Source organism: Eulemur rufifrons, chromosome 17, assembly GCF_041146395.1.
Source record: "Eulemur rufifrons isolate Redbay chromosome 17, OSU_ERuf_1, whole genome shotgun sequence".
Lineage (NCBI taxonomy): Eukaryota > Metazoa > Chordata > Mammalia > Primates > Lemuridae > Eulemur > Eulemur rufifrons.
Window position 1 is genome coordinate 638,665 of NC_090999.1, and position 137,953 is coordinate 776,617.

General features: G+C 57.0%; 6 protein-coding genes across 16 annotated transcripts; 2 read left to right on the forward strand and 4 right to left on the reverse strand.

Moving 5' to 3' along the window:
- Nucleotides 1–15,441: 15,441 nt before the first annotated feature.
- PDCD6 (programmed cell death 6) lies at nucleotides 15,442–34,872 on the reverse strand. 3 transcript variants are annotated; one of them, XM_069492820.1, is made up of 6 exons: nucleotides 34,675–34,872; nucleotides 33,815–33,876; nucleotides 26,147–26,191; nucleotides 23,684–23,836; nucleotides 19,100–19,209; nucleotides 15,442–16,451 (listed from the first exon to the last, which is right to left on the reverse strand). In XM_069492820.1, exons 1-6 carry the CDS (start codon nucleotides 34,773–34,775, stop codon nucleotides 16,353–16,355), a joined length of 570 nt encoding a protein of 189 aa, XP_069348921.1. In that variant the 5' UTR covers nucleotides 34,776–34,872; the 3' UTR covers nucleotides 15,442–16,352. The 3 variants fall into 3 exon arrangements, with proteins under 3 accessions (XP_069348921.1, XP_069348920.1, XP_069348922.1); XM_069492819.1 differs by having other exon boundaries at nucleotides 23,678–23,836; XM_069492821.1 differs by lacking the exons at nucleotides 23,684–23,836; nucleotides 26,147–26,191.
- A 6,625-nt stretch (nucleotides 34,873–41,497) lies between these two features.
- SDHA (succinate dehydrogenase complex flavoprotein subunit A) lies at nucleotides 41,498–68,273 on the reverse strand. Of its 4 annotated transcripts, none has more exons than XM_069492780.1 (15): nucleotides 68,195–68,273; nucleotides 63,119–63,250; nucleotides 61,892–62,053; nucleotides 60,956–61,099; nucleotides 60,491–60,655; nucleotides 59,280–59,428; nucleotides 57,271–57,395; nucleotides 54,695–54,863; nucleotides 53,352–53,547; nucleotides 52,224–52,395; nucleotides 49,467–49,585; nucleotides 45,532–45,643; nucleotides 45,263–45,393; nucleotides 43,745–43,858; nucleotides 41,502–42,331 (listed from the first exon to the last, which is right to left on the reverse strand). In XM_069492780.1, exons 1-15 carry the CDS (start codon nucleotides 68,255–68,257, stop codon nucleotides 42,245–42,247), a joined length of 2,040 nt encoding a protein of 679 aa, XP_069348881.1. In that variant the 5' UTR covers nucleotides 68,258–68,273; the 3' UTR covers nucleotides 41,502–42,244. The 4 variants fall into 4 exon arrangements, with proteins under 4 accessions (XP_069348884.1, XP_069348883.1, XP_069348881.1 ...); XM_069492781.1 differs by having other exon boundaries at nucleotides 41,503–42,331; nucleotides 63,119–63,205; XM_069492782.1 differs by lacking the exon at nucleotides 60,956–61,099 and having other exon boundaries at nucleotides 41,501–42,331; nucleotides 63,119–63,205.
- A 98-nt stretch (nucleotides 68,274–68,371) lies between these two features.
- Nucleotides 68,372–78,858, forward strand: CCDC127 (coiled-coil domain containing 127). Its single transcript, XM_069491887.1, has 3 exons — nucleotides 68,372–68,414; nucleotides 70,269–70,399; nucleotides 74,662–78,858. The coding sequence occupies exons 2-3, from the start codon at nucleotides 70,279–70,281 to the stop codon at nucleotides 75,321–75,323; spliced, it is 783 nt and encodes a 260-aa protein (XP_069347988.1). The 5' UTR covers nucleotides 68,372–68,414; nucleotides 70,269–70,278; the 3' UTR covers nucleotides 75,324–78,858.
- A 3,336-nt stretch (nucleotides 78,859–82,194) lies between these two features.
- Nucleotides 82,195–85,322, reverse strand: LRRC14B (leucine rich repeat containing 14B). The gene is made up of 2 exons (XM_069492490.1): nucleotides 84,235–85,322; nucleotides 82,195–83,104 (listed from the first exon to the last, which is right to left on the reverse strand). The coding sequence occupies exons 1-2, from the start codon at nucleotides 85,173–85,175 to the stop codon at nucleotides 82,459–82,461; spliced, it is 1,587 nt and encodes a 528-aa protein (XP_069348591.1). The 5' UTR covers nucleotides 85,176–85,322; the 3' UTR covers nucleotides 82,195–82,458.
- An 8,100-nt stretch (nucleotides 85,323–93,422) lies between these two features.
- BRD9 (bromodomain containing 9) lies at nucleotides 93,423–120,924 on the reverse strand. 6 transcript variants are annotated; one of them, XM_069492812.1, is made up of 18 exons: nucleotides 120,770–120,924; nucleotides 119,686–119,900; nucleotides 119,256–119,388; nucleotides 117,146–117,206; nucleotides 116,210–116,354; nucleotides 114,611–114,721; nucleotides 113,821–113,996; nucleotides 113,250–113,270; nucleotides 113,101–113,145; nucleotides 110,944–111,079; nucleotides 109,013–109,088; nucleotides 107,818–107,913; nucleotides 106,294–106,426; nucleotides 104,331–104,442; nucleotides 101,302–101,340; nucleotides 100,118–100,220; nucleotides 94,731–94,898; nucleotides 93,423–93,714 (listed from the first exon to the last, which is right to left on the reverse strand). In XM_069492812.1, exons 1-18 carry the CDS (start codon nucleotides 120,819–120,821, stop codon nucleotides 93,614–93,616), a joined length of 1,923 nt encoding a protein of 640 aa, XP_069348913.1. In that variant the 5' UTR covers nucleotides 120,822–120,924; the 3' UTR covers nucleotides 93,423–93,613. The 6 variants fall into 6 exon arrangements, with proteins under 6 accessions (XP_069348913.1, XP_069348917.1, XP_069348916.1 ...); XM_069492816.1 differs by lacking the exons at nucleotides 113,101–113,145; nucleotides 113,250–113,270 and having other exon boundaries at nucleotides 110,944–111,076; nucleotides 113,821–113,933; XM_069492815.1 differs by lacking the exons at nucleotides 113,101–113,145; nucleotides 113,250–113,270 and having other exon boundaries at nucleotides 110,944–111,076; nucleotides 113,821–113,936.
- Nucleotides 120,925–121,172: 248 nt separating this feature from the next.
- Nucleotides 121,173–137,222, forward strand: TRIP13 (thyroid hormone receptor interactor 13). The gene is made up of 13 exons (XM_069492518.1): nucleotides 121,173–121,264; nucleotides 122,831–122,996; nucleotides 124,625–124,754; nucleotides 125,350–125,405; nucleotides 126,060–126,150; nucleotides 127,711–127,783; nucleotides 130,343–130,406; nucleotides 131,077–131,163; nucleotides 131,437–131,543; nucleotides 132,722–132,875; nucleotides 135,029–135,141; nucleotides 136,123–136,192; nucleotides 137,133–137,222. The coding sequence occupies exons 1-13, from the start codon at nucleotides 121,173–121,175 to the stop codon at nucleotides 137,220–137,222; spliced, it is 1,293 nt and encodes a 430-aa protein (XP_069348619.1).
- Nucleotides 137,223–137,953: the final 731 nt, after the last annotated feature.

Here is a 137,953-nt window from a genome sequence, read left to right on the forward strand (position 1 = left end):
GGCATCACCGGCCTGTGGGGCAGGGACCCCCTCAGTGCCCAGGGCCACACCGCGCCCCTGCCTGCCCACCCTGCTCTGTGGAGCCCCAGGGTCTCGTCCTCTTCTCCTCCTTCTTCTCCTCGGAGCCGGAGCCCTCGGTGGCCCTGGCAGCCTTTCCCTCCTGCAGGCAAATCCCCGCTGCATTCTGTGGTGCCGGACTCCCCTTTGGTCACTGACCCACTGCACGCCCAGCCGACGGTGCCGCCACAGTGCCGGACACAGGCCCCGAGGAGCAGGCCCCCAGCGGCTCTCGCCTAGCCCCACCCAGGAGGGCATCGCCCGTCTTGTCTCGGATTCGCGATTTTCCCATGCAGCGAGGTCCTCTGAGCCCCCACAGACATCCTGCAGACCTGTGTGCAGCAACCGCCCGTCCAGGCTCTGGGAGAGGCGGGCACAATTGCCACCCTGTGTGCAAAGTGCCATGAGAGTATCGGAAATGTGTCATGGATCCACTTCAAATATAAGAAGCCACTTTGAATAGAAAGACATAAGTAGGTAAAGTGAACAGACAGAAGACACACCATGTAAGCATTGGTCAGACAAAGCTGGAGTAGCTATGTAGGTATTAAAAAAGCAGAAAAAGCAGATTTCAGGACAAGGAATGTCACCACGGAAAAAGAGGTATATTATACAATAATAAAGGGGTCAATTTTCCAAAAGGACATGACAATCCTTAATGTGTATGCACTTGGCAACACAGCTTCAAAATACATGAAGCAAAACTAATAAAACTGAAAGGATAATTCATCAGAGATATCAACATTCGTATCTCAGTAATCAATAGAATAAGTAAGCAAAATCAGTAAGCATACAGAATCTCCAAACAACAACAGATTTGAATTAATGGGAATTTATAGAACACTCCATCCAACAACAGCAGAGTATGCATTTTTTGCACATGGAACATTCACCAAAATAGACCATATTCTGGGACTTAAAACAATCCTTAACAAATTTTTTAAAAAAACAGAAATCATACAAATATGTTCTCTGACATAATGGAATTAAACTAGAAAGATATCTGGAAAATTCCCAAATATTTGGAAAGAACCCCACTTCTAAATAACCAGAGGTCAAAGAGGAAGTCTCAAAGAAAATTTTTAAATATTCTGAACTGAATGAAAATACAAACATATCAAACTTTGTGGGATGCACCTAACCAGTACTTTGAAGGAAACTGACAGTATTAAATGCTTATGTTAGAACAAATTAAAGGTCTAAAATAAGTAATCTAAGCCTCCAACTTAAGCAACTAAAAGAAGAGAAAATAAACCCAAATCAACCAAAAGGATGGAAATAATAAAGGGGAATCAACAAAACTTAAAACACAAAAATGAAGAAAAATCAATGAAGACAAAAGTTGGTTCTTTTAAAAGATCAACAAAATTAATAAATCTCTAGCCATACTGATCAAAAAATAAAAAAGACACAAACTACCAATATCGGGAATGAAAGAGAGGACATCACTACAGATCCCACAGACTTTAAAAGAAAAATAAGAGAATTATGTTATGAACTGAATTGTGTACGTCCAAAATTCATATGTTGAAGCCTTCACTTTGCATGTGACTGAATGGGAGACAGAGCCTTTACCCCTGTAAGAGATTACAGTTAAACGAGGTCATAAGGGTGGGGCCCTGATCCCACAGAACTGGTGCTCCAACAAGAAGAGGAAGAGAAACCAGAGCTTGCGCTCACTCTCCACCCGTGAGCACACAGTGAGCAGGCAGCCGTCTGCAAGCCAGAAGGAAAGCCCTCACCAGAAAGCAACTCAGCCAGTTCTTGGACTTCCCGGCCTCCAGAACTGTAAGAAAGAAATTTCTGTTGTTTAAGCTACCTGGTCTACGGTGTTTCGTTACGGCAGCCCAAGCAGATTAAGACAGATACTATGCCCATAAATTCAACCATGTAGATGAAATGGAGGAATTCCTTGAAAGACACAAACTACCAACACTTGCTCAAGAAAAAACAGACAGTTTTAGATCTATTCCAACAAAGAAAATTCCAGGCCCAGGTGGTTTCACTGATACAAGGAAAGTGACACCAACACACATCATAATCAAGCTGCTCACAACCAGTGACAAGTAGAATGATTTTAAAAGCCAGAGGACACAGGCGTGGGGTACAGAGAGACAGAGACAGGGGTGGCAGCAGATGCCTCGTCAGAAACAGAGCAAGCAAGGAGACAGGGAGCAACATCTTTAAAGCACTGAGAGGAAACACAAACTGAAACCTAGAATTCTACGGGAAAACAGGTGTCAAAAACGAAGGTGAAATAAAGCGTGTTCAGGCACGCAAACGCTGGCAGAACCCACTGCCAGTCGGCCCACACTGTGGGAAGCACGAGAGGAAGTCTTCCCGCCAAGAGAATCTGAAACCAGATCGTAACGTGGGTCTACAAAATGGAAGAAAAAGCACAGGAAATGGCAGCTACATGGCTAAATACACATAATTTTTACAATTATTATTTAAATACCTTTAAAAGATAATTGTTTAAACAATAAAATAGCCGTGTATCGTGGGATTTATAACCCACATGGACGCCAAGTGCATGGCAATTACGGCGCAGGACTAGTCAGCAGAGAAATGCCGTCCACGAGGTGTGCGGCAGCCCCCGACGCGGTGCCAGGCACCCAGCTCTCGCCTCCAGGCTCCAAACTCACCTTCCGCCCGCTCTGCCTCAGTGGGCCGGCCCGCAAGCATCTCTGCCTACAGCGAGCAGAGGGCTGCTTACCCGCCAGCAGAGGGCTCTGGGGGGACCGTGCGGGGGAAGGGGCACCTTGTGATGCCAGGGCCTCTGTTTTTCCCGTTCCTGCCCACCACTGCCAGAGGCAGGGAAGCCCAGCGAACTTCCCTGCCCGCCAGGAGGCCGAACCCCAGCTTGGGGGAGGGAGCCCCTCCCAGTGTGCTCTGCCCCTGAGTCCTAAAGCAGCCGGCAGAGTTCCCTTTTCACCTCTATGGTCACTCCACTGTTGCAGTCAGTACTTCTTAACATTAACGTTTCTCAATTCAAATAAAAAATTAAGTTAAAAATATGAAAAGCTGATTTCTCAAAGTCTGCATGTTTTAGAGATATACACTCAAATGCGTATGAGAGAAATGGCCCGTAGGAATTTCACTTCCACATAATCTGGAGAGGATGGTGGATCTCCATGGCCTGGGGCTGGCAGAGTGAGGTTTTAATGAAACTGCATCAGCCAATATTGACAGCTGGCCGTCTATGCCGGCTGATGATAAATTGGGCTCATTATGCAAACCTCTCCAGTTCTGTAAAAGATTTGAAAAGTTCCCTAATAAAAAGTTCGGGTTTTTTTAAAGAATTAAACAGAAAGAAAATGTGGCGTAAGAACAGACATACTATGGTGAATGGAGTTTCAGTGAGGGCGCCAAGGCCATTCAATTCGGAAAGAACAGTCTCTTCAACAAACGGTGCTGAGCCAGCTGGGCATCCAGACATCAAAGAATGAGGTTGGACCTGCCTCACACTATCTGAAAAAATTAACTTAAAATTGATTAAAGACCTAAATGTAAACACTAAAACTATAATTCTCTTGAGGAAAACATTGGTATTAATTTCATGGCCTTCGATTCAACAATGACCTTAAATTTGGCAATGGGTTCTTAGATATGTCACCAAAAGCACAATAAAAGAGGAAAACAGATAAATTAGACTTCATCAAAATTAAAAACTTTTGTTTCAAAAGACACTACCAAGAAAGTGAAAAGACAACCCACAGAATGGGAGAAAACATTTGCAAATCACATATCTGATAAGGGTCTAGTATCCAGAATATACAAAGAACTCTTACAACACAACAACAAAAAGATAAACAACCCAATTTTAAAATGGGCAAAGGATTTGAATAGACATTTCTCCAAAGAATATATACAAATGGTCAACACATGAAAAGATGCTTAGCATCATAAATCATTAGGGAAATGCAAAAAAATCCCTAAGTAGACGCTACTTTACATGACTAGGATGGCTATCATTTTTTTTAAAAAATGGAACATAAGTGTTGGTGGGGGTGTGGAGACACTGGAACCCTTTTGCGTTGCTGGTGGAAATGTAAAATGGTGCAGCTGCTGGTGGAAACCAGTTTGGTATTTCCTCAAAAAGTGAAACACAGAGTTACTAAATGACCCAGTAATTCCACTCCTAGGCATACACCGAAGAGAACTGAAAGCATATGTTCAAACAAAAGCTTGCACCCAAATGCTCATTATTATTCACAGTAGCCAAAAATGTAAATAACTCAGTGTCCATCAACTGACAAATGGATAAACGAAATGTGGTGTGTACGTACAACGCAACAATATTCAGCCACAAAAAGGAGTGAAGCACACACAGCTGCTACAACAGGGCTGCACCTTGAAAACACTGTGCTCCACGAACGAAGCCAGACGGAGGTTCCACGCACACGACGCATCCAGAATAGGCAAGTCCAACAGAGGGAAAGGAGGTCAGGGGTGCCAGGGACTGGGGGAGGGGAGCGACTGCGCAACAGGTAAGCACCACCTGGGGCGAGGAAAATGTTTTGGAACTAGATGGAGGTGGTGGCTGCATAGCTTCGTCAATGTACTAAATGCCGTTGAAATGTCCACTTTTCAATGGTTAATTTTATGTTATGTGGATTTTGCCTCCATAAAAACATATAGAGCACAAATTTACATATAATCATAAAATTTCTTGAGTGTTAAGAAAGCAAGCAAATGGCAGGAGAGAATTGGCACGGTGACAACGGAAAGGCCCACGGGACATCTGGCAGCGAAGGCAGCAGGGAATGGCGGTTGCTACAGGGGCCCGTGGGGTCAAACGAGGGTCTTTAAGCTGCGGGTGACCCGTGGAGAAAGCAGAACAGGAGAGCCCTGCACGGATGGACGGGGCGTGGACAGTGGTGGCGTCGCAGGGGCCGCAGGCTGGAGCGGGGACAGATGCGCTGGGCAGGTGTGGGTGGAGCTGAGCCGGCACTTCAGAAGGGTCCGGCCTTCTCAGGGAGCCGGGCTGGGGCGTTGGCCTCACCCTCGCCGTGACCACGTGCCTGGCTTGGTGCACTTCTCAGAAACCAGGTTGGGCACTTGGTGGCGGAAGGCCAGCGTGCAAGGTCACCCCGTCTCAACTGCAAGGCCTTCGGACTCAAACAGGAAACTCCTGAGCCACACCCAGGCCTGGCCCAGCCGAGGGGGCAGAACAGGCCAGGGACATTTCCCAGCACCCCGAGACTCCCCCACCACCCCTGGAGGTCAAAGAGGGTGGAGGGGAATGGGCCGACCGACACCAGCCCAGCAGACTCTGGTCCTGGCACCACCAGCCTGACCAAACCCGTCCCCAAATGAGTGGGAGAGCAGCAAAGATTCCTAGGCTGGGGGATGACCAGGAAGAGGACGGAGCAGGGACATTGTGAGGCAGCGCCGCCCCTCTTACTCACCTACGTCCAGACTCCCTGCCTAGCAGCGGGACCAAGGCAGGAGCCCAAGAGCTCGGTGCTGGCGAGAGGTTCCCAGCGTGGCCCTCTCTGGCCTCACACACCAGACAGTCGCCGGTGACCACCCGCTGCCTGCCACGCGGGGGCCAGGCCACGTCTTGTTGGGCGTCTCCAGCTCGGGGCTGGGGAACCGCCCTAGAAGCACAGGTTCTGGCAAAAAGCACCAAGAGCAGATAAATCTCCCAAGATGCTGCCCATTGTGAGGCTGGGGCCACAGTGTCCCCCGAATCAGTCTTGGGTTTTCCCCTCTCTGTGCCTCGGGTCTTGCCTGCGTACCCTAAATCCAGGAGGCGGGTGTCCTCGCAACAGGCCGCGCCACCTTACTGCCTGCTGCGCACCCTCCCCCGGCAGACGGGCCCCCGCGGGTTGGACCAAACTCCCCACAGAAATGCCCCAGGCAGGGTGCGGGCATCCTTCCGTCTCTGCCTGCCTCCGTCGTGGTCGCGGGTGGAGGCTCTGTGTGGCCTGGGCCAGGGTCCCTCTGCAGCCAGGGGCTGAGCTGGGGGTGGCGGGCCCAGCCTTGCCAGGCGCACTGCACACAGGTACTCACGGGGCCCGAGCTGCCCTAGGCTGGGGCCAACCGCATTTCTCTGAGGAATCTGAGTTTTCCTAAGCACCATTCTCCTACAATAAACGTCATATCTGTTCGTTTTAGAAAACACGGATAAGCGAAAAATACAAACAAAGACCACCCCAGGCAGCGGTGTCCACCCACTGTCAGGCCTGGGCCCTCCAGGCTTCCCTCCGCTCGGGCGTCCGCAGCAGCTCTGGGACCACACTGACTGGCTGCTCCGTGCAGGACGGAAGTGACTCACTCCGTCCGAGCCCAAGTGCCACTGGTCACTTGCTCTGGGACGGAAGAGTTCCCTACTTTGCTGTCCTCATCTGTAAAGTGGATGACAACTGCCAACCACAGGCGGCGGTGAGGACTGACGGAGGTGGCAGGGGCCCCGCATCCTTGGGTACACGCTCACCCTTCCGCCAGCCCCTCGAGGGCCAGAGCCTGTGGCTGGTCACACAGGGGTCCTGAGGAGGCAAGCCCCCCTTCCTGTGATGGTGGCCCGTGGGGTGGCCACAGCTGGACAGGCCACTGGATGCTTCCGGAGTGCAGATTCCGCCAGAGCCAGCCCCTCATGCCAGCCAGAGAGCAGAGGCCTTTGGGAGGGGCCCAGGCAGAGCTGCCCCAGGCCTCTGACTGCTGCCTGCAGAGCCCGGGAGCCGCCCGGCCGTCACCTGCCCGTGGACGACACCCCCTCCGCCCGGCCACCCCAGTGGGGATCACAGCAGCCACCCCAGGGCAGCGTCCCCCAGCGTCTGTGCCACTCAGACTTCCAGCAACGCCAGGGTTCCCCGTCCCTCTCCCAATAGCCGCAGTCTGGGATTTTCAGCCACTCAAAATAAGACTTCAGTGAAAAAAAAACTGGGGTGCTACCAGCTGAAACCAAGCCTGGACACCCGCCCCTCCCGGGGGTGAGCACCCACCCGGCGGTGCTCTCTGCCGACAGCTGAGCCCGCTTTGCCCCCAGCCGCGCTCAGCCCACCCAGCCCAGCCCCCCACGGCCCAGGGGCTGTTGGAAGCCCCTTGCCAGCACCTGCCCAGACGCTTCTCAAAGAAACTGGGCCCAGAGCAAAGCACAATTAGCGCAGCTGCCCCGACGTGGCACAGGAGCGTCAACCGACACGTGGGGCGTGAGGGAGGTGGGACACCACCGAACGGGAAACTGAGGACCAGGAACAGCGGAACCGCGACCACTTCCCTCGAAGGTCCGGTTTCTAAGTGAGAAGCGGCCAGTCGGACCACGGAGTGCCCGCCCCGTCCAGCGGCCCCGGGGCCTGGCGACCGAGGGTGGGGTGGGAGGGGGTCTTGGGTGACACGGGCGCCCACCGCGGGGGCACGAGGTGGGGTCCGTCGAGCGCACTTACCCGGGGCCGGCGGCGCGCAGAGGCTCGGGCGCGCCCGCGGGACAACCCGCCTGGGCCAGGAGCTGTGGCTGCGCGGCTCTCGGCGGCTGCATCTCGGGGACCGCGCGGGGCGGGCACAGAAGGACGGCCCCGCCCCGGCACGCGAGCCCGCCGCGCCCGGCGCTGCCTGTGCGGGGAGGCGGCAGGGGGCGCCCGCGCGCAACCGCGCCCGCTCCGCGCCGCCGCCCGCGGGTGGCCCCCGGGGTCCGAGTGGCAAGGGGTGGGGTCGTGCCCGCGCCCCCGGGGTCCGGGTGGGAAGGGGTGGGGTCGTGCCCGCGCCCCCGGGTCCGGGTGGGAAGGTGGGGTCGTGCCCACCTCCCCGCGCCCCCCGGGTCCGGGTGGGAAGGGTGGGGTCGTGCCCGCGCCCCCGGGTCCGGGTGGGAAGGGGTGGGGTCGTGCCCGCGCCCCCGGGTCCGGGTGGGAAGGGGTGGGGTCGTGCCCACTTCCCCGCGCCCCCTAGGTCCGGGTGGGAAGGGTGAGGTCGTGCCCGCGCCCCCTGGGTCCGAGTGGGAAGGGGTGGGGTCGTGCCCGCGCCCCCGGGTCCGGGTGGGAAGGGGTGGGGTCGTGCGCGCCTCCCCGCGCCCCCTAGGTCCGGGTGGGAAGGGGGGGTCGTGCCCGCGCCCCCCGGGTCCGGGTGGGAAGAGGTGGGGTCGTGCCCGCGCCCCCCGGGTCCGGGTGGGAAGAGGTGGGGTCGTGCCCACCTCCCCGCGCCCCCTAGGTCCGGGTGGGAAGGGGGGGTCGTGCCCGCGCCCCGCGGGTCCGGGTGGGAAGGGTGGGGTCGTGCCCACCTCCCCGCGCCCCCCGGGTCCGGGTGGGAAGAGGTGAGGTCGTGCCCACCTCCCCGCGCCCCCCGGGTCAGAGTGGGAAGGGGTGGGGTCGTACCCGCCTCCCCGCGCCCCCTGGGTCCGAGTGGGAAGGGGTGGGGTCGTGCCCGCCTCCCCGCGCCCCCCGGGTCCGAGTGGGAAGGGGTGGGGTCGTACCCGCCTCCCCGCGCCCCCTGGGTCCGGGTGGGAAGGGTGGGGTCGTGCCCACCTCCCCGCGCCCCCTAGGTCCGTGGAGGAAGGGGGGGTCGTGCCCGCGCCCCCTGGGTCCGGGTGGGAAGGGTGGGGTCGTGCCCGCCTCCCCGCGCCCCCTGGGTCCGGGTGGGAAGGGATGGGGTCTCGCCCGCGACCCCGGGTCCGAGTGGGAAGGGGTGGGGTCGTGCCCGCGCCCCCCGGGTCCGGGTGGGAAGGGGTGGGGTCGTGCCCGCCTCCCCGCGCCCCCCGGGTCAGAGTGGGAAGGGGTGGGGTCGTGTCCGTGCCCCCTGGGTCCGAGTAGGAAGAGGTGGGGTCGTGCCCGCGACCCCCGCGTCCCGGTGGCCCCCCGGGTCTGGGTCGGAAGGGGTGGGGTGTCCCCAGGGTCAGTGTCCGCTGGGGTGGGTTCGCGCCCTGAGCCCCTAGACCATCTGCCCCCACCCCAACGTCACGCATCCCCCTCCCACCTGCAGAGCCCACGTGCGCACCTGCGGCTGTGCCTAGGTGCGGGGCCAGGGCTCCCTGGGGCGGGGGCGGGGCTCGGGGGGACTGTTTTGATACAAATAGATCAAATGCGGATAGCGCCTCGCCTGCTCCCTGGGGTCTCCTCAAGAATCAAAAGTTCTAAAGGCTTTTACAAGCTACACACAACATTAATACGACACTTTTTGACCCTGCGCTTCCCAGGGACGGGATGTGAGCCAGGCACGCAGGTTGGTGTCCGGGACTTTTCAGGGTCCCACACAGCGGGTGCGCGCGGCCCTGGACGTTCCTGCTCCGCAGACCTGCGCGCCGTGGGCACCCGGACCGCGCGCACCCGCGCAGCGTCCCCCCTGCGGGGTCCTCCCCGCCCTCCGCCGGGACAGGGGTCTCGGCCGGCCCGGGCGCCCGCTGCTGGCGGCACGAGGCGCGGGAGCCGGCGGGCGCGCGGAGCGCACTTGGCGGCGCCGTCTGTGCCCCTCGCGGGCCTGGGCGCCCGGCAGTCCTGCTCTCGGCCGCACCTCCGCGCCCTCCCTCCCTCCGTCCTGCCGGGCTGGCCCCGGCTCTCACTCCCCTTACCGGATCCCCGCACCCTGAGCCTGGCCTCCCGTCCTGACGTCTCCACCCAGCGCCTGGCGGGGCACAGACCCCGGCCTGCCCCACCCACCCTCGCCCGCGCCTCCATCCTCACCGGGGCTTCCGGTGTCCCCCGCCAGCCCCTCAGCATCCGCGAAGGTCCCCATCGAAGCCCGCGCTGCTCCAGCCCTCACCGTCCGCTCAGGGGTGTCACTCCCGGCCCCCAGCTGGCTCTCAGTAAAATCCATCTCCCCCGGCCCCAAAGCCCCCTCGCTGATGTTCCCTGAATGGACAAGCCCGTGTGCTCAGGGGAACTGCCCTTTCCCAGGCCCCGCCTGCCTCTCCAGAGGACCTGTGCTGTGCCCCGCCCTCCCTGCCTCTCCGAGCGCCCCTGACGGCGCAGCCTGCTGTCCCACAGGTAGTCACCAGGTCTCTCTGTTCACCTCTCTGGCCAAGGAACAGTCAGCTGGTTCCTGATGAATAGCAGAGGCTCAAACCTGTCAGCTGAGTAAATGGTTTGTATTATTTTTTGACACGAAGCATTGTACGGCTACCTTGCTATAAAATCGTTAGTTTTATCTTGATCCTTTTTTTTTTTTTTTTTTTTGAGACAAGGTCTCACTTTGTTGCTCAGGCTGGAGTGCAGCCCAGGCAGGCTCACAGCTCGCTGCCGCCTTGCACTTCTGGGCTCAAGGGATCCTCCTGCCTCAGACTCCGCAGTAGCTGGGACTGCAGGTGTGCACCACCACACCTGGGTAATTTTTTTCCAGTTTTTTGCATGGCTGGGCTCGAATTCCTGGGCTCAAGTGATCCCCCCGCCTCAGCCTCCCAAATTGCTGGGATTACAGATGTGAGCCACCACGCCCGGCCTGGATCCAATTTTGGCAAAGTGAATTATGCACAGAAAAAGTCTGGTTGGATAACTCTGAGATTGAGTGAACTTTTAATTTCTTCTTTTTACTTCTTAAAGTGTCTGTAATTCCTGCACATTTTTTCAAGAAGTCTGTAGTACCTTTTGATCTGTTAAAGAAGATAAGGACCCCAAGTGGCGGAGGTGAGGTGTGTCTGCCATGCCAGCGCCCGTCCTCAGAGGCAGCCGGGGTGTGCTGACCTCCGGGCTGGCCGAGGGCGCCGTGCAGGCACCGGCTGCTCTCTGGAGGCTGCTCAGTGCCCGGTGACAGCTGTGGCACTAGTTGTTGACACCTCTCAGCAGTTGGCACTTGGGCAACCTTTGCTTGTGGCTGTGTTTTCTCTCCCATGTCCCTTTCTCACGGAGGACAGAGCAGGATCCGGGGAATTCTGAGCAAAGCCACCAGGCAGCTCCCTGCCAGGCACTGGGTGCCCATCCCTCTCCAAAAGTCCAGCTCCACTGCGCCAGGTCCCTTCTTGCTTCAGGGACGTGCAGTGAGGACCGCCAGGCGGGGCTCCCTGCTCCCAGGACACGGCCACTGTGCTGGCCTCGGCTCTATGCCTGCAGGTCGGTGGGGAACAGGCCAGGTGGCCAGGCCAGCACAGGTGACAGTGAGGGGCCCCGGTTTCCCCCTACAGACCAGTAGGAGCCCCCATGGGGCTCCAGGTGCCATCCCCAGACCCTCCCCTCCAGGAGGGCCCAGGAAGGGGCAGGGCCCCCAGCAGACGCCCATCCGGCGGGGCCATGATTGCGTCACGGCCTTGTGGTGCCGGGCCACGGACAAAGCGGAAAGTGGGCTGTGGCTCCCTGGGCAGGGACACTTGAGCTGTGAAAGGCATCTGGGGGACGCTACTGAATACAGGGACTTGAGTGTGGTGGCCCCGCACACGGCCGTGGGCGGGACAGGCCCCTGGACTCCATGGATGCTGCAGGGGCCAGGGCGGCGCCCCCGGCTCAGTCAGTGCCTCCCTCCCGTGGGCATCGTTACCTTCACTGCACGACCTGGATACCCGGGCTTCACCCAGCGCCGGGCACCCCCGTTCCAACAGGAAGAACCGACTGCTAAAAGCTCAGGCGAGAGGAGGTCAAAGCGACGGGACCCGCAGAGCCCTCCCCTCGGCCTCCCAGGGGCTGAGCGGGTCAGTGGGGGTCAGGTCAGAGGTCATGTTCTGCGATTCCCCTGCAGCTGCTGTGGGCCCAAGCAGCAGCCTGGTGCCAACAGCCGGGCCTCTGAGAGCTCCGAGGCCCCCAGAGACCCCCGACGTGGCAGTGGCTCCTGCAGCTGTGCTAGCTGCCCCTGTCACGGTCCCCTCCAGGGGCCCCTCCCAGCAAGCTGGCAGCCAGGCCAGAGGCTACCCCGCCTGGTGAGACAGGCGCCCCCGGCAGCAGACCCTCAGGGCTCAGCAACAGGTGGTGCCAGCAGGACACCAGCACCAGGTGAGCGGCTGCAGGGGGTGGGGCTGCAGAGCTCACGCCCTCTGACCTCGCCCCCACCCTGCTGCGGCCTTGCTGGCGCCTACAACACTCACCCAGCTGCCTGCCCCCCGCCCGGCTGCCCTCACCTCCTTCCTTAAAAGGACCCTGCCTCCATGGCCACCCATGGCCCTGACCACTTGATGTTCAGATGATCGTCCCCACCCCAGAGCAGACACGGACGTCACCTTGTGCCCTGCTGTGGCCCCAGAGCCCAGAACAGCACATTGTGGGTACAAAAGGGGTTCGAGGGAAGGAGGACCCCCAGAGGAGAGGGAGCCCTGCGTGCAGGCCCGGAGCAGCCTGAGGGCCGTGTTCTGCTGCCCGGGGGTGAGAGTCCAGGGCCCCCCAGCCAGGGGCCGAGCGGCAGGCTAAGTGTCCCCGGTGGGTGGTCCTGGCTGCCGGCCCAACCCTGCCCCCTGGGTGTAGCCTCACTCGGGCCAGCCTGCGTCCCCTGCCAGCCAGCTCTGCACTCGAGCGTCCCCAGGCTCTGAGCAGCCCTGGCAGGGCTTGAGGGCCGAGCAACAGGATGGACGAGGAGCTCCAAGGAGCATAAGCAGAAGCTTCCAGCACCTTCGCAGCGCCACCCTCACTGCCCTGGAGCCACGGAGGCCGCGGTCAGCCTTCTGCTCCTGTCACTCCTCCGGGCAGAGGCTCAGGGCACTCTGTGGCCCGAGGGCACAGCTGGCCGGTGCCTGCAGGCTGGCTCTGCCCTGAGGTTCCCTCCTCAACACCTCGCCAGGTGCCTGGTGGCCGAGGACAAGGACGGGGTCTGCACTGGGCAGCGCAGGTGGGCGGGAGGCGCCCCTCCCCAGCAACGGCCCTGTACGCACACCCTGGACGCCCACCTGCCCGCCCAGGCCTTCCAGAGAGCAGCGGCTCCAAGCTCACTCCTCACTCTGTCCCCACAGGAGGGACCCTTGGCTCCAGGCCACTCCCGGTCCCTGAGCACAACTTTCTCCTGAAAGTCAGCCCTTCCCCCGGGGAAAGCCGTTCCTCCGCAGGTGCGTCCCTGGGGCACACCTGTCCTGCCGCATGTCAGCCTTGCTGGGACAGTGCCCACCCGCCCACGCTCTTCCGCTAAAGCTGGCGCACACGTCCTCACCTGATGCTTTCCTTGTGACGTCTGCCCAGTGGTCCCGGCTCAGAGTTACTACACCTCCCTAGAGTCACTGGGTCACAGAACCCTGCGGAACCGGAACCGGCATGGTACCCAAGTGTCTCTGTCCCACAATCCCGTGTCTGTCCCACACTCCCGTGTCTGTCCCACACACCCGTGTCTCTGTCCCACACTCCCGTGTCTCTGTCCCACACACCCGTGTCTCTGTCCCACACACCCGTGTCTCTGTCCCACACTCCCGTGTCTCTGTCCCACACACCCGTGTCTGTCCCCACTCCCGTGTCTGTCCCACACTCCCGTGTGTCTCTGTCCCACACTCCCGTGTCTCTGTCCCACACTCCCGTGTCTCTGTCCCACACTCCCGTGTCTGTCCCACATACCCGTGTTTCTGTCCCACACTCCCGTGTCTGTCCCACACACCCGTGTCTGTCCCACACACCCGTGTCTCTGTCCCACACTCCCGTGTCTGTCCCACACACCCGTGTCTCTGTCCCACACTCCCGTGTCTGTCCCACACTCCCGTGTCTCTGTCCCACACTCCCGTGTCTCTGTCCCACACTCCCGTGTCTGTCCCACACACCCGTGTCTGTCCCACACACCCGTGTCTCTGTCCCACACTCCCGTGTCTGTCCCACACACCCGTGTCTCTGTCCCACACTCCCGTGTCTCTGTCCCACACACCCGTGTCTCTGTCCCCCCCCCGACAGTATCTGTACCTCGCACCTGAGCGCACCTGGCCCTCACAGCCGCACACACCGTCTCCATCGGAGGAGCGGCCCCTCCCTGCGAACAGGAAGAAACCTCCATCCAGCCACAATCTGAACTTCCGACAACAGCCACCTCACCTGGGCTGCACCTGCTTTCTTTCAGGGGACACAGAGCCGGTCACACATTTACAAAAGTCCTTCACCAGTAGCTGATCCACCAGAGAATGGGCCTCTTGGCATCAGCTGTCAGGCCCCAGCAGATCCACTCCCAGAGCCAAGGAGAAACCCTGGCTCTGTACCTGGGGCAGGTGCCTCTCCAAGCACGTCGGCGGTGTGGCGGCCGCCCTGAGCGCCGCCCTCCAGAACTGCTCCCGGGGAGCCCGGGCCAGGGCGCTGCAGGGTGAGTCGGGCTGAGGCAAACCAAGGGCAGGGCCGGGGGGCTGGGGCGGCCAGGCAGCTGCCCTCACCCCAAGCATGGAGGCCGCCGGGCCGGCGCCGGAGCAGTCGGGTATCTCCTGAAGGCCCCCAGGCAGGCCGGGGTGTCAACTGGAAGATGTTCAATAAAGGGGCCCATGAGATGCGGGGGTCGGGGTTGGGGGGAGGCTGAACACTTGGATGTGTGGACCTGGGCATTCGGGCCAGTGACTGAGGTCCTAAGTCAGCCTCAGCCCCACACACCCTTTGTCCAGTGACCCTGGGACCCAGCTCTGCTGTGGCCCCTCAGTGGGGACCCCACACCCCCGCGCCCCCGGCCAGGGACCTTCTCCTCCCTATAACCACGGGCACCACAGACAGGAAGCCCACTGTGCCAGGCCCCACCCCTGGCCAGCAAAGGCTTCTAGCAGAACCCCAAGGACACCCAGTTCTGAGGACAGACCCCACCAGGACCCAAACCTCACGGCCCCCCAACCCCTTCACACACATGCTGGCAGGGACCTGCAGGCGCCACACGGCCACAGACAGCAGAGGCCGTGGTGGGCAAGGAGCCCACGCCTTGGCCAGTGGGCACACCAGCGGCGTGGCCACCAAGCGGGGGCAGAGGACAACAGGCCAGGGCAGGCCCCCGCCGACCCAGAGGGCAGAGCAGGGCCCGGGAACCAGAGAAGAGGCCCAGCGCTGCTGACCCTGGGATCACAGGAGCACTCAGGCCACCAAGCCGATACCCCTCTTCCTTCAACTCCAGAGAACCTTCAGCTCACGTCCCGGGGGGTCCCCAGCCAGAGGGAACCAAGCAAAGTGGACACGGTGTGGGTCCCACTGCAAAGTAAATACGGGCCGGGCTCAGACCCCTGAATGGCCCAGGACGAGGGGCCTCAGGCCCAGACCCCCCCAAGTGTCCCAGGATGAGGGGCCTCGGGCCCAGACCCCGAGTGTCCCCGAGTGTTCCAGGACAAGGGTCCTCAGGCCCAGACCCCCTGAGTGTTCCAGGACGACGGGCCTCGGGCCCAGACCCCCCAAGTGTCCCAGGATGAGGGGCCTCGGGCCCAGACCCCCTGAGTGTCCCCAAGTGTTCCAGGACGAGGGTCCTCAGGCCTAGACCCCCTGAGTGTTCCAGGACGAGGGGCCTCGGGCCCAGGCCGGGTGCCCAGAGCTGCAGTGCTAGGCCTGAGGCCCAAGGGGCAGCTGACTCTGTCACCGGGGAATGACGAGGTGGACAGTGTCTCAGCCGCAGCCACAGCACAGCTTTATTCTTGGAAGGCCGTTTTAGGCTATACCAGGAGGTGTCAGGGAGGCAGGGCCATGGGGTGACAGTGAGCTGGTGACAGACAAATGGCTGGCTATGCCGCCTGCTCTAGTTTTGTCCGAAATTTGTAATTAAGAAACTGGCAGCGTAGTGTGGTTAGATCATTTATAAATCACAGAAATTCACAACCTACTCAACCAATTTGGATTTGTTCATGCAGACAAAGGAGTTTTATAAAATTTAACTCCCGTATCAGAGGATGGGACAGTCTTTCTGGATTTTCATAAGCAAAGCCTCGCAGGCTGAGCTCAAGAACCTCTAGAAGGTGTCCCCAGGACCCTGGGACCTCCCAAGAAGCCAGCGCACCTGACGTGGTGAACACTGGGGTAAGGCCTGGGACGAAGCCACAGGGCTGGTTTCTCTGACCTGCTCGATTTGAGAAGCCAAAAGTACAGCCGAGTCTGTGCCGTGCACTTTATTGCTTGTGCTGCACACCCCATGATACAATCAACTCCTTTTAAAAAAAGTAAGGCACGTGAAAGGCCTTCTGTGCAAGTTCCGTATTAGTTTAAAATTTCTATTGGCTAATGAAGCATTTTCACTACAGAATTATCTAGAAAACTGGATGATGCATTCTTCGGCAAGCAGAGACATCGTTAGCTCGTGGCACGATGACACAGTCACCACGCCCAGTGTTTGTGTTACAATGATGGAGCCACCATCACAGTTGCAAAGACGTTGATCAGCTCATCCACGTATGTACAGCCGGGTCCCCACGTGGCAAAATTTAGAGGAACAGCAACAGCATCTAACTGCGTCGTGTTCTGTCTATGAAAGGTAAGAGATTTGGCGTTTTGGGTCTTCTTTCTGTAAGCCGTGCTGTTACTCACGGAAGGACAGCGTCATACGATACTGAAGACCATGGACAGGTACTGTTCATAAGACACCTGAATCCAGCCATCCTGATCTGTGTCGTAGCGTCGGAATATATCCGTCAACCTCTGGGGGAAAACACAGGCATTCAGATCTTGACATTATGCAGAAGGAGCAAGACGTATTGGGTAAAAGACATTTAGGAGCCCAATTTTAGAAGCATACGTGTTTCTCCGTCTCCCGACACCAGCGCAGACGTCCCTGACCACTGTCACCAGCCAGGGCTCTCCCCCAGAGGACAGAGCCTGCGGGCGTGGTGTGTGGGAACGCAGGCCAGCAGGCCGAGCGCAGCCCGAAAGGAAAGCTCTGGCCCAGGCCCCGGTTCCCTGAGCGAGGGGGCTGGCCTGAGCCCTTCCCTCCCCCTGCACGACCGTCCCGTGGCAGGCCCCTCCCCAGCGGCTCGCCGCTGCTATGCTGGGCACCGGGGCCACGCGGGGCGCGGGCACAGGGCAAGCTCGTGGCTCCTCCCAGAACCTGCCCACAGCAGAGGGGGCCCCACCCGCTGCCTGCCCCTCCCGCTAGCTGAGGGTCCGGGTCAGGCTAGAAGCAGAGCCGGGGTGGCCATCCGTACCCCGTAGGAGGGACAGCTAAATGAGGGCCACTTCCAGATGGACTCAGGGCAACTGCGAGAGGCTCTGAAGAATTTTAACGACAAGAATAAACAGGCACAGTGCAATTCCGTGTGACAACGGCCCACTCACGTCAAGACCTGAGGGAGGGGCCCCTCCCCCAGACTCCTCGACCCGGCAGGGCAGCCTGGCCCCCATCCCACGTGCCCACGTGTGTGAGCACCACGCGTGACCAACTGCAGTGACAGCAGCACTAGACGGCGCTGGCTACAGAGTAACGGGTAATTTTTCTTTCTTTATTTTGTGTTTTTCCAAGATTTCTACAAGTGCTCATGTTATTTTGTAAAATATAATTTTTAAAAAGTCTTTTTCTTTTTGGAAAAAAGCAGGAGGAGGAAAACATTTCTGAGATTTTTCCCAGGGCGGTGGGCAGGCCCCGCCCACGTGTGCGGGCCGGGGGGCGAGCAGGCGCCGCCCAGGAGCGGGTTGGCCCTGGCAGGCGCTGGACGGCATCACCCCGGCTGCCGAGAGCCCACACGAGACCAGACATTAACTTACGGGCCCGTCTCGTGTGAAAATCTCAACCCCACGGCAGTCCAGACACAACACCTAACTCTGCGCGGCATCTTTTTCGAAAGTGTTCATAGAACACTGCAAAAATGTAACCGAACCTTACGGGAACCCTGAGAAGCAGCGACGGGGTACGGCTCGCCCCATTTTAGAGGTTTGAAGCCCTAACGTTAACAGACCTAGTTCTTCACCAAATCACCGAACAGGGACTGACGTATTCAAGCCAAATCAGAGAAAACTCACTTTTACTATCATTTTAAATAGAAAAAAAATCTGCAAACATTTTCCAAAAAATTCCACATTATATCTAAAACCTCATGCTGTTCACATCTCTCAGTGGATCCCAGAGCCGACAAGGTATGACCTCAATCTGGAGTCAAACTAGAAGAACTTACCTTTCCGAAACAGGTTCTACTGACGTATTTATGGAACAAACACTTGCTTTCTATGAAATGGAACTTGCTTCAGAACAACCCAGGGTATGAGGTACATGGAGACATTACAACTTACTGCACAAGAGTTAATAATATCGAATCCGATTCACTGTTACTGTCTCGGCTATTGTTTTTGTCTGAAATTTGTCATAATAAAAATTTTCGAAGATATAAAGGTTTACAAAACATTCCTAAAGCTTAAATCTACAGAGCCTGGCTTCCTCCTAAAAGCATCAGGGTCTGTGTGGGCACCAGGTGGCCCTGTTAACCCCACCCCCCGCCGAGTGGCTCTCTGGGCAGGGCCCGTGGGCTCCCTGCAACTCTGCCTTCTGCCTGGCAGGGCGGAGACTGGCGGGCGGACACCCCAGCACTCCTGGGCACAGAGCTCCCCCCAGGGGTCAGCGCGAGCCACGACCTCTGCCGGACGCGCGTGCACGGGAAGGGCGCTCACCCCACCACGGACGTCTCACCGCACACATGAAGGCAGCACACGGTGACAACCACAACAGAAAACTTGCCCATTTTCTCAGAATAAAGAATTTTTGTGTGGCTCACGCCTGTAATCCTAGCACTCTGGGAGGCCGAGGCGGGTGGATCGCTCAAGGTCAGGAGTTCGAGACCAGCCTGAGCGAGACCCCGTCTCTACTAAAAATAGAAAGACATTATATGGACAACTAAAAATCTATATAGAAAAAATTAGCCGGGCATGGTGGCGCATGCCTGTAGTCCCAGCTACTCGGGAGGCTGAGGCAGTAGGATCGCTTAAGCCGAGGGGTCTGAGGTTGCTGTGAGCTAAGCTGACGCCACGGCACTCACTCTAGCCTGGGCAACAAAGTGAGACTCTGTCTCAACAAAAAAAAAAAAAAAAAAAAAAAAAAGAATTTTTGTAAAAATACAATGTATTTAATAGCATAATATACATGTAAATAACCTACTAGATATTGAATAAAAGCTTCCCCTCCTTGAGTGGGATGTTCTACAATATTAATATTTCCAAGGGGAGAAAATCACTACTGTTTACATTTCCATTAACCAGTTACTTCTCCAAAGATGAGATTAACTTTTATAAGCTCCAAAAGCTAACTTCTACCTGAAACGGAGGGCCGAGCACACCACCCCTGCCCACCGCCGCCGCCCGGTCACCTGGAGCACGATGCAGCCCTGGATGAAGTCGTCAAAGGCGATCTGCCCCCGTCCTTGTCTGTCAAACTTTCGAATGAGGATGTCGTGGAACTGGTCGGAGAGCCGGTAGCCTTGGGGAGGGAAAGGCAGCGTGAGGAGGGGGCCGGGGGGCGGGCGCTCGCATCAGCGCCCCTGCCCCCCGCCACAAGACCCCCAGCCTCGCAGCAGCAAACAAGGCAGGACCGGGGGAACAAAAGTGCAAATTCATTCGAAGGCACTCTGAGAACGGAGACGTGCTTCCTAAACAAATCAGTCTGCAATACATTCACATCTGCAGCACCAGGAAGCAAGCGGCCTGCAGACCAGTATCTCCCGGGAAGGAGAACCTGGAAGCGGTCGCCGTCCTGAAAGCTCGGCCGTTTCAGGCGCGCTCTCTCCAAGTTCCCTGCAGCACCCAGCGGAGCACCACGGCCACCACCCCACCAGGCAGCCCGCCTCAGTTCTCTGAAGCCAGGGGAGCAATCCTTTTAAAAAGCCCTTCACTGATTTCGCTGTGTTTATTCATCTAGCTGAGAAGGCTGGAATGACTTGCTGCCCGGGCTACGCATCACCAGAGGATGCTCCGACGGCTCAACTACCCAGAAGGTCTCCAGCCCAAGGAGACACCAGCGCGAGGAACAGGAGGGGCTGGCTGGGGGCCACTCCCACAGAAACGGGTGTGCCTGACCTCGCGAGTGGGGTGCACAAGGGCCCCGGGGGGTCCGGCTTACAAAGGCCAAAGTCACCAAAGGATCTCCAGCAGGGAGCTGGCTCTGAGGATGTGTGGACGCGCCGCATGTCCTCGGACCAGCCTGGAGGCCACCCTGGAGGAGGACACCACTCCTGCTTCCGTCCCCGCCCTTCCCCCACCCACTACCTGTGTGACTGAGTCAGGAGACAAGATCCAGGTGCCAAAATGTTTTTACAGGTTTGCAGTCTTGTTGGCATCTGTGCAAGGATATGTACACCTACTGTCCGAGTGAATTTCACAGTTAATTACCTGTATGAACACTTGAACATCTTACTGATAAGATTCAAACATGCAAACGTGTACATAGTACCTTCCAGAGTGGTCAGGGCGTTCAGTGACTTAAGTTCAGGGGCCCTAAACGTGTGGCGATGGAGTCACTTCGGGCTCCCTTCCCTGCAAGCTGAGCAGAAGACAAGACCCCCCAGCCCCCCTGGAGCGGGAAGGAGACTGCCCCTCCTCCCAGCCTCTGTCACGGCCACCTCCTCAAGCCCCCACCAGGGGAGGCGGCGGCCAGGCTGAGCCCTGACCCGCGGGGACAGAGCTGGGACACGGCCACTAGGTGTGCGGTGTGCACAGGGGACAGCAGCCACCGCTGGCCTCCTGCCAGGACTGGGGAACGACGGGACAGTGACGACACACAGGATTTCCAGTCTGCAGAGACCACGGGAGCAAGCCCAGTGCGCCTGGGATTAACTTCCCATTTCCCTGGTCATCAGTACTATTGCAGGAACAACAAAAACAGAATCAGACTAATAAAATCAATGATGAACGAACTATAAAAAGAACATTTAACTGTCAAACCTTGGCAGAAAACTGTTCTCTGAGAATAACGTGGCCACAGGAATTAAGAGGCTGCCTGTTAGACCAGCACGGTCACCACAGGGCCACCCGACACGCCCCTTTCCATGGCCATTTTCCTCTTTTGGACAAAAGCCCCCTGACTTTGAAATACTGTGAACGAGCCTCACAGAGCCTTGACCTCCACATACGTCGCTTATTCCACCTCCCAGGGAAAATAAGCTGCACCTGCCCGGCGGGACAGCCCCCCGGGGGCCCTCTCTGGCCTGCGGGGCCACAGCTGCAAACCAGGCGGGCTCCCCTGCCTACCCTGGGAAGTCGGGGTGGAGACCGTCCCTTGGCCCGTGCAGGACCAGGGTGGGGCAGCGTGGAGACACTCCCCACCCCCCCGGCCCTTCCCTGCATCTTCTCAAGCCCCCCAGAGGTGACAATGGCATCATCCAATGGGGACAGGAACACCCGCTCCCGTGCCTGTACTTCGGGAACCAAGCAGACCTGGGGGTGCAGCAAGTCCTCTCGACCAGCAAATCACCTGCAGACGTGTCCGGGTCAGGCCACGTGGCTGGCAGGCAGGACGGCCAGCGCCAGGCTGTGCGCCCAGACCCACCGTCACTCCCAGCAGCACGGACCGCCCGTGTGTCCCCATGTGACCACTTGGGAAAAGCTGGACAGCAACTAACCACCAGCACACAGCCAACAGGGGCAAGTTAGATGATCCTACAGGGACCCACAGGCCGCGCAGGGCGCCGACCTGGTGTCTCCAACCGGCCAAGGGCATGGCAGAGGGGCAGAGCTGCTCTGGGCCTCAGACCCCAACGCAGGCAGCACCACCACAACGGCCCACCGTGCCAGCATCGGCAGCACACGCCCACCTGCCCCGAGACGCCCAGTGAACACGTGGGGAAAACAGCACGGGCCTTGGGCTTGCCCAGAATGCCTCAGTCGTTTAGGAGGACGCGCAAAAGAAGCAAAAAGATGGAAAAAGGCTGAAACTGGCCGTGGTTGCCTGAGCTGCAGGAGGGAGGCGGACGCCTGGGGAGCGGGTGGGAATCCGGGCGGTGGGGCTGTCCTCTGCCCAGCTGTGTCTCTCAGACACGCCCTGCCCCCAGAGGGCTCCTGTGTGCGAACTGAACTTCGGGTAAACCAACGACCCACACCGCCCCTGCTGAGCGGCCAGGCCTGGGGCGGCGAGCATGCACCTCGCCCATCTCTTATCCTGGCCTCGGAACCCGGCACACGGTCAACGGTAACAATAAAGGTTCAGAGACACGAATGGGCGGAGGATACAACCCACTGCGTGGTCCTATCGGAGCCACACCGTGCCAGGCTCGGCCTGAGACCCCCGGAGCGAAACCCTGCAGCTCCCCTGCCCCGTGACCCCCCAATGCCAGCGACCGAGCTGACGGGCAGCCTCCTGTTACCTGAGACAAAACACCTGCTCTGAGGAGTCAAGACAGGACAGGAACTCCTGCTTCTGAGGCCAACTTCCCAACAGTTAGCACCGAGCAACTTCCCAACAATTAACCTGCAGGAAGCTGACAAGGCTCCTTCCCACAGGAGAGACGGGCGAGGACCCCAGGAAAGCAAGGACCAGACACGGCAGGGAACTCTCGGATAACCAAAGAAATGTGGCCACAGAACATTTCTCTCTAGGAAAAGCTCAGGACCCAGGAAGGCTTTGTTGCCACCCAGCTAAAGCCGGCTCCCGACCACGAGAAGGGGTCATGCCTCCTGCCACGGCCACGGATGGAGTTTTCTGGAGCATTCTTGGTCTGCCCCAGAGGCCGAGGCCTGAGGCGCCTACACCAGTGTTTCCACCGTGAGCGCTGAGGCCCCGATGGTCGCTGGTGCTGAGCACAAGCAGAGCTCCAGGGCCTGACACGCTCAGGACAGGACGACGGCCCCGAACTTGCCACCTGTCTATGGCCACTGGCCAGTCCCTACGTCCACCTGGCGGCACTGCACTCCAGGAGAGCGGTGGCCTTCCCACCCCGCCTCCCACACCTGCCCTGGGGACAGGAGCCAGACGGCTCGACAGCTCCCCCACCCACGGCACAGCAAGGCCAGCCGCACCCCGAGTTCCCAGTGGGAGCCGTCCCACCCAAAGCCTGGCCCACAGCTGGTGAGCTCAGAACAGGACTTCCTGTGGTGACCCGGTGCCTTTGGCCCTACGGACACGTCCGCAGGAAGACAGGAAGGAGGAGAAGGTAAGCACGGAGCACGTGCCGGAAGGAAAAGCGGGAGAAGGGCAGAAGCCACGTAAGCAGCCACGAGAAATGACGCACTTCAGACGAGTGACTTGTTTTTCTGGACGGCATTTACAGTCAGCCCTGTGCACACAACACAGCAGGCCAGGCGGACACCACAACCTCGGTGGAACCGCGACAGGCCCGGGCTAGTCCCGGACACGTCACTGTCCTCACAGACCCAGGACTGGTACCGGGAAGCCACTGGACGCGCTCTGGACAGGTACTATGAACACGCCTGAGAAGCACAGCACACCGCCACACATGTCCCTGTGTGCACACGCCACGCACACACACGGGGAGGGCACTTGAGAATGGGCACACGCTCCCAGGCCCCAACTCTCCGTGCGAGAGTCAGACCGTAACTTACAGGATCGCTCCTGAGGGCCACTTTGTCATCTTTCCCACATACTGTGACGTGTCATGAAACACACGCTGCCCCTCGCCATCTTTTGCTTTACCCACTTCAAACCGTTTCCAAAGCCACATTCTCAATTTTGTCCGTGACATCACTCCGTTTCACACCAGGTGGACGATTTGCATAGCCCTTATCTCATTTTGGATGGAAAACTGTGTAAAAGTGTCCCTGTAAAATATGGCCTTCGTGATGTAAATAGTATCAAAATAAGAACCTGTGTGACGTAAACAAAACTTTTACATAGACTGCATTTAAAAACCAGTAAGTTCAACACAGTAAGGAAAAAACTTTCAATGGCTCTTAGGCTCCAAAATGAAATACGCTACGCAATCAAGAGAATGCGTTACCAAAACCTGAGAGAGCTTGCTTGAGCTCGTTCTTGTCGATCATGCCCGAGTTGTCTCTGTCGTAGGTGCGGAAGACGTTCTGCCAGTCCGTGATGTACTTCCACACGCCCGTGAACTCGCTGAAGTTCACGCCGGCCTTGTTCTCCCGGTCAAACATAGCTGAGGAAAGAGGACACTTTAATCACAGCGAACTCCCCCCAAGGACCCTGCCAGCCTTAGTCCTTCAGGACCCCGTGTGGTGCCCGCTAATCGCTAACTGCGTGTGGCTGATGAACGGGAGCCCAGCCCCTAAATCCCACCGGCAGAACCACACGCACAGCTGTCAGGCAGACTGTGAGAAGGGCGGTGTGGGCAAGACACACAGCAGGAGCCATAACAGAAATAAAAACAATACTTGTCACTGAAGTAGGTCCTGAAAAGCAAGTTCTCTGGTGGGCACGCTTGCCTTGCCAGAAGAAACCGAGGACAGGGAGGCTAAGTGGCCCAGGACACAAGTCTATCTCCTAGAGCTGACCCTCCCCCTTCCCCAGGGACCACCGCACTGGCGGAGGCTCAGAACAGCCCGATGTCATGGGAACCTGCTTTAATTAGGAAAAAGACCCTCACCTGTCAGCTTTCAGGCTGACTCCAGATCCACATACAAAAGAATCTACAACTAGTCAGGCGTGGAGGCTCACACCTGTGATCCCAGCACCCTGGGAGGCCGAGGCGGGAGGATCGCTCGAGGTCAGGAGTTTGAGACCAGCCTGCACAAGAGTGAGACCCCGTCTCTACTAAAAATAGAAAAAATTAGCTGGACATGGTGACATGCGCCTGTAGTCCCAGCTACTCAGGAGACTGAGGCAGGAGGATTGCCTGAGCCCAGGAGATTGAGGTTGCTATGAGCTAGGCTGACACCATGGCACTCTAGCCTGAGTGACAGAGTGAGACTCTGTCTCAAAAAAAAGAATCTACAACTACATTTATATGTAATAGCAAAATGACTAAAAAATATAGAAAAACTTAGGATTTCTGCTGCAGAGAAAAACGATAAATCATTGGTCTCTCTTCCGGGCACAGACATTAATATAAGACTGTAGGCTGGGCACAGTGGCTCACACCTGTAACTCCCAGGATTTGGGAGGTGAAGAGGCAGGATCACTTGAGCCCAGGAGTTCCAGATTAGCCTGGGCAACACAGACACCTATCGCTACTAAAAATAGAAAAATTAGCCGGGATGGTGGCGCATGCCTGCCAGCTACTCGAGGCTGAGGCAGGAGGATCGCTTAAGCCCAGGAATTTGAGGCTGCAGTGAGCTAGGCTGACACCATGGCACTCCAGCCTGGGTGACAGAGCGAGACCCTATCTCTGGAGGAAAAAAAAAAAAAAAGTATATATGTAAGACTATAATGTGAGCACTCTTGGTTTGGGCAGAAATGATGGAAAATGAACACTTCCTTCAAACAGTGAACAATCCTGCTTGCAAGTGTGGGAAGCTTTCGCGTTGCTACTCCAGACGTGGGCTGTGTGCGGAGCACGCGGCGTGCAGCACGTGCTGGTGGGCGCAGGACCTGCCGCTGCCGTGCACACGGGTGATGAGCAGGCCAGTGGCCGGGCCCGCTTTTCAGCAGGGAGGTCGCAGCTGCCCCCATCTGTCAATCTGCGTTCTAGTGCTACAGGCCAAGTCCCTGCCACCGCCATGCCTGTAAACCACTGTGGCAACTCACTACCTCCATCGGTGCGGTGCGGTGTGGTGATGTGCGCACAACCAACAGGGTGAGGAGGTCTGGAAACAGTCCTCTTGCTACGCCGCCACCACAACTCAGAAACTCACACCTGACACACAACACACTGCCGAGCTCACAGAGAGGACTGAAAATCAGTGCGAGGAGCGGGAGGCGGGGGAGGGGCTCCAGGCTGCCCTGGGAAAGGGGGACACGAAGCCTTGGCCCTGGAGGCCGCAGAACTGAATCCGAGAGTCCACACTGAAGGCGACCTGGAAGGGAGCTGCGTCTTCAGAAGGGGAGGCTAGAAAAACTCCAACCCCCCGCAAAGGAAACCTTCCAGAAGTGGAGGGGCCACGGAGCAGTAACGTGACACGTCTGTCCTGGGCATGCGCCTACGCAGCTGCAGGCCGGTCCTCCCTTGGGTCTGGAGCTCAGACCCCTGCTACCCGTGCCAGCAGGCAGGACAGAACCTGAGAAACCCGTCCTTGAGGATGCAAATCCTCAGGCCCCGGTCTGCACACGAATCCACAAAACAAACAAAAATTATGAAAATATCAAGAGAATTAGCCGCTATGTGAGAGCTTCACAGGAAAACGATCAGATGCAGACCACCCTCCCAAGGACTTCAGGGAACCAGGCGGGCTAGGATGAAAGGGTCCGACGCCCTCCTCGCCGTAGTTCCGGAAGGGAAGGAGACGCCATGACCACAGGCCGGGAGGCACGACCAGCACCCCAGCAGGACAGAGGACAGGCAGATACTTACATATGATCGACCGCACGGTCACCGGGTTAAACGGAGTCCACGTGCCTGAAAACAAACCACACACATTAAACGGGAAGAAGGGCCTTGTCCCAGGGAGCTGCCAGCGCTTGGTCTGCAACTGCAGGCACAGGCAAAGGCGGCCCTGTGCTCCAGAGCAGTGGTTCTCACGGGGCACAGCCCCAGGGGACACGCTGGATGTTCTGGCTGCCACGACAAAGCGCCACAGCTTCCTGGTCAGGCTCTGGAGTCCTTCGCGTCCTGCCGAACACCCGAAGGTGTTATAATTATCTGAGGCTGGAAGTTCACTCCTGCTTAATAGTATAACCAAGAAATGGTTTTATTTACTTTAATTGACTGAATTTTCCAGACACACAGCCAGGTGAGTTGAGAAGGTCCGCTTAGCCTTGTCTGGAATGTCACCAATCCCCGTTTCAGAAGACCCCGCCCCCAGGACACCACCGCCTGAGGTGCTGGAGCCGCAAGGACACGGGGCACGCAGCGGGGCCACTCGCAGTCCCGGCGACTCTACACACGGGCGCGAGCACCGGTTACCCCTCACGTTTTCCCTCCGTAACCGTGTCACAGCATACTGGAAACATACGACAAAATCACGCTTTAAAAATTTCTCCTAAAATTATAGTTTGGGCATTATCCTATTTTCCTTGAAATTGAGAACAGGCAGGTTATACTACGATTTGATTCACTGTTGAATTTGACATGTCTGAGAACCCAGAACCGTTTATCAACTACGAGGATGGGATGTTCTGCTCAAGAACCTGTTGTCAGAGAGACTGGTTCCTTCAAACAACTTTATACTCACTAAAAACAGACTAAAAACTGTTTTTAATCTGGGGGGAGGTCAGTGGCTCTCCCCATTCCCCATTTGTGTAAAGCACCATCTTTTCCTCTATACACAGAACTGCTGCGGCTCTGGGTGGCTCCCAGAGACAGCCCCGATCTCTCAGAGTGACGGCTCTGGGTGGCTCACAGAGACGGCCCCGATCTCTCAGAGTGACGGCTCTGGGTGGCTCACAGAGACGGCCCCGATCTCTCAGAGTGACGGCTCTGGGTGGCTCACAGAGACGGCCCCGATCTCTCAGAGTGACGGCTCTGGGTGGCTCACAGAGACGGCCCCGATCTCTCAGAGTGACGGCTCTGGGTGGCTCACAGAGACGGCCCCGATCTCTCAGAGTGACGGCTCTGGGTGGCTCACAGAGACGGCCCCGATCTCTCAGAGTGACGGCTCTGGGTGGCTCACAGAGACAGCCCTGATCTCTCAGTGTGACACTGTGACACTGCTCACTCCCCTTCAGAGTCGGGGGGTCCCACCTGGGAGGCGGGCAGTGGGCGGCAGGGTCCGCGGCGCTGTCCTTCACACCCCCGCTGCCCCCAGTCACTCTGGACTCACAGAGCCCCTCCCGGTGCCCACTCAGCTCTGGGCACGTTCTCGACCTGAAGCATCCCTAACAGAGCCCCCAACTCCCACCTGCCCTCCCCCAGAGACCCTTCCCCAGGACCCCACGTTCCCCCAGCCCACAAGTTAAATCCCCTTGCTCTGCCTGGGCACCTCCCATCGCCTCCTGGGCACACCCTGCCCCGCGGCTGGCACACAGCGGCGCTCAGCGAGCACGTGTTAAACTGAATAGATTTACAGCTGGCAGGAACGTCTCTGTGCCAGGCTCTATAGGTACGCGGGGGAGGAGTGGACTGCAGTATGTATATAAAGGCATTAGCAAAAGGGAGCATTACTGAAGACTATTATAAAAGGAAAGATGTTACAGAGAACCCACAAGGCAAAGAAAGAGGAAACATCGGAAGATGGCACCACTTCCCTGTCCAGTCCTACCCGCCGCCTTCGCTCTCAGCGGCCAGGTGCACTGAACTAGCCCACGCCCGAGGACACCCTGCACCACCCGCGGCTGACAAGAAGCCCCAGGAGCCAGGCCCGCCCACTGGACGTCTCCGTGGCCCTGCCCGCTGGTGGCCTCCGGCTTCCGCAGAGAAGAGCCACACACGCTCGTGGCCCTGCCCTGACCACGCAGAGCCGGAGCGAGCGCCTGTGAGCTCGCGGAGGAGACCTGAGCTCTCCAAGTGGAGGCTGTGTCGTCAGGCTGTCCTGGCTGCCTGTGGGCAGAAGCACCTCTGGGCCTTCCCAGCAAGCAACACGGCCAAACGGAGCCACACAGGGAACACAAGCAAAACGTTAAATAAGGCTACAGTGCAGGCACAGGAGGGCCAGGGGCCACCTGGACAGGCACACATGGAGCACACAGATGACACATTCCTGAGAGAACCAGATAGCCATAGGAGTCTTCTGGAATATTCTGAGGATTGCAGGAGGGTCTGAGGCTTGGGAGAGAAGAGGCTGCCCCAGGCTGAGTCAAGGATCAGGGACAGGCTGCCCCCCACCCCCACCTGCCACAAGGGCCAAGGTGCAGAGGCAGAAGCGTGTCTGTGATACCGTATTGTAATACTGCCTCACCTGTAAATCTCCTCAATTTAACACACGTTCCTGGTGTCTCCACTCGCCCCTCCTGCTGCTCACGTGGGGCCTGACATCTCCACGGAAACCACGTGATACTAACAGCCAACATTTAACTGACCCTTCACGTGTGCCAGGTCCTAAGACTAAACATCAAATCTTAATGAGCCACAGTGAGCCGGACATTTGATACTTTAGTTATGCTAGGCATTAAACACACCTGAGTGCCTGCCTGAAAATCTAACTACAGTCATAGGCCGCATGATGACATCTCAGTCCACACAGACCACATTCATGACGGGGTCCCATACAATTCTAATACTGTGTTTAGGGCCGGGCGCAGTGGCTCATGCTGGTAATCCCAGCACTTAGGGAGGCCAAAGTGAGGGAACTACTTGAGGCCAGGAGTTCAAGACCAGCCTGGGCAACACAGCAAGACGGCATCTTTACAAAAAAATAGAAAAATTAGCCAGACGTGGTGGTGCCACTATATAGTCCCAGCTACTCGGGAGGCTGAGGGAGGAGGATCACTGAGTCCAGCAGTTTGAGGCTGGACCATAGCAAACTGGAGCAGTGAGCTATGATCGCAACACTGCACTCCAGCCTAGGCGACAGAGTGAAACACCCTGTCTCTTAAGAAAAAAAAATTTTAATTAAAAAAATAACATAGTTTTCTGTTAAAAAAAAACAAAAAAAACACCACACTGCGGTATGAATAAGCAGTTTTTCATAGAGCTTACTTAAAGCAGAGGACACAAAAGACAGGAAAATTTTTTTTATAAGCCCTTCACCCCCAGGGACCCTCCATCTCAGATTCCCTGGGCCAGCCCCAATGTCCTACATTCTAGTCTGCTCTCCCCAACAGCTAGCGTGTCTAAGTGTTGCCAGAACCACTCGGCTTGCAGAAGGTTTCTTGTCAGACTTTAAATTACAAATATTTATGGCCACTGTACCTGTGAGCCTTGCCTCAAATTCATCTCACAGAACCAGAGGAAACAGAAACATCCACATTATTCTCCATGTAAACCAAGCAGAGGTAACTTTTTTCACTCCTCATTTGGGGACAGTGCTAAGGCTGTAAGAAGCGACGCTCCACAATTCTAGGGAGGTGGAGTTAATTACCAACAGACGATTTAGTGTTTCTTCCCACCTAAACCTCAAGCACAGAAAGGACTTTAGGAATTTGTATCCGCCTCCCTTCTCAAAAGGGGGGAAAACCCCACCTCAACCCCTGCTCTTCAAATATATGTTGTCTTTTTACTCATCAAAGAGTTTTCTTCCTTGAAATTATGTCTTGTTAACGAGAAACTTAAATTCCTGTTGATAAAGACCTCAGTGAGTGATAAAAGGTCAACTCTTCACTCACAGGCACACAGCTGAAACACCTCACTACCTGGACTCTCGTGGGGAAAAAATCATACCTTTTCTCCATCCTCACCGGCAACCTCGTCCCCTCTCCTGCACCAGACCCTGGACTCCCGGCCTCACTGGAGCTTTCCGCCGGAGCAGAGCTCAGGGCACAGCACTGGCATTTGGTCCACGGACTGTGCCAGGTCTCTGGAGCCTCTTCAGGTTCAGCAAATACAGTATTTCACCAGCGACTTTCTGTGATGGCTACACACAGCCATAACCAGAAATTGGTCTTTCTGAAAAGTAATCTGAATACTGATCAACAGCATTAACAAGCCTTATATCCTCTGATCTGATAAATTCCACTTCTAGAAACTTGTTCTATGAAATTACGAACAAACTCTTACAGTATTTACGTTAATGAAAATTAGAAACCATCTAAATGTCTGATAGTGAAACAGTGTAAACTGAATTTTGCTACAGACTCTGTCTTCGCAGTTCTGTGCCAGGCTGAGTCCAAGGGCAGGAGCTGCAGAGCCCGGGGAGACAGGCTTGGTGGAGGCAGAAAGGGATCTAAACTTCCAGCTGTCTTACTTTTACATCCAAAGAAACTGAGGGCAGAAACGCCAAGGCTGGCCCAAGGTTGTGGAGCAGCCTGTCACCGAAGCCAGGTCCGCCAAATCCCAGCCCCTCCTCCGCTTCTCTCCGAAGCTCTAGCAGGGCGAGCTGCTGTGGCGAGCAGACGTGACAGCGCACGGGGGTCCCCGAGACCCTCCCAGGCTGGATGACTCGCTGGACTCACAGGACTCATGGCTACGGTTTATCACAGAGGACGGATGCTGAGTAAAACCCGTAAAGGGAAAGAGCCGGCAGAGAAACCAGCACGAGATTCCGGAGTCCTCTCCCAGCCAAGACTCAAAGGATGTGCTTGACCCCTCCAGCAAACGCTGTGAGCACAGAGCGGCGCGATGGCAAAATTCAGGACCCACAGACACAGCGAGCAGTAGAGCCCAGCGGGGGGCTTTCCCGAGCCTGGGTTTTTCCTGGGGGTCGGCAACTGAGGCTCCAGGCTCAGTCAGAACATCCCGGAAGCCAGGCGAGGGCCGATCACCAAACAGGCCCCTCCTGGGAAGGTGCCAGGTCTGGCCAACCCCTTCCCACACAGCAGATCAAAGCTGGGGTGAATCTGTAACTCACTCTGCTTCCTCACCAGTGCGGCACCAACAGCCACCAGCGGCCCCGTGTGCGGCAGGGGCAGTGGTGTGACGGGTAAGTGCTCTACACACAGCTGCCCTGCTCGTGTGGGCGATTTTCTCATTTCTTTGTAATAGGGGGTTCCCAGGAGAGCTACAACTCTATTTGATAAAAATACCTTCAAAAGGATTTAAGAAGTATTATTTTTTTCTAAAGTACAGCTAAAAAATGTTCCCTTGAAATACATCAATACGTTAAGGCAAACCTACTTTACAAGCAAAAAAGAAAAAAAAGAGGCTTGAGAAGAATTAATTTCTCATAATTCCAAGAAATATATGAAGGTGAAAAAAAAGCCCCAAAAGGTACTAAACTCAAGACAGTTTGTGACATGTTATTTCAAAAAGGCTCGAGAACAGCTCTCTTGTGTCTGTCTCCATACCTGCTGGCCGCAGGCCTCCCTGAGAGCAGTCATTTTTAGCTCTCCTGTGAAAACAAGTCTTATAAAGAACCAGTGTAAGGGATCCACAAATCTTTCTCAGTATGGTTTTAACCAGATTTTAGCAGAGAACATTCAACAGCACAAATTTAAATGAAGTGAGAAACCATGCTATTTTGTAACTTTAGTTTTTCTACCAGTAATACGTGAATTAAATTAATTTCCTGAAATAGCCTAATAACCCAGTTCTATCAAAACAGAAATCCAATTCTGGGAGAACAATTAGAAGTCTAAATAACTTCAGTCGTGTTAGTCCAGGAATTCAAAGAGGAGCACGAAGAGAACTGGCGTGCGTCTACCCAAGGACAAACGCTGTGCACCTTCCCTCACGAAGCTCACAGTGCAGGAACAAGAGCGAGCTACAACGCTGACAAAGCCACACGAGGAGGAAGGTATCAGAGAGAGAGAGAAAGGGCCGTGCTGTCTGACGGTGGCAGCGCACACTCACCTTAGAGAACAGGTGCTTGGACAGCGTCTTGAAGGACGGGCTGCAACCCACAGGGACGAAGGCAGGAGTGCAGAACCCAGGGCAGGCGGGGGGCCCAGGGGGCCCCGTGGACCAGAATGGTCCAGCTGAGGCATTCAGTAGATACCAAAAGGAAAATCACAGGGCCTCAGCGTGAATGCTCGAACGGGAGTAAAATGAAAAACCACTCAAGATGAATGCCTCTGCGGCACGACCTCTGAGGAGGGCACTCCACGTAGCACCTATCGCCAATCTATCACCATGGTGACTGCCCACTTAAATCCGGTGGTCATCTGACCATATTTAACATGCTATGCGAAGAAATCATCCACTTTGGTTAACATTTAGAAAGTTTAAGCTAAGATTTGCCAAATTATTGCCAGTTCTTTCTAGTAACCCTTCCTTGTACTTCTCCTGAGTATAACTCAAGCACTGGAGATGCAAATAAAAAATAACAAGTATTTAATAATGATCAGAAAACAGAAAAATCAAGAAGGCACAATCATCAGGGCAGGGACCATGAAATTTCTTAAATTCCTGAAAACGATCTATATACATATGCATGGGAAATACACCAGTATCTGTGGCCCACATGGCAACTACCAGGAAACGAGGTCAGTAGCATCCATCGCTCTACAAGGTACACGCGTTGCTCTGAAAACACAAATCCTCAGCTTAACGCAAACCACTGGACACTACTGCCGAATGCCTAGCGTGTGTCAAAGGTGAGGGGTCTCCTCCGACCCTCACCCCAACTCTGTGAGGCGGAGTCCAGCAGCCAGTGTCCCCCACTCCCCAGTCCAGCCTCCTCCACTAATAAAGACGAGCTCCTCAACATTGTCATCTCTTGAACTAGACCCCTCTGCTAGCTTACAGTGCTCACCTCTGGAAAGGCAAACCATAAACATAACCATCAGAAAAGATGCCTGCATCTGAGGGATTAAAAAAAAAAGCAGCAATCAGGTATTCAATGGAGTAAAATGTTTCTCTCAGTCCTAGTGTAGATTAATCACAATGAAACCAGCAAGAACGTAATTCCATGGAGAGCCCCCACCACCACACAGGGACCATCATCTTCCCATCCCCTACCTGAATGCCCAGTGTTCCTCCCTCCGATAATACCTACCCACAATTCCGCTGCCAGCACCTCCAATATTCCCTACAGTTTCCCCAGGAATTTGGTCTGAGAGGCTCAGCAGTTTCTATAGCAACCCAGCAACCACAATCCCCCAAAAGTGCTCAAGGACCTTCCCCAAACCCTTCAACAATCACCCCCTCCCAGCATCAATGACAACCTCTTCAGTGTCACTAAGATTCAGTTACCTAAAGAATTCAAGGATCTTCAAAATACCTAAAAATTTTTGCTGTACAAAGCTAAACTTCCTATTCGTCTCCTAAAATCCACACCCCAGACTGCATTTCCCATGAAGCATCTCCCATACTCAGTCCTACAGCCCTGCAGCTAGCTCGGCAAGGCAATCCAAGCAGCAATGACAGTAACAGCCAGGAAAGCAGGCCGCAGGGTAAATCAGAAACATCACCACGGGACAGCAATACTAGTTTGCCTTAGCGATTCCTTCGTACTTGGAGAATAAATTCCAGAAAGGACGTTATTCACTGCAGGTAGATCAGGCTTGCCATTTCCTAGTCCCGAGGGCCAGGTACTGCTAGCCCACTCACCATTGGACAGTGCTTGCTGGAGCTCGTTGTCCGAGATCACTCCGCTCCTGTCTTTATCAACCCTACAAAATCAAGACGACCAGTTAAGCTGTTGACTAAAAGTGCAGGAAATGGAAAACATATGCTTAACTCTTCTGTCAACGCTACACTAGTTCTGGAATGCTCTCTCTAGCAGACCTTTCACTTTGGCTCCTCCACTCCGCTAGGGGATAAAGGAAATGCCCCAAGTGCCACAACCCGTAAGAGACGAATCACCTTTTCTCTTTTGTGTCCCATCTCAAGCCTTCCCTTGCTTCCTGCCCTGGCCTGTCTGAATTCACACCTGCACCAGATTCTCTTTTTTACAAGCAGGAAAAAATTCCCTCAGACGGTTAAGTCATTCCCTGCTCATGAGTCACTCAAGTTTCGGCCGTCCATTCGGTGGAAGGACAACCAGGGAAGAAGGCGTTGCCGTAAAGATCACCTGCCCCAAGCAAACGCCAGGTTTCCCTGCTGCTTCTCTGGCTGCTGCCATTTTAGCAGCGCTGGAAACCATGTTTCCGCTCTCCCAACACAGGCATTCCCGGGAGATCCTCCACTTGGTGGTTCCTGGGGCGGGGAGAAAGGCCGAGCCCCAGGACCTTGCGGCCGCGACTTCGGTCGGGGCTGCACCTCGGGCGGGGCCCGGAGTGCGGGGGGCCGGAGGAACGGGGTAGGGGTCCGGGGAGACCGAAGGGCACAGGCAGGAGGCCGGGGCGGGGAACGGGGTAGGAGACCGGGAGGGAGCCCGAGGGAGACGGGGCAGGAGCCCGGGGAGGCCGACGGGACCGGCCAGGGGGCCGAGGGGGAGGCCGAGGGGACCGGGCGGCGCCAGGCCTCACCTCTGGAAGACGTTCCACAGGAAGCTCTGATCCGGCAGCGCCGCGCCCGCAGCAGGGCCAGGGCCGGCCCCGGGGCCGGGGCGGTAGGAGTAAGAGGCCATGGGCCGAGGCACACAGCTGGGCTGAGGAGCCGGCGGCAACACGACTCAGCTCGGGCGACGCCGCTTCCGCCTCTGCCCGGGGCAGAGCCTGGCTCTACGCCGCTTCCGGGGGCGCAGGAAGTGCGTGTATTCCGCGAGGTCACGGGGCCCCGCGCGGCCAATCCCCTCGCTCCGCAGTTGCCGGGCAACGCCAGGGCGCTCCGCGGCTGCACGGCCAGACGCGCCTGGACTGGGAAGGCGGCGCGGGGCTGTGGACGCGCTTCGGAGGATGCGGGCCGGGGTGGGGACTCGCGCTGGTGACGGGCGGTTCTTGTAGATGAGAAAGTTCCGGGCGCGGACGATTCCTAGCAGTGAACGTTCTGGAAGGGAAAGGAAGGTGTGGTGTCCGCAGCCTCAGCGTTTCCAAGGTCGGCGTGGCGGGCGCCGCCCAGTCCGCCGGCCCGGGCGGTGGCTCCCGAGGTCGCGCCTGCCGGCGGGGAAGCTGCAGGAAGGCGCCCGGCGGTCACGGAGCCCCTCGTCGCGGGCGGAGACGGCACCGCCTGGCTCTGGACCCTCCAGCGCGAGTCCGGCTGGCGAGCTGCCGGCGCGGGGCGGCGAGACCCGGGCCTTCCTCCCGGTCGCCGCCAGCCCCGCGCCTCGGCCGGGCTCAGGATGCTAAACTTGTTCCCAGTATTCCAGCCTTTCACGTTCTCCAATTCCTAGTTCAGTGAACGCTGATTTTTTTTTTTTTTCATCCTCAGAGCAGTTGAGTTTTTTATGGGCTTTTACCTCGGGTGCCACCGCAATGTGGACCGGACCGAGGGCCAGGGCCGTGGCCGTCATCGGCGGCAGCCGAGGCCTTCCCTGTGGACACCGGCCATCGTTCGGCGCTGTGCGCGCAGCTGGGGGTCCGATCACGTCGGTTCCCGCTCTCGTCCTTTTCCTCTCTGCGCCGCGCGTGCGCGAGCTCTCCCACGGCCGTCGGGAAATCAAGACGCTGTGGCCCTGGCGGCCACCCACTGCGCTCATCTGCAGGCCGCTCCGACAGTGCTGATTTTTTTTTTTCACGGCCTAGTGATTCAAATGGTTGCTAGTTCTCTCCTCATAAAGTATTCACGTCGTTTGTTAAACATTCCTTTCTAGAATCTTCCACAGCTCTTCGACCTGTAGTTTCTGAAATCCATCTTTATTCTCCCTCCCATCTCTGGCTCTTTTTTGTTCTCCAGAACTCTGCAAATATTAACAGCTATGATTTTGCAACCCAATTTGGAAGCTTTCCGTTACCTCGGCCAGACACGTCCCAGGGGCCGCAGCAGGCCTGAGCCTCCATCTCCGCCAACCTGGACGGCCACGGTCAGCGTCACCGTGGCAGGGAAGGCCCTGTCCCGCGTTCCGGCCGCCGTGGCAGGGAAGGTCCTGTCCCGCATTCCGGCCGCTGTGGCAGGGAAGGCTCTGTCCCGCATTCCGGCCGCCGTGGCAGGGAAGGCACTGTCCCGCATTCCGGCCGCCGTGGCAGGGAAGGCCCTGTCCCGCATTCCGGCCGCCGTGGCAGGGAAGGCCCTGTCCCGCATTCTGGCCGCCGTGGCAGGGAAGGGGCTGTCCCGCATTCCGGCCGCCGTGGCAGGGAAGAGCTCTGTCCCGCATTCCGGCCGCCGTGGCAGGGAAGAGCTCTGCCCCACATTCCGGCCGCCGTGGCAGGGAAGGTTCTGTCCCGCATTCCGGCCGCCGTGGCAGGGAAGAGCTCTGCCCCACATTCCGGCCGCCGTGGCAGGGAAGGCCCTGTCCCGCATTCCGGCCGCCGTGGCAGGGAAGGCCCTGTCCCGCGTTCCGGCCGCCGTGGCAGGGAAGGCCCTGTCCCGCGTTCCGGCCGCCGTGGCAGGGAAGGCCCTGTCCCGCGTTCCGGCCGCCGTGGCAGGGAAGGCCCTGTCCCGCGTTCCGGCCGCCGTGGCAGGGAAGGTCCTGTCCCGCGTTCCGGCCGCCGTGGCAGGGAAGGCCCTGTCCCGCGTTCTGGCCGCCGTGGCAGGGAAGGTTCTGTCCCGCGTTCCGGCCGCCGTGGCAGGGAAGGCTCTGTCCCGCATTCCGGCCGCGGTCTAAGGGCGGAAAATGCATTCACTGAAGAGAAAGCACTACCGAAGGGGCTGCACTCCGCCCTGCTGTTTAAATGCTGCTTTGTTTAACCCTCGACGGGCCGTCAGGGTCGCACTGATGAGACAACCGTAGCTCACACGGGGAGGAACCTGCCTGAGGTCAAACAGGCCGTACGAGGAGATTCACGTGCCCAGATCCTCCTGTGCTTTTCCTGTATCATCTCGGTGGCTTAAAGGGGAGATTAATTACTATGAGATTAAGGTTTAAAGAGAAAGCACCTGCATGTAGAGCGATATGAACCTGCAAATGGATGCTTCTGGAAGGCCGAGACACTGGCCTGACGCACTCACAAATGCCGCTCGGGTCCCTCCCGTTCCCGCGACGGTGCTCTCTGAGGACCCTAGCTGAGTCTGCACCGTCAGCCACGGGGTTTGCTCTAGGGGACAAGCTTGCCTTTCGCGAGTCCTCTCTGTGGCCTTACGCCTGGGTCCTGTGGCCGCCTACGAGGGGCGGGAGGGTACATGGAGGCCACCGTCTGCCAACAGAAGGGCAGGTCACCCCCCCCCCCCCCCCCCCGCCCTGCTTCTGCTGACTCGGCCATTTGAAGCATCGAGGTGCTGCTGTCTTCTCGCCTGTCTCAGACTCAATTTCCTCCAAACCAGGCCTGTTCTCAGCTTTCCAGGAGTTGAGAAATTAACTGAAAGATAATACTCTTTCTTCCCTACATTAATGTCAATCTCATTATGTATCCAAACATTGGGCCAGTCTTTCCTTTGGTCTAATTGCTCTGAAAGTGTTTTCTAAGTGTTGGCTTTTTCTGGACACTAGTGTTCCTGATGCCTCCCCCAGGGCCCCTTCTCGTTCCTGTGTCCTTGGCACGTAACGGGCCCTCGATAAATGCTTGTTAAATGGGTGCCCGTCCTGTGCTCCACGTAACGGATTTGCGTACACACCTAACGCAGCGTCCCTCTACCACCCTGGTCCGTCACTTACTGTCGCAGGGTCACTGGCGGTTGCACTGTGACACTGGCTCGCTGAGGAGCTTTCGTCTTCCACCCCCTTTCCCTTTCTCAGCCTCCCGTAGAACCCCAGCGACAGCAGACTGGGCTACAAAATCGTGATTTTTAAATTCTGTCATCCCTTACTCATTTATTTGCAGGAATTCTGTAAAGAACTTTTCCTAATCAACTAGGATGCCCTGAGTAGCAATTTGTAGAGAAAAGGCAGGATACTGGCTTATTTTATTCTTTTTTTGCAAGCATGAAAATGAGGTTTATTGAGGAAAGATAGGATTATAAGGCAAGAGCAAGACGCAGGTTGACAGAGCATGGCACTTCCGCCACGATGACAGCTGGAGCCCGTCTCGGCACAGGGAGAGCACAGGGCAGGTGCACAGACTGGCTTCTCGGTGTTGGGCTCAGTGCCCTAGTCTCCTCGGAGTGACCAATTATGTTTTTGTTTGGTTGGCTTTGCCTTCTTAAAAATTGTCATTATAAATTCATGGTTTCTAATACAGGCACTGTTTCAGCCAGACCGTGACTGACGCCTAGGCGAGCGGGAGCGCCGTCCTGGCTCCCGTGTGCCGTGGCTGGGCCGGCCCTCGTGCGCAAGTCTCCACTTTCTGGCTCTGAAACCCAGTGTAGGCTCATCTCGCCCATTTCCTGCCCCTCCCCGGGATCCAGCAGTTTCTTCAGGGAGCCTGGTCTCTTTCGGTGGAGCACGGTGCTCAGGGCCCACAGCTATTGCGGCAGCACTAGGAAATGTGTATTTTGGGGGAAAAAAATTGAGTTTACACTTATATTTCTAATGTAGTATTATAGGGTTTTTATACCTCTGATTGTATTCTTGTCTTTTTCTCACAAGAATCATTTTAAAATTAACGTAATTAGTTATTAGCTTGAACTCAACCGACACTTTCGAAAGATTAATACCAAGATGGCTTGTCACAATGAGACTGGACCTCAGGGTTTCTTAGTGGCTCTACCTGTCTTTAGACTAGGGCTCACTCAACCTGTATAAAGTACTATGTTCTAACACCACTTGAAATAATTTCCTGTGTGACTGTCACCAGCTTGATGTGCAGCTGAGTTGCAGAGACACATGACACTGCATGGCCCAGGCAGTCCCTGGGCATTCCCCAGACACGCACTGGCTTCCAATGCAAGAACCATCTGGAACTCTGCCTTGGGCAGCGCTGAGCCCTGGAACAGGGGGAGTGCCTGGAGTTGACAGCCCCGACCCTGAAATGCGGAGACACAAACCAGCCCTCTTGCCCTGCGAGTGTGGTGGTGACCATCTCCCAGGGGAGCCACACCCGCGGTTCCTGCCCTCGCCCGACTTCCCTCCACCTCCTTCCAGCTGCCTTCAGGGTCACCTTCCAAACGACCGTCTGGGCCAGTGTCTGCAGAGTTCAATCCGAGGCAATTAGGTTCATTCGTTTCAGATTATATTTTTCAATTTTAGGGACTATCTGAAACATTTTAGTGTGGTAATAATGTGCAAGCAATTACATGGGGCTGTGTGTGGTGGCTCACACCCGTAATCCCAGCACTTTGGGAGGCCAAGGCGGGAGGATCACTTGAGCCCAGGAGTTCGAGACCAGCCTGGGCAATAGAGTGAGACCCCATCTATACAAAAAATTAGCCAGGTGTGGTGGCACGTGCCTGTAGTCCCACATAGTTGGGAAGCTGAGGCAGGATCACTTGAGCCCTAGAGTGTGAGGCTGCAGGAGCTGTGAGTGGACCACTGCGCTCCAGCCTGTGATTTCAGAGAACACAAACGTGGTTTCAGAGTCCAGAACATGACCTCAGAGTGCATGCAGAGACTCACTGCCACCACTGTCCCCTGTGTTCCACGCCAACCACTTCAGTCTTTTTTCTTTCTCGTGAGTAAGGAGACAGGGACTCTGCCTTCGACCCCTCCTGCCTGCAGCCGACACCACAGGTCCTGCTCACTCTCCCCACGGCGCGGACCAAGGCGCCTAATCCAGCGGACGCAGGTTTGCAGTTTCCAATATTGCAAATGCCACTGTGAATAATTTGTAGATTCCTAGAACTGCTGGGCCAAAGGGTAAACGCGTATGTAGTTTTGTTAGATGTTGCCAAATCCTCTTCTGTGAGGGTGTCACTAACGTTCCGTGTTCCCACCAGCGACACTTCGGAGTCCTTGTATCCGACAGCTCCTCAAAGACAGTCCGGTGGCAAACTTGGGGTGTTTACCAATCACAGAGATGAGAAACTTTATCTTAGAATTCTCCCATTTTTTGGTTAACATTTTTAACCAAGAAGCTATACATTTCTTGAGGTCTAATTAGCAAAAGATAATGAACATGTTCCACCTACAATTTCCCTTCTGCCCCTTTGTCATCTCTCACGCCCCCTCAGTCTACAGGGAACCACAGAGCTGTTTTCTGTCATTATACCTCAGTTTCCATTCTCCAGAGTTTATATAAATGCAATCACACAGACTCTTTTATTAATGCAGCTTCTCTTACTCGGCAGAATGATTCTGCGACTCATTTGCGCGGCTCCTCGTACTGCCGACAGTGCACGCCTGTCACAGCAGAGGAGTGTTCCGTTATGTGGGCATAACACGGCCACTGTTCCCTGCATGGGATGTGCTGTTCTCGCCAGCCACTGACTGCCAACAAAGACATCCGATTATTTCCAAAAAAAAAAAAAAGTAAGTTAAATGTAATATGTAACTGACTCAAAATTCCTAGGTCAATTTTAGTGACTAGGTAGGTTTCCATTAACCAGCTTTTTTTGTGTCACTTCTGGTCAAGAATCTAAACAGACACTGACTCGTGTTTATCACACCCAGACGTTTTTATCCGACTGTCCAGGGCCCCACCCATCACTCACTCTTACTTTCCATCACATCCTCACATCCTCCGAAGTCTAGCCCAGCACCTGGCACAAAGAGTGGTAAGGCCTTTACTGCTTGAGGAACACACTACTCCTGGGCACCGTACAGAATGGAATCTGTCTGTCCCTAAAGCCCGGCCACTGTGTGGGCCCCGCCCAGCTCCAAGCCCTGCAATGGCCGTGGTCTTCAAAGGCAACGTTAATGCAAGGCTGCCTTGTAAAATTTTTTTTGACAAAAAGATACTTTAAGGAACAAATTTGGGGCCAGGTGCGGTGGCTTGTGCCTGTAATCCTAGCACTCTGGGAGGCTGAGGCGCATGGATCACTCAAGGTCAGGCGTTCGAGACCAGCCTGAGCAAGAGCAAGACCCCATCTCTACTAAAAAATAGAAAGAAATTACCTGGCCAACTAGAAAATATATATATATAGAAAAATTAGCCAGGCATGGTGGTGCATGCCTGTAGTCCCAGCTACTTGGGAGGCTGAGGCAGGAGGATCGCTTAAGCCCAGGAGTTTGAGGTTGCTGTGAGCGAGGCTGACGCCACGGCACTCACTCTAGCCCGGGTAACAAAAGCAAGACTCTGTCTCAAAAAAAAAAAAAAAAAAAAAAAAAGAAGAGGAACAAATTTATAGTATTTTCTTGGAATGACAAATTTTGGAAAGAATAAATTCATTGTTCTATAAAAAGAACAGCCTAAAATTAAAGAGACCTAATTACTCTCATGTCACCTCATTTAGTATGTGGTTATTTAAATAACTGAGGCCACATGCTCACCTAGTCAACCATCTGCCCAGAACAAGGAAGAAAGGTTAGTTTTCTTCATCTGCTGTCACAAACCAAAATTCATTTTTACTTAGAAATAAACTACAACCACAAAATATCTGGATACTGATGTCACAAAATACAAAGATAATCACATTTAATATTTCAGGTCAACAAATATGCCTAAAGCCAAACAGTACACTATTTTAAACAGACTTGGAAATAAAGTTTTGTTCATTTATGCTTCGTTAAGAATTATGTCCAGTCTTATCATTTCACAAGAATAATGCAAGGGGCCGGGCGCGGCGGTTCACGCCTGTGATCCCAGCACTCTGGGAGGCCAAGACGGGAGGATCGCTTGAGCTCAGGAGTCTGAGACCAGCCTGAGCAAGAGCGAGACCCCGTCTCCACCAAAAAAAAATTAGCTGGGTGTGGTGGTGGTACCTGTATTCCCAGCTACTTGGGAGGCTGAGGCAGGAGGATCTGCTGAGCCCAGGAGTTGGAGGCTGCAGTGAGCTGTGACGAGGCCACTGCACTCCAGCCCTGGTAACAAAGTGAGACTCTGTCTCAAGGAAAAAAAAAAAAGAATAAAGCAGGGGACAAAGCTGAGTGCAGTGCTCCCCAGCCGCTGGCCGCTGGGTTTACAGTCGCTATTCCAACGTGCTCCTTATTCCCTCAAGGGCAGCGCTTTATAAAGGGTTAGGACAGGACAGGTGCGTGAGCCAATATACATAATTACAGAGCTGATTCTGGGGTCGCCGCATTTCCTCTCGTCAGTAGGAGCGAATGGCCGGGGGGACCGTGGCACAGTCTGCTTCATTCAAAGTTTTGTCGATTACAGGTCTGTATTCCAGAGTGACCTTAAAAAGAATAGTCGGTGGTAAGTCACGTACGAACTGCCATCTCGTGTTACTTGCTTTTGAAAAAATTTAGATTTACAGCTATCAGAACGTAAAGGTATTCACTGGAGTATCGTCAGCGACACAGTGGAAAGGAGGCAGGTGCAGGACAGGGAAGCACATGATGACGGCCGTCTGTGCCACACAGAGCAGTCAGAACACCAGACTCTCAGCGCTCTGCAAAAACACGTACGTCACCAAGAGGTGACGCCTCGCACGTACCACCACACTGTATGTTAAACTATCCACTTACTTCCAGTTTTTCTACCAGAAAGTGTTCACCTAGGTTAAACACCCGTAATCCAAAAATCCCAAATGTTCCAAAATCTGAAACTTTTTGAGCAACGACACGAGGAGAGGCTCACGGAGCACTTCGGGTTTCAGATTTTCAGATTAGGGTTGTTCCCCCAGTAAGTATAATGCAAATATCCCAAATCCAAAAATACCCCAAACCTGAAACACTTCTGGTCCCAAGCATTTTGGATAAGAGATACTCAACCTGTATACATAACTTTGTACACATATAGCAAAAAGTATATACACGTACACTCAAGACTTTTAAATATTTCAAAATGGTAATAGGTATCCCTGATTGACGGGCGTTTAATTCTTTTTTACTTTCTAAAATGAGTACGTTATTTCTTTTATAATCACAAAAACCTCCAAACATTATTAAAAACAGGCTGGGCTGAAGTGGGGAAGTCTGACTTCTATGCACTATCAGAAAATGGCCTTCGTGACAAATTATGAAAATGACCAGCTGCCTGAATTAAGGACCCACTAGCTGTGCCATACAAGTGATGCCAGAGCTCACCGTAACTTCTGTGGACACAGGTAAATGCTTACAAGACTGGTACAGCTACAAAAAGCCTAAGGGTAGACACTTTCTATCCTCATTATTTCTGAATCTTAGTGCCCAGCAGAAGTGCCAAGTGAATTGTGCTTCAGTGGAACAAGGCCACAGCCCTCTCCTGCAAGCCCAGCGCGCTGCCCACCCAGCCCGCCTCAGCGCCTGTGCTGCTCTGCTTGCTGAGCCCACCGGCACCTCGTCCCCCTGGCTCCAGGTGCATTGCTGGTAGTGGCTGTGCCTCCCACCCAAAGCCATGGGCTTCCCTCCTCCCTGGCCACCAGGCCTTGGACACGTGGTCCCTGCCCAGCGACCCCACCCGGCCCACACCACGGAGCTGCCCCTTCCTCGGGCTCCTCAGAAGCACCTGCAGGCACTGGACGGCCTCTGGCCGGAAGCCCGACTGACAGTCTTGCAGGGGTGCCCCGCTCTGTCGACTGCGGACGTAAACCCGGCTGTCCTCCCAGTTCACGGCAGGGCAGCAGGGGCATCAGCACATGGTGACAAGTCCCCCCAGCCCTCTGTACCTTGCCGGTGCCGACGTCGACGTACGAAAGGGTGTGCTTCCTCCAGTGCTCCCCAAAGGGCTTCTGCTGCTGCCCCTGCACGGGCTTGGAGTAGTCGTACTCGTCGATCCGCACCTGCGGGCAGAGGCGCGACACTATCGTCACTCTGCCAGCAGCGCAAGCGGCGGCTGCACAGCACCAGAGCGACGCACGCAGGACCGGCCGCCGGGCCCTGCGTTGACGCCACCTCCCCTTCAGCCAGCGAGGGCACCAGGGACAAGTCCAACCCACCGAGGCCACAGAGCGGGTCAGGAGCTGGAAGCCAGCCGTGCGGGTCCAGAGTGATCCGTTTCTGTATTTCTGTTAGATAATATCCCTCATGTTCCTACAAGTTCATCGAATCCTTTGTCTTTTTGTTTCACACTCTGGGAGACTGCCTCAACCTTTTCTTTCACCTTGTTTTTATTTAAATGTCTTGATTTTAGCAGTTACATTAAAATTTTCAAAAACTCATAAAGAGAAGCTGAACGCTATTGAGGAAAATCCTGCAGGTAGAAATGGGTAAGACTTGTAGGAGCCTCTTCGGAAAACCCCACAGATCCAACACTCGGCTGTTTCTGCTGAGTGAGCTGGGTGAGCGGGTGGGCAGAGGGAAGGGCTTCTCTGGGGGCCGCTGGGGCCGCAACAGTCCCTCATCTCTAAGTGTGAAATTGCAGAATAAGCTCCCCTGGGATCTACCTGCGTATCCGCCGTAACTGGATGAAATGGAGACTCATTCGTCTCAGCCCCGTGAATGACCAGCCCTGGAGAAGCTTCCTGTCCTGTACACACAGACGTGCTCGCCCATCTCTTCCTTCACGCTGAGTACATACAGGGCAAACCCAGTCCCGGTACAAAGTCCCGAGTAGTGGAGGGCAGATCAATAACTGTCACAGTAAATAAAACCCGATTCTCCCGCTCAGCCGACCTGCCCGTTCGCCCGCGGCCGCGGACTGGAGAGGCGGCAGCCCACACGCTGTCCTGAGCGAAGCCTGCGGTCTGCCCCGTGGAAGATCTTCATCCTTTTGCGGAGGTAGTTTATCCTGAACTGGCTCTCACACCCCAAGCTTCCCTTCCCATGTGTTCGCTATCATATGCTAAATACTCTTTTCTGGCACAATCTGACACGTGTGCTCTGCACAAAAATCAGTTCACCTGAAAAATAGTGACCAAAGATCAGGCTCTATAATACCTTTCCCACACCACAGGTCAGGTCTGAAATAATAACTTTCCCATCATTTTAATTCAGTAAATTAGCATTTCCTGGCCATGGTACTCTGGCTAAACTCTGACCCTGGCCCCAGTGAGAACAAGGCACGTTTTGCCGAGATGCTGCTGTTGGCCACAGCGGGTGCTGGTCCAGGCAAGAACAAGGCCACACTGGTACTGACGATGGTGAGAACAACGGAATGAAAAGAATTGCAGAGAAAACGTAGGCGTGGAGCGAGCAGCCCCAGGTGGGCGCAACAGCAGGTGCATGGGGGGGGAGGGGGGGCACACCTTGTAATCTTCCCTGGCGTGAGCGCCCCGCGACTCCTTCCGCGCCTCGGCTCCGTAGATGGTCTGCAGCGCACACAGCATCAGGTTCTGCAGCTCCAAGGTCTCCACCAGGTCCGTGTTCCAGACCATTCCTGGGGGCAACACAAGGGCCCATGGTGGGGGATCCAGCCACACAGGCTCTGCAGGCCGTGGCCGTGGCCCTGGGCCCGCGAGCACACCGCCACGCCTGCAGACGGCACTGAGCAGGACAGACAGCGCCGACCACTCACCCCTGTCAAACGTCTTCAGGTGCTGCAGGTCTGCGTAGAGCCGACTGATGATGTCACAGCCTTCCTGCAGCACGCTTCCCACACGGAACACTGCGGCGTGACTCTGCATGGACTGCGACACAGAATAGCATTTGTGAGCTCTTCATCCTCAGAAGAAGCCGTACCAGGACCTGCTTAACCTTTGGACCTAAGTGTTTTCCACATTTCATTGTATTGTAAAATATTTATGTAAATTAAACAGAAAAACTAGGAAATTCAGACTATGAGAGTTTATTACTGTGAATATTTTTTTTGTAGGGACAAGGTCTTGCAATGTTGCCCAGGCTGGTCTCAAAGTCCTGGCCTCAAGCGATCCTCCCACCTCGGCCTCCCTGAGAGCTGAGATGACAGGCATGCGCCACCTCGCCCGGCCTATTACTCTGAATTTTAAAATGAAGTTTTGATTAAAGCTTTAAAAAGAATTTCTATGTTTCCATCGCAAGCATGTCTTCAAACGAGCCCGCAGACATCACGCCCAGGGCAACACTGCATTTCTGGCACAGACTTTGCGGAACAGGGCCAGGGTCGCCGATGCCACGAGGACTTCTTGCGAGGCACAGCGCTCTGACCCAGCAAGCCCCACCCCAACCCCGACGAATGGGCAGCCCGGTGCAGCCCACAGGCCTCTGGCGGTCACATGACGTGAACCGGCCCCACCCTGCTGGGGACACACGCTGGGAGGTGCCGAGATGATGCGCGGGTGAGTGGGTGAGCGAGGTGCGGAGGCCATCACGGAGCGGGAAAGTTCCAGGCCTGGAGCCCTCTGCCATCTTCTCATGGGCGACTGCTCTTCCGGGTGTTGTGTGGACACTCTTTATGGATCCCGCGCGGAAAACGTGCCATGAAACAGGCCTGAAGCTTACTTCAGGGATGCCGAGAACAAGGCATCTCCCTTTGTCTCCTGCCGAAGGGACGGGCACCTCTCTCGGGATGCCCCTCCCCTTCCCCCCTACTGAGAAGCCTCGCCAACACGCCCCCCCACCCCGCCGCGCCCCCGATCTGAACGCCTCTTCCTCTGCCGACAGCAGACAACGCCGTGTCTTTAAGTTTATGATTTTACGTGGAGATATTTCATCTAATTTTCTTTAGACTAATACGTAATTGTAAAACTGTAATGCACATCATCAACTTACGGGGTTTTCAGGAAGAATACGTGGGGAAAAATTGTATCTTAAATCTACAAAATATTCAACATTGTTTCCTGTCCTTTAGTAGGCATGTATTTTCCATATCTTTTTAATGTATTTCTGGCTAAGTCTGTCCAAGGCATTTCCGTGTTTGGCTGTAACGTGAGTGAGATGTCTGTCGACTTAGGAGTGGGTTGGCACCGGCGTACTCAAAAGCTACTCAGTTTATCGAGGCACTTTACTACATTCTTCCATTATTTCTATTAGTTTTTCAGTTTATTCTCTCGGAATTTTTAGGGAAGCGTATGTATAAATAATAACTTTACTCTTTTTCAATACATGCCTCATTTTTTTTTCGATTGTCACTATTATATATTAGCTGGAATCAGCAGAAAAATTACTTCCCCCACTGAAATGCATATTCCACGAGTGCAACAACTTCTGTCTGTGTTCAGTGCGGACTCTAGCGTCTCACGGTGCCTGGCGCACAGGGAGCACCAGGACAACCCTTATCTGGTTATTCAGTCTCACGGAGGTGCCACTGCCACACCCTGGCACAGGCTCCTACTGCCCAGCGCCACGGCTCTGTCTGTCCTGCTGGCCTCCGACCCCACCGAGGTCCTGCAGACCTACTGCGCCTTCCTCGCGCCGCTCTCCCCGTTCCACAAAGCCCCCGCAAGCCCAGCCTCACTGGAGGACAGCAGCACGCAGAACTCTGAGACTGGAAGCAGGCAGCCTTTCCCTTCCGGTGGTGCCAGTGTGTGGCCACTGGGCTCCTTCAGAATGTGGCTAAAGCAAGGGGCTTCTTTTTAGACAATACTCACATGAAGAAATTCTTGCCAACAACCTCAGGAAGACAGAGACTGTCACTCGTGGACAAGAATCCCTGTCTTAGGCTGTTGAACCTAAGAAATATTGATTTATGGAAATGCCCCCTGTAATATCAGAGACAGAAACGATCTCAGAGGTGCTGCAGGGCTTTGCCCTGAAGGAATACGTGACCGTGTTAGTTCGCATGTCAAAGCTGCCTCAGGGGCGTCTCAGTGGTCAGCAGCAGCTGCTTGCCGCGGTGACGCTGCGTCTCAGGCCTGCGGTTCTCGCCTGCTCTGAAGGACAAGGCAGGTTGCTTGGAGCCGCGGGCTGGGAGCTGATCGATAGACAGGCCGCCTGAGACAGACACCTGTGGCTAGAGCAGTTAGCCCAAGGGACAGCTCTTGCTTGACTTCTGAAGAATCTGTTGCAATACACAATAACCAGAGCCCCGATGTCTCTGTTTTTTGCTAAAGTGATAATTTTCTCTTAAAACTTAGAAGTTTGTCCTAAAAAGATTTTGTAATGGTTTGTTCACATAGATAGAGTTAGTTAAGGGATCTATAGAAGCCTTTTGGGAGACTTTCAACCTAAAACGAACTACCTGTTATTATGCAAGTCTGTTACCACTGGCAACCGATCACTGTACCCATAAACACTGATGGGAAACTTCAGTCTTGGCTACACGATATCATGAAGCCCTCCGAGCACCCCCTGTACCTATTGTCCTAAATCTATTCTTTATAAACTATATTCTTGTCTCTGTGTATCGTTTTATTTCTATTTTCTACTTCCTAGTATTTTTCCATCCTTTGCGACGACCCCTGCCCAAAGGACCTGATTCTTTGCTGGGAGAGTAGCTAACTCCCTGCATTGGGCCGGGCATGGTGGCTCCCACCTGTAATTCTAACTCTTTGGGAGGCTGGGGTGGGAGGATCACTTGAGACCAGGAGTTTGAGACCAGCCTGAGCAATACAGTGAGGACCCCCATCTCTACAAAAAATAAAAATATTAGCTGGGTGTGGTGGTGCCTGTAGTCCCAGCTACTTCAGGAGGCTGAGGCAGGAGGATCGCTTGAACACAGGAGTTTGAGGTCGCAGTGAGCTATGATGATGCCACTGCATTCCAGCCCAGGCAATAGAGCTTTGAGACTCAGTCTCAAAAATAAAAATAAATCCCTGTATAAGAATTCGATTGCTTCCTGTTTTACACATTTTTATTGACCTAAACTTGTGTTTTTTTCTAATGCAGTGACTCTAAACATATATAGATATTTACATTAAAAACTAAAATGAAAGAAAATGAAAATGCAGTTTCTTTGGCCGCATTCCAAGTGATGTGCAGCCACTTGTGGCTAGTGGCTATCACAGCGGACAGCAAAGAGTCAGAATATTCCCATCGTCACAGAAGGTCCCACTGGACGTCCTAGTCTAGAAGGCCGACTCGGGAACACAGGCTGCAGGGATCGGCTTTCGCCCAACGCCCACCCTCCCCCCGTCTGAGTACATTCAGGGGCAGCAACGGGCCCAGTGTAAAGACATCTCCAGAGTTGCTGGGAGCCGGGCGTGACCGTGAGAGGTTTCTGAGCAAGATGTGAGCACGAGTTCGTGCTGGATGCCCAGGAAGCCTGGCAGGAGGACCTGGGGCTGCTTCTCTGGCGTGCCACTGCCCTTCCTGCTCCAGGCTGCGGCAGTCTGAGGACGGATGCCGCGCTCTGGCACGCCAGGCCCCAGAAGGCTGCCCTGATGCTACGCGGGTGCTGATTCTGCCCTGGACTGTTGACCTGCAGCCTTCTCTGCGGAAAAGGAGTGTGGTACTTTTATCTAATTGAGGCCTTCTGATCTCTCTTCTGTTCTGTCTTGATGGGTGCGGCATGTCCTGCACCCCTGCACCCCTGCACCCCAGCGCAGGGCCGGCCGGGCAGCCAGCGTCCGCGCTCCAGCGCGCCCGGGTTCCTACCTTCTGCATGCTGAGTCGCAATTCCGACGTTCTGATGCTTCCATCAGCAAACCTCAGTTTGTCAAGATTCATCACAGATTCTTCCCCAGCATTTGGTTTAATTGGGGGAACTTTATCTCCTAAAAAAAAAAAAAAAAAAAGCTAGAATTTAACTTTTAAAAAATACTTAGAAAAACTGAAGGAGTTTAGAATGACACACAAACACGCATCACAGCCATTCAAGGATTTGAAAACCGCAGCAGTGACCTGAGCCAACACACTGCCCGCCCGCCCCCATCCAGGGAGCCATCTACTGATTTGGGACCAATTTTAAAGATCATAAGAAAAAACTGCCGGCCCACAGTAGCCGGTATCCATTAAGTAATCTTGGAATGAACTAACTGGGAGGCATCTCAGAAATTAAAATTCAAATATGCAGACCTTGTACTGTTGCTCTACTAAGGGGAAAATGACACCCTCCCGTGTTCCCCAGGGGTCGGCCACCCGGTGGTCCTCAGATGTGAAGAGACGAGGGAGGTGATGGCACTGTTGGAGCTTGTCTGCTGATTCTGACTCACATACTCTCACCTGTCTTTTTTGAGACAGGGTCCCTCTGTCGCCCTGGGCTGGAGTGCAGTGGCACAAAAACAGCTCCCTGCAACCTTAAACTCCTGGGCTCAGATGATCCTCCTGCCTCAGCCTCCTGGGTGGCCGAGACTGCAGGCAATGCCACCACGCCCTGCTAATTTGTCTGCTTTTTGTCGGGGGTCTTACTATGTTGCTCAGGCTGGTCTCAGACTCTTGACCTCAAGCAATCCTCCTGCCTTGACCTCCCAGAGTGCTGGGATTACAGGTGTGAGCCACTACGCCGGGCCAGCTCTCGCCTTTCTAAAAAGATGTTCTGAGGATTTTTCAAAGTTTTTTTGTGATGACATTTTTTAGCAGCATTTTCCCAACAGGTCATACACGCAGGAGGTAGACGGTATGGGACGCAGAGACGCACGTCGCGTGCTCCCGGCCCACCCCACTCGGCGTCAGGACGCCGGCCGCTCTGGAGTCCTGCCGGGAGCTTCCAGGAGGCTGTTTCCTTTCCTTCTGTTTACACTGTTCTAAAAACCGAACATTCAGTAAGAACGGCTGTTTTTCTTTTGGTATAAATTTTAACACAAGCATAGATGCATATAACCACCTACCACAACCACAATATATAGAAAGATTTAAACTTTGTTGGTTTTTCTTTTTTTTACCTAACCACTAGATGATACAGGACTGAACTTTTTAAATGTTTAAAAAATTTACATTTCGGGGGAATTAGTGGTACAAACTTTTTTTCTTTCTTTTCATTTTTAAAAATAAAAGCATAATTAAGATACAATAAAATAAAGTCACGGTTTTTAGTGTCGGTTGTCCAGTTCTGACAAGCACAGAGCTATGTTAAGTGCCAGCGCAATCCGGACATGGCCTAGGCAACCCCCAATCCAGTTTCTTCAGTGCAGTTTTGTCCTTTTCCAGAATGTCACATAAATACAATACACACGTACGGCCTCTCGACTCTGGCTTCCCAGCACGCTGCGTGAGACGTGCGTGTGAGTCGTTTGCTCCTTCTTATTTCTGAGTTTAAAAGTGTTTATAGGTCCCTCAGATACAAAAGTGTAGGGTTTTCCTATAAAACTTTTTCTCATTTTCAAAGAAAGGGAACCTCAACATTTCTGCTTTGCTCTGAGGGGGCATCCGCCCCCACGGCTGTGAAGCGCAGGGCCGGCGAGTGGGACAGGCACTGCCCGTGGCAGCGGGACAGCCGCCCACCCTTGCCGCTGGGCAGCACCGACTCGGGACGGGGCGCCACCTCCGCGGGCGCCAGCCCCGAGCTGGGGACACACTCAGGAAGAGACTGTCTGAAATACAACCTGCCCTTTTTATTACCTGCACCTTTCCAAACACAAATACAAAGGGGGTGTATTGAACTAGTAGGTTAAGACTTCTGCACTAGTTTCTGCATCATCACTTCAGTCTGTACAAAAAGCGTTTGCTCTACAAAACAGCAGTGATGCTAAACCGTTAACACGAGTGAAACATGATGGGAAGCATGTGGGCCTGGGGTCCCCCCGTGCCTCACCCCCTCACATGGTCATTCTGAGCAAATGAGGCACCACACCTGCTGTGGACCTTCTGGAAGGTTGGAACAACGGTAACTATCCTGTTTTTAGTGTATGTAAGTGGGCTCACGCTTCCAGCACACGGAATTTTTTCTCTTGCACATTATTTTAAGCTACCATAAGAAAACCACCAACTGAAATCCATTCTATCATGGAAGGTGGGCACCACATCCAACCTTTTATTTTGTTTAAGTCACCCTTTTCCTTTAATAATGATTAGTTATACTTCGTTCTTGGAGGAGCCTAAATTATTTTTCTAAGTACCAAGAAGTTATACACTCACTTAAGCCTATTGTTTAAAGTACTGCAGTAAGTAATTTGTTTCAGGCAAGTCACGTGTAATGAACTTCCCTTCAAAATGATAATTTCCCAATAGTGCCTTTTCTAAGCAGAACACAATGACTAGAAAAAACAAAATGTGACCCCCCAAATTTACGTTCGTAACTGTGAAGGCCCTACCCAGCCTACGGTCCAGTCTCGCTGCCACCACACACGGTCTTGCCTTCCTGTTTCCGCACGTCCCAGGGAGGAACCCAGACCACCTGTTTGACCCCGAGCTCGTTCCCACACATCAGGACCCGCAGCCCCTCGCCGGAGCCCGGCGCCCGCAGGAAGCACGTACCAGGCCTGCAAGACTCTTGGATGCTCAGGGCACAGGCCCGGCCAAAGACGACCAGGTCCAGGAGCGAGTTGGCCCCGAGCCGGTTGGCGCCGTGCACCGAGGCGCAGGCGGCCTCCCCACAGGCGTACAGGCCGGGCACAATCTGATCCTGGCCGTTCACGTGCCTCAGGACCTTTGGGAAACAAGATGATGATGAAACGTCAGGGTGCCCGTGTCTCCACAGGCCTGCTTCCCCGGACAGGGTGTCCGTGCAGCACGTAGGCCGACAAGGGCAGGACGTAAAGGCCTCGTCTTCTCTGCCTGAGAGGGAACCCCCAGAAGGGACCTCCCGTCCTCCTCTGCCCCTGAACACTCCCCGGGCCACGCAGGTCAAAGGACCCCCCAATGCCAGCATCTACGACCTCCCTGACATCCAGTGTTCCTCAGGACCCTGCCCACCACCGCTGACTCGGCCGCCCCTCTGTGCCTGACTGCACGACCCGGGCCCAGGCTGGGAGCAGCCCACAGTGGGGGTGCGTGAGGCGTGGGGGTGCGCGTGAGACGTGGGGGCGCGCGTGAGGCGCGGGGGCGCGCGCGAGGCGTGGGGGCCCGTGTGAGGCGTGGGGGTGCGCGCGTGAGACGTGGGGGCGCGCGTGAGGCGTGGGGGAGCGTGTGAGACGAGGGGGCGCGCGCGAGGCGTGGGGGTGCGTGTGAGACGAGGGCGACTTCAGATGCTGCCGGTCACCACTCATGTCTGCAGGGGGAGGAGCAATTCCCGCCCACCTCGCCTGACGAGGGGACCAACACAGACGGGCGCAATGACAGGCTACTGATCGTAAAGACCACCTGATTCACAAGATCATTAAACAATAACGAGATCATGGGAAAGTAACTATAAAACGGAAAAAAATGCTAATGGCATTATGACTATTTACTAAGAAAAAATTAAGAAATTGTTAATAATGAACTGCTACTAAGGAGTAAGTGTAAAAACTGGACTATAATCAGCCTCCCTCCCCCTCCAGTAACAGCATCAGTAATTTAAAGTAAGTGTAATCTATTAAACAACACAGTACTTTTTTGAAGAAAACATCTGTCTTTTCCTCTAAGATCTGAAGGGACACCTGCGAGGGGGCCCGACACCGTCACCTGCCCCTTGTGGTTGGTGGGGATGCCGCCCATGTTGTAGTGCACCGTGGGGAGCACGGGGATCGGCTCCTTGGTGACGTCCACGCCGGCGAAGACCATGGCTGTCTCTGAAATGCCAGGCAGGCGCATGGCCAGCTGCTCCGGGGGCAGGTGGTGCAGCTGCAGGTAGACGTGATCCTTCTCGGGGCCGCAGCCTCTGGGAAAACGGAACAGTGTCACAGATGGCAAAGAATGGTAACTATAGAGAATGCAAAATCACTGAAGCACGTTAAGTTCCAACATTTTTGATACTGAGAAAACGCTGCCCTCCATTTATGGTGACTGTCCCATCACATCTTTCCTAGGCACCTCCTGCAGGGCAGGGACAACCCCGCCCTCACCGAACCCCTCTCTAACCGTGGGGGTCGTATTTGCTACGTCTCCTTGGTAGATGCCCTAGAAAGTTCCCTACGCCAGATGGTCACCTCTGGGCCTGGGAGGAACTGGTTCTAGGACTGTGGATTCCCGAATCCGCAGACGCTCGAGTCCCCGACGCAGAACAGGGCGGCGTTGGCAGGTCATCTGCGCACACCCTCCTGCGCTTTCCGTTGTCTCTGGAGCCCCCGGAACAGCGAATGCAGCGGGAACGCCGCAGACGGCTGTCAGACCGCGCTGTCCCGGGAGGGGTGGACAGGGGAGGCCTGCGAGTGCCCAGTCCGGATGCAGCTCCACCTCCACCCGCGGCGGGCCGAGCGCACAGACGTGCACTCCCGGATACAGGGGCGCGGCTGGGCTCTAAAACGCCATCTGACTTCTTGTTTCTCATGTAAACGTGTAAAACCTCTACAGGCCACACCAGCAGATAGGTAACGAGTGTCTACGCTAACAAACAGGGCCCCGCGCTAGAAGAGCCTCGCGTCACTCTGCCGAAAGACAACCAACCCCCACCCTGGAGGGCTGCTGAGACACCTGTGGGCCTGACACACGGCACCCAGGGCTCACGCGCCGACTCCGGGCTGGGTGTGTGTGTTTCTCCCTCCCATGCTGGGTGTCTGCCACATGCCCACCCACGAGGACAAACTATGTTTCAGATTTGAGAAAGATCTACGTTAAACCAGCTAAAATTCTCAAAATGTGGCTCCTTAAGAAAAGTATCACAAACTAACAAACAACAGCCAGCAAGTAACAGCGAACTGTTCGTGTGAGCTACTAAGGTGGGGGTGAGCGGTGTCGAAGGTGGCCCAGAAGTGACACCAGCCTGGACGTTAAAATGTAAATGAACAGTCACCAAAAGGGAGCCACGGCACAGGGTGCGTGAGCTCACGCACACCCACCCAGACAGCCCGGGGGCAAATCCCACACACCTTCCTTCACGGATTTCCAGCGTCATCGATCGAGACACGACGTCTCTGGACGCCAGGTCCTTGGCGACAGGCGCATAGCGCTCCATGAAACGCTCGCCCTCACTGTTGATGAGGATGCCGCCCTCGCCACGGCACCCTTCTGTGATGAGGCAGCCAGCACCGTAGATGCCTGCAAAAAAAAACCAATTAAATACTTAAGACTAATGAATGCTACATCTGTATTTCAAATGCGTATTTCTTCAAGACATTTTTAGGGGCAGACAGGAAAAGGGTATACCAGGGGCCTTACATGAAAAACTGAATAATAAAGAGAAAGCGTTAGCAGTAGCAAGTGTGGATAACAGGTCTGGGCAGACTGGGGTCCCCCAGGGAGCAGGGGGGGTGTCACTAGTGAACGAAGCTCTGTTCAATACTCTGATTGCAGCCCAGTGTATGTTAAATGCACCAAATTTTGTTTTAATTTTTGGACATTCTTTTGCACGATGATATTGTGGTAACTACTTTCGGTGAGAATAACCAGCTTGGAGAATTTGGGTACCTGAAGTACCCAAATAGCAGCAAGGACAATAGTTATTGTTATAGTTAGTACTTGCTATGGACGGTTCTACCTGCTTTACAGACATTAACTCGCATAAGCTTTATGACAACCCCAGGTAACGTTACCCCCATTCTCAGAGACAAACAAATTAAAGCTTAATAAGCCACCCACGGTCACGCAGCAGAGGACAGAAACCACATTCAAAGCTGAGCAACATGTGCTCTTGACCATGACTCTGTGTCCCTCAATGTCACGAAAAACAAGAAATGCCAAGCTCCTGGATTTTAACAATGGAGACCAAATTAAACATCATTCAAAAGCTAGTATTTTCATTAGTACACAAAGGGTTATCTTGCTTTTAAAAGAATGAAATTCTTGCATTTCGTCTGCATTCCAGTTTTGCTAGTTTCAATGACCTTTTTTCGGTGGTTTAATTTCTCATACATTGGAAAGGAAACATCAGAAATGGAGCCCTAAATATATTACAGATGGAATTGAGACCCTCGGTGGCATTTCACTGGGTAAGAACAGTAATAAAAAGAACCAATAGACCAGATACGGTGGCTCACCACCTATAATCCCAGCACTCTGGGAGGCTGAGGCGGCAGGATCGCTTGAGGCCAAGAGTTTAAGAGCCAGCCTGGGCAACACAGTGAGACCCCATCTCCAAAAAAAAACTAAAACATTAGCTGGGCATGGTGGCGCGTGCCTGTGGTCCGAGCTGCTCAGGAGGACCACCAGAACCCTGGAGCTCGAGGCTGCAGTGAGCTATGACTGCACTCTAGCCTGGGCCACACAGCAAGACCCCATCTCAAAAACCAAAAAAAAAAAAAAAAAAAAAACAAAACAAAACCTAAAAAAATCCTCAACAAATATATTTTTTATTTTTCATCCCTGTCAGGGACCAGAAAGAACGTACTGACAGAGCAAAGAGAAGAAAAAGGTCTGGTTCTTCTTTTTTCTTTTTTGAGACAGAGTGTCACTCTGTTGCCTGGGCTAGAGTGCCGTGGCGTCAGCCTAGCTCACAGCAACCTCAGACTCCTGGGCTCAAGCGATCCTCCTGCCTCAGCCTCTGAGTAGCTGGGACTACAGGCATGCGCCACCATGCCCGGCTAATTTTTTGTATATATTTTAGTTGTTTGGCTAATTTCTTCATATTTTTAGTAGAGATGGGGTCTCGCTCTTGCTCAGGCTGGTCTTGAACTCCTAAGCTCAAACAATCCTGCTGTCTCGGCCTCCCAGAGTGCTGGGATGACAGGTGTGAGCCACCGCGCCCGGCCAAAAGGTCTGGTTCTCTGGTATTCCACCTGGAGTCTCCCCAGTCCACAGGTCAGCAAAGCAGCACAGAAAGAATCCAGGACAGTCCCCTCAGATGAGAGGCAGGTGGCGGTGTGTGTCTCTCTCAGGTTCATTTCTGGAAAACATCCCCCGAACAGGACCTCAACTGTCACTTCTGTGTTAATGTGGCCGAATCCCTTGATGGCGTCAGCTGTCTGACGAGTTGGCCCTTGGTCAAACAGGCAGGCCCAGGGCCCACCTGTGGCGCGGAGTCCTGTCACGGCGTGTGCTGCCCTCACGCCCCAGTCCCAGGGAAGCCGGGTCTTCTCCCGAGACGGAAGTGCGCCCACAGCCCGCGCCCGTCAGATCCACCACCCAGCCGCAGCGCGCCCGGCAGACACGGACGGGCCGCCACGCGCTGGACACAGCACAGAGGCAACCGAGACAGACCGGCCCCACCCTGAGGAGCTGACAGCCCAGCCCAGGGGAGGGACGATGACCAACCGCTGCTTTGCCACGGGATAAGTGCCACCAAGGCCAGGGGTAGAGCGCTTGAGGAGCACACAAGACAGGACCTAACCTGCCCGAGGGCAATCGGGGAACTGTCCTGGAGGAAAAGACGTCTAGGTTAGGACCTGACAGGCGAGAGGTCTGAAGATGAAAAGTGTGCTAGTACGGGAAACCGCAGAGGAGCACTGAGTGGGCACCGCATGTTTACCAGACACGAGCGAGCCACTGGCAGGCAAGGGTCCTGTCCTACCTGTGGGGTGGAACTGAACGAACTCCAAGTCCTGGCAGGGGAGGCCTGCCCTGGTGACCATGGCCGTGCCGTCACCGGTGCTGGTGTGGGCAGACGTGCAGCTGAAGTAGGTGCGTCCGTAGCCTCTGGAAGCAGCAAACAGCAGTGACTGCACAGGGCCCACGCCAGGACCTCCCACCCGACGCGACCCCAGAATGGCCAGAGCGGCCCCGGGCACCTCTCCCGGGCGCCGTCCGTGCAACACACCCCAACCCCACACACGGGCGTGCACACGCTGAGGGCCGCGGCCCTGGGCTAGTGGGACAGGCCTGGGGGACGGAAGGGACTCTCATCTGTATTTTAGCTTTGTCCTATGTATTGGGTTTCCCTGACAGGCGTATATTACTTTTATAATAAAAATTTAGAAACTTTTATGGATTCTCTTGTTTTCCCAGCTTTACTGTGGTTACGACTGACAAATACAGACTGTATATATTTAAGGTCGATGACGTGATCATTTAAGTACACAGAGTGAACTGATGACCATGATCAGGTTAACACACCCACCGCCTCACAGAATTTCCCTGTTTTTCGTGATGCAGACACTTCATATCTACTCTTCTAGCAAACTTCGAGGATACATGTTATCGCTAACGACAGCCGCCGTGCTGTACACCAGATCTTCAGAACGTCATCTCACAGCTGAGACGCACCTTTAACCAGCATCTCCCCACGCTGCGCCCTCCAGCCCGACAGCCGCTGCTCTGCTGTTTCTGCAAGCTTGACGTTTTTAGACGCCACACACAGGCGACACCGTGGCGACATGCAGTGTTTGCCTTTGTGTGCCTGGTTTATTTCGTGCAACAACTGCCCTCCAGGTTCCCCGTGCTGTCCCTCACGCCCCGGGGCACACACGCCCCATCTTCGTCAGACACCGGCGTGCACGATGCTGCGATGCCGCGGTGAACCCGTCTCGCTGAGCTCCTGATTTCATACCTTCGTACCCAGAAACGGGACTGCTGGATGCCATGGAGGTTCTATTTTTAATTTTCTGCGGCATCTCCATACTGGTTTCCCCAGTGGCTGCGCCGCTTTGCATCCCTGCCGGCGCGTGTCCTTCATCCACAGCCTCACGGCGCTTGTCACCGCTCGTCTTCCCGGCAGCAGCCTTTCCCACTGGGGCGAGGTGGCGTCTCTGTGGTCCCAGCTGCCTCCCCAGTGACCAGTGAGGAGGAGCCTCCACACACCGCTCGGCCACTTGCGTGTCTTCGTCAGAAAAACGCCTTTTCGAGTCCTTTGCCCATTTTTAATTGGGTGGTTGTTTTTGCTACTGAGTTGCGTGAGTTCCTTATACATTTCAGATATTAATCCCTTATCCGATAAATGGTTTGCAGATATTCTCTGCCAATCTGTAGTTTTGCTGATTGTTTCCTTTGCTGTACAAAAACTTTGTTAGGTTTTTAAAATGGCTAAAGCAACAAACTGACAGCGTAGAAATGAAATGTACTTAATCATGTGCAGAAACAGGAATGATCTATTCCAGGAATCAGAATCCATTACAGCAAGGACAGTTGTACCAGAGACCCCACGTGACCCTTGAGGCCCAGCCCCCTCATCCACAGCCAGGAGGGGCAAAGTCCATGACCCTCGGGGCTCCTCCTAGCCTGGACCGCACGGCAGCCACTGCTGTCTCGGAGGGGCTATCCCGTGCTGCCACCCCCCGGGGCAGGCGCACTGCCACCCCTCACAGCTGAGGAACCAAGGCCAGGAAGACCACCGCCCCCACGAAGTTATGTTGGGGCCTGTGTCTGAACCGTGACTCTACAATGCCTCCACGTTCATCAGAATAAAGAAACTCTGAATGAAAGTCCTTCATTTTTATAAAGAAATAAAACAAAAATTAGATTCCTGGCCAGGTATGATGGCAACTTGGGAGGCCGAGGAGGGAGGATCACGTGAGGCCAAGGAGTTCGAGCCCGGCCTGGGAAACAGCGAGACCCCATCGCTACAAGGGGACGTTAGGTTCCTACCCCGTAGCAATGACAGTGTTCTTTGCTCTTATGCGATGTATGGACCCGTCTTCTATGCACAGCGCGATGACGCCGCGACACTCTCCGCCTTCCATCAGGAGATCCAAGGCAAAGTACTCCACAAAATAGCTGGTGTCGTACCGCAGAGACTAGAAACACAAGGGGACAAGTTAGGCCGACAGTTAAAGTGATGCTGTTCATGCGACCAGGTCAAAGAACTTGATTCCATTCTGCTAACAAACGGACCAGGTAAATTCACACCAGCAACGGTGCCGGTGGCCCTGTGCAGGTGCACAGGCGGCTTCCACGCTGCGCGGCACACACAGGACACACAAGTGCAAATGTGTCAATGCACGCTAGAGACGAGAGAGCAGCGGAGTATCTGTATTGCTCGAATTTTGGGAGCACAGCTCCTATTTCCCTAAGCCCAGACTGTCTTGTGTGCGCGAGTTTGGCACCAGAGTGAGGCCCACGGACTGTAGGGGTCACGGCCCAGACGGGAGCTACTGGCTACACGTAAACACTTAATCAAAACAAACCAAACCGTCCAGCTCCTCAGGCACCCTGGCCACATCTGCAGTGGCCCCGGGGGCTGCTGGCTGCCAAAGTGGACAGTGCAGATAAGCAGCCTTCTACCCCACAGAAAAGACCAGCACAGGACAGTGTCACGAGGCCTGGCGCTGAGGGTCCCCTGGGCCAATGCAAGCAGCTCTCGTGAGCCTGGCCAAGTCCCCACGTGACAGCTCCTCTGAGGGGTGGCAGGTCCCATCACACAGTTGTCACGGCACTCAGCCAGTTGTCAAGGCACTGGTGTCCCAACACTTGCAAATTAGGGATCTGTCCCCATTTATCTGAAAACAACAGAGTTCCGAATACTGATTCCTCTGAATCAATACCGGCCAGAACATTAATCACTTGGCCATGGCAAAGCTGGCCCTGATCTCCCCGGGATCGCTACCCCTCAAGTCTTTGCCCAGCTTTAACAGTTAAGGATTAAAACGAATCACCAGCTCAGGAACTCGGGGGTGATGAACGAGCCTTACAACACTTGCTCTGTTCTCACAGCCTGAACTCGACAGATGCCAAGTTCAAACCCGGCACATGACGATGGTCAGTTCAACTTTCCCAAACAGACGCAGGAGCGAACGTGCTGCCTCGGAGAGCTGTCCACAGCATCCTTTCGGTATTTCAGACGCGCGCGAGGGGCTCACCCTTCCGTACAAGGTGTGCAACAGGGAGTGCCCCGTCCGGTCGGCCACACAGCAGCACCGATGGGCCTGCCCGCCCTTGCCGAACCTGAGGCTCTGTCCCCCAAACGCACGCTGGTAAATCCTCCCATCTTCAGTTCTGCTGAAGGGCATGCCGTAGTTCTCTAGCTGTGAAACAAAAACAAACAAAACCCAGCGCCCTAAAGGAGCTGAGCTAATTTATACTACACGACTTTAACCCAATCTGCAAAACCAAAAGTAACGTTCTATAAAATGCTGACACTTCAGAAAAGCTTCCTTGTTAAACGCACTTGGCAGTTAACGCTAGACGAAGACTTCCCTTGCCAGCTCAGCTCATCACCATTCCTTCAGCCGGGGACGTCTGCCTCAACCTCCTGAGTTCTCTCCAGGACTCCCTCTGTATCGGCCACAGACCGCAAGAGGACCCACGAGCTTCCCACAGCTCACCTCGACCACGGCGGCAGGGGCCTGCTCTGTCATGTAGTGGATGGCATCCTGGTCCCCCAGCCAGTCGGAGCCCTTCACAGTGTCGTAGAAATGCCACCTCCAGTTGTCCTCTTCCATGTTCCCCAGAGCAGCATTGATTCCGCCCTGGAAACGCCAAGCACGCCTTACAAGCGGTACGTGGGGGCCCAGGGCGTCCTCCCGTCTCCTCCCGGCCTGGACTCCGAGGGAGCCACCTACGTGTGCGGTCGGCCCGGGAGGGCTGACCTCAGGCATGCTGGTGCCCTGTCACAACTCCGCCCTGCCCAGCTGAGGGACAGAGACCCCCGCCTCGGTCTCCTCATCTGTGCGTGAAGATGAGTGAACCCTCGAAGGGCTGCTTGGAGGAGTCAAAGGTCACACAAAACATGCCGATTACTTAACGTACCTGCAGAAAAGCTCCTCAACCTCAGATCCATTCAGATCGTTTTATTATATTACAAAATGTTCCCAGTGGCATTTATGGGTGTGTGCTAAACACGAGTCACGCTTCCTGCCAAGCTGTAAGCTCCACACCGAGAGCCACACTGCCCTGCACCCCGCTTCCTTCTGTGTGTGGCCGCCACCCCGTCTTGCACCTCAGAGGCACAGAACATGGCAGGGAGACAAATGAAACGCACCTTTTTTTCCTCCAACCTAAATTTCGATTCCTCCTCTTTAGATAATCTCTCTCACGAGGCATGGTGGGAGGGGCACCAGGCCGGACGGTCAGAGAAGACCCAAGTGTGACTAAAGCCCCAAGCGGGAGACAGGGCTCCAGCCTGACGTGGGGCCCCGGAGTGCGGGTGAAGCCAGCAGGCACAGCACGGGAAGGAGGAAGGAGGAAGGAGGCTGCCCGGGCAGAGCTGGACCAGGCAGGACTTTGCACACAGTCGAGCGTCCCCAGCGCCTCTCTCTTACCTGTGCTGCGACAGTGTGGGACCTGGTAGGAAAGAGCTTCGTCACGCATGCTGTGTTAAACCCTGCCTCAGAAAGGCCAAACGCAGCACGCAAGCCTGCCCCTCCGGCGCCTACCACCACCGCATCAAATTCATGATCCACTACTGGATACTGAGCAGAAATCTGGAAGAGAAAAGTTCACCTGGCAGTCACACATGCCACAATGCAAACACGGAGACTGTGGTTCTGGTGAAGCAGCTTGAAGACCATGAGGGGCAGCTGCTACGCACAGAGTGCCGGCACCCGCCGGGGCCGAGGGGCGGTGGGCACAGCCTCGTGTGGAAAAGGGACCAACAGTCAGGTTCTATAAATGGTAGAGCGTCTACCCCACGGGACCAGTGAACCCAACACCAGCTGAAAGTTTAGAGGGGTGCCCTCAAAACATCTGTTCCTCAGAAAGCTCGGCCACCAAGACCCCCATCTGCCAACTGTCTGCCAAGGCAGGGAACTGCACCCACAAAGGAGAGCAACAACATGGACCAAAACACCGGCTCTAACACGGCTTTGCTTTCCAGCTGTCCTTTTTATTTATCTTCTCTCTTTATGCTTCTACCCATACGCACGTGCTAAACAAATCTACGCTCATAATGCAGCATAGTAGAGTTTCCCACCTGTGAGCTGCACGTTTCTCGTGAAAATATTGGAACGCTGTTTTCATTTACAGAAGCATGTTCTAGTTCATCTGGGTGACAGCCTTAGAGTTGAGGAGCACACTTCTACTTCAGGGCCGTGTCTTTTTTATGACTGAGAAGGTGCCGAGTAGTAGTAGCGATGGGGAGCTTAGGAGGAAAGAACTTGCCAGCGAACCTCAGCTGTGCAACAGAGCGGCACGGGCACACGGAACACAAAGGGACCCGTGCCCGACCTACCAGCCTGGGCCACCGCAGCAAACCCTGCTCATCTCCATTTTATCAATGTGCTGCTTTACTTTATTCAAATTTAAATCCAGTTTATAGTTACACAAAAGCCATAAGCAAAAATGTTAATATCTATGTTTATACTTACACCACAATTAAGTATTATTACACTAAAAATAATCTGGCCTTGTACTGGATGCCCACTGAGAATCTTTTCTTTTTAAATAGGTCTATTAAAACATAACTAAACATACTAAGACAGACTGGTATAGATCGTTACCCCTCGAAGCAGAAAAGAAAAATTATGATGGAACAAAAAACCAAAACTTACAGAATCTGACACTTTAGCAGACGCTCTCTTGTTCCCACCAACAGTGAAGTGAAACCCCCGGGTTCCCGTCCGGAACGCCGCCGGCCGCTGCCGAGACAGACTGAGGGTTAGTGCCGCGAAGGGACAGCAACGCTGTGGGAGGAACCGTAATGAAAACGTCTCCTTGCAAACCGCCGACCCGCTCTGCGCCCAGGTGCTCCGGCTCACAAGGAACACCTGCCCAGGAGCTGGGCCCGGCAGCGCCTCTCCCCTCTGACCTGGACTCCAGGAAAAGCCCATGCGGATGCAGCGCGTTTCCAGACAGGACAGTCACTGACTCAAGGTACAAATGGAAAAGGCACTTTCTCTGCCAAGTCCTTGTGCTACTGAGTGGAGGATGGGAAGACCACCTACATCGTGTCACTGGGCGTGGCAGTTCTGCGAAGCGTTTTAACTGGCTTCATCACAGCCCTTTCCCACTGGCGCTCCAGACGCCGTGTGCTCAGTGGGAAGGCTCTGCGCAGCGTGTCAGCAGATCTTACTCCGGAACAATAAAAGCTACAAATGGTGTCGCCCTTCATTACACACAGGAGGACTTCGGCCGCACTCTGTGCTCAGGCCCTGGTGCTGTTCCCTCTGGCCAACCTTACAACTCGTCCCATCTTAGAAACATTGACACAAAAAAACTGCCTTTTTCTTTTTTTTTTGAGACGAGGTCTTGCTCTGTTGTCCAGAATGGGGTGCAGGGGCACAATCACAGCTCATTGCAGCCTCGAATTCCCGGGCTCAAGCAATCCTCCTGCCTCTGCCTCCCAAGTAGCTGGGACTACAGGTACGTGCCACCACGTCTAGCTAATATTTAAAAAAAAATTTTGTAGAGATGGGGTCTCACTATGTTGCTCAGTATGGTCTTGAACTCCTGGCCTCAAGCAATCCTCTCCACCTCAGCCTCCCAAAGCGCTGGGATTACGGGCATGAGCCACCGCACCTGGCAGAAAACTGCTTTTAGTGAAATCCTGGCCCAGTGTGAAAGAATCTTAGCATTCTGCTGGCTGCATTTTAGAAAATCACTGATAAAATGAGGAGTTCCAGAAACATCACAAAGAACAGTTAAGGAAATAATACACTCAGCAATCAGAAGAGGGGATATGAGAGATGTCTGCAAGTATTCTGCGGGGCAAAAAAAAATTTATTCTGTAGGACAAACAAGTGGGGATTCCAGGGAGGAGAATTTGGCAAAATGAACTCTTGAATTGCTTGAAAATGAGTGGCTTCTTTATAAGCTGAAGGGACCAGGCCAAGCCAGAGGACTTGACTTCCTTTCCTCCTACCTCTTCCATCCCTTCTCACTCTGGGTCTGAATGATGGCTCGCACAAACATTTCAGTTTAGTAACACCAATTACAAAGTAGTTTCTTGAATTTTTAAATAGATCTCAACTGATAAAAGCGATTTTCTTCTATTCTCCAATTCCAAGTCTATTTCTTTGTTTTTATTGACATAAGCCAATTTAGGGTTTTTTTCTTTTTCAGAAAGTAAATTTAGAAAACTAAAAAGAACAAATATTCTCTTAGTATGACTTTAAATGGTAAAATCATGTTTTAAGAAAGAACTAAGTCTTTGAAAGAATTTCAATACAAACACTTTTGAACCCTATTAACATAATAGCACCAATAAGAATACCATATTTTGGCCTCTTCTTACAAGTGGCCTGTTCGTCCAGTATCTTGCTCTGTAAACTTATCTTGTCCTTCCTCAATAAACTTTGTCACACTTGAAAAAAAAAAAAAAAGAATAGTATATTTTGTTATAAAAAATTAAAATACAAACAGTGAGATCTCTAAGTATTTCTTTCTAAGATGTTCACAGTGAAGACCCCCTTCCCCCACTGGCTTAAAAAGTAGCAGTTAGTATAGTGAAATCTTTACAAATAATCACACCATCTCCTGGGTGGAAAATAACGACACTAAACATTTGCATTTAAATCTAATTACCTAATTTGGGGGGAGATTTTAGAATTTGGAGAACCCAATTTTAACCCTATTTCTGTCTTGAGATAAAACTCATTTTGTGTCATTTATTTAGTTTCTTTCTGAGGAGAACCTACCAAACATTTTCTAACAGGGCAACATGAAGAATGAGGAAATCTACCTAACAGTAATACTCAGACCTTGTTTAATAACGTACAAGTTCAGATGACTCAATTAGGAAGCAGAAGGGAGAAAAAAGTGAGAAGGGTAGAGACACTAATATCCTCACTCCAGCAACATGGGGAGTCCTCATCTAATAAAATACACCTATAAATCATGAACAAGAAATTAATTGGTAGGTACAATCTAAACAATTAGAAAAGCAGCTAATAAAGGACCTACAAATGGTTGCATAACTATATTGGGAAGACAAAAGGAGGGTGGCTTAAGGGAACTATAATAAATCCCCCTCTACCGGGCAAGAAGTTGATGTCCAAAAATAATAAAAATGCACCAGCATATCAGCTAAAGAAAAGGCAGTAAATACCAGGGACCAATATCAGAAACAGCTCAGCACTGGGGAATGGGGGGTGGTCTATTCCTCTTCATTTACAAGGCCTTCTATACTCATCTATATGTGTAATTATTTTCACGTTTATTATTTTTAAAATAGTGATGCTTAAAATACAGTTCACACGATTACTGAGCACAGGTTATGAGCCCTGGTTCGGGGGAATGCCACTGAAGGTTTCAAATGTTACTTCACATCCTGGACTTTCCCCACTAGCTAAAGATACTTGGGAAAAATCTATGAGACTCCAGACTAAAATTAATATCCAGGTTATATATCAAAATCAAGTCACAATTTTTCAAATGAACCAGGAAAACATTACACAGAATGCAGAACTGAAAGTCATTGTTATTGTAATCATCCCAAGAAGCAAACAATACCACTATAATGGCCTAAATAATGTACTTCTAAGATACACCATTAAAACATATTCAGAACAATCCAAAGAAATTGATTTATCCTAGAACAGTATTTTGGATATTCACAGTAAGGGGTCTGAAAAATCTCTCACCTGAAGTGAGCAGTTAGCCAACAACTATTTAAGGTCTCTGGGTTAGTTTTCCTTTGCATTAAACTGCTTTAGAACAGTTTGCAAACTGTCAGTGCACTGCAACCACGAAAAGGAAAATACGGCAAAATAAGTCCCATAGGCTTGTAACTTGGAAGCAGCTGTCGATACAGAATGGGCTGAAAAACACTACAGAATTGACCAAAATGATGTAAAGAAAAAATTCTCTGTGGACTTTACTGAAATTATCCTTAGCATCCATTTAACAAGGATATTTCTCAGTTGGCTATCACAAATGTCTTTACTTTTTCTGCTAATTTGATTCTCTTGTTCCTTTGTAAACTCCAGTTCTTTGGGGGAAAAAAGCCTATCGGAAATGCCAATAAATATATGGCTTGGGGCAGAATTAACTTCTATAGGAGAAACTAGCTTCATCAAGATAAAAAGACTTAAAAAATTCAAGACCGTCTCTAGGTAGGCCTAACTCGTGGTTCGATTTTGCCATCTCCATGGCGCCTTCTTGTTTACAAGTACCCAACCACAGGGCTGTGAAGATTCTGAGATGATGCAGGTTAGGTGCTGGCAGCCCAAAGCTGATTCAATTAATCTCTGAAAAAGATTACTTCTAATCAAGCCATTAGGCAAGAACGGTTTACACAGCCTTACATGTTGCGCCAGAACTCTATTCTTGCTCTGAGCTGGAAAAGTTCTGAGCTAGCATGGGGGAAAACGACCACAGCATCTTCGCGGATAAAAACGGATAAATCCACAAGGCATGGGCAGTGGATGGAGGCCGCTCTGTAGGCTGGAAGGGTCTCAGTCTACAGAAGCAAGGCTGGGCACGACCCCGGTTGAGGACACACTGGCTCTTCCCCAGCCGCAGGTTCCCAATCTAGCACTTCCGCTGAAAAGCCCCACTGACCCAGGACTCCCTCTTAGCAGCGGGTAGGGGCCGAAGCAGGGGGTGGGATCTCAGCTCAGTGAGTACCAACCAGGGCGACGTATTAAAGCATTTAAAACGCTTCCTGGTGTTGACAGGACGGCTGTACCACTACGCCTTACGTTTAACTCCACATAATTTTTTACATCTACATTTCAAAATGGAGAAAATTGCAGTCACAATTATAGGCATAATTCAAATAAGTATTGTTGTATGCCTTGGTTCCTACTAGGATCTTACTTTGTGATTAAATTATAAAGTTGAAGGGTGGGAGAGTTCATTTAAAACAATTAAACAAGTAAACCTTCGAAACTTGGCTTGATTAAATAAAACCCTAAAAGGTCGATTCTGGAGATGTCATTGCGGAGATGTCGCTTACACCGATCAAACCACAAGGGCTCAGGAAAGCACAACCCCGACTCCCATCCCCGACCCCCAGAGTCCGGCACAGGGAGGCGCGGCCTTCCCCCCCTCTCCGACTCTCCCCACGGTGCACAGGAAAACAAAGGTCCTGGCGTCCCCGCCCGGTCAGTGTGCCGAATTCTCCATCTGATTTTTAAAACTGTGCACAAGGGCCACCGCACACAAAACCCAAAACAAAGGCCCTTCGCTTGCAAGGCCTGGGTGGGGAGCCGCACAGATCTGCGCCTTCTCGCCAGCTCACGAGCGGAAGGGCCGGGCCCAGCCACCGGCTCGCCTCCATCGCGCCCAGGTCGCCCGCGGGCCCGGCCGCCCCACCCACCCGCGGGCCGCGGGCGTCACCTGCCACCCGGCGCCCGACAGCGGCCGGCCCAGCCCCGCGCGGCCCCCGGCGGGGACCCGCCCGTGACCTTGGGCGGACACGGCTCCTCCCCTGGTCCACGCACCAGGGCTGAGGCGGGATCCGCTCAGCCCGCGCGGCCTCCTACCCCCAGGCCTGGTACCCGGCGGTGGAGGTCGTGACCTTCACCTGGGCGCAGCCGCAGGCCCCGCCGTGACCGTCCCGACCCGGGGGCAGGGGCGAGGGGCGCGGGGACCCGGCGTCAGTTCCGCCCGCACCAGCTAGGGACCCTCCAGCTGCCCCGCCGCCGCCGCCTCGGCCCCCGCTCCGCCCCGCGGCGCCGACTCACCGCCCGGGCCAACGCCAGGTGCCGCGCGCGCAGCAGCCGCGACAAACCTCGGATCCCAGACATGTCCGCCACTGCACTGTCCCGCCAGCCCCTGCGCCGGACTGCGCCTGCGCACTGCGCGCGCGCGCGAGGGGGCTGCGCACCACGCCGCGCCTGCGCAGAGCGGGCCCGCGGACTGCAGCGCCGAGGGGACGTCGGATTTCCGCGCTCCCGGCCCGAGGTAGGTCGGGGCGCTCCAGGGCCGGGTCGGGCGGGCCTGGCTCAGGGGAGGGTTTGGGCGTCTAAGTGTCTAAAAATAGCCCCCTGGGTGTTTCCCTGGGATTGCCAGGACTGAGGGCCCGAACGTCCAGACGGCAGGGAATGGGGTCGGCGGGGCGGCGGCCGCGGCCTCCCCGCCCTCTGGGGACCCGCAGCCTCTGCTCTGCAGCCGGGACAACACAGCGAGACCCTGTCTCAAAAAAACACAAAAAGAAAACATCGGTTGCCCAGGATGTGGTGGACTGCATCAAGGGCTGAGGCGGAGCGGGGAAGGCTCGGGCCCTGGCGGAGTGGTGATGAGCGCCAAGGTCGCACAGGTCCCTGCTCCAGGCTCAGTGACCCTCTGTGACCAGCCGCGGGGCTCCCGGGCAGCTGGGACTGCGGGCACACGCCACCACGCCTGGCTAAGTTTTTATAGAGACCCAGTGTTGCGCAGTGTCAGCGGAGAGGAAGTCAGACTCTGTAAAATAATTTAAGGAGGTTTACTCTGAGCCAAACTTGAGGACCACGACCCCGAGCCACGCCCAAGAAGCCTTGAGCAAGCTGACTCGCTGTGGCTGGGGGACACTTTGGTTTTCCACATTTCAGGGAGCAGGGATTACAGGTGAAGTCATAAATCAGCACATGGAAGGCTACATTGGTTTGGCCTGAAAAGGTGGGACATCTCAAAGCAGGGGCCTACAGGTCATAGGTGGGTTTAGGGATCAAGGCACGACATCTCAGTGTCGGGGCTTGCGAGTTGTAAGTGGATTTAGGGATTGTTTAGTTGGTAATTGGCTAAAAGAGTCAGGCTTTGCCCAAAGACCAGGAATCAGCAGAAAGCAATACCTGAATTAACTTTAGTGTCTTCTGTCCTTCACGCCATGCTGTGCCGGCATCGGGTTGAGAAGTGAACCCCATCATAAAAACCTGTGTGCTGAGATTTTATCATTTGTAGGTGTGACTCGCCAGGCCCTCGTAGAAAGGGATTTTTGAGCAAAGAAAAAGATAAGAGTTCAGTCCTCACCAGGCCGGTCTCAAAGTCCTGGCCTCAAGCAATCCTCTAGCCTTGGACTCCCAAAGTGCTAGGATTATGGGTGCGGAGCAGACCCAGCCACTGCTGGTGTTTCCATACGTCCCTCCTTCCTCCCTGCTCAGAAGACCCTTTCACTTTGCCTCTCCCTGTAAAAGTGCTGCCCATTCTTCAAAACCTAGCTCATAGGGACCCTGTGTCTAGCGTGAGCTGCATATATACGTACATAGTCTATAACTTTATGCAAGAATAATTATATATTTTTATATTCAACTCTTTTATATTCAACTTTTATATTAATTCAATATTCAGCATTAACAGAGTTCTCCAGAGAAACAGAACCAGTAGAGGGAGGAGAGAGAGAGAGAGATTATAAGGAATTGGTTTAAGAATTCAAATGCTCGTCTCATCCAGAGACACCTCATAGACTCACCCAGAAATAATGTTTAAGCAAATATCTGAGCACCCCCTGGTACAGTCAAGTTGATGTGTAAAATTAACCATCACAGCAGCCGTACATGTAAATGCGTTTACACTGGAGACCTTACCTCGTTGTACCTGTTTTTCAGTTATTTAAGACAGGCCTGCCCCCACTTTCCCCCGCCAGGTTGTGAGTTGCTCTCATCTAAGGTCTTGTGTTTGCTTTCTTTGAATCCCACAGGGCTCAGTGCTGCGCAGCATGTAGACAGAACTGGAAAACTTTCCTTGAATAAAAATAGTGATTCATATGATCCATTTAGATGACGTAATTGTGACATATATTTTATTCCTCTTATGGTTAATGTGTTTGTCCTTTACTTCAAGGTATATCTCTATGAATAACTTAAATGATCCTCCAAATTGGAATATCCAACCTAATTCCAGGGCTGATGGCGGTGATGGAAGCAGATGGAACTATGCCCTACTGGTTCCAATGCTGGGATTGGCGGCTTTTCGTAAGTCGTGGTTTTCCTCACATTTGTGTTTTCTGGGCTGAAAGTGTGGAGCCCTGCTGGGGGAGCAGCAAGGTGTGGGGGCCTGGCTTTGGGATCTGACAGGTACAGCCTAGTTTTATCCCATATAGTGAGTCTTGGGCAAATTCTTAACCTCTCTGAGCCTCAGTTTACCTGTTCATAGGAGGTGGCTAATCATATCTCAACACATTGTGAGGATTAAATAAGACAAAGTATTTAGCAGCATTTTGTGTGGAGTGGATTTCAGTAACTGTTAGCTCCTTGTCAAGGCTTTGCTGCTCTGAAGGGAAGGTCCCTTGCTGGCTTCAGTTGCCCTCATGAGGACAGATGGGGAAAAACCGGCATAAAGAAAACCAGTTTGGGGCCGGGCATGGTGGCTCATGTCTGTCATCCTAGCACATTGGGAGGCCAAGGTGGGAGGATCGCTTGAGGCCAGGAGTTCGAGACCTGGGCAACATAGCGAGACCTTGCCTTCACAAAAAATAAAAAAATTAGCTGGGTGTGGTGGTGCGTCCCTATGGTCCCAGCTACTTGGGAGGCTCAGGTGGGAGAGTTGCTTGAGCCCAGGAGTTTGAGGTTATACCACTGCACTCCAGCCAGAGCAACAGAGTGAGGCCCTGTCTCAAAAAAAAGAAAATCAGTTTTGGATGTATGTTTAATCATTAGGAAATTAGTCTTTGGGAGACTTCATCCAATGAAACCTCTGCTCAACTTGGCCAGAATTTTTCTCAAGTTTGAATTGACTTCACACTGCTTTGGGGACCAGTCACGTGATGAGTTTACTGGTGCTGAGGAATTAGTTTTGCGTTTCTTCACATACCGTGGTTCTAGATTGGCACTGAAGAATATGAGAACTTGAATGGAAGAAAAGGCAAAAACTGCCCTCTATTTGTAGTGAGATTTTATCTCAAATAAATAACTAAAAAGTCTCACTCTGTTGCCCAGGCTGGAGTGTAGTGGCATGATAGTAGCTCACTGCAGCCTCAGACTCCTGGGCTCAAGCGATCCTCCCACCTCAGCCTCCCGAACAGCTGGGACTACAGGTGCACGCCACCACACCAGGCTAATTTTTAAATTTTTTGTAGAGACAAGGTCTCGCTGTGTTGCCCAGGCTGGTCTCGAACTCCTGGCCTCAAGCGATCCTCCTGCCTCAGCCTCCCAAAGTGCTGGGATTACAGGTGTGAACCTCTGTCCCCAGCCTAATTGTAGTGATACTTTTTATATAGTGGCTTCTTATGTGCCTGGATGTCTCGTGTCAACAGGTTTACTATACAGGAAGTGGAGGCTGATCAGAGTAGGTGGTATTTATCATTCAGTGATCTACACAGTCTGATTCTTGGCGGGAGATTGGTGGGTCCAGGTCCATCCCTGAGGGGCGGCCATGGCAGAGCTCACCAGCCTGCAGCCCTGCAGGGCACCACTGGTGGTGCGGGAGGCTGCCGCCTGCGGCTACGGTGACGGTGACGGTGACGACCTTCCACAAGAGCAAGTGGATGGGAGGGCTTAAAATTACTCTCACTGAGGTAATGGTTAATTGGCTTTGAGGCTGGCAGAGGCCCTGAAGGGACCTTCATTTTTCATTTGGTTTTTAGACTCTTCTCTATCTTTTATAGCCTTTCATAATAATTTCACTTTTGAAATTCTTGTCTTTGCTTCTTGGACTTTGGAAACAATGCTTTCTGTCCCTGAGCAGGGTTGAGGAATATTTTTTCTTCTTGCCTTTTCTTTGGTGAGGTAGTGTGAGCAGAGATAGCTTTGCATTCCTATCAGGATCCTCCAAAAATGTTACTACATGTGTCAGAAGTTATTCTGTAGTATATGAGTATTAATCAGCACCCCCTAGTGTAGAAGTAGAGGCAGATAAATGAATTTTTGATAAACACTACTGATTGATTTATTGCTGAGAGGCTGGTTATATCGGAGCCACCCCTCTTTCTAGTCCCCCTCCTTTTGTCCTCCGCCCCACTCCTCCCAGCCTCACCTCTGATCTGCCACACCTCCACCAGGATGATATCAAATCAAACTGTTCTCTTCCCTTTCTCAAAATTCTTTCCTGACTCCCGTGGCTGCAGAGTAAAGGCATGCTCCTCGTCAGAGTCCATAAGGGCTTCTCTCACGTGGCCCTGTGGCTTTTCCAGAGTCATCCCCGGCTTCACCTTGACGTCAGCCCCGTGCCCCTAGCACATCCCACTCCTGGAATCCCTCTGCTCTCGGAATGTGCGTCCTGTTCCTTCTCCTGACGGTGACTTTTCCTACCAGCTCCCACTCAGCTTCCATCCTTGGTTCATTCACCTCTTTTTGAAGCCTTCCTTGACTCCCCCAAAGCTGGGTGAGCCCTTCCCGCCTCTCTCCTCAGCGCCTTTTGGGAACCGCCCACTGGTTGTGACTGCTGCTTTCCTGGTCACTCCTGCCTGTGAGCTCTCTGGCAAAGCGAGAGGGTAGAGATAACCTGCTTTCTGAGTGTGAGTTGTTGACTGAAATAGGACTAGAAGCTATTTTTAGTTGGGGAAGGATGAGTTGGTTTTATGCTTGTGGGATTGAGGAGGGAACCGCACATCCAAATAGAAATGGCTTTCAGGCATATGGGAGGCTGCAGTAGTGGGCTTGTCCCCACAAAGGCGATTCCTGGTGCCCCAGACCTGGGAGAAAGAGTAGAATGGCAGGGACACCACCTGGGGGGTGGCAGCAAGAGAAGGAAGAGAGAGAGCCACTGAAGTTGATGGGAGCCCCAGGGGTTTCAGAAGCGGGTGTGGACAAGGAAGTAAAGAGTGGGTAGATGGCAGGACAGAAGTGAAGGAAAGAACCCACTGCTGGGCCTTGGGCTTTGAGAATTTGCTGAACGGACCTTCAGTTTTCCAGGGACTCACATCTGTGCTGCTTTTAGGATATACGGGCTGAACACATCATCATTTTGAAAAATCAGGACTCAGTGTGTGATCACCCCAACATTTATGAAATCATCGAGCAGTAGTGTCAGTTCAGCACGTGGATGAAAGTGTCACCACACTGTCTGTCTTATTGTTGAAGCACACCGGGCTCTTGCCGTTAATGGCATCGGGAAAGCGTTGGTGACTCCATCCAGAGCCAGCGTGTGGCCAGGGTGCCTGCTGGCCTTGTGGGTCACCCCATCCTGGAGCCACTGGATTTCTCTGTGCGGGGCAGGCTGAGGCCTGGCCACATCTCGGCGTGGGGCAGAGCAGGGTGGTGTCTGCCTGAGCCTCCTGTCCCCTCCCGTGCTTGTCGGACGCCGTGGTCTCCAGTTTTGTAAGGGAGCCGCACTACGTCTTGAGGTTGGACTTCTTAATCCACCTTACTGTCATGCACCCCTGGTAGAACATAAGCCAATGACTCAGACATAAACTGTTTACTAGGCATGACCAGGCAAAGCCAAACACAACTTGTGTAAGAACCCGGCCAACAATATTTGAAGCCTACCCGAATTTTTGAAATTTTGCCAGTGGTGCCTGGGGCGCTTGCTGGGGCCGGAGGAGGCAGGTGGTGGCAGGTTTCAGAGGAAAGGACAGTGGTGGACTCTCCCCACAGTGGAGTATTAGGAGAATGGGAGGGAACTTTCTATCTGCAGCCTTGCCTGGCGTGTCTTTTGGGCGCCCAGCCCTTACCTGATTTTAAAATAGGCATTTTGCCTGTTCTACATTTTCTATATCCATTTATATATTCTATATTTTCCATATGTCCAGGGATGGCCATAGCACATCCATTTCTGTTTGGGTGTGCTGTTGCCACCTCAATTCCACAAGCATAAAACCAAACTCATCCTTCATACACAGTGCTGTCTTCTTGGGACCTCAGAAGTCTTGAGCTTTATTGAAATGCTATCCTTAGCTGCTTTATATTTTCTTTTTTTCGTTTTTAGAGACAGGGTCTCATTCTGTCACCCAGGCTGGAGTGTAGTTGTGTCATGATAGCTCACTGTAACCTCAAACTCCTGGGTTCCACTGATCCTCCTGCCTCAGCCTCCCAAGTAGCTGGCACTGCAGGCATGTGCCACTACACTCAGCTAATTTTATTACTTTTTGTCGAGAGTCTATCTCACCATGTTGCAAGGCTGGTCTCGAACTCCTGGCCTCAAGCAGTCCTCCCACCGTGGCCTCCCAAACTGCTGGGATTACAGGCGTGAGCCACTGTACCTGGCTTGCTTTTTGTTTTCTTTAAGTGAAGATTCTAGAACTTCAGCTCTAACTTTTCATCTTGTGTATTTTTCTCCCCCCATTTATTCGTGTCAGGTTGGATTTGGTCTAGGGAGTCCAAGAAAGAAATAGAAAGAGAGAGAGAGGCATACCGTCGGAGAACTGCTGCTTTCCAGCAGGATCTTGAAGCCAAGTACCATGCCATGATCTCAGAAAATCGGCGTGCTGTTGCTCAGTTGTCTTTGGAACTTGAAAAGGAACAAAACAGAACGACCAGTTACCGAGAAGCCCTCATCTCCCAGGGGCGCAAGTTGGTAGAAGAAAGGAAGCTTCTGGAACAGGAACGGGCCCAGGTGATGCAAGAGAAAAGGCAGTGGCAGCCTTTGAGAACGGCGTATGTGAGCTGCCTGGAAAAGGAGGAAGACTGGCAAAGGAGAGCCAAGCTTTTGCTGAGGGAGTTTGAGGATGCTCTCGTAGAAAGACAGAGCATCTACTGCAGTCTGTTTCTCCCTCGCAGCAAGCGCCTGGCATTGGAGAAGAGCTTACTGGTGCGAGCATCCGTTGACCCAGTTGCTGCCGACCTAGAGATGGTAACTGGTTTAACGGACATATTTAAGCATGATACATATTGTGGTGATGTCTGGAATACCAACAAATGCCAAAATGGGAAACTCATGTGGCTGTACCTCAAATACTGGGAACTAATCGTCGAACTGAAAAAGTTCAAGGGAGTAGAGAAAGCCATACTGGAAAAGTAAGACGAGCGAGGTGAAATGTCTTTTCATGACTCAAGGCCAGCTGTGGTTGTGCATCCGGTGTTTTCTGTCCAGTGCGTCCTGTGTTGTGACCTCCACTCCTGCCACCCTCTCTGAGCAGCAGCAGAGAAAGGCCTCAGAGACTCAAGGTTTCCTCCTCCATCCTCTGCAGCTGTACAGATACAGTTTCCCTGAAGCGTTTTGTTAAGCTACTGGTATTTTATTAAGCAGTATAGTATAATCTCATATTTTAGCTCTAGGGTAAAAATGGGCTTTTTTAAAAGCCAAATACAAGGCCTGGTGAGGTGGCTCACACCTGTAATCCTAGCACTCTGGGAGGCTAAGGTGGGAGGATGGCTTGAGGTCAGGAGTTCAAGACCAGCCTGAGCAACAGCCAGACCCTGTCTCTTCTAAAAATAGAAAAAATTAGCTGGGTGTGGTGGCATGCGCCTGTAATGCCAGCTATTTGGAAGGCTGAGGCAGGAGAGTTATTTGAGCCCAGGAGTTGGAGGTTGCTGTGAGCTATGATGTTGCCACTGCACTCCTGCTGCATAACAGAGCGAGACTCTGTCTCAAAAAAAAGTCAAGTACAGGGTTGATCTTCACCATAAGTAATTTGCTGTCTGTTTTTATCGGTCCCTAAATAAATTGTTTTCTCCTCAAATTATTTTCCTCTCTCCCCAAACTACATTTAGAAGTTGTCAGGTAATGTGTAGAACTCCTAGCAGGCGATAATAGAAAGTAGCAATATATTATCAAGGATTCATGTTTTAAAGATCTCTCTCACTCCACAGACTAGGGGTGGGAGGGGATGCCAAGCGTTTCTTGTATCCAGTTGATCCCTAGTATGTGTTTGGAATTTGGCTATGTCTGTATTCAGTAAGCAGATACTATTTATTAGTGATGATATATAATCAGAAATGCTTACAATTTATAACTAATAACGCCACTTTTTATTTGTGTAATTCTTTACTCTTTACGAAGTGTTTTTACATATATTATCTCAATTTTACCGCAACGTAAAAGGTAGACAGGCATTTATTACAATCTGCTTTTTACACATAGCTAATATGGACTGAGCCTTTATACATGTTCACTCATGTAATCGTCACTCTAGTTACAAAGTAAGTATTGCTATTCTTCTCTGTGTGGGGGGGTCCAAAAGACCACCCCCCAATTCCCCACGAGCTGCTGAGGGATCCCACAGGACTCGGATAGACTCATACAGCTGAGATGTGTTACGAAAGGACACAGCAAAACCAGCAAGGGCAGAAGACGAAGGCAGTGAAGTTGAGGAAACCAGGCACGAGCGTCCCAGAGTCCCTCCAGTGGAGTCACACAGGGCACGCTGAACCCCAAGGACAGGCTGTGACAACACGTGTGGAATATCTGCCAGGGTCGCTCACTGGAGACCCAGCCCCCGGGGCTTTTATTGAGCAGGGTCACACGGCACCGTCTGCCGGGCCCGTACCGACACGCCAGACTCCAGGAGAGCAGGGTTGGTACGAGCCGTGCTGTCGGCACAGTTTGGGCACGCTGAGCCACTGCCCCAAGTCCGTTGACTTGGACTCGGGAACTCTCCCGAGGTCCACGCTCCCAGATGCCAGGCAGGGGCCAGCCTTGTCAACAGGGCTTTGAAAGGACAGCCTCAGGCCTGCTGCGTGAATTCTTCTCCACGCATCTCAGTTTACAGATGTGAGAACTGAAACTGAGGTAGGGAAGGGAACACCTGCCCACGGTCACGCAGGTAGCGCTGTTGGGGCCAGTGTGCGCCCAGACACCGGCTCCAGAGCCGCCAGTAACCTGTGTGCAGTGACGTGACAGTGAGTGGCCAAGCGGGAGGGGGGCAGGGCCGTCCATCCGCTTTCAGATGCCATCAGCCTGCCTCCGTGTTGCCGTATGGGAATGGAACACGCTATTGCGGATGCCAAGCTCGTGGGAGGCTCCCGTGCAGAGAGCTGTGGCGTGTGTTGCCGGCAGAGCCGCGGCCGCCTCGAGAGCGCTGCGCCGAGTACGTTTTACACACGGAGCCTGGTGTGATCTGTGTTCACGTGTTATTTTCAGTCCTCAGGACCATCTTGGGGACCAGGGAGCAGGCTCAGAACAGAAGGAAGTTGCTGAAGGGGACGAGGGCCGCGGCTCTGGGCTCTGCTCTCAGCCCCGTGCCCCGCTCAGGACAGTGTGGTGCTTTCTTCAGTGGCTACTTGTGTTATCTTCCTGCTATGTTGCTGCCACTCGATCTGAGAAAAAATCATTTTTTAGGTAAATCTGGTCTAAAACGTTTCCTCTAGTTACTTGTATTTCCTGGTGCGTCACACCCTTGCCCCAAGCGCTGCAGGTTCTGGCTCCTGGTACTGTACGGATTTGCTGTGTGTCCCCAGACAAACCCCTTGGTGCTTTTTTCTTGCGTTTGTCTTTAAATGAAGAAAACACGATCAGTTATTCTGCAGATGAATTTCAAAGTGAATGATTTTCAGGGTGAGTTTTTAATCTTTATCATGTTTTCTCATGTTCAACGTGTTCTCAGCCTGGCTTCCTTCAACACTGAGATAAGTATGTTCAGATTGCTGAGATCACTTTAGATCCTGGCTCAGTACTACAGGAGTGGCATTGGGGCCTTTTGTGTTTGCATGGCTTGGCCGCCTTCCCTCAGCAAGTTTGAATGTTGAGGTGATGTTATCCTTCTCAAATTGATTAGGGTTGAAATAGTGACACGATGTGGCCATTTGATGACTTCACAGGTGCACTAAAAGATAACTGGATAAAGTGAGATTATAGTGGAGCATTATTTAGCCAAAATGGTTTAAAGTTGCAAAAAAGCATAGGAGCCCAAGTGCTGAGTGGTGTGTGTGCAGAATGTGTAGTATGTCCAGAGTGAAGCATCATTTGTCCTGCTGCTTTCTTGGAGGTCGCCGTAACTGTAAGCCCTTGGGCCAGAGGCAGGGAGGGCCCTCTAGGTTAAGGAGCCTGAGCTCTAGGAGATCCTGGGTGGAGGCGAAGCCAGGTTATGGGAGAAGTCACCGTCACCCTCAACAGCCGTCAAGAGACGACCAGTGCGGTGAGGAAAGGAGCCGTCACTTTGCATTCTTCGTTGGTGACTGATTTGGGGAGATCCAGTTACTGTGTATGCGGTTGCAGTGGCCTAAAGGGAGGGATTTGGGGGATGGTGTTCGGATTCTGCTTTCTGCTTTTGCTCACTTCACACTCTCTCCTGTGGGGCAAAGTCAGAGGGCCGCGCAGTTCCCGGACGTTCCAAACCAGAGAAGCAGGCGGCACTTCTGTGTATCACGCTAGTCAGCTCATGGGTAGATGCGCTTTTTTCCTCCTTTGTCAAAGTTCATAGGTAAAGATATGTAATTATATATTCATATGTGTGTACATGTGTACATATGTGTACAAACTGGAAGATGCACATTGATTTCATGATGGCAAAATAATTCTGCAAAGGTTGCACTAGTGATGGGATGTTCTGACAGGGAAAGTAACCTCACCAGAGAAACCGTGTGTTCTTTAAAATGTTAATAGAAGCCATGTCCAATTAAAGTGTGGAACTCACTATTTCTGTGTTGGACTTTTTAAAAAGTGATTGCTTAATAATGTCCTGAGATCATCTCTTCAAGGAGGAGAGAGAAAAAGCCTTTCTAGTTACTCTCACTTCTTAGTTCCCTTACGTAGAAGCAGATCTGTACGATAAACATACTGAACGTGCAGAGCAGCCGCTTCCTCCTCTAGGTGTCCTGTCCCAGCACGAGGACAGCCCCGCGCCGTATTGGGAAAGGAGCCAGGGTGTCTGGGGAGGCGAGACGCCCTACGCAGGGCCTGACAGGGCAGTTTGCCGCGCAGACAGCTGGCTCCCTTCGTCTGCCTGGAGCCGTGTAACAGCTGAGCTCTGTGGTCGGTGCCACAAGTGCTCCTCTCTCTATGCTAGTTTGACAAAATAATTGCTTTCTCTGTTAATTAGGACTCTGGTTGCAAGCAAGAAAGATCAGCCCAAACTAACTTTGTTAAAAGGGGGATTTAAGGCTATCTCATGGAACCTGAGGGCAAGAATGCAGGACAGACTTCAGGGAACCCAAAATGGCACATAAGCTCTTGTCAGGAACCTGGGCGTGCCTGTCCTCCTCCTATCCCTGCACGCCGGCTTCAGTCTCTCCCCGCACGCCGGCTGCGGTCTCTCCCCGCGCGCCGGCTGCGGTCTCTCCCCGCGCGCCGGCTGCGGTCTCTCCCCGCGCGCCGGCTGCGGTCTCTCCCTGCGCGCCGCCTGTCTGGCCACATCGTGGGGAAATGGCCACAGCCCGCAGCTCCTGCACTTGTGCCTTGTCTGTCCTGCCCCAGTGGTCGGCGAAGTTTGGGAACCACCGGGTTACACGGTGCCGTGGCTGAAGGGGAGGGGACTGTGAGAGTGAGGATTGTGGAGCGTGGCGCTTTTGTTAACCTCGCAGGAAGTCTTGGGAAGAGAAAGCAAAGGTTCCGGTAAGCCAGCCGTTATCAAGGCATCCCTGACGGCTCTGACGGAGGCGCTCATCTGCTGCAGACCCTCTGACGTGGTGAGGGTCTCCCTGCTGGGGGGACAGGACAGGACAGCAGTCTGAATGCAGCTCAGCTGCTCCCAGTCCGGGTCAGCCCGAAGAACTGGCTCCCGCAGCCTAGATGGGATGTTCTGGGGGGGAGCCCCGGTCCGTGGGAGCCCCTGTGCACGCCCCGCCCTGGCCGTTGGAAAGCAGCCGTCCCTTGCCTGGGAGTCCTGCGGAGACCTCGGGCTGTGCCCAGCCCAGGAGGAGGTGCAGGGCCTGGCCTGGGTGTCAAGACCCGAGGGTCCTGGGCGAGGAGCAGTAACAGAAGAAAGGCTGGCTGGGCAGAAAGCGCCACGTCGTCGGGGCCCTCCACGTTAGCTGTTCTGGAGGGACTCGGGGGCTGAGCCCAGGCCTGTGGGGAGGGCTCCCTGCCGCTGGGCAGCGGCTGGTGGGCAGGAGTAGGTGTGGGGCCTCCTGGCAGCGGGGGGTGGGGAGCTGTGGGCGCCAGCCCTGCTCCTGAGGTTTCTGGCACCGTGCTGTACCTCCGAGGTGGCTGGTCCCTGCAGGCCAGGGCAGGCGAAAGGGGGTCTGGCTGGCTGAGGGGGTCTGGACCGGCAGAGGCAGGCAGATGCGGTGACTGTGATAGGTACTGAGCCCAGGGGTCTGTGCGGGGTCTGGGGACAGTGGGGCTCCAGGATGTAATGGGTGACCGCTGCAGAAGCTTTGCTCAACTCAAAGGCGGCGGCGGAAGCCGGGGCAGACGGTGCCCGTGAGCATGCCGTGGCGAGAGCACAGCGGACGCCCCTGCGCGTCGGGTTGGCCAGCAGGCGGCAGTGCTGCGCTCCGTGGCGCCGTGGGAGGCCTACGCAGTGCACGACGGTCCCTTCGCATCCATGCAGTGGCCCCTGGGTCCCGGCATGTCCCAGACAGCAGCTCCAGGTGGTGGGTGGTGGTTCCTATTGTGGCCCTGTTTGAGTCACCCATCTGGCCCTGCAAGACTCAGAGGGCCCACATGGAGGGGAACGTTTGCCGTCCGCGTCTCCCACCTTCGTGCCAGCCAACTCCTGAGGGCTGCCTCTGCCCCAAGCCCAGGTCACGGGTCACTGCAGCGCCCCTAGGCCATTCCCTACGCGCTGGCCGGCCGCTGGGTACCAAGGGTTAACATGACACCTAGGGCCAGGCTTTCATAAGGAAATTCACAGACAGAACCGTGGAAGCCACTCGGCTCCTCAGAGTTAGAATAAAATCATTTAAAACTTTGGCGCTGTGCCCAGGACCTTTCCAAGTGCTTGACGCAGTCACAAAGCCCGGCGAGACCGCCAGCGTGATGCCGCAGAGATGCCGCCCCGGGGGCGGACGGGGAGAAGGCAGAGCACGGTGCGCCGAGGCGACGGTGCCCCTCCCTGCCCACTCGGCCGGCGGCTCCTCCCAGAGACCAGGGCGGAGGTTCCTGCTCTCCTCACAGGCAGCCTCCCTTGCTGGGGACACAGACACACTCCAACGTGCAGACAATACCCAAGGAAACACCCGGGGAGGGGACACACCTGGGGAGGGGACGTGGGGGCTCCTGGGTGGAGGCACATCTGGGGAGGGGGTGACATGGGGACACCTGGGTGGAGGCACACCTGGGGAGGGGACGTGGGGACACCTGGGTGGAGGCACATCTGGGGAGGGGGTGACATGGGGACACCTGGGTGGAGGCACACCTGGGGAGGGGACGTGGGGACACCTGGGTGGAGGCACACCTGGGGAGGGGGTGACACGGGGGCACCTGGGTGGAGGCTCACCTGGGGAGGGGGTGACATGGGGACACCTGGGTGGAGGCACACCTGGGGAGGGGGTGACATGGGGACACCTGGGTGGAGGCACACCTGGGGAGGGGGTGACATGGGGACACCTGGGTGGAGGCACACCTGGGGAGGGGGTGACATGGGGACACCTGGGTGGAGGCACACCTGGGGAGGGGGTGACACGGGGGCACCTGGGTGGAGGCACACCTGGGGAGGGGGTGACATGGGGACACCTGGGTGGAGGCACACCTGGGGAGGGGGTGACATGGGGACACCTGGGTGGAGGCTCACCTGGATGGGCTTGGCATGGGGTGGCACTACATGGTGCAGGTGTGAATACACACCGTCGTTCACACCCTGGGCAGTGGTCAGGGTTCACACCTGAGGAGAGTTTGACCACACCGAGCGCTCACCTCTGTCTTGAGAGTTTTACTTTTGGACTTAGATCCTGTCTGAAATTCTGAGTTGCCCTGAAATAAGCACTGCACCGGGGTGGGCCACGCTCGGCCTTGCCCCGCGTTAGTCCTGCGTGCGCAGCCCTGTCTGCACAAAGCCAGTCTGGGTGGGAACCACGTCCAGATGGGTCTTCCTCAGGTGCTTACTGTCTCTACCTGCCAACTGTTGCCAGGCCGAGACCCTGCCGTGCTGACACTGAGGTCACCTCGTGTCACACCTAGGAGACGGCGTCCCCCCTCCGGCTCCGACAGTCTCGCCTCTGGTTTTCGCTGAGAAGTGATTTTGACGGTGGGGGGTGCTGGCCCCGCGCTGAGCCAGGACGGATGCCCTGGGCCCGCAGGCCGCAGTGCAGGCCTCTCCTTAGCGCGCCCTGAGGGCCTACTCCGCTTGTCTGAGCGCCCTGGAAAAGTTCTCTAGGGCAGTTCTGAAAGCTTGCAGCAGGAACCCGCCCAGCTCATTGCTTGTTTCTTGAATGTCCGGGTCGAAACTCCCAAAGAGGGGCGTGGAGACCTGGATGTCCCCGCGGTCGGCCCGAAGCAGCAAGGCCCGCAGCTCCTGGGCGACTGCGTCGTATTTCTGCTGGTCAAACTTGGACATGGCCAGCTCGTCCTGGGGGTAGGGGGCCCCCTCGGGGTAGCAGTCCCTGGGCACTGGGAACTCGACGCACCGCAGCTCGGGGAGCTCGCAGAGGGCAGCGAAGAGGCGCCGGAGGGCCCGGGCCGACAGCGGGTTCCCGAGGAACTTGAGCTCCCGCAGCCGGTGGCAGGGGCTGAGCCCCAGGACCAGCACGCTGACGTGGCTGTCTGTGAAGCCACAGTCCTCCAGGGTCAAGACCCTCAGAGTCTGCGCAGCCCGGCCGAGCAGCCTGAAGAAGGTCGCGGGGTACAGGTCGGCCAGGTGGTGCCCGCTCAGGTCCAGCACCTCCAGGTGGGCGGCGTGGACACAGTCTGCCAGGAAGGCCATGTCTGCGTGGTTGAGGGCGCAGTTGGCCAGGTCCAGTGCTCGCAGTGGGGTCCTCAGGGGGCTGCAGGGCAGGGCGGGAGAGAGCACGGGTGAGAGGATTTGAGTGAATGTGAACAATCCATTTGTCTGTCGGTGGGGGGGGGGGTCGACAATCCAGCCTGCCGCCTGGTTTCCTCCCGCCTGTGAGCTAAGAGTGGGTTTTATATTTATAAATAGCCGAAAAAATCTAAACAAGAATAGTTTGTGAAACATGACAGTTACATGAAATTCAAACACCGGTGTCTGTGACCAGTGTCACTGAGGCTGGCTTTGTACCGTGTGTGCGTAGAAAGCTCGGTGCAGGGGCCGTGAGTCAGCAGGAAGTGCGAGGACACCGTGTGGCTTCGAGGGGGACAGGGCACGGTTTCAGAGCTGGGAGGGGCTGTGCATCTCGTCCAGCCTTAGACCCACCTGGGGGCCTGAAGATCCCCGACTGGCCCCACATACCGATTTGGCTGGCGGGGGGCGGGGGGGGGGTGGAGGTCTCTCGGGAAGGGCTCGAGGTCAGCATTCACAGCAGGGCTTGGGGAGTGCACACTCTCGGCCCACCCTGCCCTCTGGGGACCTCAGCCTGTCCCCGCTGAGCGAGGTGGGGGGACGACTGGGCTCCCAAGCTCTGTGACGCCCTGCCCGAGGCTGCCCCCACTCTGTCCCTCCCTGGCTAGGGCCCTCTCTGCCCTCCTCGGGCTCTCCTGCCCCTCCAGGCCTGCAGGTGCCGATGACAGTCCCAGCAGCCTGGGCCAAAGGCACCCAGGCATTCGGATTTCTGGCCTGAAACGACGTTTGTTGTTTTGAGCCTCTGCAGTTGGGGTGTCTTGTTACTCAACGATAGGGAACAGTACACTTGGCTGCTCGCGCCCTGTGTACCTGCCGACTGGCATATTCTTTCGCTAACTAACTAAAACCGTGTCCCTGGAGTTCTCTCCTGTCCCAAGTTACCCACAAACCCACCCGCTTCTCTCCCGGGGGCTCTGACTCAGGGCCACCCCGCCCGGAGGTGCAAGTCCTCTCCGCATGGTGCAAGAGCAGCGCAGGGGAGGGGCATGTGAGGCCTTGTAAGTGACCTGTCCCCACGTCCCTTGGGCGCCGTCAGCCTGCCCCTGTGGGGGCCCTGGGCTTGGCCATGCCCTCAGGGCCGTCCCCGAGACTCACCCCAGCAGCTTCGGGACCTTCCCGGTCAGCCTGGAGAAGGCCACACCCAGCTCGGTGAGCTGGCTCATCTGGCCGAGCTCCCCGGCGATGGCGGCGAGAAGGGCGTCCTCAGCATCGGGGCTCAGGGCACAGGCGGGAGGCGTGTCGAAGGCCTTGGTGGGCAGGGTGAGTGAGGCCAGCTGGGGCAGGCCCACCCGCAGCAGGTCCCGCACGTGGCCAGCGTGCAGCCGGACGTTGTGCACCACGGCCAGCGTGCGCAGCGAGCCCGGCCCAGCCAGGCGCAGCAGCTGCAGGAGCTGGCGGGGGCTCAGGCTGTCCGCGCGGAGCGAGGCGCAGTGCACCTGCAGAGGGGCCTGGCCCGCCGGCCTCAGGGCCTGTGCCACCACCTCGAAGTTGCCCTCGGTGACGAAGAGGTCGGCGAGGACCTGGACGGGGCGCCCGGCCCCGAGGGGCTCCGCCTGCAGCGCACAGCAGGTGTTGGCCAGCAGCCGGGTGCGGCCCCACTTGCCCAGCGCCCTCCCGCACGGGCACCGCTGCACCTGCACGTCCCGGATGCCGGTGAGGTCGGCCACCCGCAGCCGCCGGTGCCGCCCGCCCTGCAGCGCGTGGTCCGCCAGGCCCCGCACGCAGGCCTCCAGGCAGGCCCTGCAGGCCCGGTCACGCAGGTCCTCGGGGTGGTCGCCGCTCGGCCCCAGCAGCGCGCCCAGCGGGAACTCCTCCGCGGGCCAGCGCCCCAGCACGGCGCGCACCACCTCCACCTGCTCCAGCAGGTAGCTGGCTTTGAACAGCAGGGGGTAGAGGTTGTGGGCCATACCGTCCAGGCTCTGCAGGGCCAGCTGCGGGTGGGACACCAGGGCCCCGGCAGCCATGAAGCGGAGCGACCTCATCGTGCCGGCAGCCCAGGGCAGGCCGGGGCTTTTCCCGAGGCGTGTGCCCTTCATGCCTGTTTTTAGCCTCAGCAGCTGTGGGCGGCTCACCACCGGGCAGAAAGTGGCTGGCCGCCCTGGTGGTCATCTGACTGCTATTTTTGTCCTGGACGTCTGTTTGACCCTGACTGTGGTGTCTGGCCTCGGGACGCCCACGGCAGGGCTGGGCAGAGAGCCCCGAGCCGGCACTGCAGGAAGCCAGTGGTGGTGGGCGTCAGCCAGGGAGGCCAGTGGGCGAGGCCCGCAGGTGGTCCGACCTCCATCCGCCCCTGCCGGGGCCCTGCGCCCGGCCCACAGCAGAGCAGAGGATGCAGTCAGGGCCCTGGGCCACATGTCCGTGGTGGCCTTTGGGGGCTGCTCCCTCCCTTGGCCTCATGTCTGGGAGTGAGTCATCGGGCCAGGGGTGGGGAGGGTGCCTTGCACAACTGTTTCCTGGTTTCAGGAAGAGACAGACAGTGCCAGCCCCGAGGGGTGCCGGAGCTGCTCTGTCCCTGCTCTGTGACTTTATTTCCCTCACTGTTCTAGGGCAGGCGGGAGGGGCAGAGCCTCCTGAGCCTCAGCGTCCTCGTCCGCAATCCCTGGACGCACCTGCAGGTGGTGCCGTGGGTGAACGGGGCGTCCCTGAGGGGCTGGGGCACCTCAGGGTTCACTCCAGCGCTGCGGGGTGCGGGGCAGCTACTGGACCCCCGGGATCCCCTCTCCCAGCGTTGCTGCCATTTGGGTCAGGGCCAGCACACCTAGCTCACAGGGCACCGGGAGGGTCGCAGGTCTGGGAAGGTCTTGGCCATGAGAGACACACAGAGAGAGACAGAGAGAGACAAACACAGAGAGAAAGAGAAAGAGAGACAGAGATACAGACAGAGACAGAGACAGAAACAGAGAAAGAAACAGAGAGACAGAGAAAGAGAGACAGAGATACAGAAAGAGACAGAAACAGAGAGAGAAACAGAGACAGACAGAGAAAGGGAGACAGAGATAGAGGCAGAGAAAGAGAGACAGAGAGACAGGCAGAGACAAAGAGAGACAGAAAGAGACAGAGAAAGGGAGAAACAGAGAGAGAAGCAGAGAAACAGAGACAGAGACATAGAGAGACACAGACAGAGAGACAAAGAGACACCGACGGGCAGAGACAGACAGTGGGGGCAGGCTGGGGTGAGCCCGGATGGTTTTCTGTCTGTGAGGCCCACCTGGCCCCACCTGGCCCCACCGTCTGGCCCTCCCAGGTCTGTCCCCTCTCAGCCTTAGCAGCACCTCTCCCAGGGAGGCCATCGGTGGGGACAGGATGTGCTCCATGGGGACGCTGCCAGGAGGTGCTGGGACTTGGCCCCAACATTGCCCTGCAGCCTCAGCCCCCCGGGCCATCCAACTCCTGGGCTCAAGGGATCCTCCTGCCGCAGCCTCCCGAGGAGCTGGGACGACACGTGTGAGCCACCCTGCTGGGCCAAGGGTGTTTTTACAATCCAGAGTTTATTCAAATTTCACCAGTTTTACACCCACTTCTTTTTTAAAAAATTATTTTTGTTTTTGTTGATATATAATAGATGTAAATATTTGCAGAGTCCATGTGGTAATTTATGACATCCATATAATTTGTAGAGATCAAATATGTGTAACGACCTCTGCTTACGGCACTTCAGGGAAGGGGCACCGTCCCACACAGGAGCACAGGCCGTCTGAAAGGGGGGCCCTGCACACACCCCGTACACTCCTCACACCTGCATACACACCCGCACACACCTACACCCCTGTACAACCCATCTGCACACACCTGCACACACCACACACCTGTACACCCACCTGCATACACCCCATACACACCCGCACACACCTACACACCTGTAAACCCACCTCCACACCCCCCACCTGCATACAGCCCATACACACTTGTATGCACTCCACACCCCCCACACCTGCACACCCCCCACACACCCCCCACACCTCCACACCTGCACACCCCCACACCTGCACACCCCCCACACACCCCCCACACCTCCACACCTGCACACCCCCACACCTGCACACCCCCCCACACACCCGCACACACCCCACACCTGCACACCCCCCCACACACCCGCACACACCCCACACCTGCACACCCCCCCACACACCCGCACACACCCCACACCTGCACACCCCCCCACACACCCGCACACACCCCACACCTGCACACCCCACACCTGCACACCCCCCCACACACCCGCACACACCCTTTACCCCTTTGTGCTGCTATGACAAAATACCTGAGACTGGGTACTTTAAACAACAGAAATTTATTTCTTGGCATCTGGACGTCCCAGCGCAAGGCCGCAGGCTTGGTGCCTGGCGAGCCCTGGGCTCTGCTCCCAGATGGCGGCTGCCACCGCGTCCTCACAGGACACAGCAGAAGGGCAGAGCGAATGCCGGGTGAAGCCTCCTTTATGAGCCCTAATCCCTCCCTCCCGGCCACCACCTTGTGAGGGCCCCTCCTGCTGCTGGCATGCTGGCCATGACGCTGCCACGCCTCAACTTTGCAGGACACACAAACCACAGCACACCCACCCGCCAGCTGACGGGGGTCCTGCCTCCCCCTTCTCGCCAGGGTCCCGTCATCAGGCCCTGCCCACGTGACAGCCGGGGCCAGCGTGCCGTGGCCAGGCCAGAGCGCAGAGGGCCGGCCCGCAGCTGCCCCCAGGCTGCGCCAGGAGGGACGCCAGAGCCACGGCTGCATCTGCCGGGCCTCCGTGGGGAGCTCTGTGTCCTGTGGGAGATGCAGGCGCGGCCCCTCCTCCGGCCTCCACATGAGGGCTGCCACAACAGCGGCCACCCTGCAACCACGAGGGCAGCCAGGGCCCCAGAGACGCTGGGCTCAGGGAGGCCCCATCCCACCCCCAGCAGCCCTGAGCCCCTGTGGCTCGAGAGGGCCCTGAGCTGTCGGCAAGGTCAGCGAGCGGCGGGTCACCCCGTCCTGGAGAGCTCTGCCCTGTCCCCAGCGCCTTCGAACCTGCAGGGCCACAGCTGGCCGGGGTAGCCACCAACTGCGGGAGCTCAGCCGGGCTTCTGGGGGCCCCTGGCCCTACAAACGTCCCCATCCCCCTCTCGGTCCCACAGGACACGGGCAGACCCTCGCTTGAGGCACGTTCCCTGAGCACTGCGGTCTGGTGCGCGGCAGCTCTGCCCACAGTGGCAGCCGGGGCTGCGTGGTGCCAGCGGCTGGGGACTGCCCAGTGCCCCGGGGACCCCTGCCGGGCGAGGCCCAGGCCCAAAGGCCAGACCACTGGGGGGTGGGGTGGCTGCCCCCAACAAACCCGGGCAGGTAACCGCCAAACCCCGCTAGGCCCAGAGTCAGAGGGGACAGGAGCCCGAAGGGACGGCCACCCTGACTGCCCAGCGCTGACCACGTGCTGCACCCACGGCTGCGGTTCTGACGGGCGTGGGGGGCCGTGGCCTCGGGGAGCGTCGTCTCCCAGGCTGTTCCGGATGGCACCCCCTGTGCCACCCCCGTGCCACCCCGTGAAGGCTCCGCGTCCCGGCCCACGGGCAGCTGCTGCGAGCGGCTGGAACAGCGCACCTGAGGCTGGGCGACCTAGGAAAGGGGGTTTATTTAGCTCGTGGTCCTGGTGGCTGGAAAGTTCAAGATTGGGCGTCCAGTTGGACCTCGGCTGTTTCCTCTCGTGGTGGACAGCAGAAGCGGAGCCACATGGAAAGAGAGCAGGTGGCCAGTGAGGAGAGGGGGACACCGCGGACACCACGCTCCAGGGGCTGGTCCTCACGGGGGACACCGCGGACGCCACGCTCCGGGGGCTGGTCCTCACGGGGGACACCGCGGACGCCACGCTCCGGGGGCTGGTCCTCACGGGGGACGCCGCGGACGCTACGCTCCGGGGGCTGGTCCCCGCAGGGGACGCCGCGGACGCCACGCTCCGGGGGCTGGTCCTCGCGGGGGACGCCGAGGACGCTACGCTCCGGGGGCTGGTCCTCGCGGGGGGCAGCGCGGACGCTACGCTCCGGGGGCTGGTCCCCGCGGGGGACACCGAGGACGCTACGCTCCGGGGGCTGGTCCTCGCAGGGGGCAGCGTGGACGCTACGCTCCGGGGGCTGGTCCTCACGGGGGGAGCCGAGGACGCTACGCTCCGGGGGCTGGTCCTCACGGGGGGAGCCGAGGACGCCACGCTCCGGGGGCTGGTCCTCACGGGGGGAGCCGAGGACGCTACGCTCCGGGGGCTGGTCCCCGCGGGGGACGCCGAGGACGCTACGCTCCGGGGGCTGGTCCTCGCAGGGGGCAGCGTGGACGCTATGCTCCGGGGGCTGGTCCTCGCGGGGGACGCCGAGGACGCTACGCTCCGGGGGCTGGTCCTCGCGGGGGGCAGCGTGGACGCTACGCTCCGGGGGCTGGTCCTCACGGGGGGAGCCGAGGACGCTACGCTCCGGGGGCTGGTCCTCACGGGGGGAGCCGAGGACGCCACGCTCCGGGGGCTGGTCCTCACGGGGGGAGCCGAGGACGCTACGCTCCGGGGGCTGGTCCCCGCGGGGGACGCCGAGGACGCTACGCTCCGGGGGCTGGTCCTCGCAGGGGGCAGCGTGGACGCTATGCTCCGGGGGCTGGTCCTCGCGGGGGACGCCGAGGACGCTACGCTCCGGGGGCTGGTCCTCGCGGGGGGCAGCGTGGACGCTATGCTCCGGGGGCTGGTCCTCGCGGGGGGCAGCGTGGACGCTATGCTCCGGGGGCTGGTCCTCGCGGGGGACGCCGAGGACGCTACGCTCTGGGGGCTGGTCCCTGGGGGGGACGCCGAGGACGCTACGCTCCGGGGGCTGGTCCTCGCGGGGGGCGCCGAGGACGCTACGCTCCGGGGGCTGGTCCCCGCGGGGGGCGTGCAGACGGCCCTCGTCCATCCAGGACGGAGCCACCCCGTGCCCCGACACTTCCTGCCAGGTCTCAAGCTCAACACGGGCTGGGGGGGCAACCCCGACCGCAGCACCACCGCCTGGACGCCAGCAACTGGCCCAACACAGACGTGCGGCCCACAGGCGTCCCGGGCCCCACGGTCCTGGGCAGGCACGACAGAGGCTGTGGGTTTCTGGGAGACGCGAGAACTGTCACGATTAACTAGAGAATGGCACCAGCACCCTCCAAAACGGGGTGGCGGCTGCCAAGGCCCAGACTTCGAGAAAACCAGCGCAGCTCGTGGAAACAGACTTGGCGGCCACTGTGCGTAGCGGGCGTGTTGCTCAAGCTGCTGCTGAGCTTTCCGCACTGCTGAGGAAGAAAGGTCCCACCTAACCCGGGCTCGGCAAGGCCTCGCCCTCGGAGGCGCTGACGCGTCCCACACACAGCAGCCTTCTCCAGCCGAGCACGCGTGTGCGGCCCCCGCAGACGGGGCAGGGCGGTGACTGCCCGGAGCCACAGCCCGCAGCTGGCGGCCGGGCCCTTGCCCTGGGCCACTGAGCCGTCTGTGGGACGGCTGACCTGCGCTGGGGGGAGGCGTGGGGCAGCGGGGACAGCTCTCAGGTCCCTCTCAGGTCCCGGAAGCCGCCCCACCAGGCCAGCCCAAGTCCACAGTGTCAGGGACCTCCCCCGCTGAGCGCGGCAGCCTCGGCCACTCAGGCCTCCCTGGGGGCGTCCGCACTCCCCGCAGACACTCAGAGGTGCACCAGCCCCGGGCCCGGTCGCACACGCGTGCAGGGAAACATGCAAAAGCCGTAACCCCGGCCCAGGTCGACGCGTTGTGCAGACACAGAGTCTGACCCCACGACCCCGTCACACTGACGCTGCGACCTGCCTCCGCGCCTTCGCGTGGGCGCACAGTGTGACGCTTCCGTCACAGCCCACGTAACGTGCTGCCACTGGCCACCACCTGTCCCCACAAATGACACTTCTGGGAACCCGGCAGCTCTGCTTTGACGCGGTCAGACCCGCCCGGCGCCAGCCCGCCAGGCACCACGGGGGAGGCCAGGCGTGGGAGCGTGGCGTGCGCACACGCACCGCGTTGGCGGTCTTTGGCGTGTAGCTCCGACAGAGAAGGGCCAGCGACGCATGGGCTTCACCCGGCACCTCCCCCAGGCAGGCGCAGGCAACGGCCGGCTTCTCTCCCTCCCCGAGCACCTGCCGGCCCCGAGCGCGAGGACCCTGAGTGCGAGGACCCCGAGCCAGGCTGGCCTGTGACGGATGCCCGGCCAGCGTGGCCCGAGGAACGGCCCTCACCCTGCCAGCCTGGTCGGCTCTTCTCACCACGGAGTCCCTGCAGGTCTTGGCGGGAGACCACGGCTTCCCCAGGCAGGGGCTGGCCAGGTTGGCCCCAGCCCCTCACCGCCGAGCCGGGGCCGTGGAAGGCACAGGCCACGCCCAGGCCCACGCTGCCGCGGGCTGCCACGCGGACGGACCCTGAAAACACGCCGAGCAAAAAGTAGCCAGACACCACCTGGCACGTGCTTCACGATCCCAGGGACACGCGTGTGCAGGACGGGGCAGTCGAGACAGAGCGGGCTGGCGGCTGTCAGGGGCCCCCAGCGGGCAGGGTCCCTTCCTAGGGTGGGGACTGCCCTGGAGCCTGACGGTGGCGGCCGCAACGCAGCCAATGACAGAGACTGAACACTTCAAACGCTCAGGGGTTAACTTTGTGCCACGTGAATTCTACCCAAACAGAACAGTTCTTGGAACATGGAAGCCCCAGGTCAGCGGGCTCTTTCTTCTTCCATTCTGAGCGGCAGAGTGGGCGAGGGCCGCGTTCCCGGGCTCCTCCCCTGAGCAGCCCGGCAGCAGCACCCGCATCTCGGGGCGGAAGCAGCAGCGCCCGCATCCCGCCGAGGACTGTGCGGCCGGCGCCCCGGGCAGAGACCTCGCGCCACAGCCAGGCCTGGGCCCTCAGGCCACTCGGCCCCCCGACGTCCGAGATCCCAATGGCTGCTGCACACGGCACGCCACAGCCCACACCACCCTGCGTGATGTGGAGAAAGCAGCTCCTACACACGGCACGCCACAGCCCACGCCGCCCTGCGTGACCCACAGCCCACGCCGCCCTGCGTGACGCGGAGAAAGCAGCTCCTGCACACGGCACGCCACAGCCCACGCCGCCCTGCGTGACACAGAGAAAGCAGCTCCTGCACACGGCACGCCACAGCCCACGCCGCCCTGCGTGACGCGGAGAAAGCAGCTCCTGCACACGGCACGCCACAGCCCACGCCGCCCTGCGTGACACAGAGAAAGCAGCTCCTGCACACGGCACGCCACAGCCCACGCCGCCCTGCGTGACGCGGAGAAAGCAGCCGCGAGCCAGGGTACGGGGAGGCTCCGGGAAGGCGTGGTGCCCTCGCCCTTGGCGGTCACCCTGGGGACCCGCCTGCAGGAAGCACCTGTCCTCCTCCCAGAGAGCCCGGCCCCTGAGTCCTGTGGGAAGGGTGCGCCTGCTCACCAGACACAGCATTGGCATCGGTGTGTCTCTGGCCCTCCATGCCTGACCTCACCCAGCCCAACTGCTTTCGGCTCAAACTGGCCACAGCTGGGCTGATGCTCCGCCCGACAGGACAGGTCTCGCCCAGCGCACGGCGAGGACCCTCGCCCGCTCGACGAGGCTGTGGCCGTGGGGCTCACTGGCGACACCTATGAGCCCTGGTGTGGCAGCTGCCCACGCCCGCAGAGCCTCTCCAGCCACAGCCCCTGCCCAGGACAGCTGGGCCTGGCCGCGTGGGCCCGGCCTGTGGGGGGCCAGGGCGCCCCCTCTCATGACTCTCGAGGTGCCACAGGGGCAGGGCCCCAGCGGGAGGTTCTGCCAGACGCGCAGGCGAGCCCCGACATCCGCGTGGGTGCAGAACTGGGCTGGGTGCCCAGGAAGAAGGGTGTCGGGGGGAGTCCCTGAGAAGGCCCCTCTCCGGGCCGGAACAATCGCACGCCCTGATCTGCGCAGAGCTCTCCGAAGGCCGTTTACAGAGCCCTGCAGACACACGAAGGCACCCGGTCAACACGGCCAGTCACTCATGACTCGGGGACACCGCGTGTTTCACCGTGACAGGCAGGCAGTTTACTCTTTCCCGCAAAACACGTTCCTTCCTCAGGCTGATCCGTTACACGGAAAGTGGGAGGCCGCCCTCGCCCCCGCCCAGCCCGCGCGGCCCCCCGGGGCCCCTGCGACACGTGGCCTTCTGCCAGCAACACGCAGGACTGACAGCGAGGCCGGGGCCACCCAGGACGGCGGGGCAGACGGCTGCGTCCACGCAAGCACACGGAAGGCCCGGCATGACGCTCGGAACAGACCACACACGGCTCCACGGTCCCGCCTGACGCTTTGCGTGTTACGTTCACTGTTCAGGTTTGCGCGCCCGCGTCTCTCTGCCGCTGACGTGACCGCACACACGTTCCACCGCCCAGCTGTGCCCGCGGCCAAAGGGGACAAGATAAAGGTCTTTTGTTTAAAAAAATAAGCTCTGCACACGCAAATTAAAACTTGGAAAAGACAAGACAACAATTAAAACCACCTACGGGGCTAGTTCTTTGCAGAGGCCGCAGGTTCCGGAGACTGAAGAAACTCATAGGGGTCGTGGGTCACATCCGGCTGCTCCCCGACGCTGAGGCGGGAGGGGCTTCCTGCGGTTTTGAGGAAAACGTGGCAGCTCAGCACACAGGGCAGGTTCGCCATGCGGCGCTCGTGAAGCCCACGGTCGGCAAAGCCAACGCTCAGCCGGGCCCTGGCTGTCCCGGCACCCCGAGGGCTGTCCCTGGGCCTGGGCGAGCTCCGCCCGGCCAACGCTCCGCGCACAGGCAGCTCGCGGGCCAGAGGCCCCTCAGACAGACCCCGGGCCCCAGAGCAGCTCCCGTGTCACCCAGAGGTCACCGGGGTGTCGGGCCTCAGATGCGAAGCTGACCACAGCCCCCGCGACCCAGCGCTGCAGGCCTGTTCGGGCTCTGGGATGGACAACACGGGTCCTTCCTCAGACGGCTGCAGCTCCGCCTGCCCCGGCTGCCTCTCGGGAACCTCAGGACTCGCTCTGCTCAAAGAGCGACTCAGCGTCTCCCTGTGAGGGCCCCGAGGATGCCACAGGGACGCTCACGGAGCCACAGCAGACACCTGGTGCCGCAGGCTGTGCTGAGACCCCCAGTCAGGGCTGACGTCCCTCCTCACACACCAGGCCCTGCCAAGCAAGGCCACGGGCCCCCCGCCCGAGAGACGCCGCCGGCGGGGTCCCTGCAGGGCCGGGCACTGGCTGGCAGGGCTCAGGACTGACATGGGCGGAAGGTGTGTGCAGACCCATCGGGGGCAGCAAATGTCCCCAGATCTCGCTGGGCGCAGGGAGGGCGGCTCTGTGGCCCTGGCCCTACTCCCAGGCAGAGGGGCCGTGGGAGGCAGGGACGCGAGGGCGAGTGAGGACACAGGAGGGGCCTGAAACCGCAGCCCCGACTGACACCCTGCCACCTCCACACCAGGCAGCCGCCGCACACGGCAGGCACCTTCCCTGCACCCCGAGGGCCCAGCCACCTCCACAAGGGCTGCACCTCAGGAACCTCCGGCCCTTGTGCGACCTGGGTGCCGGCCACGGCGCGTCTGTGCGTCGGGCCACCCGTCCCGGGGGTCCCTGGGCCCGGCACCGCGGGGCCCGCCTCACCCAGGTGGTGCTGGTCCCTCTCGGAGGCGTTGGACAGGGAGCTGAGGTTGGACGAGGGCCGGGAGCCGCCCCGCTCCGCCTGCGCCTCGTGCAGGTCCTGCAGGAGCTTGGTGGTCTCGTCCAAGGTCAAGTGGCTGTCGTCGTGCTCCAGCTCCTTCTTCACCTTCCCTGTGACGGACGGACAGACGGCGGGGGTCGGAGGGCGTCGGAGGGGGTCAGAGGGCGTCGGAGGGGGTCGGAGGGCGTCAGAGGGGGTCAGAGGGCGTCGGAGGGGGTCAGAGGGGGTCGGAGGGCGTCGGAGGGGGTCGGAGGGCGTCGGAGGGGGTCAGAGGGCGTCGGAGGGGGTCAGAGGGGGTCGGAGGGCGTTGTAGGGGGTCAGAGAGCGTCGGAGGGGGTCGGAGGGGGTCAGAGGGGGTCAGAAGGCGTCGGAGGGGGTCAGAGGGGGTCGGAGGGGGTCAGAGGGGGTCAGAGGGGGTCGGAGGGCATTGCAGGGGGTCAGAGAGCGTCGGAGGGCGTCGGAGGGGGTCGGAGGGGGTCAGAGGGGGTCGGAGGGGGTCAGAGGGGGTCGGAGGGCGTTGCAGGGGGTCAGAGAGCGTTGGAGGGCGTCGGAGGGGGTCAGAGGGCATCGGAGGGGGTCAGAGGGGGTCGGAGGGGGTCAGAGGGGGTCGGAGGGCGTTGCAGGGGGTCAGAGAGCGTCGGAGGGGGTCGGAGGGCGTCGGAGGGGGTCGGAGGGGGTCAGAGGGGGTCGGAGGGCGTTGCAGGGGGTCGGAGGGCGTCGGAGGGGGTCGGAGGGGGTCGGAGGGCGTCAGAGGGGGTCAGAAGGGGTCAGAGGGCGTCGGAGGGGGTCAGAGGGGGTCAGAGGGGGTCGGAGGGGGTCAGAGGGGGTCGGAGGGGGTCAGAGGGGGTCGGAGGGCATTGCAGGGGGTCAGAGAGCGTCGGAGGGCGTCGGAGGGGGTCGGAGGGGGTCAGAGGGGGTCAGAGGGCATCGGAGGGGGTCAGAGGGCCCCCGCGCACAGGAGGAGCAGCCCTGTGCCCGGCGCTTCCCTCTCGCTCGGGACAGCGGCCTCCGTGCGCAGGGACAGCAACGCCACGAGGCCGCCTCAGCCAGGCAGGGCGCCCAGCAGGGCCCGCTGAGAGCTGGGAACACGGTTCCCAGACCGCGCCAGACCAGCGGCCACACGTGCCAGGAGCTCACGCCGTGACGACTGGGTCCCCACACTGCCCCTCCTGCCCTGCACCTTCCGCCCCGACCCCGTCTCTCGTCTCAGCCGGTTCCTCCGCAGCTCTGGCCGCGCTCAGGTGCCCCCTCCCCCAGGAAGCCCCCCTGAGCCCAGGCTGCTGCCCTCAGGGGGCCCCCACGGTGCTCTGCACTCTCTGCCCGGACCGCGGCTCCTCGGGGGCGGGGGCAGCACAGCGGACTGTGCCTCGGCCGCCTGCCCAGCGCCTGGCGTCAACCTGGCACACAGTGGGCCCTCAGCTCCCGCGGTCGCTGAGCGGACACAGGCGCAGTGAGGACAATCACAGCTGCGGTGTCTGCGGTGACAGCTGTGCTTCCACTCCCCGCCAGACCCCCCTCACCACAAACCTCAGTCCCATTTCACAGAGAAACCGAGGCCCGGCGAGGCCTGATCCGGCACCCAGGGGCGTGTGGGAGCCTGGACTCCCGCCAGGCCCTGCCAAGCCCAGGAGAGGGGACCCCCTCAGGGCTGGAGAACCTCTTCGTGGGGCCTCGGGGAGGTGGGGCCTAACAGCGGCCTCTGCCCTGCACCAGTGCGGCTCAGCATCCCCATCCATGCCGGGAGAGGGGCCGTGGTCACAGCAAAGGCCGCCACCGCTCAAAGGTGTGAACCGACTAGCCGCCGGTGGCGTGAACTCTGTCTGGCACCCGGTAGACAACTACCAGGCACGCAAAGCGGCGAGCAAACGTGGTCCCAAACCCGGAGAAAGAACAAGACGGGTGAGCAGACGAGAAACGGGCTCCACGTGCTCCAGAGGGCAGAGGCACCACCACCATTCGGGTGAGAAACACAGGACACTGGAAAAGCCAAACTCGGCTTCCGGAGACAAAGAGGGTGAGAGCGGGACAGGACTGGCGGCAGGTCCGCTGAGGCGGAGGGAGAGGAGGAAGGGTGGGGACAGGGACCTGGGCCCCATGTGGACTCAAGAATCCCAGGAAAAGGGTGGGCTGGTGACTTCTGAGCAAAGTGCAGCCCAAATTTCCTTATTTGATAAAAGCTATAAATTCTAGGTTCAAGAAGCAGAAGAAAACCCAAGAATAACAGCTCTAAGAAAAGCAGGGCCGGGTGCCGTGGCTCACACCTATAATCCCAGCACTCCGGGCAGCTGGCGGCTGAGGTGGGAGGATTGCTTTAGACCAGAAGTTCAAGACCAGCCCGAGCAAGAGTGAGACCCCATCTCTACCCAAAATAGAAAAATTAGCTGGGCACGGTGGCACACGCCTATAGTCCCAGCTACTTGGGAGGCTAAGGCAGGAGGATTGCTTGAGCCCAGGAGTTTGAGGCTGCAGTGAGCTGTGATGACGCCACAGCACTCCAGGCTAGGTGACAGAGTGAGACCCTGTCTTAAAAAAAAAAAAAGAAAAGAAAAGAAAACCAAGGCACGTCATAACTAAACTGCTGAAAAGTAGCAATAAGGAGAAAATCTTAGAAGTGCCACGAAAAATAGCTGATGTGTAGAACAGTGTGACCACGGTAGCCCCAGGCCGCTGTTCTCGGGAAGGCAGGGCTGGGGCTCCGTCCAGGGCCCCGCGGCTGACACGGTGCGGGCGGCACAGAGCCACACGGCCAGGTGCTTCCCACAGAAACCCACTGTCTTCCAGGAGCTGGGATTCGCTACGTGCTGGGCAGTGACCAGCCCCCAGTCAAAACCCCTGGCCGTTGCCTGACGGTGCTGGGCTCAGCTGACCAGGAAGGCCCGTCGGGCTGGGCACGTTCACGAACGCAGAACCGGCAGAGACAAGTGGCGCGTCAGCCCCGAGCCAGCAGAACCCACGTCCCAGCGATCGTCAAGGCACAGACTGAGTCGAGGGGCAGACGCGGGTGAACCCAGGCTGGAGCCATCTGGGAGGTTCTGCACAGGGTGGGCGAGGACAGTGGGCCTCACCCCGCAGCCAGCTGGCCAGGCCGGGCCGACTGGGGACGGACACAGCCTGCAGCCAGGGCCAGCGCACAGGTCACTACTTTGCAGCCCAGCCAGACAATCTTGAAACCGGCTCCTTGAACAAACTTCAGCAACCCCTGCACGTTTTCGTACTGTCTTTAAAGAGCTGAGCACACAAAAAGGAAACACGAATCTCTCTCTGTTCACATTCACCAGACTACACTGCTTTTGAGAATGTGCTTTCACAGCCGCGAGGACCTCCTGAGCGAGGGGTACGAGCTTCTCAGGCCTCAGTTCCTGCCCCAAACCGTATCTCCAGGGCAAGATCACGACAAGGTCACATGCCTGGCGATAAACCTGTCCCCGCGGGAAAGAGAAGCAACGCGGCCGTTCACCGCTGCGCCCTGCTAACCGCTCCCAGCAGCTCCCGCCACCACCTGGCCGCGGTCGCTGCTTTCTTCTCCCTGTTCCCACGGGGACGCGAGCCGCGGGCTCCGTGCAGCACGGCCCTTCCGTCTGGGCGCCACGCCACCTCCCCGCTCCTTCCCTCCGTCTCTCCCCTTCTAAGAAAATAAACTTTGTTTTACTTTTTTTATCCTAATCTCAGCGTGGGAAATCTTTCTCCGCCCGTGGCGGGAGCACCGAGTGAGTTTGCCGCTCTTACGAAGGCGTCCGTCGTACTGAAACGCCCTTTCCCCGACGCAGTCCCTGTCCGGATCCTCGGACCTCAGAAGAGCAGCTGCACCTGGTCGGACACCCAACTGCGGCTTCGGCCAGCGCAGTCTGACCAGGGCTGCTCTGAAGGGAGCGCGCGCTCACGGCACGGCACGCTGGCCCCATGGCAAGCTCACGGCATGGCACGCTCGCGGCATGGCACGCTGGCCCCACGGCACGCTCGCGGCACGGCACGCTGGCCCCATGGCAAGCTCACGGCACGGCACGCTCGCGGCACGGCACGCTGGCCCCACGGCAAGCTCACGGCACGGCACGCTGGCCCCACGGCACGCTCGCGGCACGGCACGCTGGCCCCATGGCAAGCTCACGGCACGGCACGCTGGCCCCACGGCACGCTCGCGGCACGGCACGCTGGCCCCATGGCAAGCTCACGGCATGGCACGCTCGCGGCACGGCACGCTGGCCCCACGGCACGCTCGCGGCACGGCACGCTCGCGGCACGGCACGCTGGCCCCACGGCAAGCTCACGGCACGGCACGCTCGCGGCACGGCACGCTGGCCCCACGGCAAGCTCACGGCACGGCACGCTCGCGGCACGGCACGCTGGCCCCACGGCAAGCTCACGGCACGGCACGCTCGCGGCACGGCACGCTGGCCCCACGGCAAGCTCACGGCACGGCACGCTCGCGGCACGGCACGCTGGCCCCACGGCAAGCTCACGGCACGGCACGCTCGCGGCACGGCACGCTGGCCCCACGGCAAGCTCACGGCACGGCACGCTCGCGGCACGGCACGCTGGCCCCACGGCAAGCTCACGGCACGGCACGCTCGCGGCACGGCACGCTGGCCCCATGGCAAGCTCACGGCACGGCACGCTGGCCCCACGGCACGCTCGCGGCACGGCATGCTCACGGCACGGCACGCTGGCCCCATGGCAAGCTCACGGCACGGCACGCTCACGGCACGGCACGCTGGCCCCATGGCAAGCTCACGGCACGGCACGCTGGCCCCACGGCACGCTCGCGGCACGGCACGCTGGCCCCACGGCACGCTCGCGGCATGGCACGCTCGCGGCACGGCACGCTGGCCCCACGCCAGCAGCTCTGTAGCCGGCGCGGGCGGGGTGTCCCGAGCTCGGCTCTGCCGCGGCTGCACTCTGCGCCACAGATCAGATCCCCCGGGGGGAGGGCACAGGGCTGCCCCCACTTCAGAGGCCAATCGCAAGCCCGCGTTTCTGCCTGGTTCTAAAATGGGGTTGCCGTGACGCCCTCCTGCTTTGAGGAATGTGCTGGAGCGGCTTGCTTAGCAACCTATCACAGAGGATGTCCCCATCCTGCTGGCTTCTGTGCAGGCGCTGCTACAGGCGGACTCCCTGGTGTCGCAGCCCCATCTCACCGGCAAATAGAAACACTTACACCTCAGAGATTCCAAGGGTTTCGGGAGCCGTGGGCCAGGAACCACGACAAAGACCAGACACCAGGACAGACGCGTCTCCTTGCACCCCTAACTAGTCAGCAAGGGAGGGGCACACCAAAAATTCACTTCTCACCACATGATACTGCCGCAGGGCAGGGGCACCTGCTGGCACTCACCCAGAGAGCTGAGCAGGGACATGTCCAGGGACACGTCAGGATACGGCTTCACCGACACGAAATCCAGAACAGAGCCACCGCCGTCTCCTAGGGCGTCTCCAGCCTGTGGGAGGCAAGACAAAGGCGGAAAGATGGGCTGCAACGGAGAGCAGGAAAACATGATACAGACGCTGACACGACTCAACGCCAGCTGCTGAAATGACTGCAACCATTCGCTACGCTTGGGCCCAGCCCCCACGCGAGGGAACAGGCGCCTGCGGGGCCGACCCCAGGCACCACCAGCCTGCGCTCAGGATGGAAATCCACTCCCACCGACAGCAGGAACGAGCCAGCCTCTGCTGACTTCTGGGGGATCCACTCCCACCGACAGCAGGAACCAGCCAGCCTCTGCTGACTTCTGGGGGATCCACTCCCACCGACAGCAGGAACCAGCCAGCCTCTGCTGACTTCTGGGGGATCCACTCCCACCGACAGCAGGAACCAGCCAGCCTCTGCTGACTTCTGGGGGATCCACTAGGCACTAAAGAGATCAGCGAGTGGCGTTCCACCAAGGAAGACACACAGAACCTACGGGGCCCACGACTGCTCTCAGGGACCCCAGGGAGCAGGGTGTGGCAGGTCCCAAACCAACACAGAGGGTCCTCCGCCCAGACAGGGCGTCCCGAGGCCAGTCTACAGCAGTCCCCGGGCTCTCTGGTCGGCTCCCGCAGCCCTGCTTCCCCCGGCGATGGATGCTGAGGGGTCTCTCGATGCTCCAGGGGCCCCAGACCAGACCCCACACCTGCCAACAGGCAGGCTCTGCGGCTGGGCACACAGTGCCGTCCCCAAGAACCCACCACTCCAGAGACAACACCTGCTGCTCAACAAGCAGGGCTCGCGTGGGCCCAGCCCGCCCACCCCACCCTGCAGGGCGCCATGAGGACAGCGTCCCGGAGCGCCGGCTGCCGCACAGACCCCGTTTCTGGATCTGGAAGGACGTCCCGCGGCCCTACACCCTCATCTCAAGACACTAAAAAGGAGCGGGACAGAAATGCACCAGTTTTCCTTACTGTTTAGAAACTGTATCAGCTCCTAGGTAAAGTGACACGTGAAGCCTTTCCTGCTCACCCACTTCTAAGGCCGAACAGCACTGTGCTCAGCCCACGAGAATCCTGACACTTTACTTACATGTTTGAAAAACCCACCTTCACTTCGTCCGGAGGTTTCGCGGGAACATTTCTCCTCTGCAAAGTGAAAGAGGCCGGAAACCAGCTTTTCCAAAATGATTTTATACGAAAGGGCAGCGTGCCGACGCCATTCGCCACCCCGGAGTCCTGCCCTCAGGCGCGCGCCGTCTTCCCGCCCAGAGCTGGCAGCGGCCCGACCTCGCCCGGCCGAGGCTCGGCGCCAGCGAGGCCCCAGGGGCTGCGTGCGGGGAGGGCGCCTGTGGGCAGAGACAGCGAAAGGAGTGTGGACACCCACCCTGCCCTGCAGCCTGGGATGGTTGACACGTACCCAGATCCTGGGGGCAGCTCAGGAGACAAACGGGCCTGGCAGTTTCACCGGGACAGGACCAGGCCGAGCCCTGCAAGAAGCGGTGCCAGGGCAAAGGCCCGCACGCCTCCCGCACCGCCTCTGCCGGGGAGCGGGGCTGCAGGACCGAGCGCCCCCTCCTCGGCCTCCTGGCACCGTCCTGTCTCTGGCAGGAGCGTGGACGCAAACACGCCCCAGTGTTCCGGACGTGCCCGGCCAGCAGCCTCCGAGAATGACTCACATGTGACCCTCGTCCAAAGTGTTTCTGCGAATTCCCTACAGTTTTCACCAACTTTTAATTACAAGAGCAAATACTGCCATTTTTTCATGCCTGTTTCCTCACATGACCTCTCTTTAACGTTTAGCATCGAGTGTCGTTAACGCTGGGGCGCGTCTGACGTCCCTTCACTCTGCAACTCAAGTTCACTTCCACAAAAGGGACGAAACTGGACTTCAGAGAGCGGCTGACGGAGCAACCCCTTTCCAGGGCCTTCCCTCCGTCAGCAACAACCCCGAGTGGCAATGCCAGCTCCGGACGCGGTGCTGAGAGCCAGAGAGCAGGGGCCGGGGCCGGCTTCTGGAGAGGAGGGTGCTGTTCAGAGGGGCAGCGGAAATCTCCGAGGGGCCCGAGCCTGGCTCACACGTCTCTGCTCTCGCACAGACGAACTGCAAGGCCAGAGAAGCACCAGCGGGAACCGCGGCCCAAACATTCCCAGGGCTCAGGCAGGGCGGAGACCCGTCTGCGCTCCACCAGCAGCGACACTCCCTGAGGAGCCAGAAGGCCGCTCACGGTCGCCCTAGAACACAGGCTGCCCTAGGCCCCACCAACACAGCCCAGCAACAAGCCTGACGGGGCAGGTGATCGGCAAGTAACTTCACTCTCTGCCGTCACAAACGCCACTGTCCTTTAAAAGACAACAAAATCCAGACCAGGCCTGTCCGACAGAAACACAAACACGTATCTGTTTTCACATTTCCAGTGGCCACGTTAAGATCACCATTAACATCACTAACTGCAGCCCACTGTGCTCGGGGCGGCACATGGAAAACGCTTCACTCTAACATGCGGCCCGTACAAGGTAGCTATTGGTAACAGAATTTTATATTTTTTTCACTTAATCTTTAAAATTCTACTTTTTAGTTCTCGCTTAAGCCAGATCTAAGTTCAGACCGGCCACATTCCAATTTCCCAGCGGCCACACGAGGCCGGTGGCTGTGGGCTCCAGACTTCCAGCGCGGAGCGTCCACGTGCCCTGCGTCTGACCAGCACCGCCAGGAATGCAACCAGGCGGCAACCCGTGAGCCACCACCGGAGGGCGGCCTGCCGCAGAACGGAGCCAGCGGTGGCGGGGACGGCGGAGTGCGTGCCGGAGGACTCGGAAGGCCGCTACACAAACAGCACCAACAGGCTCAAAAGAGTCAAAGGAAAACAAACGTAAAAGATGCAAAAAAGAACCAAATGGCATCCTAGAGATGAAAACTTCCTGCCTGGGATCAGCAACAGGTTTAGATGTGGCATGAGAATAGTTTAGCGAGCTTGAAGCCATAGCAACAAAAACTGTTCAAACCAGAAGACACACAAAGCACTGGTGACCCCTGCAGTGACATCAAATGTCTAATGTGTCAAAGTCCTAGAGAAGAGGTGGACAGGCAATGGCAAAAAAATGGCTGAAGAAAAAAATGGCTGAAAATCTTCCAAATTTGGTGAAAACTATAAGCCCACAGTTTTACAGTCTTCAAGAAATTCCACAGACGACAGGCAGAATGAGCTCACAGAAAGGCAGCCCAAGGCACACGGCAAACGCCCGTCACTCGCAGGGCCCGACGCTGGCTGCAGCGGACGCTTCGCCACCCTCCTCTTGTGACAACTTGGAAAAATGTGCCACGGTGGCGGCTCGCAGGCTGCGCACAGGCGGCCGTACGCCAGACCTGGTCTGTGGGCTGCGGTCGGCCCCTCTAGACTCCACCAAGAAAGGCACATTATAAACGGAAAACAGAGGAAACAACTACAGAGTCTCCTCCAGAAACGACGCAAGCCAGACGTCTTTCACAGTGGAGAGCAAACCAAGTCCATCCGAAACGCTACACCCAGGGAAAATGAATTTCAAAGATGAAAGCAACATAAAGACTTTCAGACTTTACAGTGAGCGAGTTCACCGTCAGCAAGTCTGCAGTGTGGCAAGTGTTTCGGGGTGAAAGGAACCGGGGCACGCGGGACGTCGGGGGGCGCGGCCGGACGGCAGGCACGGGTGAGTCTCCCGAAACCGCCGCACCGCCTGCTGCAGCACCGAAAAGCCCGCGGGGGACGCCGGCCGGAGATCCCCTAGAGCAGCACGTTCCTCCCTGAAGCCCGGCCGGACGCGGGCGCACTTCCTACAGGGAGCGCGGCGGGGGCGGGGGGCCACGAGGGCGGGGGAGCTGTGAGGGCAGGGGGGGCCGTGAGGGCAGGGGGGGCCGCGAGGGCGGGGCAGCCGCGAGGGTAGGGGGTGCCGCGAGGGCGGGGGGCCGCGAGGGCGGGGCGGCCGCGAGGGTAGGGGGTGCCGTGAGGGCGGGGGGCCGCGAGGGCGGGGGGCCGCGAGGGTGGGGGGGCCGAGAGGGCGGGGGGGGGCCGCGAGGGCGGGGGGGCCGCGAGGGCGGGGTGCCATGGGGGGGGCCCACGAGGGCAGGGGAGCCGTGGGGGCGGAGCGGAGGCGCAGCCCACCTGCTTCAGCTGCAGGAGCACCCGCGAGTGGTCTCCGCCTGTGATCTGGTCCAGGAGGTCATCCACCATTTTCTTGCTGTAGCTCCCGGCGTCCTTCACAAACTCCTGCAGGCTAGAGGGACCACAGGACGGGACATGCTGGAACACGCAGGGGCCCCGGTGCCAAGACACAGGGGCCTGTGTCAGCGGCCTCCTCAGACACTCCTCTGTGCCCCTTCCGGATGTGGTATTTTGGGGGCTGTGAACTGACAGTTTTCACTATATTTTCAAAGTGGTCCATGACCCCAAAAGGTTAAAAAGATCTCTAGGAAAAATAATTAGAGGGGAAAAAAAAAAATCCCAGGCGAGAGCAGTGGACACACACACACACACACACACACACGCTGTGACACACAGAGGCTGCGCTGACTTTAGTCACAGCAGGATGTTCCCGGCTTCCTGCTCGCTCTGGCTGAAGAGCATGAGGGGGTCAGGGAAGGGCGCAGTGGGGGGCGGCCACGTGCCGTGAGGGGTGCACGGCTGGGGTGGGACTCCCACCGCACGCCCGTCACTATCAGCTCGGTCTGGGCCACGTGAGGCACTAACAATAAAATGAACAAAACCTAAAAGTGAGCAGGGAACAAAAACCCACAGTCTTAGACTCCAAGCGCCAAGCCAGAGCCTCGGACGGGCTCCCCGGACTACAGAGCTCTGTCCAGGAGCCGGGCCTCGGCGACAGGAGGCAGGGACAGGAACACGTGCCTTCACGGCCTGTGACTGTGCCCAGCCACGACGACCTCGCTGATCCTGGCGTGTGGCAAGAGCCCCAGGACAGGACGTCTGTGGCAGTTCCGTGTGCTGCGTCCCGCAGCCAGAGGCGAGCACCGTCGCCACGCTCTCGGCAGTGCAGCGAGGGGGGACTGCGCGTCCCAGGGCAGGCGCTCAGGGCGGCAGGCGGGACGCAAGCAGTCTGGAGCCGACCGCACCACCTGGACCGGTGACAGTAGCCCTGCAGCGCCGAGAGCTCCTCACAGGGCACCAGGAGGGGAACTGAGGCCTCTGGGCCCCGCCGGGGGGCGGCTCCGTGGTGCGGAGTGGGGGTAACTGGCCCTTTAACTCGCGAGCTAGGACGCAGCCCTCTCCCACGAGAGTTCTGAGTTCTTGCTTGTTCTGCAAATACATTCTGTGACCGTTTAAAAATAAAACGAAGATCTGATATGTAAAGATTCCATTTCTTAGTGGCCAGCAAAATTACTTCTCTCATAAAAAATTACTAAAATTCCACAAGTGTGACCCACTTTTTGTTTTGCCATAGAAAACTGGAAAATACACACAAAAAATTTCTAAGGAAATGCAGTACCACATTTGTGATTTTAATATTCTATTTTAGCTCCTGTTCTGGGCTGAACTGTGTCTCCCTAAAAAGTTCACAACTTGAAGTCTGGACCCAACACCCCAGGACGTGACTGAACTTGGAGTTGGGTAAACTGAGGCCACGAGGGTGGGCCCTGAGCCCATCTGATTGGTGTCCTTACAAGGGACGAGGACGCAGACAGACAGAGGATCGCCCACGTGAGGACACAGGGAGGAGGCGGTGTCTACACGCCAAGGAGAGAGGCCTCAGCACAACCGGCCCTGCCCTCAGTGGGCTCGGACTTCCAGGCTCCAGAACTGTGGACGGTACGTTCCCATTTCTAAGCCGCCCAGCGTGTGACACTTCGTCACTGCGGCTGAGCAAACGGACGCAGCCGCCAAGCGGCACAGTCAGCACAGTCAGGAAGCCCAACTCCTACTGAGCACGCTCTCTGCGTAGGCCACGCCCAGACCGTGGCCTCCTGCGCTCGGGGCTGGGTCTCGAGACCGGCCAGTGGCAGCGAGGCGCAGACTGCTGCAAACACAGGTTTCTGCTGCCGCCGGGACCTGCCGCACGCTCGCAGGCCGCGCCCCAACCCCTCCCGGGACGCCGCGCTGGGCCAGGGCTCACCTCAGCGCACACTGCACGCCCGTCTCGTCCCCGTAGGCCGAGTACAGCAGCTCCGTCTCGTCCGACTTCAAGTCGCCAAACACCGAGTTGTTCTGCGTGGACAGTGCGGTGCTGGCGCTGGACAGGAACGTGACTGGGGAGGAGCGACAGGAAGGACGCCGGGCTCACCGGAAGGACACCGGGCGCAGGCCCCTCCCCACCGTGCCAGGGCTGAGCGACCCGCACCGGCCGCCGTCCCGGCCGCTCCCGCTTCCTCTCCGACCTTCCTGCTGCCGAGCACAGTGGGTTTTCTGGTTTTCCGCGTGTGACTTGCCAAGCGCAGTCACTGGCCCTGGCTGGGCCTCCGCAGGCCACAGCCGCAGGGAAACCGTTCAACTCTCTGCCAGGGAGGGGCCCGTGGGCGCGAAGGCTCCAAGGTGCCTGGCCAGCGACCGGGCAGAGGACATCAGCCTGCCAGCTCACGCGATGCCAACCCACAGGCACCGCCGGGACCAGACGGTGCGCGGGGCTGGCACTGCTGGGGGACACAAAGGAGCCCGACGGCCCGTGTCGTGTGGGGCTTCTCAACTGCGCATGGCCAGGGCCTCCCTGCTGTGTCCCACAGGGCACTGGCAGCATCCCTGGCCTCGCCCGCTGACGCCAGCACCCACCCCTGTGTGACACCCAGAACGTCTCCAGACATTGGCAAGTGTCCCCCGTGCACAGAACCGCTGCAGGTGACAACTGGGGACTGTCAGAGGGGCAGGACAAGCGATGCCCCCGGGGCAGAGCGTGAGAGACCCCACAGCCGTGGAGGAGGGTCTGGGGTGGGGGTGGGGCTGGAGCAGGTGAGGGGACCGACTACCCGCTAGGGGGCTTCACTTCACAGAAGGTCCCAGAGCAGGGAGAATTTTAAAACCCAGAGCAGGAGAAATGAACATTCCAGAAAGAAGGCAGCCCTGAGCCAAGGCTATGGTGTGGAGGGCGCGGCGAGCTGCCCTGTTGGCGGGAGACGGTGTGGGTGGTGGTGAGAGGCGGCGGCAGGGACGGGAGGGCAGGGACAGGGTCTGTGCCGCTGTCTGGGGGCCCCACTGCCCCTCCAGAGAGCACCCTGGCATGGCAGAGACGGAGCCCGGGGCGTCGGGGGCTCCAGTGGCAATGCACACAGACGCAGGGACAGAGACGGGAGGAGGGGACCCGACGGGACAGAGCCGGGGCCCGGGGGTCACAGGTACTGACCCCCAGAGGCCGTGGTGCAAACGCGGTGGGGACAGGAAGTGCCAGGATGCGCAACACCAACCAAGGCCACACCCAGGGGATGGGAGCCCAGGTGCTCACTACACATCTTCAACGCAGAGACACCGACCCAGCATGACTTCTGTGCCTGTCACTTTAACTGACCCCGATTTCATCAGGGCTACGACAGGAATCCAGACATGGTAATAAAAGTGCACGAGGAAAACCTCCAAGTAGGAAGGGGGCTGCTCCGCTAAATCCCCGCCCTCCCCGAGCCGCGGCAGCAGCGAGGACGGGCTGCGCGTTTACCTTTGTTTCTTCTCTCGTCTTTGAAGCCCAGCGTGGTGAAGCCGGGCAGCAGCTTACTGGACAGCGAGCTCAGGTCCACGGGGTGGGTCTCCTCTTCTGCAACAAGGGACACGGCAGACCGCGGGCCGTGAGCGCTTTCTCTGCACCGCGGCGGACCTGCCAGGCGGGGGCGGGGCACAGGCAGGGACTGCACGATGACCCCTGAACAGTGACCTTGCAAAAGCCAACTACCATTCTCAAAACTAACTATTTCAATTTCATAATTATCCCAGAGCCAACATCACGAAAGATTTCGCATCTGGCCACCACACCAGCAATACTTTCAGCATTTCCAGCTGCTCACCCGGCACCTCCACGCCCACAGCACACGCCTGCGGCCCGCGCCCCGTGCCTCGCCCTGACCGCACGCTCGCTCTGCGGAGGTTTGTCACTCACACACCACTCACGCCATCTGAGCAGGGATTCCCCAAGTCCCAGTCGCAACCTCGAGCCAGCTCTCTGTCTGAGCTAAGTACTGAGCAACCCGTCCATGCTCTTTAGGAAAATGAGCTACAGACGAAAGATCGCCCGTTTATATTCTGCACACGCTGGGTCTCTCTCAGGCACGCGAGGCTGCCCCGCACGCGTGTGGACCAGACCGAGGAAAAGTGGGACTTCCCTGTCCTCACGGTGCCCATACGTGCACTTCAAATCCACGTGAGATGCACTTTTCAAAGGACACGCCCCTGAACTGCTGCCAAGGAGACGGAGCAGTGCAAAGACGCTTCTTCAAGACCATGGAAACGCCCGTATCGGGCTGGGTGGACCCGGTATTCATGTCCTTGGTGTAACTATCCAACGGACCTCGTCTCCTGAAACCCCTTTCAAGCTTTAAGGAACAGAAGCTACTCAGCAATCTGGTTTTTGGTGAAGACTGAACTTGGGTCGCCAGCCCTTCGTGACGTCAGCCAAGTTCAGCCGTGAGGACCTCCCAGAAGCTCCCCAGGGGACCCTCAGGACCCCGTCCAGGCCTCCCTCGGCGCTGTGTCATGGCGCTGTGTCGCGTGGGAGGGCGCAGGGACGGGGGCGGACGGCGTCCCATGCTGCCCCAGGCCCACGGCGTGGCACCTAAACACGCACGAGGCTCCCCGCATCCCTGAGCGTGGCGCAGGTCAGAGGGTGGCGTGCAGGGAGCCGGCCCTGCGCAGGCACCCACCGTCGGCATCCGGCTCGGCCGTGTTGACCACGCTGTAGAGCAGGCTGCCGTCCCCGCTCCTCTTCAGGTAGCCCACCTGGAAGAGAGCACCGCCTCAGAGTCTGTGCCTCAGCACCAGCACGCGGTCCCAGTTTTCCACGGAGGCCGCCAGCAGGGCTCAGCGTGGGGAAATCCCAAAGGCCACAGGCGAGGAGCTCTCCGTGAGCAAACGCCAGAGGCCCTCGCATGCGGTTCCCCGGAATTTAAGACTAACCTGCAAACAAGACGGTGCACGCGTGTGCAATGAAAGGACCTTTCAGGGTCCTCGTGGCCCCTTGAAGGGGGTGCTGTGGAAACAAAACCTGGCGCCAGGAATCAACACTTAAAATTGCTCATAAGCCTGAACAGCCCGTGAGGGAGCGAGTCAGCCGGGCGACAGGCATCGGACCACCCTGGCGGCCAGCGCCCCGCTCCGCCCACGGCCACCAGGAGGGTCTGGGAAGAGGCAGCTCCTGCTGGTGCGGCTGTCGAGCAGGGGTGGCCGGGCCGGTGTTGTGCAGGAACAGCGGCCCAGGGAGTGTCAGAGCCCAGACGGCTGAGCGGGCATGGGTGGCAGGGGAGGGGCAGACCCGCTACCACAGGGCACCGAGCAGACAAACACGTGAAGGGTAACAGGAGTCGGCTTCTCATAGCAGCTACAAAACTGAAAGGGAGAAAAGCGACGCGCAGCCTATGGTGTGGTGTGGGTCCGGGGGTTCCACTGTAGAAACATGGTTTTTGGTCCATGTAAGCACGGGGGTCAACAGACCTTCTCCTGTAGGCAGAACGCACGTCTGTGCCGCACCCACACGCACACGCGTTTCCCAGTCTCTCTGCCGAGAGGGCCTCGCCCGGCATGCAAGTCCTGGCTTCCAAACAGGGTTCTCCAGGAAAGGAACCCAGGCTCCCCGGAGCGACAGCCACGCCCAGGCAGCGCACAACCCGGTGCACACCAACGCCGTCCTGCAGACCGACCCTGAGGCCATGCAGGCACGTTCAAACTTTCTAACAGGCATGTTAAAAGAAGCAAACATAAGCAGACAAAACTAACCATAATATACTTCATATGACCCGACATACGTTAAATGTTATTCAACATTCTTTACATACAAATCAATGTGCATTTTCAAAGCTTAATATGAAACACAGAATATAAATTTCTAGTTAAGTGTGTGTACAGATTACATGTTGAAACAGTAAGATTTTGGATATATCAGGTCAAATAAAACATTAGGGCTCATGTCACCTGCATCCCTCTACTTTTGTCAACGTGGCCACCAGAAAGCTTAAAATTGCTAACACGACTCGTGTTCTATTTCCATCACACGTGCTTGGTCCAGAACCTCTGGTGACAGAAAGCAGGCGTGCTCAGAGGACAGCAGGGCCTTATTCACAGACAGAGGGTCAGCTAGACCGGCTCCCACCGGCCACACCTGGCACAGGAGGTGCACCGCAGCCACAGGACAGTAGCCGGGACCTGCGGGACCCAAGCCCAACCCCTGCGTGACGGAGGGGCTCTCAGAGGCCTGAGCCACACACAAACACGTGCCAGAGGACACTCACCTCGAAGGGAAGGGGGGACCTGCAGTGGAGAGGCCAGCGGGCAGCCCCCACCAGGACGCAGTGAGGACACTGCACGCCATGCCACGCCACGCCACGCCACGCCACGCCACGCCACGCCTGCAGGGCCCTGCCAGCCAGGCACCCAGACCCCTCTGAGCCGGAGGAGCCCACTCCCACAAAAGGGGCCACAGCAGCGTGTGCTTCTGGCCTGGACCCCACGACGTCCCAGTGTTAACGTCCCGACCCGGTGGCCGTGCCAGGGCGCGCAGCCCACCCCCCCCCCCCCCCCGGAAGGAAACACACCCAGCCCTGGGCCGAGCAGCCGTCTCGGGAGCTGCCCGGAGCACTACCTTGCCGCCTGGGAGGAACCGGTTGATCCTGTCCCGCGCCTCGTCGGCCGCGTGCTCCACCAGCGCCAGCACGTGCTCCTCCGCGGTGCTGTCCGTCAGGCTGCAGGCGTTGCCCTCGGGCTCAAACACGCAGCTGCAAGGCAGGTGGGGACACCTGTCACCGAGAGGCGTCCCCGCCACACGCCCACCCCGCCGGGCGGTGCCCAGCCCGCGTCTACCCACACGCCCCAGACACGCGGTTCGGGGCTGCCGGCAGAGCACACGCCAACTCCTGCTGCCCAGCGCCTTCCCCTCCCTGTTCTGAGCGTAACCAGACGAGACTCGGGTCAGGAGGAGGAGCAAGTGGAGGCCACGGAGACGCTCTGTGTTTCTCACGACTCAGCTAAACACTTCTGTCACTTTAACAGCAATAAAAGCAGCAAAAGTTGACAGAAGCCACACGGTTAGTCATCAAAGGCACCACTAGAAAAGGTGGCCCAGTCTCCCTCACGGGCGAGAGCGGCGCTGGCAGCTGGGGGGCCGGGCGAGGGCTGTGCCGTCGCGGCGGGGCTGGGGGAGAGCTGCCGCCCCAGGAGCGGCCCGGAAACATGCCGAGACCTCAGCAGGCAGCCTGGTTCCCCGTGAAGTTCTCTAAACGCAGAACAGCTGAGAGGCTCAGGGCACAGCCGCCACGGAGGCAGCTTCCCCTCCTGTGGAAGGTTCTAGAAGCAGGGGGGTGGGTCCCTCCCTGCCCTGCACGTGGCCGGATCCAAAGGCCGAAGGGACAGCTGCAGGCCTGGGACAAGCCCTGCCCATGAGGACACCCTGCTCGTGTCCCTGAGGCGCAGTGGCAAGAGCACGGCGGCGCTCAGGCTCGGCCGGCGGCACGCGACCACACGCAGTGCCGGGGGCTGTGAGTGTCCCAGCCCAGAGTGCTCCGCTGCCCACGGCACAGACGAGACCTGCGGTTCAGAGACGCCGTCACTGTAACTTTGCCACTCGACCCCACAGATGCAGGGTGGGCTCCCGGCACCAGGACCACCCAAATCCAGGCCACAGGCTAGCAGCACTCTCTCGAGTCGGGGGTCCGAGGGGCCCAGGCACAGCCACGAGCCAGTGACGCACCAGTGTCCACGCGGCAGAGGGGTGGGGACCTCGTTAGGGCACTGTCGGCAGCTTATGTCATACACACGTCTATGGACACCGTTCTGTCCCCTCAACCCCAAATGTACTGAGGCCACAGGACCCGAGGGCTGGTCCCTGATCAGACAGCGGTGCCCCGAGCAGACACACTCAGCCCCCAGCACGGGGTTCTGCTGCCCCCTCTGCCCCCCAGGAGAGCCCCCCCGACACACTGTCAACAGGCAGGGTGGCTGCAAACCAGGCACACTTTCGGGAAACAAACAATGGAAGGCCCTGACTTCTTAGAACTTCCTCCAAGATATTAAAACCAAACATAGGGCCTGGCACGGTGGCTCACACCTGTATCCCAGCACCCTGGGAGGCTGGGGCAGGAGGATCGCTTGAGCCCAGGGGTTGGAGGCTGCAGGGAGCTAAGATGACACCATTGCACTCCAGCCCCATGACAGAATGAGACTATCTCCAAAAACAAACAAAACCAGTGCAGATGGTCCCTGACTCACAATGATTTGACTTATGATTTTTCAACTTTATGATGGTTCCAAAAGTGATGCACAGTCCGTAGGAACCGTACCTTGTGTAACACTCTCTGAGGGTGGGCAGCAGCGCCCACAGCTCCAGGGCCACCTGATCTCAAGGGTAAACCACCAACGCCCAGTTCTGTACCCTGACGTACGTGACGATCTACACGAGACGCTCGATGCCATTACAAAGACTGGCTTTGCGTCATGATTCTGCCCAACCACCGGTGGCTGAAGGCTTCTGAGCGTGGTTAGGGTAAGGGAGGCTGAACTAGGCCGTTCCGGAAGTCGGGTGGACTTAAGGAGATTTGACAAGACATTTTCAACTTACAGTCGTTTATCCGGACACAGCCCAACCTTAAGTCAGGAGCATTTGTACTAATGACATGGACTTCAACGCTCCGCCACCAAAGGGTACCGAGAGAACCCCTGTGCGTTCTGGATATAAGAGGGTTCCCTCAAGGACCACCCCAATCAGCTGCCGCCTGCGGAGGGAGCAGAGCCCTGGAGAGCTGCTGCTCCCCCTACCTGGCAGCTCCCACACCTGCCGGCCCGCAGGCCCCTCCCTGGGGGCAGCACTGGCACAGCTGTGGGAGCCCGGAGCTCGGAGTTGGAGCTCGGGAGCCTGTGCCGTCCAGCGGCAAGGAGCAGGCCTAGAGCGCCGGCCGCCCAAGATGGGCCCAGCGTCTCAGGTACTTTGGGACGGGACACAGCCCAGGTTGTCAGCAGCCATCGTGCATGGGAGGGGACTTCCTGGGGGGGAAGGGCTAAGGGACGTCAATAAACAGCCCCCAGCAGACAGGCAGAGCCGCCGGCCGGGCCACACCTGGTCGGACAGCACACATGGCGGGTGGGCGGGAGGGGCTGTCCTCAGTGGAAAGCTGCTTTGATGGCGGCAGGACGCAACAGCGCGTGGACAGCGTGGGTGAGGATGGTGACATCACCCAGACAGCACGGCCGCCCACTCTCGGGTGGCCGGGGAGGGACAGTCGCTTCCCTCTGAAATGCTGAGTCTGGGCAAGTGTTCCACCCGCAGGCTGCCAGGCCCACCCCTCGTGCTTCGTGACACCGGTGTGGGACACGGACCTGGGAGTCCTAGCAGACCGTGCGCCTCCAGCGGGACCAGCTACTGCGGGAGGCCCCACGCCAGGGCCCGTTCTCACCCTGAGGGCACCCGCCTTCCCGATCAAGGCTGCTCGGCTCCAACAGGCAGACCCAGCGCCCACGGAGCCTTTACCTGATGACTTCTCTACTCGGCTTTTTGGATTTCTTGGCAGTTTCTACTTGTACCGGCACAACCTCAGGAACAGGTTCCTCAACAGCTGTGTCTTCATTGCCCAACAGAGCAGCCTGCTGAGAAAAATCCATGTCCTGCATAAACGACATGCTGCGCTTCAAAGCTAACAGCCGCTCCTAGAATCAGAAAGGACAGAGCAGCAGGGACTTTACCTCTCCCTCACAGCCAAGGCGCCATGACGATGGGATGGGATGGGCATGGCCACAGCCTCACCTGGCCTGACCACTAACTCTCCGCGGTGGCGCAGCGCGAGGCGGTCGCGGGGGCTCAGAGCCGGCACAGGGGAGCAGGCCGGAGCACGGCAGTGCCGCACCCCCGCACAAGGCGTGTGCACCCCACTGCGCGCGGCCCACGCAGCCTGGCTCACGGCACAGGTCTGGGAAGCTGCTCGGGACGGCGGAGGACAACTAGGAGATCCCGTCTGGACCTGGGGCGGTAGCCGTGCAGGCCGGCTGCAACCCAGCAAGACGGACACCCGGGCTCAGGATCAACAGATCCAGAACTTTCTGCCAACCCTAAATGAGATGTGACAGCTAGGCCGTGGGCAGCTGCAGGAAGGGAGCAGGCCTGGAGAGGGCGGCAGGGACATCTACCCTAGAGCAGAGGGCCAACACCATGGCGGTGACGGGCGGATGGAGCATGGAGGTCACTGTGAGTTTCCGTCTGGGTGCACAGGACGGAGCGCAGAGCTCTGGTTTTCCTTCGCTCTGCGCGTCGGGGGGTTTCTTACTTTGCTCATCATCTTGAAGCCGGCGTGGAGGATCTTCTTGGCCAGCTTGTAGTACACAGTGTCCGGCCTGTTGTAGGTCATCGCGTTATCACACATCAGTTTGAAATCCGCCTGGAGACACGAGAGAAACGGCGTCATCGCGTCTGCAATGCCACACAGACGCAGCAGACTTCTCCGTGCCGTCAAAAGAAGTCAAAGCAAAAGGCTGAAACTGAGAGGAAAACAATTAAACTGGCCTCTCTCACCTAAAACATAATTTTTAAGAACTCAGAAATTCTCATAGCTGCTCACTGGTCAACACTTGCAAGAAAAACTTTCCACTGAAGAACTGGGCAACATCTGTAACTTCTTCCTGAGCACGATAGGCACATCTCGTGAGAGGGAAATCGAGCTCCCTGAGCTTCCCTGTCTTCTCCAGGCCTCCTCCCTCCCCTGAGGAGGAACTCGGACATAAACAGGAACAAGCAACAACCACCCAGTTCTCTTAAGTAAAAGCCAAGGGGTGGAGGAGGGTGTGGCACGCTAATATCTTCCGTCTCTGTTTTTCCACAGAACAGAATTCAAAACCTCCTCGACACACAGTGTCCTGGGACGACCAGGAAATAAGGACGCATCACCGAACGACTCACATCAACAGCGAATCACTCAGCACTTTGCTACCGTGCCCGACCTCGGCTCGCGCTGCTGGCAGCGGAGCCGTGACGTCAGGCTGGACGCCGACCACGCCACCGGCTGTCTGAGAAGACAGCGCGCCACCCGGGCCCTCCCAAGCCACACTGCCCTCACAGCCAGCTGAGCAGCGTCCCCAGGGCCTGGCCCGAGGCCGAGGCCCACACCCGTCACACGTCCCAAGCGCTCTTGCTGAGGACCTGCCGCGATCTGCCCAGCCCCACCCGACTCTCCCTCTCCCTTCCCGCCTGTCGCGCTGCGCTCCTGGGAGTCAGCAAACCCTTCAGTGTCTCCGGACTGACTGAAAATCGAGAAAACTGATTTTAGCAAACTGAAAAGTCCAGCTTTCCCAAAGTTAATGGAATGTAAAAAAGAAACCTCTCGCCTTTTCCTAAATGACATTGCTGCCAAAGTTACCGGGCATCCATCTGGGCTTTCCCCGATTTCAAAGTCAATAAGCAATTTCTAGCTCTCACAGCCAGTACCAAGAAACAGAGTTAAGGACAAAGTACTCAACAGATATAAAAATTTATTATTCTAAAAAAATTAACGCCCAATGATTACAAGAAAAAAAACTAAGAAGCAGAAAATTATGTTTCTAAAACTATCCATTCTCAAGCCCGGCCACACTGGACATGGCCTTGCCGGAACCCACACGTGCCGTCTGTGCCAGCACAGCAGCTTACAAAAGAAAGGAAAACATCCTGTTTCCAACGGCGGACGACACACACTCTAGCTTCTAGACCAAGAGACAGAGACAGTGTTCACAACCAAGCACTGCCTCCACGCTGTGCTTGTGACACGTCACACCACCCGGCACAGAAACGCCCGTCTGTGCTGAACCAGAAGCGAGCGCAGGTGAAAGGCCTGTTCGCTAGACACAAACACAGAGCTCTATCGCAATTACTCCAGGAAATGAAATGAGTTTACCTTAAATTCCGTGACTGACTTATATTCGTTAGCTACGATTTTGTCTTTCATTGTGCCAAAATCCATCGGATGTTTTATTATCATTGAATACCCAGGAGCAATTGCATCCGTGACAGGAAAAGCAAAAAATCCATGAGGATCTTTCCTGAAAGCAAAGACACTGTCACTTAAAACAAAAACACTCTAGCTGGGCGCGGTGGCTCACGCCTGTCATCCCAGCACTCTGGGAGGCCGAGGCGGGTGGATCGTTTGAGCTCAGGAGTTCGAGACCAGCCTGAGCAAGAGCGAGACCCCGTCTCTACTAAAAATACAAAGAAATTATATAGACAACTAAAAATATATATAGAAAAATTAGCCGGGCATGGTGGCACATGCCTGTAATCCCAGCTACTCAGGAGGCTGAGACAGGAGGATTGCTTGAGCCCAGGAGTCTGAGGTTGCTGTGAGCGAGGCTGACGCCACAGCACTTTGGCCCCAGCAACAGAGTGAGACTCTGTCTCAAAAAAAAAAAAAAAAACCACTCTAAAACCTAGATTGCTAGATGATACTAAATTCCATACAATCCAAAAATTTGATACAGTTGACCAAATTTTTTTTCTTAAAAATTAAAAATATTAAAGGTATCCCTTTTAAGATTGTGATAGGTACTTTGGATACAACAAAAAGTCCCCCCCAAGCGCTCTGGGTCCTGTCATTGTCCCGGCTCCCGCCCTGACAGGCGCCATGACTTCAGAATGGACAGGGCCCAGGACTCTGCCAGCCCTCCCGGCTCTGTTCCCACGGCCCGGCGCGCACTGCACGGCGGGACAGGGCTGTGCCTGGTGAAGGTGACGGGGCTGGTTCAGCTGACGGGGCTGCGGGGTGACGCCTCAGAAAAGAAAGATGACGCTGCACATGCCCCAAACACAGGCTCTTCAGAAACGCCCACGGTCTCACCTCTGGAGCTGGCGGAGGAAGTGCTCTAGCAGTTGCTGAATAGGCGTGCTCTCGTTTTCAGCTGACAATCCAAAAAGTAAAACAATGAAAATAAATACAAACATTTTGTTATCTGTTAGAAAGCTCCCATTTCACACTATTTGCTAGATGTTTCATGCCATTTTAAGTTCACTCAAGGATGAGGATACAAAGATAAATCAGACTTGGCCTTGGCTCCCGAGAGGCTCAGCTGGGTGGGAAGGGCTCCCACGGCGTCAGCCTCAAAGCCTCTTACGATGCCCAGCCCGTCCATTAACATGAGACTGTCAGGATTCGATCTGTTTTCAGCTCAGACCCCTATTCTAGGCAAGGCACGAAGGAGAAAACAAAGGCTTTGGACATAGAGGCTGACCCTGAATTCATTGCTTGTCATTTCACTTGCAGTCCCTCAACTTCTGGTTATGTTTATGGTCCTCACCTGGAAAACGGGACGAACACACACACACACACACACACAGGTTCTCGTGAAGACTGCAGCCGTTAACTATATCCCCGGGCCCACAGTGGGCCTCCCAGGGCAGATTCCTGACAGCGACGCTCCTGAGAGTGACCCAGGCGTGTGCAAGAAGCGTCGTCACATCATTAGCTCTCAGGCGCACTGGGCGAGTCTCGGGTACAGACCCCCAGGGGGGCTGAGGCTAACGACTGCGCTGACTTTGCAGACAGGGCCACCCTTTCGCTTATTTCGTGCCCAGCCTTCTGTACTCAGCGGCGTGCCGGCAGCAGCCCCGAGCGCTACCATGTACCCTGCCGACGGGTGGGGGGCAGGGGTGCTGCGAGAAAACAGCAGCCCCTCCCCACTGTGCTGATACCCCTGCTCCCCAGCACACTGCACACGGTCAAACCAAAATTCAAGAAAGGAAATGCCTGAAGAACAAAAGGACCATAGCCTCAGAGGTCACGAGCATTCTAGAACTCTCCTTTGGTGGAGCCAGCATGGTTTCTGATGGCCTCCTCCCGTCCCGGATGTACCGTGTCCCAACTGCCTCAGTTTCCCTACAGTCTGGGAACCACCAGATGCGTCCCACTCACTGGGAAGAGACACCCCCTGTTGTAAGGACAAAAGCCCCGTCACTGTGAGTCATGTGCATGACAGCGTCAGGTGGGAATTCTGGCCAGACTCCACCCCTGACAACGGCGCCCATGGCAGAGATGTCACTGAAGGCCCCCAACTTTTTCCCTCCCAGCCTATGGCCACTTTAAGCAATTTCAGACCCACCACTGGGGCCTTCAGGTTCCTTCTTCCTAATGGGAACTGTGTGCATTTTGTTGGCGTGTGCATCTCTTGTGAGTCGCACTATCATGGGGCTGCTTTTTGATGCTGCTCTATTTTGGATAGTAAGAGCAGATAAGGCCAAATTTTTAGACCCAGGGTTGGCAGAGCTTTTCTGTAAAGGCCAAATAAAAATAGTCCGGGGCTGGGCACAATGGCTGGTGCCATCATCCTGGCACTTTTGGAGGATGAGGCAGGACAATCGCCTGAGCCCAGAGTTTGAGACCAGCCTACGCAACATAGCGAGACCCCATCTCTACAAAAAATTTAAAAATTAGCTAAACATGGTGGCGCACACCGGCAGCCCTAGCTACTCAGGAGGCTGAGGCAGGAGAATCACTCGAGTCCTAGGAGTTTGAGGCTGCTGTGAGCTATGATCACACCACTGCACTCCAGCCTGGGTGACAAAGTGAGATCCTGTCCTAAACAAAACATAAAAAATAGTCTAGGCTTTATAGGCCACAAGTGGGAGGGCTCACGGCATAGGTCTTCTGTTTCCTCTTGGAAGTCTTTAAAAAGGTATGAACCGTTCTTACTTACCTCATGGGTTAACAAATCAAATCAAAACTTAAGATCATGAGTGGTAACTGGCCAAGCCCTGCTCAAGCTCGAGACGTTCAAAGATGCTGGCAGGAGCCCTGTGTCCAGGGGACACGTGGCACGAGGCCCTGGAAGAGAAAGCGCCAGCTCTCTTCCTTCCCACGCTTCTCCCCAAAGCAAGAGGATGTGGTGCCGACCCTTAACTTCCAGCGGGGAGCTCTGAGCACCAGGAGAGCCCCTGACTGGGCAGAGCCTTGCCTGGCTGTGTCCGGCACGCTCGCACTGGCCGGTCCGGGGGCGGCTCCACCTCCACCTTCCTCCCAGGGTCAAAGTCGTCGGCCTCTCCCTCTGTGTCGCAGTGCTCCTTCTCTCGTTTCCGCTTCTTCTCCTCCTGGGAGGCAGAGCCAAAGGAGTGAGCAGCAGGCATGGCTGGGGCCTCACCCCAGGCTGCGGACACCGGGGACTAAACACGCTTCCCAATTTACCTCCTCAGTTTCCAGGCAAAACAAGAAGTCATGAGAGAAAAACCCTCTCTCAGAGACCCTCCCTGCCCACGATTCCCTCCCTCACAAAGACGCCCCGAGACGGGTCAGCCGAGGGGCTTCCTGCACCCGCTCCCCAGGCCCCGCAGACACGCGGAGCCCCGGCTCTGCCTCAGCCGAGCGGCCACCCGCCAGCTCTGCCTCACCTTTCGCTTCCTCCTCTCCTCGTCACCGACATGCTTCTCCTTCTCTGACTTCTTCTTTTTCTTCTTCTTCTTTTCTTTGTGCCTTTCTCGCTCGTGATCTGACCTGTCATCGTAGTAGCTGGAGTCATGGCCGGACCCGGAGAGCTCGGTCACCTCGCTCCCTCCGACCTTCAGGACCAGCTTCAGGGGCTTCTCCAAGGGCTTGTCGGTGTAGTCTGCAGAGACACGGACTGTGAGCTCACCGTGCGGCCGGGGGCAAGCTCCTGCCCCCAGGGGGGAAGGGCCGGTCCAGGGCGTGGGCACTACCGGGGCACACCAAGGCCCGAGAGGGCGATGTGCCGCTCTCGGGAAGGCGTGCAGCAGGGGGCTGCCAAGACCCTCCGGGAAAGACGGAGGGGCAAGCCCACAATAGAAGGGTCGCTCCCTCCCTTCCTCCGCACTCCTTCCAAAGGGAGCTCCAGGTCGCTTTCAAACGACTCTAGCCTGGCGGGGGGAGGCTGTGCGGGACACTGCATACACCACCCGGTGACGGAAAGGAACAAGACTGGACCTGGCACCCAGGAGCCTGATCTCCCACCCCCAAGGCTCCCAGGGCGGCTGTCCACCCCCGACGCGCACGGACTACCTGCTACAGAGCAAGGCAGAAAGAGAGAAAAGGCGCCAGGAACTTCTCCCGAGCGCGGCGGGGAAGCCAGCAGAGATGCTCGCGCTCTCCTCCCGCGCCGGGAAGTGGCCGGTAGCGAGCCTGGAACCCAACCGTGGGCCCCGGGCCAGTACCCCGCGCGGCCACCCATCGGGGCTCCCCGCCCACGCCAGGACCCGGTCCCCGGGACCCGGGCCAGTACCCCGCGCGGCCACCCATCGGGGCGCCCCGCCCACGCCAGGACCCGGTCCCCGGGCCCCGGGCCAGTACCCCGCGCGGCCACCCATCGGGGCGCCACGCCCACGCCAGGACCCGGTCCCCGGGACCCGGGCCAGTACCCAGCGCGGCACCCATCGGGGCGCCACGCCCACGCCAGGACCCGGTCCCCGGGACCCGGCCCGCCCGCCCGCCGCGCGTCGGGAAGCGCCGCGGCCGCCTCACCCTCGTAGGACGAGCGCCACTCGGCCTTGTGCTTCTTGTGCTTCTTGCCCATGGCGGCGCCGCCGGCGGGCGCGGGGCGGGGCCCAGGAGCCCCCCGAGGCCGCCCGGAGCGTGGCCGCCGCCGCCCCCCAGCCCTCGCCGGGCGGCCGCGCTCGTGGCGCCCAAGTCGCGGAGCCCGCCGGGCAGCGCCGGAAGCTGGCTGGGGAGGCCCCGCGACCGGAAGTGGCCCGGCGGGGCCGAGCGCTTCCGGGTCGGGGGGCGGTGCGCCGCGCGCGGCAGATTCGAAGCACGGGTGGGGCCGGCGGCGGTGGCGGTGGTGGCGGCGGCGGCGGCGGTGGCTGCGCGGGGCGCGAGGCTGCGGCGGCCACGCTGCGGGGCGGTCCCCGCGGCTCCCGGCGGCGCCATGGACGAGGCCGTGGGCGACCTGAAGCAGGCGCTGCCTTGCGTGGCCGAGGCGCCGGCGGTCCACGTGGAGGTGCACCAGCGCGGCGGCAGGTGAGCCGACCCGGCCCGTGAGGCCGGCCCCGTCGGAGCGGACCTCAGCCGGCCTGGCCCGACCCGAGCTGACCCGCCCGAGGTCCCGCCCGGCCGAGCTCGCAGACCCGTCCCCGCCCTGCGGGGCCTCGCCGGGCGGCCCGGAGCGCGACAGCGCGGGTATCACACTCAGGCGGCTCAAACGAGGCCGCAGTACATCCTGGGCCGAAAGCTGAGACGTCAAACTCTGAGCCAGAGTTTCTCAGACGCTTTAATTTTCCCCCGGTCCCCACGGACTTGGTGTTTTTACGATTCAGAGCAAATCCCTCTCGTGTGACTTTGAGCCAGGTCATGGTACGGCCCCTGTGGGTCCTGCGGGCTGTAGCCCTACCACGGCCCACAGACGCCTGTCGCTGCCTCAGAGCTCAGGGACACCTGCACGCGGTGCCACCGCAGCCTGGAGACACCGCGCACAGCTGTACCTGGGCCCTGAGACACCCGGGCGTAGCCACACCCGTGCACAGCCACGCCGCGCACGGTGGTTGCTGCCTCGGGGGGTGCCGGAAGGATTGCAGTGGACGGGGATCACCTGCCTGGCTCCGAGGGGCCAGTCCAGGAGGGCTTGGAGGGAGGCAGCCTTTGAGTCGGAATCCAAGACGCGACTGTGGGGATCAGCCCAGCGAGCTGGGGCAGCGCAGGCGGGCGGGTGTCGGAGGAAGCCGGCGTGTCAGGCTGTCAGCGAAGTGGGCAGAGGGAAGCCCTGGTTGCCAGGCTCCAAGTTTCAGGCTTTGTCAGCGCAAGTCACAGGTATTAGAGGCGTATTCCGATGCCAACTCCAGGCCTGACCCCCAGCTGTGGAGTTTCGTCCTTTCATTAACAGTAGTCACAGCCAACATTGATCAGATGTTCCGTGTGTGCCGGGTGTCCCCGAACCCTTCGGATGTGTTGCCTGATCTGGTCTCTGCAGCAGCCGAGCGTAGCAAGAACTCACTGACACCCCCTCCCAGCTGGGAGCCCAGCGTAGCAAGAACTCACTGACACCCTTCCCAGCTGGGAGCCCAGCGTAGCAAGAACTCACTGACACCCTTCCCAGCTGGGAGCCCAGCGTAGCAAGAACTCACTGACACCCCTTCCCAGCTGGGAGCCCAGCGTAGCAAGAACTCACTGACACCCCTTCCCAGCTGGGAGCCCAGCGTAGCAAGAACTCACTGACACCCTTCCCAGCTGGGAGCCCAGCGTAGCAAGAACTCACTGACACCCTTCCCAGCTGGGAGCCCAGCGTAGCAAGAACTCACTGACACCCTTCCCAGCTGGGAGCCCAGTGTAGCAAGAACTCACTGACACCCCTTCCCAGCTGGGAGCCCAGTGTAGCAAAAACTCACTGACACCCTTCCCAGCTGGGAGCTGAGGCGCCGGCCGCACAGCTGGAGGAGCCTCAGCAAGGCCGGCGCTGGGTCTGACCACAGGCCAGCTCCTCCTGTCCTCCCAACCCCTGCACGCTCTTAGGTGTGGTCTGAGTTTCTGAAAAACAATTTTAAAATCTTGCTTTTTAGCTGAGATTTTATGCATTTTTTGTTTGGTTTTTAGCACTGCAAAAAGAGAAGACATAAAGCTGAACGTGAGGAAGCTGCTCAACAGACACAACATTGTGTTTGGTGATTACACGTGGACTGAGTTCGATGAGCCTTTTCTGACCAGAAACGTGCAGTCCGTGTCTATCGTTGACACAGAGTTAAAGGTGAAGGACCCACAGGTAAGTTCCTAGTGGGGCCAAGTAACAGTTAACCCTTTGCTGGAATCAAAGTCGGGGTCACGGATATATTTTGCTCTTGTGATAGCAGATTGTCAGAACCTGGCTCACGTGTGTTGGTTTGGGAGACTGCACAAGCCCTGGCTGTCCCCAGGAGCCAGGCCCCAGCAGTAGGAAGTGGCCCTGTTGTCGGGATGAGGACCGCGGCGCTGCCTCTGGGTGTAGTGGGAGGGCAGACTGGAACCCAGGGACCAGGGCGCGGCGCTGCACAACAGCGGGCTGTGCTGAGGAGGCTGCGTGCCTTGTCTCTTAGTCTCTCCGTCAGCAGGTACTCACGTGCTCGGTGTGTGTTTGGGCCTTAGGAGGTGGGGGGCGGTTGCAGAGGTGCAGACACAGGCTTGCCTGGTACAAGTTCCTCATCTTGTCCCGCTTTCTGTTTGCCCTCCCCGCCATCTTACTGAGTTCACATGTGGGAGTCTGGAACTCTGGGTGAGAGCATGGATGTCCTGGGGCAGTTCTAGCACTAGTATAGCAACCACCCGAAGGCCTCACACCTGTAATCCCAGCACTTTGGGAGGATAAGGAGGGAGGATCGCATGAGGCCAGTTCAAGACCAGCCTGGACAACATAGCAAGACCCCATCTTTACACAAAAACACAAAAAGTAAAAAAAAGAAAAACAATCTGAAACGTATTTTAGGGAAGACACATCACTTAGAGCTGCGCGATGTGTATCTAATAACCAGATTTGCAGGATAAGCTTGGTACTAAATTGTGCTCGTGAGGTGGACCTCCACATTTCTATACTGGGACTCGTGTTTGTGGCATGTCAGAGCCTCACCGACACTAAGGCCTGATGCTGTCGCCGTGGCTCTGGCCAGTCTCAGGGGAGGAGCTTCCTGACGTCCTGGCGGAAGGACAGACGGGCACAGCCCAGCTGGAGGAGTTGGGGCTGCCAGGGAAAGCTCTGATGTTCCCTCTGTGACTACAGATTGACTGTAGGAGTTTATCTTAACAGACGATTATGCGGTTTTGTAGATGTGTATGAACAAATGTTTATTACATGGTGTTAATCAGTCAACAAATTGAAATATTCTAACTGTCTGCCAATCAGATTAGTTAATGAACGTAGGAATTTCATACATCTGCACCAAACGTGAGTAGCCATTAAAAAGAATGAAATAGATTTCTGTCTACTGATGTTAAAACATCTCTAAGCTGAATTAAGTGTGAAAAGGCACAAGTTAGAAAACTATGTAGTGGAAGTCAATTTTTCACTAAATCTCAGTGTGCTACAGACTGTAACATCTCTGAGGTTGGATTTAGGGGACAGTCTTCATCTACATTGTTTGCATATTTCTTAGCAAGCATGCGTTTCTTTGTAATTATAAAAAATAGTAAAGTCTTAAAAAAATAAATATAGGGCCCAAAGGGAGAAGGATGGGTTTACATCTTAAAAAGAACTAATCCTTAATCTGAAACAATAACCTCATCTAATCTAGAACTAGTTTTTAACATGCTACACATTTAATTTTGTTTTTGGACTTTAGCATATAATTCGTATAGCTGGCATTAGAAAGTGAGATAGTTTGGATTTGCATAGATTGATTTGGTTTTTCCCTCTCCTTACAGCCCATTGATTTGAGTGCATGTACTATTGCGTTTCACATCTTCCAGCTGAATGAAGATGGCCCCAGCAGTGAAAATTTGGAGGAAGAGACGGAGAACATAATTGCAGCAAACCACTGGGTTCTGCCTTCAGGTACGGGCTGCCGTGGCCCAACGTGGGGCAGCTGAGTGAGGCTGAGGTCAGAGGGCCACACGCTCTTGGGGCCTGCCAAGTCAGTCCACTGAGGATATTCTGTTTGTCCATTTGTTCTGTAGGATTTTGGGATGTTTTATCTCTTATGAAATGGAAAGTTTGTCACAAAAGAGAATAGTAGAGATTTCCGATGTAAGACTGTGTTGTCCCTTCGGACGGGTACAAGATGGAGGCTGAGGATGCCGTCGGAGCCATCGGGTTCTAACAGGCAGAGTCCAGGGGCGAAGTCGGGCATCGCGTGGGGAGAGTGGAGGATTTAGTGCTTGTGTTAAAGCGCACTTAATAACAAGGTGGAAAAAGGAGTTCTTTTACTCTGTTTATCTGCTAAAAGTCCTATGTGACCAACATTTATTTTGCATCTTCAATTTAAAAAAAAAATCAAAATTTGAGAAAAGATTGGAAAAACTGGCGCTTCCCTGTAGTCAGGATCTTCGTCTACTGTATGTGGAGCAGGCGCGCCCGTGGCTCAGGCAGACTGACCGGGGGTGTGACACCTGCCCTCCTAAAATCAGGTCTGTGTTTGATTCTCTCGTAGCCGAGTTCCACGGGCTCTGGGACAGCCTGGTGTACGACGTGCAAGTCAAGTCCCACGTAAGTCGCTGTGTCTTTTCCCGAAACGCCTTGTTACCTGAAGAGGCGCGAGCACCTCTGAGCTCCTGCGTTCAGATGGGCTTTGGGAACCCCGGTCGGGGTGTCTGCCCACGAGGACTGCTCCAGAGTGGAGCTAGTCTCTGTGCCTCCCTGGGGGGACACGGGGAAGGGGGCAGACTACAGGGACAGTTATCTTGATCCTGATCTTGCCCTGAACCCTGAGAAAGTGGGCGGGGCCGCAGTCCTTCCATGCTGCGGGACGTGCTAGGACACTGTCACTCGGCCGTCCCAAGGCTGCCCTCAGCATTTTGGCCGTTGTGAGTTTTTGAGCAAATAGGCCACGTACTTGCCCACTGCTGTGGGGACGTACTCGCTACTCGATAAATCCCTTTGTGATTTTGGTTAATGTTGGCATTTTACCTAAAAGTGATCCTTTTCTTCTCCTCTCATCTTGGTGATGCTCCTAGCCAGCGTGGACCCTATTGCTCCGACGCGAGAGCCTGGGGGTGGTCCCCGAGCATGGGGTGCTGGCCCCTCCAGAGCGGCCTTGCTCTTGCCCTTGTCGCTTAGGATCGAGCGTCAGCAGCACATGTCCTGGGGCCTTTGCCTTGTTGGCATGTTTCCTTTAATCTGTTTATTCGTTTCTCCCATCAGCTCCTTGATTACGTGATGACGACCTTACTGTTTTCAGACAAGAATGTCAACAGCAACCTCATCACCTGGAACCGGGTGGTGCTGCTGCACGGTAACGCAGGCTCCGGCTGGGCGGGAGGGTCGGGGAGCAGCCGTGGCGTTCGCTTCGCCCAGCCCTTGCCTCTCGGGTCTCCCGCAAGGAGTCGCAGCTGTTTGCCTTCTGAAGGAGCCAGCGTAGTGCTAGAATATTCTCTGTGAAGCTGACCTGCTCACAACACCTGGGGCATTCGTTCCTTGGCCCTTCATTCCGTAGCCCTCACTTATCTACAGGGAACATTCCAAGACGTCCCGTGGACGCCTGGAGCCACGGATAGTCCCGACCCTATGTGTGTTCTTTCCTATACGGACGTTCCTGTGATAAAGTTTAATTTATAAATTGGCACAGTAAGAGATGAACAGCAACAACTAGTAATAATATGGAATAATTATAATAATATGCTATAATAGCAATTACTTAGTACTTATGAATTATCTCTGGAATTTTGTGTTTAGCATTTTCCGGCTGTGGGTGACCGCAGGTAACTGACACCTTGGAAGGTGAAACTGAGGATAAGGGGGTGTGCTGTATTACTGTAACTTTCAGTAACGCCGTTTCCCCAACTGGGCATAACCCCTGAGGACAGAAACTGTCTCGTATTCTTTGTAGGATGCTCAGAGCCTCATTTTGTGAGTAGTAAGCTGAAAAAGTCAAGCTTTAGAGAAATTCTGCCTGGTTCTTCTCAGAGTGAAATGAAGCGTTTTGGGGGTTTTGTTGTTGTTTTGATGTCACTGAGTGGAAAGGGGACTCCAGGGAGCCCCGCTTTGCAGCAGAGGCGAGGCTGGAGCAGCACTTGCTCCGCGCCAGCTGAGAATGCCGGGCTGTGCGAGGTCGCAGGCAGACGGCGAGGCCTGTGTCCCGGCAGCTGCGCAGCACACGTGCTCAGGGCGCTCGAGCAGGCGGTCAGCAGGGCGTTATGGTGAAGTGAGTTACTTCTGTTTGGAACCAGTTGTGTGTTTCCTCTTCGGTTACTGAAATGCTGCCGAGCGTTAGGGCTGAACGTGCCTCTGCTCTGAGGCGCGCGTTCTTCCTGCGGGTGCCCTGGGGCTTCTGGGAGGCTGGGAGCCGGGCACAGGCCCAGAGGAGCCCCTGCCCCAGCCGCTCCCCTGGCTCACGAGAGCCACCTGCGTGGCAGCGGGGGCTCCGGTGGGGAGGACAGAGCCTGCTTTCGCTGCTCAGGAAGGCACTTGACTTTGAGAGGGGCGTGGCGAGTGGATTTCACAGAGGACGTGGGCAGGACAAGTGTCTGTGAGGACCTGGACTAGAAAACGCGGTGCCTGCTCAGCGCTGCGGGGCTGCGGCCGGGAAGCAGCGAGGGTGCCGGGGCGGTGGGTGGAGCTAGGACCAGACAAACAAGTTGAGTCCAAATTAGTAAAAGATAAGAATATTGCTGGTAATATTTCATTGCGTTTAAGCTGCTAGTGGACTCCTTTGTGAGTTAGCAGGTATTTGTAGTAATAACATAGTAATAGAGTTTAACTCTGCTCTTTATTTTATTACCTGTGCATAATGCAACTATTAAGAGATTTTTTACAGCACTGACTTAATAACACACTTGCCTGGCTCTTGTTACAGGTCCTCCCGGAACTGGAAAGACGTCCCTGTGTAAAGCATTAGCTCAGAAACTGACCATCAGACTTTCAAGCAGGTAACTTTTGTGGTTTGAGGGAGGAGAGCAGTGGCAATGGGACTGATAACATGCAAAGCCGTTTTCACTTTTTTAAACCGTTGCGCACACATGGGAGTTTCCTCCCCTTCAGTGCGAGTCAGCATCGCTCTGCGCCCTGCGCAGCCTCGGCCAGTGGCCTGTCTCGTTTTCCTGCCGGCGTGTGCTCTGTCTTGGGCATCGCACAAGGAAAGCCGTGTCTTCTGCCCCTGCTGGAGGGTGTGTCCTATGGCGGCAGGCCAGGCGCGTGGCAGCCTTGCTGGCTTTCTGTCCGCGGCTGTCAGTGACTGAGGAGCGTGAGTCTAACTGTGGCTCTGGGTTCACGGTTTCCACCACGTTTGGAAGCTCTGGTCAGCGTTTCTGCAGCGAATTTCCTCAGCCTCCTCTTTATCCGGGAACCCACCTGTGTGCCCGTGGACAGCCTGACTCGGCTCCGCGGGGCGCCCATGCACGTTCTGGTTTTTTTCAGGCTGTTGAGAATATCTGTATTTCATTTTGAACAGTTTCTATTGCTCCATCTTCAAGTTCGCTGATTTTCTGCAGTGTCTAATCTGCGTTCGGTTCCTTCCAGTGGAATTTTTATTTCTGACAGTGCATTTTTCTTCTCTGAAAGGTTCTGTTTGAGTCTTTGTATGCTTTCCTTTCTCTCCTTGTGTTCCTGTTAAAATCTTGGACATGTTTACAACAGCTGTTGTAACATTCGTGTCTCCTGATTCCGTCAGCATTTCTGAGTCTGTTTCTGTGGACTGGTTTTTCCCCTGGTTACGGGTCTCGTGTTTTTGCTTCTCAGCATGTCAAGTCCCGTTTGATTTAATACTGAACGTTGTGGTTTGAAGTGTCTGGATTTTCTTGTCTTGCTTTCTGACTTGGATTTTGTTGACAAACATTTCAGTTATTTGCGATTGGGGTGATCCTTTTGAGCTTTGTTTTAGCTCTGTTGGGGGGGGTTAGCTTAGTGTCGTGTTACTACTGGAGTGTCGTCCTTCTGGGGTCTCCCGTGCGCACCTGGCGGGATCAGCGAGTGCCTCCAGCCTGCGGCTGTGACTGGAGCTCCCCCCGGCCTGTGTGCCGTGCGCCCCCGGAGTCCTCCCACATCTCCAGTCCCTCCTCACCGGCCTCGTGGAATTTCCCTGCTCGCACACACCTTAGCGCACACCTTCTGGGGCGTCTGCTCCCCGCCCCCCCAACCCTGCTCTGTGGCCTGCAGCCACCCCGACTCTGAGCTGCGCTCTCTGTCTCCTGCACGGGGGACTGGGCCCTGCGTGGGCTCCCCCCAGGGCTGTGGCTGGAAGGTGGTGGGAGGCAGAACGGCGGGGCGGTTGTGGGGTTCACTCGCGTCCCTTCTCTCGGGGTCCCCGTGCTTCGCTGTCTGTGGTCCAACACTCGGACCAGATGCCGTTTCATTTGTCTTATCCCACTTCCTCGTCATTTAAGGCAGAAAGCAAATCTGGTACCTGTTACTTCAGTACTAGAGGGAACCCTATGAGATTTAGTTTTGTGTATCATTTTGTTTCTTTTCAAAAATGTAAGTAATTTTTGTAGGAAAATTGCTTTATTTCAACCCTTCATGTTATGTTCAGCAGCTTGGCGTTTGTTTTGACATATCGGAATGCATCTGTATTTTAAAGATCTCTAGGGTCAGTTTCCTGAGACACCAGAAATATAATAACATTTTCCAGTACAAAGATCTGGAAATATGTTTTGTGGCTTAGAAATGGTAAAGAGAATCCTTAGCAAGCCTTTCTTTCTCGTTCTATTAAATGGCCAGTGTTGTATAATTTGTTTTGTTTAATACTCAGCCCGGTTTGTTTCGCTGGACCGTGCCCCTCCCTCTTCTGTAAACAGTCTTGGTAACGGTCTTTTCCTCTTTATCTAAGTGGGAGGCCGGTGACACTTTCTGAAAGCACGCGTTTTTCTTCTGTGGACCTTTGACACGGAAGAAACTGAAAAGCGGGCCTGGGAGTCGGCTCCTCTCCTGCCTCAGCTGCGTTTCCTGTTCGACTTAGTCCCACGCTACGTGCACCCGGCTCAGTCGGGGCCTCCCGCGTGGACAGGAGTGCTGCGGGATCCCAGTCCCGCGGGCGTCAGAGCTGCCTTTTGGTGGGCTGAGCCTTCCCAGGTTCTGGGGCCGGTGCTGGAAAACGAATCACGGTGCCCTGATTTAGGGTTTCGTGGAAAGAAAAAAAATGTTTGGCTCCTGCCCAGAACTGTTGGTGCTTCTCTTTTGGTTTGTTTGCTATCTTAGTACTGGTATTGTTTTTTAAACGTAGGGAGATAAATGTAGTTTAAAAGTGAGAGGGCTTTTTTTAACTCAAATAAGGCTCCGGAAAAACTGATTTCGTACAGTCTAGAACTATTGATTGCATCGTGTTAAGTTTTTTGTAATTGTTTAGCACACAGGCCTTGGTGCCTTGATTCTTTGTCAGTGACTGTAACGACCTGGGGGCAGCTGGGAGAGGTCACACCACAGGAGCAGGAGTGGCCGGCACCGAGGACGCAACAGGACTGCTTAGTGATTCTTCCCCCCTTTCATCATCTTAGGTACCGGTATGGCCAATTAATAGAAATAAACAGCCACAGCCTCTTCTCCAAGTGGTTTTCAGAAGTGAGTATTAGACGTTTCAATCCTGGATCGTCAGCCACGTCGCTGGAAACACATGTGCTGTGCGTCAGGCAGAGACTCCTCCCCAGGAGGGAAATGGGAAAACGGGAGAGGGAAGGGCGGGCTGACTGTGGTCAGGGCGGGTTCCAGAGCTAAGGCCTAGCAGGACCCCCCACTCCTGTCCCAGACCCCTGACTGTGTCACGGGGTGCCCACTGGCCTCAGCGTGCAGACCCGGGCTCCTCACGTGGACCGGCCCTGCCGAGCACGCCATCGGTGCCTGTGCGCCCCGGTGCCCCTGTGAACAGGACGACGTCCCCTCCCTCTGAGGGCTGTGCCCGGGCACAGGGGTCAGCGTGTCTTCTAGCGAGACGAGGCAGCCCGCGTGCACGCTTGCCCCGTCATCCGCCCCGTCCCCAGTCAGTGAGGACGGACGGGTGAGCAGGCACAGCCACCCGTGCTCTGCGTCCCTGGGAAGAGCAGGTGCAGGCGCGGGTCCCCGCAGGGCGGGAGCACACAGGTTGACCCCCCGTGCTGACCTGGCTGCTCTCGGGTCCGGGGTGTTTTCTGAGGGTCGTTGGGAGACGTGGGCTGGTGGGGGCAGCTGGGGCGGAGGCCACGGCCGGGGCCTGTGTGCTCACTGCGGTGGCTGCTGAGACAGTGTTTGCTTCCAGAGCGGCAAGCTGGTGACCAAGATGTTCCAGAAGATCCAGGATTTGATTGACGATAAAGACGCCCTGGTGTTTGTGCTGATTGACGAGGTGGGCGTTTTTAGATGTTAGACCCGTGACTGAAGGAAATTCAAGACTGGGTTGCCTCTGCCTCCCGTGTGGCCGGGACTGGGCCTCCCGGTACCACTCCCCTGCCCTGCGGGCCTCGCTCTGGCCCGTCCGAGGCCTTCCCTGCGCCCCAGCCAGGCGTGTGCGTCCCCTTCGTGCCTTCGTTTACTCGCCCCCTGGACTTGTCCCTGCCGCGGCCCGTGACGTGCCAGGTGCCGTCCCCTTTGACCTGTTGCTGTGTCCCTGTCCCTGCAGGTGGAGAGTCTCACGGCCGCCCGCAATGCCTGCAGGGCAGGGGCCGAGCCGTCAGATGCCATCCGCGTGGTCAACGCTGTCCTCACCCAGATCGATCAGATTAAAAGGTAACGCTCCGCCACGCAGCGACTTTGGGTACTAAGTCAGGAGCAGCGGAGAGGTTTGTTCCGAAAGGACGTGTGACTGACCTGTAACTCCAGGCCTCCCCCCTCCCAGCTCCCTTAACTAAAAGTGCATTTGACATTGAGTGTCGGCCCTGCCTTTCTGCGTGGGAGACAGCAGGTAGTAAGTGCATTTTTGGGAAGTTAAGTGTTTTTTAATTCATTGAAGTATTAAAAATGGGCTGGGTACAATGACGCACATCTATAGTCCCAGCTACTCGGGAGGCTGAGGCAGGAGGATCTCTTTAGCCCAGGAGTTTGGAGGCCGCAGTGACCTGTGATGATGCCACTGCACTCCAGCCTGGGTAACGGAGCCAGACTCTGTCTCAAAAAAAAAAAGTATTAAAAATATAAAACAGAACTTGGGCATGGTAAGATTTCACACATCGCAGAAAAGCACAAAATAGAATAAAACACTGCTGCGTCCAAGCATTGGTGCCAACACCCAGTGCCACCAGTCGTGGGTGAGTCCGGGGGATGGGCAGAGGTTTGGGGGTCGCCAGTGTAAGGTTTTTGGATGGTCGGCGCCAGAGAAAGAAAGACCAGCAGAGTGGAAAGGGGTGAGCAACGAGGCTTTATTTGAGCGCTCCCGGTCGAGGGTAACGGGTCCCGAGAGAGGGGCCCGAGAAGTCGCGCCACCCAGAAGTTTTGTTTGGGCTCATGTATGTTTTAGAGCTGGGAGATGAAGGTTTCTTTGGCGGGAAGATTTTTGGTGCAAAGAGTTAGGAATTTTCCGTTATGGTTTTAGGGTGGGTATTGAGAACTAGGAGGGGCTGGTGGTATGTGTGGACTCCAGGAACTGAGACCCTTATCAGGGTAACCACCCAGGTGTGGCTATTCTTTAACTTAGCTGGGCCCTGCAGGCGTTGTTCTCGGCAGGTCTCCTGGGCTGCTGCTTTTTCTCATTAGGGAGGGGAGGGGTGCCCGCCGCCAGCCTTACGCCAGACGGTGGCCAGGCCTGCAGGCCTGTGTGGGGCACAGTGGACTGGGCGGTGCTGGCGACCCTTGGTGTCCCGTGAGCAGGCCTGGCCGCCGTCCCTCCTGCCCACCCCTGCCCAGGGACAGTGGGACAGAAGTGAGCCATGGACACACGTGATACGGTCCTTGCTTCCTGGCCGCCACAGGCATTCCAACGTAGTGATCCTGACGACGTCCAACATCACGGAGAAGATCGACGTGGCCTTCGTGGACAGGGCTGACATCAAGCAGTACATCGGGCCGCCCTCCGTGGCTGCCATCTTCAAAATCTACCTCTCGTGTCTGGAAGAGCTGATGAAGGTTGGATTTCTTGTGCTCTTGATCAATTGAGCTAGTCCTGGTATAGGACCTGTTTCAACATGGGCATTGATCATCTTTTCAAACTCCAATTGCAGTTTGGTTATATTTGACAGGCTGAGTTAATAGTCCAAATTATGGCCACTGAGTCCGTATTTTTGCCCTTTGGCACAGTGCGGTCAGCATTTTTCATTATCTGGGGTGCTGACGTGCAGGAAGCTGGGGAGTCGGGCAGACCCCGTTCTCAGCTGACCACGCCTGCAGAGGGCCGGCTGCTCTGGGCTGGGCGTCCTCGCCTGGAAGAGGAAGAACAGCTGACTCGGTTCACGGCGGTCACGCCGACTGCAGGGCTTCGTGGGGCTGTCGTCTGACTGAAGTGCTCACGTCTCTGCTTCTGGCGACAGTGGTGAGCACTGTGTCGGGGCACAGCTGAGACCCCTTGCGCCTGCGTCTCGGGTGCTGTGGAGGAGAGGGGGCAGCAGGCAGAGCCACGCGGAGCCTGGAATTCAGGGGCCTCGGTTAGTGACCCAGCAACCCAACAAATGAGGGTTTAAACAGCGGTTATTGTCACGGAGTCGCGGCCACCAGTGGCGAGGTGAATTGTCCATGCACCCTGTCACCACCGCCTGACCCCACAGAGCAGCGGCCTCAGCAAGGGTGCCACAGCCTCTCGGTTGGGGACAGCGGAGCTGGTCTCAGCCGTGACTCGGCAGAGGTGGGCGCGGGGTCAGGCCGGGCCTGTGGGCGTTCGGGGCGGGGGAGGGGCTGTGGGTCTGAAGAGAGGTCCGAGTGCGGCGCTGCTGCCGGGAGCCCCGCGGGGGAGAAGCTGCTTGTGTGGGAGAGAAAGTCGCTGGTGCCGGAGGCCGTCACGTGCCCTGACGTGGCCCCAGCCCCCAAGGGACGCCTCCGCACTTGTGCTGGAGTCTAAGCTTTCCAGCCTAAGCTTTAGCTAAGAGGTGTGGGCTTGTTCTGGGAGCTGAGAGTGCGGGCGGGGCGGTTTCCTCGGCAGTTGGTATGAAATGCAGACACTCAGGTGCAGTCGTGGATGTGTGGTTTTGAAAGCTGTCGGCGTGTGACAGGGACCCCCCTCCGTGAGGAGCCTGCAGGCGGCATTTTCACGTGTGCCCACTGGGTGCCGAGTGTCGCTGGTCGGGTAGGGGAGGCAGGGCCCAGGGAGGCTGCAGGGTCCCCAGGGAACCCACCGAGCGTCACCTGGCGAGTCTGGAGGGAAGGTCGGAACACACTGAACAAAACCTGGGTTTCGGCCGGGCGCGGTGGCTCACGCCTGTAATCCCAGCACTCTGGGAGGCCGAGGTGGGCGGATCGTTTGAGCTCAGGAGTTCGAGACCAGCCTGACCAAGAGCGAGACCCCGTCTCTACTAAAAATAGAAAGACATTATATGGACAACAAAAAATATATATAGAAAAAATTAGCCGGGCATAGTGGCACATGCCTGTAGTCTCAGCTACTCGGGAGGCTGAGGCAGTAGGATCGCTTAAGTCCAGGAGTTTGAGGTTGCTGTGAGCTAGGCTGACGCCACGGCACTCACTCTAGCCCGGGCAACAGAGCGAGACTCTGTCTCAACAAAAAAAAAAAAAAAAAAAAAACACCTGGGTTTCTTAATTTTACCCACAACCTTCACCAAGCCTCCAAAATGTGCAAAGAATGCCGTTCTCTTTCTCTTCTCTGCTGGTTCCTAAATCAGAACCGTTCATGTTAGTTCAGTCGTAGTGATGGTCACTGTGTCCACCTGACGTGACAGTTCAGCGAGGCCACTGGCAGCGAGTGTCTGACTTCAGACAGCCGGTCCGCGAGGCGAACCTGTGGGGCCCCGTTCCTGGTCAGTCAGACGCTGTGTCGCGCTGCTAAACCAGCCTCGTCTTAAAGACAGACGGACCCGGGCCCTTCTCTGCAAGTCAGGTGACATCATGGCTCCGAGTCTCAGCTCTGCCCACCTGTGTTTTGACACAATAACAGGCTGGGTTTGGTGCCTCTCGGTCCCTTCGTGCAGTCAGGCGACGTTGTGGCCGGAGTCACAGGAGAGGCGGCGTTGCTCCTGTGCGGCTCGTGTCAGGGCTGGTTGCGTCCGGTCTCTGTCGGCTCTGCGGGGGTCCCTCTTGCCGCGCCCCTGACTGCGCTGCCGCTGTCTCCCCAGTGCCAGATCATATACCCTCGCCAGCAGCTGCTGACCCTGCGGGAGCTGGAGATGATCGGCTTCATTGAGAACAATGTGTCCAAACTGAGCCTCCTCCTGAGTGACATCTCAAGGTGCAGACGGACCGCATGTTCGTGCCGTAGTCACGGGGCCGTCCCGGGGAGGGCTCTGGAAGTAGCTCTCGACACGCCACGCGTGTGCGTGTGCATCTGGGTGTGTGCGTGAGCACAGCTGTCTCCTCGCAGATGCCCCCTCACGCGTGAGCAGCGGGAACAGCTGGCATGTGTGGGGGCCCCGTGCGCAGCCTCCCGCGTGCTCAGGGTCGGCCGCAGGGAGGTGGCTTCTGTGCTGGAGGGAGGCTGGGAGGGGAGGCAGGAAAGTGGAGCAGAGCCTTGAAGGATGGAATCTGGGTACGGGTGGAGCAAAATCCGGAGGGTGTGGGGTGGGGGGTGGGCGCGAGCTCGGCCGCTCGGCAGACTGACCGGCTGGTGCAGCAGAGGGCAGGGGACGCGGTGGGGAGGGCCACAGATCTCTGGACGGAGTTCCAAGTCTGTTCTGAAGCTGAGAGGAAAGATTGGGGTTTTCGTTGAAGAGCCGTAAGCTGGCTGAGATGGGGACAGAGGGGAGCAGACAGACTTGGCAGGCGCTGAAGCCGTGAACCAGCCTGGCTGTTTCGGGGGCCCGTGCCGGCTGACCGCGTGCCCACCGCCCTGCGCTCCACGCGTCACGCCACGCCTGGTGCTCGCAGGCAGGCGCTGCGGCCCCTGAGCACGGGGACGGCAGCCGCAGGGCGGACTCAGAGGTGGCGTCGGTGGTGCTGCGGGGCAGCGAGGACGTCCCACCCGGAGCAAGAGCTGAGGCCAGAGGGGACGAGCCCCGTTGCAGGGGCTGCAGGGCGCAGGGACACGCAGAGGGGCACGGCCGAGGGGCGCGAGGGGTGGTGGCACCCGCGAGGCCCAGGTGGCGCCTGTGCTTGCCCGGGGCCTGGTGTTCTCGGGCGCCTCTGCCAGCCCTCAGGCTCAGAGCTGGTGATACGGAGGCAACGTAGTCCCGAGCCGGTGACTGAAACTGACAGGCCGCGTTGGTCCCCACAGGAAGAGCGAGGGCCTCAGCGGCCGGGTGCTGCGGAAGCTGCCCTTCCTGGCTCACGCGCTGTACGTCCAGGTGAGTCCTCGCGCACCCACCCACGCCCACGGGTCTCCGCCCGCTGCCACTGGGGCAGCCGCCTGTTTGCCCTCTGTCCGTAGGTGACGGTCCTGGGGCGGCGGGAGGCGTGACTGGAACCCCCAAGCGGGAGGGCCCAGGAGGTGGCCGTGCTGCGTGTCTGCCCACCCACTGGCAAACACGCCCACGTCTGCCTCCGTGGTGTGTGACAGCTCCTGTCCCAGGCCCGCCCTGGCCCCTGCCAAAGGCTCATGCCCTTTGGGTTTGGGCTCAGCCAACGGCGACCTGGCGCCACCCCTGTCCCCGCTGTGCTGGGCCCCACCAGAGACCCCCAGCCCGGGAGGCCCCCCCTTCCCCGGCAGCTGACCAGGTGAGGCTGTGAGTGTCGGCCGCGCAGACACGCTGACGTCCAGATGGGAAAACACATCCCAAAGCAGCTCCTTTCAGTCTGGAGCCCCCCATGCTCTGGTCAGTCGCAGCCTCCGTGCGGGCGTGGTGCCCAGCGCTGAGGTGACGCGGCTGACCGCGAACCAGGAGCCGGAGCCTTCAGCTGCAGGGGGGTGACAGCTCAGGACACTGGGCCAGGTCACTTCCCTGGTGATCAGCCAGGGTGTCCTGGGGTCTACAGAGCCCCAGACGTGGGGCAGCCCCTCTGAGGGGCCTCCAGGGTTCCCAGCAGCTTCTCTTCTCCGTGAGTTGGCGGCTGGCTCGGTGCTCACCTGCGGGCACGGCGTCGGGCAGCCCTCTGGGTGCCCTCTCTGCACATGGAGTGGTCCCGTCTGCCGTCCCGCGGTGGGCCTGCGCGGCGCCCTGGGTGTGTGTGGCTCTGCGCTCCCTACCCAGCGGTGCCGCTGACCTGCCACACTGTCTGCACCCTGGGGGGTGTTGCCGCCAGCTGCCCCCAAGGGTGGGCCCCGGTGACGCCCGTGTGTCTCCCCAGGCCCCTACCGTCACCATAGAGGGATTCCTCCAGGCCCTGTCCCTGGCAGTGGACAAGCAGTTTGAAGAGAGACAGAAGCTATCGGCGTAGTCTGATCCTGGCTCCCCGTCGCCGGTTCTCTGCGGGAGAAGGCCGGCGAGGGCCACGCCTGCCGCTCGGGAAGCCCCGCCCCCGTATGCGGTCGCTCGACCTGCGTGCCGGAGGCCCGGGGGGCCAGGCCTTCTTAAAAGAAGTGTGTTATATTTACGTTATTGTAAAATGCATGTCAGAAGACAAATTATAGGAAAGATGTCACTTTTACTGCTTTTGAAGGCTAATTCAGATTTTGTTTGCTGCTTTGTAAAGAACTAAGCGTGTTCATTCTCATCCCTCCCCCAGATGGGCACAATGCTAACAAATTTTATTTTTAAAAGGAACCTTAATGTAGGTGTCCTAGAAACAGAACGTCAGCCTACGTGAGCGGGTGACCATCGCGTGGCAGGGTGCACTCGCCACCCCCGCGGGTGGCTGCTTTCTGGGGTCAGCCTGTTTGATTCAGTGCGAAACGTTTTGGAGACTATTTAGTGGGCGCAAAAACCCTGTTCCTGTGTTACAGAAACTGAGAAAAAAATTCCAGGCAAAGTGTTCTCTTATAACAAATGACCAGGTGAGGTCCGGTCTGTGGGAGGAGCGCAGGCCCCCGGCCTCCCTGGCGACCGAGCGCGGCGCACGCGTTGCTCGGACGTTTCTGCCCGTTTTGTTTGTTCAATGATGTTATTCACGTCTCAAAGGAAGATTCACATTAACAATATAAAATAAATGGGTCTGTAATTGACATATTT

Coding starts and splice junctions, on each gene's coding strand:
- TRIP13 (XM_069492518.1), top strand. CDS start 121,173: ATGGACGAGGCCGTGGGCGACCTGAAGCAGGCGCTGCCTTGCGTGGCC. Junction 124,755..125,349: donor CCACTGGGTTCTGCCTTCAG/GTACGGGCTGCC, acceptor ATTCTCTCGTAG/CCGAGTTCCACGGGCTCTGG. Junction 131,164..131,436: donor TGTTTGTGCTGATTGACGAG/GTGGGCGTTTTT, acceptor CTGTCCCTGCAG/GTGGAGAGTCTCACGGCCGC.
- BRD9 (XM_069492812.1), bottom strand. CDS start 120,821: ATGGGCAAGAAGCACAAGAAGCACAAGGCCGAGTGGCGCTCGTCCTAC. Junction 117,207..119,255: donor AGCGTGCCGGACACAGCCAG/GCAAGGCTCTGC, acceptor TTGGATTGTCAG/CTGAAAACGAGAGCACGCCT. Junction 106,427..107,817: donor AGACGAGAGAAGAAACAAAG/GTAAACGCGCAG, acceptor GCTCCTCCCCAG/TCACGTTCCTGTCCAGCGCC.
- LRRC14B (XM_069492490.1), bottom strand. CDS start 85,175: ATGAAGGGCACACGCCTCGGGAAAAGCCCCGGCCTGCCCTGGGCTGCC. Junction 83,105..84,234: donor AAGGTCCCGAAGCTGCTGGG/GTGAGTCTCGGG, acceptor CCTGCCCTGCAG/CCCCCTGAGGACCCCACTGC.
- SDHA (XM_069492780.1), bottom strand. CDS start 68,257: ATGTCTGGGATCCGAGGTTTGTCGCGGCTGCTGCGCGCGCGGCACCTG. Junction 62,054..63,118: donor CTGCTAAAGTGTCAGATTCT/GTAAGTTTTGGT, acceptor TTTCTCTTCCAG/ATTTCTGCTCAGTATCCAGT. Junction 54,864..57,270: donor CGTTCAGTTCCACCCCACAG/GTAGGACAGGAC, acceptor TTTTTTTTGCAG/GCATCTACGGTGCTGGCTGC.
- PDCD6 (XM_069492819.1), bottom strand. CDS start 34,775: ATGGCCTCTTACTCCTACCGCCCCGGCCCCGGGGCCGGCCCTGGCCCT. Junction 33,877..34,674: donor CTGTGGAACGTCTTCCAGAG/GTGAGGCCTGGC, acceptor TTGATTTTGTAG/GGTTGATAAAGACAGGAGCG. Junction 23,837..26,146: donor GACCGTGCGGTCGATCATAT/GTAAGTATCTGC, acceptor CTCTTTCCTCAG/CTATGTTTGACCGGGAGAAC.
- CCDC127 (XM_069491887.1), top strand. CDS start 70,279: ATGAATAACTTAAATGATCCTCCAAATTGGAATATCCAACCTAATTCC. Junction 70,400..74,661: donor GCTGGGATTGGCGGCTTTTC/GTAAGTCGTGGT, acceptor TATTCGTGTCAG/GTTGGATTTGGTCTAGGGAG.